This window comes from Apus apus, chromosome 15 (genome assembly GCF_020740795.1).
Source record: "Apus apus isolate bApuApu2 chromosome 15, bApuApu2.pri.cur, whole genome shotgun sequence".
Classification (NCBI taxonomy): Eukaryota; Metazoa; Chordata; class Aves; order Apodiformes; family Apodidae; genus Apus; species Apus apus.
The window spans coordinates 13,031,222-13,175,400 of NC_067296.1; the positions used below are offsets into that span (position 1 = coordinate 13,031,222).

The window sequence follows — 144,179 nt, forward strand, 5'->3', positions numbered from 1 at the left end:
TGCACAGACACCCCCTCACCTCTGGCTCTTCCTGTTTGGGAAACCTGGATGAAAGCGCAAATAGTGCTGTGGGGACACAGCTCACCAGTGTGCACCAGGGCTGATGGGGCAGAACACTTCAGAGAGCCCTGTTCTGTAAAAGTCCTCATCTGAAGGTGACAGCAGCCACAAATTGGAGGTGTTAAAGAGAACTGACGCATCAGATAAACTCCAGCTGTCGCCTCCAGTCAGCAGCTCTTCTCTTTCCTCTGCCTGGCACTCTCTCTTGGCTAATATCCCTAATGATTAAGATTAAAACATTTTTTTTCTTCTTTTGCTTTCAGCTTCAGAGATTGATCTTTGTTTTTCTTTCTTACCTTCTTTAAACAGTCTTAATTCTTCCAAGAAGAGGCAACAGAACTCCAGGAAAAGTCAGCAGTGTGCTGCTTGACCTGTTTTTTTCTTAAAACCTTGTAAAATACCTTTTGGATGCTTTTCTGTCTCCTCTAGGCAAAAGCTGCTCCAGACCCTGTGCTAAGTGCTTTTCTTTTTCTCTCCCAACCCCTGTTTTAAAAGATCAGTTTTGAAGCTTTTTTTTTTCTTGCTGCAAAAAGTCTTGCACTGCAGATCACATAGCAGTAGACTCTCCTTTTCAAATTGTTTCATAGGGTGATTTTCTCGTAGCTTAACCTTAGCCAGAGGAAAGACCAGGCTGTTTGTAAGGACAATCACCAAGGAGTTAAAGGGAGAGGCTGGCCAGTTCAGGATGCAAATCCATTACCCACTAACTCAGGGCTAAAACTAATGTTACTTGGTGGGTAAATTAAGATTGCTGCATGGTACTTCAGAGCTGAAATGAAAACATTTAGTTGAGATCCCTCCTGGGTACCCATTTTTTTTTCATGGCAGAGACTAAAAATGTTCCTGGCCCAAGTGACAAGTGCCAGCAGGGACCTGGCTCCCTGGGCTCTCACAGCAGGGTAAGGCAGTTTTCCCTGCCTGTTTGAAATCCTGTTGGGATTCACTCAGATTGCTAAAATTGATCATTCTCAGTGTACAGGCAAAATATTCAGAACTTTTTGGGACACTTCATTTTGCATCAATAAGCCCAGATGTGTAAGATTACGTGTGTAGATCATGGGCTTTAAATGGACAGCCATTCATTGTCCTGCTGACAAACTGGCCAAATGTGTCAATATATCTCCATCAACAGCTATACTGAGACACTGATCAATCCATCACTAGACCTCAGGATGTTATTTTGTGCAGAGAAATAAAAATCTGTTACACTAATTTCTAGTCTTGTCTCAGGGGGGCTGTGGAAAACTACCCAATGGTGAAGAATGTCACTCACTAGAGTCTTGTCCTGTCCAAGTAAAAGGCTTGATAAATTAATGTACATAATCTACAGTAGTTTGCTTTAAATAGTCCACCATCAGTTAGGAATCTCAAAGAGAATGAAGCAATGAGAAAATATTGTAGAACTGATCCTTTGATGTTGTTTTCTTTCAGTAGTGGCTATTTTGAAAACATAATCTGCTTACTTACATGCTTGCTTGCTTACTTATACATGGAGAAGAGGTAAAAGTGGCACATTATCTTTCCAACGACATATTTAGCCAGTTATTCGGGCTATAATGAAGCTGTGTAATGAAGTCAATGTCCTTGAAAGTTCTTCATCAATTTTTTTCTCATCTGTCAGCATATCCGCTTGCCGACACAATATTAATTAAACACAACATTTCCTGGAGTGTTGAAGTGAAGTCCCATCACTGATAATGAACAGGTTTAGGAGAGTCACATCCCAACAAAATTACTTTTTAAACCAGCCTTATTAAGCAGAAAATTAGACCTAAATCACCCTACAACATCCTCATTAAAAGCCACTGATCCTTGGCTGCTTCTACGTTCTAACATCTTTAATTAGCAAACTGCTAGTCTATCTGCCATGATAAATGCTATTAATCTTATCTTTCATTTGCTTTCTCTTACCCCACCGTTTGCCCACTTCAGGGAGACACACACAAGCTTCCACCAGAATTCATTTTATTGCTTCTAACGTCCTTGTAGGGATGACAAATGTGGCAGTCACGGGTTAAACGTGATGACTCTCTCTCCGCCCTCACTCCATCACCACATTTCAGGATGGGGAGATATCTTGGATGGCAGACTCGCTGAGCTTGAGGGGAAATGAGGAGTGCTTTCCAGTAGATAAGTACAGAATTCTGTTGTCCAACCTTGCAAGCAAACCGCAGTGGCTCAGTGCCCTCTCTGCTGCCCTCATTAAACCTGGGAAGAGTTCTAGGCATCAATGAAAAACTCTTCTGGGTGTCTGTGGAAGCTCCACCCAGGGAAAAGAAATGCTTTGAAAACACAACTGCATTTTAGAATTGTAGCTACTAAATCTACAACCTTTGAGTAGCCTTCGCAAAGTGTGGCAGCTTCACAGTTCCCTTAATATTTGTTCATGGGAGCTCCAGAGTATATCAGGACAAGTAACATACTGCAGTAGCCCACTTGCAGGTTACATCATTCAGATGCAAGTGTATCATGCAGTGCCATGCTCTGCATTTCAGAAATGCATTGTTATTTGCTGTGTTCTCAGGTGCAAAATGCCATTCTATAGGTGCAGTGCTTTCCCCCTTGGTTTAACTCTGGAACTGGGACTTCTCACCAGCTCTGTGCATCTTCTGACAGCAAATCACTGTACTCAGCTCACAGCTCCTGGCCAGCAGAGAAGTACAAACTTGACCTCACCCCCTGAATAGCTGCTGTAGTACCTTCAGTTTGTGTTATTCAGTAGGTCTTTTCAATGGGGCTCTGAAAGAGGCTCTGCCCTGGATTAACGTTACCTGTCCTGATCACAGACACTGTCTGCAACCTTCACTTAACTCTGAGATTTGTCACCGTGATTTACTCCACTTTTATTGTTATTATTATCCCCTATTATTTAGTAACCACACCTGCTTCCCACAGGTATAAACAATTTCCCTTGGAACCTTTATGAAAACTGCTCTTAATTTCACTTTGTCCTGGGTTATTCTGACTGCTGCTGAGCTGCTTCTCACAGGTCCCAGGTTAGTCTAATTGCCAGGAGGCTGCAGCCTTTTAAGGTCTCATTTTAAGCCCTAATTCTAGCACGAGGCTGTAAGGCAGGGGTTTTTCTCCCTGAAAACTGGGTCTCTATGCTAAGCTACCTGTTCAGCTTCTGCAGTCAATGTCAAGAGAGAAGCATCCCCAGAAGGAGACTTGTCCATGTATTCTGCAGTGACATGAATTACCCTGGGGAAACCGTTATCTATTATTCCTCAGTATGGAGACAGCCTGGGCTTAATTAGTTGTCTGACTTTAAGAGGTTGAGTTAGGTACAATACTCTGACTCTCAGGGATGTTTTTTTTTGTTCTGGAGCAGATGAGTCATGATTCGTATGCAAGAATTGTATTTACGAAGCTGTGCTTTCCTAATTAAACCCTTCTCTCACCCCCAATATGTTTCCATTATCTTGCCATCAGGAAATATTTTTTCCTCCTGCATGTAAAGACACATGACGTGCTCTTTGACTCACTCTCATGCAAAACCAGATTAACTACTCCATAAATTAGTTAGAAGATTTTCCCAGAGAAAATGAAGAGGAGAGATCTGTAGTTTCCACTTCTCAACCCGAATGAATGAAGACTCTGTCTGCTCTGTCCTTGGCTATCCAGACAGATAATAGAAGCTCAGACCACTGAACTGTGATTGCCAAGTTTATTTAACAGAGGGTCTCCAGTCTATTCTGAGCTATTAATGCTTTACATCTCAAAATTAACAACCACAGTGATTGTTTTCATATTTGGGTTAAACTCCACCATCCTGTGTTTCCAAATCTGGGGTATGCTGATTCTGAATTTTAATAGCTGGACTAAAGGAAAGCCCAAGCTCAGAGTAAAACCATGTTAGTGGAAACTGAGATCAGAATAAACTTTTGGTCTACCTCAAATGGAGTGTTTCAGGCCAGCAGCCAGAATAATGTGGTGAAAGAATCATAAATCAGTGTAGCAAAGAGAATGAAAGTCATCAGATAATCAACAGAAGATTTATGATGAAAAAGTATCAGCCTTTTCCATGATTAGACTGGTTATGGGGCATCCTTGTCTGAGCAGAAACTTCTCACATCACTGCCAGGCTGAGCCACTTCCTGCTGGCCAAATCCCATCAAAACCCTGACCTGCAGCCCCTCAGGGGAGCTTGCAGAAGTTTTTAGATTATATTAAAATGCAAAAGATGAGCAGTAGTACTAATTCAGGACCTGCTGGGGGTTACAGCCCTGTGGAGAGTAATGCCACACTCAGCCACGAGCAGAGACACACCTTCTTGTCTGGGCTGAATCAAATATTTCCTGTGCCCTACCTGGTCACCTGGGCCATCTCCTTTTGGTCAGAGCACTTCCCATGGCATTCCCTTGCAGAGTCTTTAATGACACGAGGGAGATGAAAATAGTTCTTTCATTTTCAGACAGCTAAATCCAGCCATTAAAAGTGTTTTGGCAGCAGAAATTGTGTGTGAGATCAGCAGTGTTGGTGTTACACAGGACATCTCAGGAAGGGTCAGACAACAGAGGTGAAGTGTTAGAAACCAATTCCGGGGATAATGCTGGTCACAAAAAGTGATTGTCATGAGGCTGACACTTGTCTTGTTTGATAATGAGAAGAGTCCCTGAAGTCAGGAGATGGGTACTGGTGAAAAGTTGGTATAAGAAACAGATTAGCTCCATGGAATGAAAACCAAAGGCTGGGTGTGAAACTGAGAGGGGATTTACAGGTGTGTAAGAATCATCACCTCAGGGTGAGACCGAACCAAGGAGAGTTCGAAAGCAAAGGCTCCACTAGAGCGGGGATGTGACTGTATGAATAAAAAAGTCCCTGGTAGAAGCATCTGTTTTCCTTGAAAAAACCCAACAACATGAAGTTGCTCAGCCAGTGACAGCGTGTCGTCCTCCCTCTTTGCATCAGCCTGTGTCCTGGGGTCACCAGCTTGGGGCAGGACCCTCTCTGAGGCAGGAGCCGGTGGCTGGAACAGCGACAGAGAGGCAGAGAGAGCAGCAGAGGCCAGCCCTGTGATGACACTTCATGTTACAGACTGGTGCTTTCCCAGGCAGAGCCAGGACCTTGGCTGGAGCCCCTGCCATCTCCCCCGTTTCAGGGCGAGCAGCGAAGACACTGAGACAGGAGCTCCGAGGACCCGAAGCCGGGCTTTGCACCCAGGGCACGCTTCTGCAGCAAAGTGCTTCATATGCTCTGGCCCAGATTCTCCCCCAGGACTCGACTGCGCTCAATGCAAGATGTAGATTGGAGAACAAAGGTGACTTGAAGCCACCTTTTATGCTTTTCCACTCTGGAAGCAGCTGGGGACTGGCTGGCCCCTGGGGCAGGCTCAAGTCCCCTCGGGCTATTGTAGTGGCAGGAGATTGCTAGAAAATAGCCAAGATGTGGCTACACTTCCTTTTCCATTGGCTGTCACTGGTGCAGAGGGGACCAGGAGGTGACTTGGGTGACACCACCACCACAAAAGAGACCCAATCTCCCCAGGGACACTGAGCATGCAGAGAGAGAGAGCAAATGTCAGCGTGGATGCTGCCGGGGAGGCGGCGCAATGGGCGGCTGATTTAAGGGCAGCAGCAAGTAAAGATCATCTGAATCCAGATCTGCTGAGCTCCAGTCAGTGTGTGTCCATGGGCAAACGCCTTGATCTTTTCTGTGCCTCAGGGCAAAGCGACTGGAGAAGGAAGTAAAAAGCAACAAGAGTTTCAGTGAAATGATCAGATGCTGCTTCGAAAAATGGTTGAATTGCAAAAAAAAAACAAACCCAAGGAAATATCTACAGACATGCACAGTCAATGTAGTTAAGAATTAATTTTTTGCACTTTTGTATAGAAATTATTCAGTTTGCAGGCTGGATCAGAACACCACCGAGGGCAGGAGCATTTACAGAGGAGATAATTTGCAAGAATGAGAAATAGAACAAGCTGCCTGGTGCTTACAAGTGCATACAAGAGCTCAGAAAGGAGAGGAAAAAATCTCGTGCCTGATTTTTTGCTTTGCTTTTGATTAGATAAAATGTAAGATGAATGCCAAACATCTGCAAAGCAGAAAAACATTCCAGAAAAGGAGTTCTTTGCTGCATTGGTTATCTCCTTAAAAAAAAAAAAAAAAAAAAAAGGGTAATTTGTGAACTGCTACAAGCAAGCATCTGAAAAGGGAGGAAAGTGATACAGGAATAAGCTTGCCTATGTTGTACAATCTCCCAGCACCAAGATGATTCTCTACAGTGCCACATTCAATTGCAAAAAGGGCCTTTAGGAGAAACAGAGCTCCTGTAACTGAAGTGTTTCGTATCCTCAGATCTTTCAGGAAACTGATTGAGGCAAAAGAAGGGAGAAGCCAAGGGGAGAAAACTTGTTAGAAGTAAAACTGTATTTTCTTAGACACTGGAAAGGATGCAGAAGTAACCCAGAGGCCTCCAAGGCTGCAGACATTTTAACATTTTGTGAGGGATATCCATATTTTTCCCCTACAGCCTCAGTTCTGCTGTGAACACCCAGTGCACCCACAATGACTGTCAGCTCCGTGGGTTGCTTTGCACTGAAGCTGACAGTAGAGAAAAAAAAAAACAAAACTTCAGGTAATACAATTCACAAATTGGTGGCATAAGGATTTCTTCCTGACGTGTCTTTGAAGAGAGCAATGCCTAACATTCACTTTTACTTTTAGCAAACCAATAAAAATAGGTTGCATGCATCTGGAAACCAGAAAAAGCAAAGATAAACTGGTTCAGTGTTGTTCTTACTGCAAGGCTGCTGGTGGCAGAATGGAAAATTAGCACCCTGACCAGTCCAAAAAATCTTTTTTTTTTTTTTTTAATGGAAACATAAAATGATGTAAAATATTGTTTGTGGGTTTGCGAGGTTGAAGAGATCAAAGCCATTTTTCAGACCTGTGGCTTTTATGCAATGACACTTCCTATGCTTCAGTCAAATGTTGTGTGAAGTTCAGTGAACACATAATACAAGCATTCCAGTAAAGCCACCAAAAATTGATGGAAAAAAAGACACGATGGGTTAAAAAAAAATAATGTTAGAAATCTTGATTCATGCAGGCACACGTGCACAGGTAAAGTGTATGTGAAGACATGATAAATCTACATCAACATACTGTGCAGGTGGATGTGCATTGTACTCTGATAAACATGCCCCACAACCAGCTCTGTCAGTGGAACCAAACCTTGGAAGGGTTTTTTTTTCTTCAATAATCAATTGGCTGTCGGTTGCTTGAAGGCAAATACAAGCAGAATAAATCCCTTACTGGTATCACAGGAGAGGAAACATTGCTCCAGACTGTAGAAAAGTTGAGTGCTAGTAAATTCTGATGAACACCATTACTGTGATTACTGTTTGTGCAAAGATATGCCTGCCTTGGTGTCATTTCTTATACTACATCAAGCAAGGGCTGGTGGGGACCTAGTGCTGCTGTCGCCCAACTGAATGTGACCTTTTTTGGGTGACTGTTGTGGGAGGGGTTTCCTGCTCCTCTGGGAAAGTGTGAATTAAAAATAAAAAGGGCAGAGCCTCGGAAGCAACGTAAGGCTTTAATAAGTGCAGAAATTAAATAGATGAGCCTTTTGCTTTTAAATGTCAGCATCACAACTTTTCCTGTCGGTTGCAAGGGAAAAAGGAACAGGGCGAAATATCTTGGGGTGTGGGGAGTTCGAAGCCACATAATGATGGCGATAAAAATCTATAATGTCAGTTGCCTTGTGGCAATCAACAAACATTTCACATTATGCTTGCATCTTAAGGTTTGCAGCCAAAACCCAGCTTTGCCTCCATCTCATTAAAACAAGGAATGCAGCCCGAGTGGGTCTGCACGGACTCGCTGTACGTCACACCGAATCACAAGGCTCTCCGGAGCCAACTGACTATGGCCTCATTACTTTAGACAAAAGTGGGCTTGGAGGAAAAATTGGGGTGATGTTTTGTGGTTGGTTTTTTTTTTTTTGCCCAGACGTGTGTTTTTTTTTTTTTCCCTTGGAAATACTCAAGGCTAAAGAGCAGAGAGGTTTTTTTATTCCCATTGGTTGCTGAGGAAGGTTGGGTTGTGTTCACAGAACAATTCTGTATCTATATGTCTAGGCACACAAACCAGGAGTGTTAGTGGGAGGGAGGAAGCAGAAATGAAGCAAATACAAATGGCATTAACAAAACTGAGTTTAATGAACATGAATCACTGGTGAAATTAAAGATTTAAAGTATTAAAATAAGCTGTTGTAATAGTTTATATCTGTATCAACTGCTTCATTCCAGCAGGGAGTTTGAAAACCATCAGGCTCTCCTGTGTTGTGGAAGACATTACATACTTGTGGCTGTCTCCTCCAAGTCTTTATTCTGCAAACTTCTGTACCTTAAGCATAGCAAAAAACTTAAATTTATTTTTTTTTAATTTCTGAAACTGCTTGTCTAAATCTCTACAAACCGATTTAACACTAATACTTCAGGTAAATGTATTTGGCCTTAAAGAATCTTTCAGAACTATGCTTGAAACTTTACTATTTCAGGAATAAACTAACTCAAATTTTCTATTGTGAAATGCAGCTAAGAATATTTAAAAAATATAACTGGATCTTTTAAAAAATATATGCATTTATAAATACAAATAGAAATAAGAATTTGAGGTAACAGGTAGATGAATTAATGTGAATTGTGATTAGGAAGAGATTCAATAAAGTCTATAGTGAAAAATCTTACATCGAAACATCTAAATGAATGGCAAAGAACTCTCAAATATATTCTTTGTTTTGACATTTTTTCCATTTTCTCTTAACATCCACATGCTTTATGGTAAAGAGAAAAGACTTGATATGAAAGTATTTTTTCTCCAAAATAGATGCTAACATATTTCTAATTTGATAGCCAACTATTTTGTTATTTTCCCATTGGATATTTATTTCAGGCAGGAGAACAACTGCCTGAGAAACATTCATGGATTGACTGATTTAAATGTTATAAATCCCCAAATTTTTCATCTCCCTTCAAACAGAATGCCAAAGGGGATTAAAGCATAAAGACATATCAAAACCAAATTTACATTATTAAAATTACTGTAATCAAGAGTCTTTCCTAGCCTTAATCAGGATTAGTGAAAACAAAAACCCCCAACTTTTCTGTTGTGCAACACTAATCAAAATTCTATGCATTGACAGATAACGGAGTAAAAGCAGCTTTGAAAATTAAAAATACCGCTTGGTGTATTCTAGTATTCTTTCAAAGTATTTTCACTTCTTTGAGAGCAGAGCAATGATTTCTCTGCTGATAATTCACAGAGCAGGCAACAAGCACAGGTAAAAATAAATGTCAGTAGCGCCGCAGAGTCTGAGCTCTTATTTTCAGGGGTGTATTTTGGAAATACACTTGTTTGAACATATCCTATAGGAGGAGGGAAAAGTGCAATGTGGGATGCTTGGTTTTGTTCTCCTAAATTGTAAGCTAAATAACCAGAGTTGGGGAAAATTCAACTGGACACTTGCTGTGGGTGAGAACTCAACCCTGCAGGACCCACACGGCAACTCTCTTGCTGCTGAGCTGACATCAAGCAGTTTGGTCTGAAAATCTGGGAAAGCTTTAAGCAAGGTTTTATCCATCGTGCCCTATGTTTCACAGCTGTGCTACAAGGTTAATACAGTAAAGGGATGAAGTTTGTGCAGATTTTTCTGGTCCTCTGGACCTTCCTAAGGAAGACAGCACTGTGTTGGTTTTGGAAACCACTTGCGGTGCTCTGGAGCATCAGGTTTTGTTTTGCTGTCACTAATGTCACCAGGAATGTCACCAACTAGTAAACCAACAGCAGAATCGGGCCCTATGTTAATTTCGTCCTTGTAAAATGTCAACTAGTATTTTAGAATGGAAATGGCAGAAATGTGTATGCAAAGAACAATCGCGAGAAACGATCTGAGAGCAACGACCAGTCCCGTTCTAAAGTCTCAGAAAGAAGGTCAGCAAAGCAGCAGTTTTCAGACACTGTGCCAGTGTGTCAGAAAAGCAGCCATATGGATTAAAGAACAGGGAAAATTGCATGTTTCTCATGGCTGCTTTGTAGGAAGTCCAAGTGACTTAAACTTTTGCTGGTAGCTGAAGCCAATAGCTGCCTCCCGGGCCCTCCATCTTCAAACCTGTTGCTTCCCTGTACTTTGTTAAACAAGATTTTACCTTGCAAGCTCCAGAGTGTTAATGTTGATAATTGACTGATACAGTGAAAACTGACAGGAGGTTCCATCTCCTTTTTTAGTACGGTTGTACTGGTTAGTAAAATGCCTGTTGTGGTTAATAATAAGAATTACACAGCTTACAAAAGCAACAAACAGTGGAGCAGCATCTCTTGGCATCTCTTCCTAACGATGCCTCATCCTGATCATTCTTGAAGTTTAAAGAAAAACTAAGTGAGGTTAGAAAACAATATAATATCTTTAAAAGTTGGCATTGTTTTCTTCAAAGGATGACTATACCAGGATAATGAGAACATTAGAACACACGAGCTGTATTTCAGTTCCATCTGAACACACACAGTAAATCCTTGTTGGAAAAAAAGCAGGCATCATATCAAGATTGAGCAGAAAAAAAAAATGATCTTTAGCATTTTTCAGTCCTCTTTTATACGCTCTGAAACACCAGCTGGAAGCAGACACTTAAAACCTTACATGATATACAAAATAAGATGGGGTTTTTCATACACCAGAGAAGGGGAAAATGAACGTCGAGATACAGGGTCTCATCCCTGCCCATTTGCAAGGTTAGCACACAAATGTAATAATCAGATGCTAGTATAAACCCTCCCAACAAAACCATCTATCCAGCAGCACTAGGCATTCACTTGGCAGTGGTTTCAGCAGCAGCTCAGCACGAGGCAGAAATGACACAAACTGATGCCTTCCTGTGCACGGGAAGCGCGGGGGCTCGGCAGGGATTTCACCTCTGGAATGAGGAGAGTTAAAAGCCTGCACACCCGTGGGGGAAAGAACCAACTCACTTTCAGATCAACTGAGAAGTTAGTCAACTTTATTTTAGTTGAGTATTAATTTGTCTGTTGCAGCAAATGCTATGATTTCACTACTTTTTACTCTTGAGTTCAAAATCCCCGTACTTTAAGGACAACTTTAATAATGACTTACAATCCTCTCTAGTATTGCTTTGATAACTTCTACATTTCTGTTTTTAATTTCTAGCCTTTTAGAAGTTCTTGCATACTCAAGCTTGCTATTTTTTTTTTATCAAAATTATCTTTAATGTAGGTTTTATCTTCTGTATTTGAAATTCCATGCTTAGCCTCCTGAGATCATTTAACTCACTGGGCTCTCAAAGAGCCTTCTGGATATTTCAAGGACTCTCAGAAGGAGGATTTCTAGGATTCTAGGTAGATACATTAATATGAGCAACATTTTTACTTACATAAATTGCAGGAAAATAAATAAACCATCACCATACTGAAACCCACTGTTTCAAAAATAGCTTATCTCCAAGACTGTGAAGACTTTAAATTCTGAAATCAATGAGCCACTTTTAAAAACATAATTGAGAAAGAAAAAAATTACAAACCCCATTATTATAGTGTGAGTCTCTAACCAAACTCAAATATATTTAACATTTTTTCTCCAACTATTTTAGCTTTGGTGAAAAATGAACAGTTAAACTAATCTCCATTTAAATATTCCCAACTGCTATTCCCAATAATTTTAACCAGAATAAACATTTACCTAAAAATCATGAGCCTCTGTTAAACCGATTTATTTCATCTCCAAAATATTCTCTAGCAACAACTCAAGTCTGCAAAATTTTAAATGACCTTTGCTGATTTGCAGTTTCCAGTCATTTTTGCTTCACTAGTGGTTTTGGTTAGCTTTCACTTAATCAGATGCCTTTTAAGAATATTTTCCAAGTCTTCCTTTTAAGGGAAGAGGTACAACAGATAAACTGCTCTGTAAATAAATAGATAAATAAATAAAAATTAAGATATATAAAAATGGAGATGAGCAGGAACCAGTTTTAAGTATATGTCTTTATGAATGAGGCTTAACTACGCACTTCGTTTTCAGAACACAAAAAAGTCTTTTGGAAATGTATTAATTAAAATGAAGTGCCAGAGACAAGCAGCTTTAGAGGGATGGGAAACCTTTTCAAATTAGCATAGCACTAGCGACAGGCATGGAAATTGCTTTAATAACCCTAAATAGTTACACCCCACTCCTAACACAAATGGCCATGGACAGCTACAGCCCCTCAGGCTGCGACTGTACCAGTTTATGTGGCTGCTCTGACATGGGGTGGGTATTCATTCTGAACAGAAAGCACTGAACTCCCCTCAATCATTATTATTATTATTATTAGACTAGTGAAGCATACAAGGCACCAAAGCATTAAACTTCATAAACCAGAAAAAACAAAGTAAACCAACACAAGCAACATCCAAACTTTAGCCAGCAAGGGACTCACTTGGTAACTTGTACTAACACAGTCAATACTTGGCAAGAGATTATGAATTTAGTCAGGATATTAGGGGGTCCAAACCCCACGTTTGTCCAGGGTCAAGCTGTAGAGAGAACAGCAAACCAAGCCAAAGAATTAAGCAGAGTATTTAAGTGATTTCCTGCCCTGCCATATTTTACATGGGTGTCCCCGGAGCAAAGGTTGATGCTGCAATAACCTCTTTTAAGCACCCCTTTTAGGGCTCAGCAATCCCCAGAAAGTGCCAAGGCACACAGGCTACATCTCTACCTGCTTAACTCTAAGCGTCAGGCATAAACACATTTTTGTGTGTGTGCTCACGATTCATGAGAAACTGGAGGAAAACCCAAATTCCTGCTGATAAGGAGCTGAATGTCCACAAGCTTTCTTCCAAGTATTCCCATCATTCTCCTTAACTTCACAAAGCTGCTCTTCTTTGTGTCCACCTCTGCTTTACCTTACCTCAGCAGGGGTTTTGCTTTGACTGCCAGCTGGTTTGAGAGACATGTAGAACAGAGAAAGTAGTTATTAATGTCTTTTATTTCTTATATAAATACATATAAATATGTTAGTGACCTTTTGCCTTTTTTTTTTTTTTGTCATGATGAGCAACGGCTTTGGAAAAATCATCTGGAAAACTTTACCAAGCTGAGAAATAGGCAAAAAGCAAGCATTAGCATACAATCACAGGTTCCTCTCAGTTAAAGAAAGGGTTAATTCTTTTCTTTTTTTTTTTTTTTTTTTTTTTTAAGAGCAATTCTTATTTTGTCTTATTTTGAAGCATCTGTTGTTTTATCAAGAGCACCAAACTTTTCTCCTCCCATGAGCCGACCAAGCGACGCTTCATTTGGATTTATGGGTGAAGTCCAACCCCAGCTGACTACCTGGAACACCCCCGGAGTTCTGAATCATTGTATAGCTTTGCGGCTTGATTTTGACACCCACACACCCTCTTTTAAGCGGTTTAAACACAGGTTGATCGTGCCAAGGAAAACTCACTGAGGTTTCCATTCCCAGATCTCTCTCCCTCCCTCTTTTCCTCTAGCTGAGTTTAACAACTGCTCAAAAACTTTGTAGATGAGAACGAGCAGAAAAGCAACATCGTGCTCAAAGTTCACTAGCAGGCTGGGAAGGAAATTACTCTACGGATGAAGCTGCTTGTGGGAGGTAACTCTACACAGTTGAAAGTGGATAGTTTCGGGGTCCAAAACTGCCAAAAATTTCCAAATGGGGGAAGGGGGGCATTTAAGAGAAGCAAACAAAAAGAAAACCCAGACTTAACTGACGGTAGGAAGCCAGGGCTGGTGGTAGCGGAAAGAAAAGTGCACAGAAAAGAAAAAAAAAGAGAAGGAAACGAAAACAAAAAAAAGCCCGAAGAAGCCAGAAGTCAAGGCTTGTCGTTACAGTGTTTGCAGAGGGCAGAGGCGGCTCCGGTGAAGGCAGTGCATTTCTCGGGGCAGCCGGGCAAGGCGGCTCCGCCGAAGGGGTAGACGGCCGACTGTCCGAAGGGGTTGAGGGTGGCGGGCAGCGGGGTGCTCAGCGTCTGGCCCTGGTTCAGGTAGGCCACCAGCCGCCGCATCTCCTCCAGGGCCTGCGCCTGCATGAGGATGTAGTTCTTGGCCAGGAGCAGGGTGGCGATTTTGGAGAGTTTCCGCACCGAGGGGCTGTGGGCGTAAGGGATGACGGAGCGCAACCCGTCCAGGGCGTCGTTCAGGTCGTGCATCCTCCGCCGCTCCCGGGCGTTGATGCTGAGGCGCAGCGAGCGCTGCTCCTTGGGCTTCTTGGCCAGGGCTCCCGCTTTCAGCTTGCCCTCCCGCTCGAAAGCCTCGCCGCCCTTCCCCCCGGCCTCGAAGCCGTCCTCCTCGTCTCCGCTCTGCTCGCCGCTGCTCTCCGCCGACTTGCCCAGCACTCCGGGGTGAAAGTCCGTCCCGCCGCCCCCCGGGTAGGTCCCCCGCGGGCCCTCGGAGCCACCTCGCACGGCTCCGTAGGCAAAAGCCGACTGGCCGTAGCCCGGGGCCAGCGCCAGGTACGCATCGCCGCCCAGTGACTTGAGCTCGGCCATCGCCTCGGTGGGGGGGACAGGGCACAAGGAGCCGCGCTCCGCTGCCTGGGCGCTCCGGAGGAGGAGGAGGCGGCCCCGCCGCTCCACGCCGGGGGCGGGCAGTGAGGCGGGACCGGCCCCGCCGCCGCTTTATATGGCGGAGAAGGGTCCGCTGGGACCGCCCCTCCGCCCAATCAAAGGCACCGCGGCTGCGCTAGGGCTGCTCTTGACCGGTCATTCTCTGCCCCGCATCCCTGCCCGGCCGGCCGTCCCCGCCGCTCTCCCGCCGCTCTCCCTCGCTCCGGGGGCAGCAGGTGCCCGGCAGCGGGACCCCGGCCAACAGCCCGCGGGGAGCCCTGGGGACTCACGGAGGCTCTGCCTGAGGAGGGACAGAGCAAAACCGCTGTGAAAAGTGAGTGGGGGTGGGAATGGGTCACGGTGGCACCGTCAGGGCTTGTGGGCAGCGGAGGAGACGCTGCCAACACGGACAGGGCGGCAGCGAAGATGCTGAAGTGAAAGAGTGAAAGGTGCAGCTGGATGCTGGAGGGGCAGGGAAAGCATCAGGGCTTCGCTGTCCAGGTTCTGGCTTTCAGAGGCTGAATTAGGAAACGTGAGAGCAGGCTCAGCTCGGAGAAGGTCACTGTGCTGAGCTCCAGGCTTGTGAATTCGTAAGTTTCCCTTCCTGAAATTAACGAGGAAAGGCAATGGTTGAGCTGGTGTCTCAGACTGCCTCCCACCCCAGCCCTTGTTTGCCCCAAAGCAAATAAAGAATCTATCAAGGAGCTTAAGTATCTTCTGGAGAGTTTTCTAGTGTTGTTCCCAGGGGAGAACCAGAGAAGTGAAAACATTCACCCCTCGTACATGGGACCACAAACCACTGGATGGTACATGCTGTGATGGGAGGCAAAGGTGTGTAAGGTCTTGAGAGCTGTGGGCATGGCTTGGTGGCCAGGTTGGTTTGATTTGGGTGAGGATGACAGAGGTGACACCTGTTGTACAGAGAGATTTCCAGGGCAAAGGCCCTGTCAGTTTCCATTTTCTTCAGAAACTCATTTTGCTCCTTCTTTCCATGTGCCAGAAAAATATATTTGATCCTTGGTAACTCAGGCCAGCTCTAAAGGGACTCTCTGTCCTTCCTGGTTGTGGGTTCCAGTAACTGAGTGCTAAGCTAGTAAAGCTTAGCATTGTGATGGTCTGCAGTGTGTGAGAAATCAACACTGTGGGGGAATCCTTGCTGTGACTGGTGGAATGTCTGGCCTAGAGAGGAATCTCAAGGAGAATCCAAGGCAGCCATTGGCAGAGATGAGAGCTGCATTGCAAAGGATAATAATAGAATTATAGAATAATTTGGGTTGGAAGGAACCTTAAAATTCACCTAGTCCAACCCCTCTACAGTGAGCAGGGATGTCTACAACTAGATCAGGTTGCTCAGAGCTCAGTCCAACCTGGCTTTGAATGTTTCTAGGGATGGGGCATCTACCACCTCTCTGGACAACCTGGTCCAGTGTTTCACCACTTCCTGCATTGAAGAGGGCCTGATCTTCAATTACAATAGCAAGACATCACAACTTCTTTTTTCTAGGCTTCTGAGGCTGCTTCACCATACTGAAGTTTGGTATAAAGACAGTGTAAGGGCATAGCAGGCTTTCTGCAAGCATGACATGTGCCTAGTCCAGGCCCCTCAAGTGTCTGCTTAGAAAGCATGGGATGAATCCTGTGTGGTGTCAGATGTGAGCAGGTGGATATTGCCTAGAGGCAGATGCAACCAGTTGATGTAGATGTACCTGGTAGGTTATTCACAACAGTGAATAGCCTGGGTGTTAAGGTGACACAAGGCTTTTCCCAGAATGTGTTTTGTTTTTATCAGGCCCTTCACAAAGCGTAGTTAGCTTGTCCTCTTCCCATCACCTCCCTTTATGCTGTGCACTAACGTGAAGTGACGAGCTTGTCTCTCTTCCTTCTCCACATCAGAGCCAAGAGCACTGAGATCTGCAGTGACACGTGCACCCTCACCCATGGTTGAAGAGCTGCTGCCTGGAATGAGGCTGTTCCCCTGCTCTGCAAATGTAAGTCTGGAAGGTTATATTTCTGTGTTTTGGAGTAGTGGAGCATGTAAAACTAGCTGCACTTTTCTGGCACAAATTTTGACCATCATACTTTTCAGGGATCTTCTTTTATCTTCCCTCTAGTGTCTGAGCATGTTGCAATATTGTCATGTCTTGTTTTGCTGCCCTTATCACTCTGACCAGACCATGAAGACTAATTACTGGTTTTAGTCATTTAATTGTTTTATGAGAATTACACCACTTAGCTACTCTTGGGACAGATAACTGTCAATATTCATGGTGCAAACTGGAACACAGAAGGTTCCTCGTAAACATTAGAAAAAGCTTCTTTACTGTGAGAGTGACAGAGCTTTGGGACAGGCTGCCAAGAGAGGTTGTGGAGTCTCCTTTGCTGGAGACATAACCAAACCCACCTGGTGTGATGTGCTCTAGGTGATTCTGCTCTGGCAGGGGGGTTGGACTGGATGATCTTCTGAGGTCACTTCCAACCCCGATGATTCTGTGATGATTCTGTGATGATTCTGTGATGATTCTGTGATGATTCTGTGATTTTGAAATACAGGTGAGCACAGTGTAACTTCTGCTCATCTCTGGGATCAGTCCCAAACTCTAGGTGATAATAGACAAATGGAGTAAAGTGCTAGAGACTGATCACTGGCATAAATCTTTCCCATGAAAGAGAACTGACGATTGTTAAAAGCAGGATTGTCCCTTGCTGGAAATGATTTACCCTTTTTGTGATGTGTTGAGATCTTTCAATGAGAAGGACTAGCAGTGCTATAATGTTTGAGGAATTCTGGTTATAACAATAGGTTACAATTAGTGCTGATTTTCAAAGTATGTTGTGTGAATCTATCAAGGCTGATGCCAGGAGAAGCAGTGGGCTGAGAATGAGAAGCAAACACTTTTCACACAAGCTCTTTAGTGCTTTAATAAATAGATGAGGTCTTCAAGGGTTATTTCAACACTGAAGGCAGCTTGAGAGGTATATCAACTTCAGGAGAGCAGAGAAGAAGGATTTGCTGCTTTATGTGTAATTCCAAAACACACAGCTGAGATAAGTCATTTGGAGCCTGTATGAATCTGAAATCAATTCAGATTTAATGTGTTACCAAAAAATGCACATGGAAAAATCTGTTTTGGACTTCTCCCTCAAAATTCAGCTGTGAATCTGCATATTTGGAAATATTCAACCTGACTTCTCACTGAACACTGAGAAACAGGGATGCCTGATTTGGGTTTTGACCTCTCAGACTAGAAAAACAAAAAGGAAGAAAACAAACAAACAGCAGAAGAGAGCGACTCTCATGGGAGAACATGGCAGAAAATACAATCCCTTCCAAGTGTTTTAGGGAAAGATGGACTTATGCAACAGGAAATAAATTCATCAGATGCTGCAGAGTATTTGCCAGCTTTAAAGTGGAATTTTTTTTATTCTGCTCTTTTGCATGTTCAAAATTCGGTATGAATGTTTAACAATTAATAACAATTGTCACTGCAATTATAATAGTTACTGTAACTGTAAGTTCCTCGAGGCAGGACCTTTACCTTTATTAAGAATTTTTTCAAGTCCAGAAGTTTTTATAAATAACAGGCAGTGATCTGATACCTGCATTCCCCACCTCTGCCTCCACAAAACCAAGAGGTTCTGGTCACCCTGGTGAGGCTGGATTGCTACAGAGAGAAATACCTGCTGCTTAACTGTGCACAGGGACCAAACCACGAGCAGCACAGCCTGCCAGGCCTGCACTGTCCTGTGCTGCTGGGGCTGCTTCAGGGCTACAGCTCACAGCTGCATTTGGGAGACTGCTCTCGTCCTTCTGGGGGGGGGGGGGAGGAAGGTGAATTTGGAGTTTATACCACCTGTTATAACAGGAAGATCTTGAATACAGATTATTTCATTTTGAAGTGAAGAGAGGGAGAAAAGGATAAAAATAATCACATTTTCTTGCTTTTACTATTTCAGTTTTAGTTTTAAAGCCGTGCACCTGAATCAAACAGTGCATCTTATAATGTCAGTGTTTACTGTCTGAATGCCCAGAGGTCTGGAGTGAGATAGGACATGGCTCTGGAGCACAAGGCAGAGCCACATGTTACATGTCACATGTAGATGAAAGATCTCAGGGTTTGAGGTGGACTTAGTATAGAAATGTGTAAGAAAACTAGTTGCAAAGACTGCCACGGTGATTAAAAAACTTCAGTTGTTTTGCTGGATAACAGGTGCAATTCCCAAACGGATTTTTTCCCATCAGGAAAGAGGAGGGGGGGCAACCATGAGAAATGCCTTCTCCATCAGCCAGATAAAGGGTAAAGCGAAACAAAACGTATTGAAAAAAATCAGAAGGAAGGGGGTTTAAGAGTAGACCCGTATGCTCGGATCTTAGGGTTTTAGTTAGGAAGGAGGACGGGGCAGCCTCCCCCGGGGCCGGTGCCCTGCCCGCTGCGGGGCTGGCCGGGAGCGGGGCCGGTGGGACGGTCCCTTGCTGACACCTAGTGACAGGCTCCTGCAGAGCCCCGGGCTCAGCCGGCACCCGCCTCCCTCCTCGGCACCCGGGCGGAGCGGTAAAACATCAGAAATAACCCCAAAAGGCCGACAGGCACAGTAAGAGGCGGGGTGGGTCTGGGGGTGTAGCCCCTCCCCCGGGATTTCGGGCACTCGCCCTGTAAGCGCAGCCCCGGTCCTGGCGCAGCTGCCCGTGCAGCAAGGCCAGCAGGCTTTGGACTTCTTGTTCAAACAAACACAATGAGAGTGGAAAGTGAAGAGGTGTTACATCCTCAGAAGGGGTGAATGGATCACAGATTCATTTTTTTCCAGTTTTCCTGTGGCCCCTTCAGGTACTCCAAGGCTGCTAAAAGGTCTCCTGGAAACTTTCTCTTCTGCAGGCTGAGCCCCGTCTTCTGCTGCATAAAAGTGATGGTAGGACAGGTGGAGTTATGGTACTGAAACCTCAGCTGGAGCTGCTGGAATACTGGGTGAATACTTCTTCCCCTGGGTTGAGTACTTCTTCCCTTGCATTCCCCTTCCCAGTAGAAAATAAGCAAGAACAACCAGGTAGAGAAAGCAGAAGCTACAGCGAGGCTGTGCTGGTTCTGACTGTTTGGAAATGGTGGGTAGGCAGAGGACAGAAAATCAAGGCAGGGAAAGCAGGCAGAGCTCAGTCTGGCAGGCATCTGGCCAGTCTTATGTAGGTCTGGACTACGTGGAGGTCATGGAGATACCTGGAAGCACGACAAGAGTGTAAGAGGAACTGGAGCTGCTGAAGTGTTAGTGTTTCTACTGACTCCTTTTCTATCACTTGTCTATCACACAGCTGAGCTTTTCCTCTCAAAAAAACCCCTGGGTGATGCAGGAGCATACTGTTTGTATTTCAGGGAAGGAAGATCTTATGGCTAAAGCACAGGACTTTGGGCATAAGACTTCTGTTCTCAGCTGTATCTGAGGCTCACTCAGGCTCTAATGGTGAGTTTGACTACAAGACCTGCCTGAGGAGTTAGGTGGGTGTATAAAAAGTCTGTGCTTCTGATCCTTCCTGCTATATTCATTATGAAGAGACAGCGAAAGCTTCCTTTGCTCTCTGATCCTGCAAAGACCACCCCAATTCCTACAGCTTTTAAGAGCAACCTGCCGTGTTTCAACACAAAATGGTACAACAAAATGGTCAATATTGTGTTGCTCTTCAGACACAAGTGATGAAGAAGTGAGGCCTCCATCAGTACCTGGCCCTTCAAGGACCTGCAGGAGACTTCCAGCAGGGAAGGAGCAGATCTTCGTGCAATTTTGTGTGTTATTTTGAAACAGTTTATTCAAAGAAAGAGTTTGTTTAACAAGTGCAAACCCCTGGGATAGGTTTTGCTCTCCTTATGTCACTCAGTCGTACTTTCTCCCCTTCACTAGGTGGCAGCAAGAAGATGCATATAAGGATTTGCAGGATTTTTGATTTTCCATTTCATCCAGTAAGCAGAAAGTTTTCAGCCGGTTTCCTGTTTGGACGGATTTCTTCAGCAGTCCTTACACCCACAGCCCTCAACAAAGAAACCAAAGAGCAGGAATTTAGTCAAAAGCACTGGCAGCGGGACCTGAAAGAGATGTTTTCAGGAATGCAGAGATTCTGCCCGAGCCACGGGTTTAGGTGCATGTTTAGCGTGGAAGGGGAGATGCTCTGGTCTGCAGTTCCCTCTGCTGGCAAAGCCTCTCCTTGCAGCAGTCGGGCCCGGGGGCAGCCAGGGAGCTCCGGCGGAGCTACTGGGGAGAACTGGTGGAGCTGGGGAGGGTGAGCACAGCAGACGGCGTGGGGAGCAGGGACAGGGCCCTTGGCACCGGGTCACAGCAGCTCCTCTCCCGTTCAAGAACAAGGAGGCATCAACCCCTCTTTCCCGTCAAGTTAAGTTTAAGTTTGCAGCTGGCATCTGGGTAATTGAAACTGAATATACAGCTCTTGCTTCTCCCAAGTCCCAGTCTCCCATCCTTCCTTTCCAGTCCCCTGGGACTACCAGCCTTTGCTAAAGGACACATTCTAGGACAGATTTCTTCATGGCATCCAGTAACACACAGAGGGCCAGTAGCTCTGGCTACACTTTCTCCATGCTTGTTGAACAGGTGTCAGCACTGGTTCTGCTACAGGAAGGGCTTTGCTTGGATATCCATCCAGCTCTGCACAGAGAGGGGAAAAATGTATCTTCAGGGAGAGATTGAATCTTCTGATGCAGAGGTATACCCCAGAACATGAAATCTGCTAAAGAGAAGAGAGAGCGACAAGGAGCCCAGCTGCCCCTTCAGAGTCCAAGCACAAACGTTGCCTTCCTGAACTGAAAAAAAATAAATAAAAGAAAAAGCTAAACATAGCTTCTTTAAAGCCAGAAGAGAGGCTCAATGCCTGCATCCCTCAGTTCTTCACCACTCTCTTGTAAAGTCACTGTGCATCTTGGTAACTCTCCAGAGCTGTGTGTGAGGCCAGATGGGATCCCTTTCCTGGCTAAAGCGGAGGAGATAGCCCTTCCATTTCTCCTGCACAGGGGGCTGCGTGTCACCAACATGCAGGTACTTAGTTTGCCAAGAAGAAATTGTTGATGGAAGCAGTAGGAAGCTCTGTTCAGAGTTGAGTGGCTGTGTAGACATGGGATGTGCAGTGGGAATGTAAGTGCATGGTCAGGTTGGTGCAGACTGGCAACCAAGGGCTTTGGTTTCTGTGCTCAAAGGTAGTCATGAGTGACTGTTGTCATCTTCTCCCACCAAGTCTGCCTGTTTGAATCTCCCCCCTCTGCAGAACTGCCCCATGCATAAGTGAAGGGAATGCTTGAGACACCTGGATATGGCAGGTGGCCACGAAGAAAAGCTGGAATGGAAAGATGTTCCAGGGTGGGTCAGGACTGACAGTGGATACAGGACATGGCACGGGTCACAGACGTGGGGCCAGGCTTTGGATCAGAAGGTTTTTAGAGTAGGGATTGGAGTTTGGAATAAGGTCTAGACTTCTCTTCCTGGTCTCTTTCCTTCCTTTTAGGAGTTTCCTTCTTCTGTGAGTGCTTTCAGTTCCTTCCTACAGTGTGAATATCCAAATCTAAGGAGTGTGGGAAAACTTGGCTGTTCTAATAAGACAGGGGAGCAGCAGAAAATGGATTAAGAAGGGATTGAATGTGTCTTGTGAGAGCTCGGCTATTGATTTCTAACCCTCCCATTCTGATGTTATTGCAGAAATGATTTTCTCCTGCACCGTGCAGAGATTAAATATTAATAAATAGAAAATTAAAAAAAAAGGGGGGGGGAGAAAAAGACTGGATCCCAAGACATCCCATGGCACAATTAAAAAGCAAATGAAGGCTTTCTAGAATGAAGAAGTTTGTTTCTTCAAGCTTTCTTTGAGCTCAAAGTGTAGAAACGTAAGGGGTTTTGACTTGTAATATTTCCATTTAGAGGTTTATAAGAGAGGTGTGTGAGTTTGAGCCACATCCCATTGCAGTAGGTTCAGTATAAAGACAGAATAAAAAGGGTGGAGATTCACTTCGATCCCATTCACCAGTGACCCACTTACTGATGGTGAAGTAAGGGGAAAATGCAGGTCTACTCTGGCTTCACTTCCACTGCATCCTGCAGTCATACTCAGTTCCATTAGGTTTCTATATATTATTTAACACGAGGAGATGGAGGACAAGGCACACCAAGATGATTTTTATGTCCTGAATGTTTCACTTGCACAGACATTGCACAAGCTGCTACTTCCCATGAACTCTGTGGCTCCTCAGTGAAAGCCACATCCCTGGGTCTCTGAAGCAGGAGAGACAAGAGACCTCTGCATTCAGATCAGGGCTCCTAATGTGGACAGGCTTTGTGAGGAAACCTGCTCCCCACTTTGAGCTGTCCCATGAGATCTACAATTATCATTCTGCCCCATCTCCCCCCTCATTTCAGAGAGCTGGGCAGTAAATGAATGAAAAAAGGGCACAGTAAATGAATGAATGAAAGGGCACACTCACATCCAACTTCTGCAAGGGCAGTATTCTCTGTGGATACACATGGAAATGCAAATGGAAGTTTGGAGGCATTTAATATGGAAGACCATTCCTTTTTCTAAGGGAGTTGTCACCATGAGAAGGGAGCTTACTAGGGTCTGATCCAAAGGTTGCAGAACTGCATGTGCATCTGCCACCCATCATTCACAGTCTCTCCCAGCACCTTAAAAATTTGTTTATGTTGTCCCTGTACATTGTCCAACAAATTCAGAGCAAAATTAAGGAGTGGAGATAACAGAAGGAGGAAGAGGAACTAGCTCTAGAGTCCCACGAGCAAAACCAAGGGCAGGATTTGTCCCTCTGCTTTTCTGCACTCCCATCTGCAGCAGTGTTACTGGCTGATTTCCATTCTAATCCAGTGGCTTTCAAGTTGCACAAGATGTATGATCAATGTTTTCCCTCCCAAAGAGGTCCTTTTTTGACAGACTCATAGCTGAACATACCTCATCTGTTCCTGTCTCTATTTATCTTCTTTTTTATGGTCTCCCATGGATTTAGTGGCCGTGGCTGGTTGTGGCTTTGCTGCTGTCAGTTCTTCATGGCCTCAATGCTCAGCCATTTGAAGTCAGCTCATGGGCTTTGGGATCTTCCCCTGTGTTACTCATTTCGTTATGGTCCTGTAGCCTGTTTTTTGCCTCCTCAGCAAAGCAAGCCCAGGTGGGACTTTCAAGAGAGATGAGCAACCCCTGACTCGGACAGCAGAAGTGCTGACCGCCAGTAGAGGAGGTAAGGAAAGGATTGTTTCTCTGGATTTAAGGGAATTTAGTAGATAAATTTGTGCCAAACACATGGACCGATGGGAACCTTGCCCTGAGCCTCAGGTTCTGCTGTAGGGCTGAGAGATGGGTTCCAGTCTTTAGTCTTTTACTGATTCACTGGGTGCCTGAGGTGGCCCAGGTCCTTGAAATCAGTGGGAGTCAGGAAGCTAAAGGCTTGTGAAACCCTGGATATAAAGTGCTAGAGCTTCTGTGGCTTAACAAATGTCTGCCTGTCAGCAGAGCTGGAGTACCTAATCAGTGCACTCCCAGCTTGCTCTGGAAACAAAATACCCTAAATAGGGGAGTGGTCCAAGGATGCTTATATAGACAGTTATTAGGGATCAGCTGATGGGTGGTAACCCTGTAAGTCACAGAAAATCAGTTGCTTTCTGTTGTTCCTCATGCTCTCAGCTACTTTCTGTGCTTGGGTTCCTTGTCTACTAAACAGCAGTGTTTGCAGTCCTGGGGCTGAGAGGATCATACAAAGGCTGTAAAGTCCTGGTACTGCAGAAGGTGCTGAAGTCCCATCCACCTTCTCCAGTGTTGCCTGAGAAGATGGTAGAGTTGTAGAGAAAAATAAGTAAATGTCCCTTCTGGGTGTATAAAAAGAGTGTGTGCAGAATATCCAGCAGATCACACCAAGGTTTAGAAGGAACATATGGCATCCCTTGGCAGCCACCAGGCCATGTTTAGTGACTACTCTGGCTATATATAATGGAATTACAGAGGGTGTGAGAAAGCAGCACCTCCTCCCATCTGCCCCCTTAAGGGACACAAATGCTTTGCTATAACACCGTTCCCTGAGAGCTAGAACTTTAGCAAATAAGGGACTTTATTAAGTTGTTAATAAGATTTCATTTTCTCACTAATGCTGTGGTGCTACATTATTAATTTAAAACTGTATTTAGCCTGACATGCTAAAGTGCCAGGCCTCATTATTAATGCATAAATGCATGCCTCTGTTGTTTAATTAAACACCATGATTATGAAGTTCTGATGTGGTTTAATGATAGGCTGGAGTGGCAGTACATTCCTGTGCTCAGATCTCCCCCATTCCCCCCTCCTGCTACTCTCTCCTTTCATTTCCCTTTAAAAGCACAAATGCAGTTGTTGTTCTGCTGAATAAACACCACATGACAAATGATGTTGATCTTTCCAAGGTGACAGAGAATTGCATTTTTATTTTCCTAGGCTTGTCTTCTTATTGACTAGAGATTTCCAGCCTCCATCTTTAATGGCTGTGATGGTAACTGCTTCTATTTCCCCAGAAGACAATATAATCCTTGCTCCTAAATAAAGTCATTAGGAGTTTCTAACTAATTTAAAGAGGGCAGAGTTTCACCCAAAGGTAAGAAGTGACCCAGAGAGGCTCAGACCACTGTTTTGTATGTCTGTTTAAACATGATTATATTGGAGATGGAGCTTGGTCAAGGGAAGATGATGTTGTACTGAATCATGTAAGAATTAAATGGATCTGGACCAGAATAATAAGCCCTGTGGACATCTCCTTGCTTCAGTTTCCCCACCAGCATCCTTCTGCACTGGGGTCAAGTGGTTTGGAATCTTTGTTTCATGCACTCCGTAATTTATTGCATTCTCCTCGGTCGACTTTGCAGGACCAAAACTTTCTGTGTATTTCTAAGATAGGTCCTGCTATATATTCCCTCCTTTCTCCCCTCTACATTTGACTTCATCATTTTATCCTTCCCTGTTCCTTGGGATGATTCTGAAGGGCAGCTTACACAACCTGGCTTGTAGAACCTCTTACTTTATTGATTAGGAGTAAAATTAAATACGTTTCTGTACTTCCCTGCTTAATAAGGATTTAAGCAGAGCAGCCTTCTGTGCCTTTGTTCCTCTCCATACCCCTCATCTGCTTGTCTGTGCAAACAGGAAGCTTTTTGGCTTTGGAGCCTGTCATCTCCCAAAATTTGGGGTCTTACTCTCTTTTGAAAGCAAAGGGTTTTTTGCTGTGGTCTTTACTGGAAAGCAGAATTTTACCCTAAGCCTTTTTAAGCCAAGGCAGAGACTGGTCTGACTAGTGAAAGGACGAGGAACAAGTTGCCTGAGTACACTGGGAGCACAGGAGCACTCCTTGTTCTGGCTGTTCCTAGCACGGTGGATAAAGCCCCTCTCTATTGTCATCCGGGTGAATTCACGGCTGGTAACTAGTGCTTTTTTCAGCAGGACCCAAATTTGGATTTAAAGTGGCCATTTGTTTGAAAAACATCTTTGATTCTCTTCCTTGTATCTCTCAAAGAAGTAAATTGCTCATTATAATCAACCTTCCTTTGCCTTCTTGCACTGAAAGTGAGTGCACAGAACTGTTTTCTACATGTGCAAATACAACAAGCTACATTTCCCTTAGTAGATTATTTTTTTCAAAGTATGTGTTCAGCAAAGTAACCTTTCTTTAACAAAGAGATGACCTTTTTGCATTTATGTAGTGCTTGTTGCTAGGATTTAGATCTTTGCTGAAAGCTGTTATTTCTGTTAAGTACAGGAGAAAGTGCATTTTCACCTCCATTTGGGTAAACTGTCATTTTCTACTGTTCACTGCTTTTCTCACCATGGAATAATAATTTGAGGTTCAGTGGGTTTTTTGAGAGAATGCATTCCAGGAGTGTGGTGGGGCCTGGGAAGTCCTCAACACTTGCTAGTGGGGGAGAAAAGGAAGAAGAGAGTGAAGGCTTCTGAAATATTTAAGACTTCTGAGTACTGCAGTTGCTCAGCTTCAGCCATCAAATCATATTCAATTTAGGAGGGTCATGCAGGTGTGTTACAATCGTACACAAAAAGCAGCCCGTGGGTAGCTGAGAAGCTATACATGAATGCATAATATATTATTTTTTGGTGGTAGCACCAGCATCCATGGGGAGCCACTTTAGGTAGATTTAAGAGGATTCTGTCCAACCGTGATGCTGATGAATAACAGAAATAATCTAATATTACTCTTTGTGTAGCTGTGTTACTGGTGTTATTACAAGTCAAACTATTAATCTGTGATGGGGTAGGAATGGAGCCACTTCACATGCTGAACCAGAGGGGAGTGTCAGACACGTGTGCAGATCACCTCGTGAGACACAGAAATGAGTGTCTCTCTCTTGAGCTGTTTCCTCTATTAGTTTCTGTAGGTAGTGAGAGAAAGAAACTGCAAAGAGCAACACGACTCTTTTCTCTGCAAACTGAGCATGGGAAAATCCCTCAGTTCCTTTGGTGTTGGAAATGTATGAAAACCCTGCCTAGTGGGAAAAAAGACCCACAGACTTCAAGCACGTGCAGCTGCAATTGTCTCCAAATAGGAACACACCAAGAAAAAAAGTCTCCTAAGAATATTTACACTTCTCTTGGTCAAAACTGCTCTTCAAACAGATGACTTCAGAAGCTGGATAGACTGTTTGCCAGTCTCTCAGTGTTTCAGGAAGTGGAAGGCAATTCTGGTGAGCAGTTGTGTGAAATAATTGGGTTGAATATCTTGCTGGGGAACAGCACAAAATAGCACTGCTCTGTGCAGAGGGCATTGCTTGCTGTGATTTCCAAAAGGGCAGCCAGGCCAGCCAAGTTAACAGCAATAGTCCCTCTTTTCATCCTCTTTCTCTCTCCCATGCATTTAGAGGAGAGAGAACAATCGACAGTTTCATTGCAATTGAAACAACTAAAATTAATCAAGTCCAAATCCCTCCTGTCCAAGAGACCATGACTTCAGCTGGATCAGAAGCCCTTGGTTAAGCAGCCCCTGAAAGTCTATCAGAAGTTTATTAGTATGGTAATTTATCTGGGTAAGCGCATAAAGATGCTAATTGAAATGGCTTTTTATGCATTATTTTTTAAAAGCAGAAAGGCTGGGGATTTTCTAGGAAGAAAAGTAGAATCGTCACTTATGTTTCATCATGTCCTAATGGTATATTTTCATTATTTTCCTATGCTTCATTTAATTTATATTTTTTTTTAATTTTAAATGCAAAGAACAAAGTACTTGATACTGCAAAGATTTGAGGCTCGTGCCACGTCTGGTTCTGGTCTCGATGCATGGAGATAGATTGAATTAATCAAACTTCTTCACACTGCTATTTAATCGGGTTTACAATTAGCTGAGGGCTGCAGGTCTCCCGGGCCTATCAGCTTTGCAAGCAGAAGCTGTAATACAGCAGCTCTGCAGCCACACACTGGGAGTGCCTTACAGACCAGATTGTCATAATGTGGCATGAAATTAAAGCGTGATGTTACTTGACAACAGAATTTCAATTTCTCCCTCCCCCCCTTTTTTCTCTTTAACGAAGTCTTTACCTAGAGATAGACCTCCCTGTTGAGTTGCACCCACCTGCTCTAAGCTACACAGCTGCCTTCAAAAGAGTTTCTGATACTATTAAACCAATCTGTGTTCCATTACAGTCATTCTGATATTCTTCCCTGTCTGCTTTCAATGGCAAATTATTTTGCTGTGAGGAGCTAATAAGCATACAGCTCTTAACTTGTTTCAATTCTTCCTCAAATGTATTGATTTTTGTCTCTCTCTCTCTTCTCACAACACTGGGGGTTTTTGCTGGTGTCTGTTCTCCCCAAACCTGCCTGCACAGTTATGTGAAGCCTTCTGAGCTGCTGGTTAGTGTGGTTAAACCCACTTCCAATCAGATAAACAAATGCGAGGAGTGGAGAGCCTGGGCAGGTTTTTCCCTCCATCACCCCTCGTGTCTTGAGGAGCAGTGTGGGTGCACAGCAAGGAAATGGGATTTATAATCCACCCCTCCCCACAAGCAAGTCAGGATCTTTTGAGCAACACCGTGACCACCAATTAATTATCTGGATGTTGATGATTTTGCACTGTTCAGGAAACCTGTCCTAGGAAGAGCTGAAAAGAAGAACATTACAAACCACGAAGGGCTGGCTGGGAAGAGGTGAGGATCAGGTCAAGCTGGTAATGGAGGATGCTGTTCCCTGCTTGAACTGACCTGGAATCTAATCTAATTCAATGTGCACCTTGTCAATCAATGGGTAGATGATGAAGAATTCCCTGCAGTTAGAAAAGAAAAGGTTTGGTGTGTGTTCCTGATGGGAAGATTTTACAGTGGGATAAGCTCCCAAGCTGTAACACTTGAAGGTGCTGGGGTTACACTGGACAGGGAGAATCACCCTCCAGGTGTGCACGGGGATCCAGCTCTGGTCCTGCTGAAGGGAATGAGTGAGGCTCCTGCAGAGACCAGCTGTGGCCTTTGATGGCACAGTCTGCTTTCTGTGGACCGTGGTCACTGGTTTCCTGTGACTTCTGTAGGTCTGGGCAGTGATCAGACCCACTGGTGGCCTGGTCCTTCAGTTTGCAATGATTCATCCTGCTCGTTAGTTCTGTGTTTTTTTCTATCTCTTCTTATATCAGATACTGAGTCAATAAACAAATAGCATCCACAGAGCAACACCTGTAGTTGGGTGACAGAGCTGGGGTTCATGCAAAACAGACATAATTATGTCTTCTACATTCACTTGGAGTGCATCTGCAGCCTGAAATGGCACACAGCTACAACTCTGAGAGTTATTTGGACATAGTTAATCAGAGTAGCCTCCATTTAGTTATCAAACATGGAAGCAATATGAGCTTTGCTTATAAAAAAAACCAAAACAACACACAAACTCTGGAAACCTCTGTCCCCTATTGCTCTCCATTCTTTTTTTCCCTCCTGCATGGTGCTGAGCATCTCCCAACGATAAAGTGATTATTCAGAAAATGGATTCTGCTCCCATTGAGGGTGATTACTTCCCCCATGCTGAAATCCACAAAAGCACAATCAGGTACACAGCCAAGGTAGTTTTAAGCATTTGCATCTTATACAGGTTGGCCTGCAAACACCTGTAGTTTTTCTGGCTGATAGCAACCATTTGTGGGCATAGGGGGTAAGGAAAAAAATCAATGAACTTTGAAAAGCCAGATAAGAAGAGAAAATTTTTCTGATTGGGAAAAATCAAGCTTAATGAACTGAGATTAAATCACTTCCTCAATTTGTTTGGACATTTAAAATTAAAAGCAGAGTGTAACTTCTGCTTGCAAATTACTGTAAACATTTCCATCACTCTTTAATTCATGGTGAAAGGGAGGAAGGGCTGGACTATGGAGTACTAATCAAAGATCACTCCTGGGAAGTCAGACTCTTTGTTTTCCTCTGTTTTATTGGGCTGGAGTGTCTAGGATTGTACCTATATATATATATATGTATACGCACATGAATATTTATGAAGAGCTTGCTAGTGACAGACCAGCCTAGTCCTGCAGGCCCAAAGGAATTAATGTAAATTCCAGTCAACCATAAAAACCCACTAGAATTGAACTGTATTTCAGCATGGTGAATAAAGCACATCAAAGAGCAGAATTTCTATAAGATAATTACACACAATGCAACTCTATATTGCTGATAAAGCATAATAAATCTTGTTCTGCTGAACCAGCTTTCTGTTTCTATTGCACTAAACACCAGATTCTTGCCCTTTTTTATATGTTTACCCTTTAAAAAAACCCAACACATCAATTAATGATTTACTGTAGCTTCCTTGCAAGGTTTGAGCTTATTTAGTTTTTTGTTGTTGGCACTTGTTGAAGTGCAGTTAGATCAACAACAGCAAAATATTAGTTTCTCCTGCCTGGTAAGTCTGCAGAAATGAATTGTCTATAAGCTGAGAACCTGCCCTTCAGTTTTTGTATTTTAAGAAATTGGAATAATTTAAGTTTTGACAGTTTTAAGTGTTCAAAATTCAGGCTCCCTCCCTCATCCTCTCTAGCACCATGAATTCAACTCACAGAATGGTTGAGGTGGCAGAGACCTCTAGAGATCATTTAGTCCAACCCCCCTGCTCAAGCAGGGTCACCTCATTGCCCAGGACTGTGTCAATTCATGTTCTGAGTGTCTGCAAGGATGGAGACTCCAGAGCCCCTCTGGGCTACCAGACTCTGTGGTCACCCACTGTTTCTTGACTGTTCTTAGGGACTTGTGTGTCTCGGTGTGGACCTTGCTTATATATAAGAACATCATCCAAGTACCAGCAGATGCATTCATGGAAGGTGTCTTTACTGCTTCTTAATCAAGAAGGAAAAGTTTGCCTTCTTCATGTGAGCTTTGCCCTTCATTTGTCTTTCTGGCATATGGGCAGCAGAAGGTCTCTGCTTCTGATAGAGTGAAAGAATTTTACATATGGTTTAATTACAGTGAATTATCAGCAAAGGGAAGAGTTTGCAGGGGGACAGCTGAATCCCACTCATGGGTTCTGTGAACATCTGCCCAAGATCTCAGTGTTCTGCCACATTTCACAGGAACAACTTTGCTCCACCCCAGAGGACAACTGCTCTGAGAAAAGTCCATCCCTTTGTGTCCCCTCGGTGCTGGGAACTCTTCTCAAAATGACAGCATGGAAATGATCTGGCTTCTCAGTCTTTGTCTCAGCTTTGGGCTCCGAGAGGAACATGGAGAGGAATTGGACAAGAAGATCAATGTTTCCTAATTCCAGATATGAATCTTCTAATTTTGGAACTTGAAAGCTGATGTCTTCTCTGGCTATTTTCTTCATTGAGTTTACAGTGAGTGTGAACATGAACTGGAATCTCCTCTGGCAAGCAGTTAGATACTCTCTTTCACATCTGTTGTGCTCTCCAAATCCCTTTGACAAGTGCTTGTTACTCAAGGTGTTCTTGAGGTTTTCCACAGCCCTTGTGAGGTCACCATAACTTCAGAGCCTTATTTATATTGGTAGCATCACCCTGGTTGTCACCCAATAGAAAGGGCTTTTACATGCAATCCCCCAGGCAGACATGAAAGACCACGTGAAGACAATGGAGGGTTGCAGAAGATGTTCCTCCTTTACCTGATTTACATCATGTCTTTGAAAGCTTGTCCCTGCTGTGACAGTCTGAAGCAAATAAACAAAGGTCCTGGGGAAATAATATGCAGTGCTCAAACACTCTGCTGAACTTTAATGCTCTGTAAGTTGTAAGGAGATGACTACAAAAGCCTTGGGAGAGCAAAGGAAGAGAGAGAGCTCAAGGCAAGGTGATATATTCCCTCATTAAAATCTATTTGTGCGAAGTTACCACGTCAAAGAAATTTCACTTGTTCCAAAAGGGTATGAAAGCCCATTTTATTAGTGATCAGAAGGGACTTGGGAGTCCTGTTTGCCAAAAAGAAGAGTGTAGTGAAAGATAGTGAAGTAAATAAGAAAGAAAGAAAAGATATATATTGTATTTGAGCATCTAATGTTCTCTGAGAACAATGAATTCAACTGCCTTAAAACAACGGCTTTTGATATCCAAGTACGGATCATATGAAATACTTTTAAGGAAAAGAGCCTTCAAAATGTGGGCTGAGATTCTGCATGAAGTTTTTCAAGCCATACTGCTGCACACAGACACCCACAGTTCAGTCCTAGGGACTTCCAACCTTGTATCATTTCACCCATTTTCATAGAGGGTGAATGAAGGTATTAAAGACCAGACTATTAATTCTGAGATTTCTCAGTTGTTTGCTTGTGGGGATGGTGTGTGCCCCAGAGCCTGGTATCACAGGCAGGGTTAGGAGAAGATATTTAGCATTAAACCTGGCACTTCTTTTCATATTTTCATAGCTCAATGATGACAGCATCAGGGGTATTTACGGCCCCAAAACCAAACCCTGCTCAGATGCAAACTGTTTTGTGGTCGCCGGGGGCGGGTTTGGCCCTTTCAATCCAGGGGTGCTGGAAGAATCAGCATTTGCATCTTTATTCACAGTTGCTTGAGCAGGGAAGGGCGTGGGGTCAGCCTGCCCTCCACTGCTGCTGAGTAGAGGAGGAAATGAGTCTGGGTCTTCAGTTCTGCACTTCATGGTGTTTTGGCCAACTGCAACAGTGGGAAAAACTGATGCAAATACTAGTCTGAAGTACTAATGATCCTGCCTCCAGGAAAAGACATGGAAGTGAGCCAGACTGCGAAATTTATCAGCATTCCCTGGCCACCTTGTGCCCACAGGGACCCATTTCTGTGCCTTTTTCCAAGTGCTGTGTCCCTTGACAGTATCTGTGGTGGGACCTACTTGGGAAACCCAGCCTGCACTCCAGGGAGGGGGCAGCAGCAGGGATTGCAGCAGCAGCACACACAAAGATGGGTTTAGGATAGCTGAGCTTATGACCCCCCAGGGCCCTGCCAGAGCCTCCCTCCCTCTGTGAGTGGGACCTGCTGAGGCACAGTGCTCACTGCATGCGTTCTTCCTTTTTCCCTGAGAAACGGGTAGAAATCTCCTCTCTCTGCCTGGGCTGGCCTGTCCATCTGTCTGGGTGGCTTCTTTTATCACTAGCAGCCATGTGAAGAATGAGCACATTAAAAAGGTAAGGCTCTTTTTTTGTGCGTGCTGATAGTGGACGAGGCCCTCCCCCAGTTTTGCATTAATGTGGAGTGGCGACGTGGCCACGGGCTGATTGCATTCACTCATGTTAATCACCACGGGGCCAGGAGAGGTGAATAAGTGAATTATATTTTATTCAGTTTGACAGAAGGAGGAGTCGGATGGAAATTATTTTTATCTCTGGTTGTAGCCGACCTAAATTAATGCTACCTCTGGTGCTGAAAGGCTCAGGAGAGCCTACATCTGTCTGCATTTTATATGCTCTCCTTGGTGTGGGTACGGCCGTACCAAAGCACACGTCACACCGTCTGTGAACTTAGGGACAAAGCTGAGCTATGTCCCCAGTTGCATGGGCTGGGCAGCCTGAAAGATGAAGAGAGTGAGGTCATGGTTGTTGGGGTTTTTTTTGTTGTTGTTATTGTTTTGCCTGCTTGAAACAAAGACAGGTCACTAGAGATGAATTTCAAGTGCTGGAGGGGTGGGTGACAAGTTCTTTACCATGGTATGAACAGAGGGAAAGCAAGGAGGGAAAATACCTTAGCCACTCTTCAGAAAACACTTCTTAACTGCTGGGCACCAGTGATGATTTCTGTCTTGCCAGGAGTGTAGACCTCTGTAACCACAGCTGTGTCTGTGTTGTTTGTATCTGAGGAGCCTGTTGAGGCTCTGCACTCCCAGACCAGGTAATCAGGGTTGCACATTGGGCTGTTCCCCAGACTCATCCAAACCTTGCAATTTAAAATAATACCAAAAGCTTCCAAGATATAAACAGGGGGTAAAATGTTGCAAGGGACAGATATTGCTGCTGCTCTGCCCAGCAAGAAGCCTGGCAAGGACCCTTGTCTCTAACCTCCCTCTTGGGGAGCAGTGCCATGGGATCCCTGCCAGTGGGATTGGGGGCTTCTTGCCCAAGAGCTGCCCAGGAGACTGGTAGCAGGATGACCAAGTCCTGGCATTACCCAGGCACCAGATCTGCCTCACATCTTGCATTTTATTCTTGGGAAAGCATCAGGCACTTGCATCTTGCATTAGCACCCAGCAACATTTGCTTCTCGGAACAAGAGACGCTGCACTAATGATAGATGGGTGACAACAGAGCAGGCACTGGGAGGAGAGAGGGTAGAAGAGGCTTAAGGAAACCTACCCAACGAATGAGGGATGGGAAGGAGAGTGAATGGGGAAGTAAATGTGATAATTGGCAGAGCAGGGTGAGCAGTGCCACCCACGCAGCTCGGGGTGGGATGCTGGGAGCCAAGGCAAGAGGCACTGCAAGCACATTTCCATTTCTTTATTCTCTGCGTCATGCTCCTCTTCTCGTTTCAAGGTCTGATCAAGTCTGACTATTGTCATCCCTTTTTGCTGTAAAGACACCTATTAATGTTGACAGTTTAGGTGGCTGGGGGATGTGGTATTAGTACTGACAAATGCTGGTAATTTGCAAGCAATGTTTTCCCTCTAGCACCAGTGGGAAATCACCTAACCTTTGCCAATAATTCTCAACATAACTCACAAAACCTCATCTTCTATCATTAGGAGGAGTGGCATTTCTGAAAATTATCAGCTTCTTCTTGGATCCATCCCTGCTAGACTCTACAGAGGAAGTGATGTTAATCAGTGTGTGAGGCCCGCTACAGTATTAAGGATTCTCTTACAAGATCTTTTTACCATATGCTCTCTGATATTAAGCTCGCTTGATTATGCTTTCAGATCCTTTTTTACTGATGTGTCCCATCAATTAGCTTTAACAATTTTTTCAGCTTTTTGTTATGAAATACTTCTTTTTAACCATAACTCACTTAACATGTCTGTGGAGAGCATTTGTGTGTGTTTATGCTTTAAGCCCAAACTGATTAATCAATAATTGGTGGACTGGTGTAAGTGTAATTGGCACAAATCTGAAGGTTGCAATGGGGCCTGTGGGCTGAGAATCTGACCTGCAGTCCATACACTGAAGTTAAGGAATGGATTTTCAGAATGCTGAGCCTAGAGCAGCTTCTTTGGAGAATACATTGAGCTGTTGGGCAGCTAAGTCTTTGGCAAATCTTGCCTTAATTTTTCAGATGAGAATACACAAAGAAAGGACACTGACAGAAAATATCCCGGCACCGGTGTTGAGTCAAGGAACCTCCTGAGCTCAGATACAGCCTGATCTTATTTTGCAGAGGCTGCAGCCAAACAATGCTGATAGCAACGGTCTTTAAAGTGAAATTAAAATGTAATGAGGGAGGGAGGCAGGGACAAGTGAGCATGAACCATCTGAGCTGTTGCAATTCTAGAATTCATCAGTGCCGCCAGAAGCAGAGAGCGGCTGTTGTGTCATTGATGCAGGGGCAGAGAGAGGTTATTGCATTATTGACATACAGTAGGTGGAGAAAGATTACCATGTTAGCAGTGGTACAAGAAGCCAGATTATCCAAATGCAATAAGCCATTGTTACAGCAATGACATTTTTCCACACCTCCCTCCCCCCAGCCCTTCTCATCCCCTCCTTTCCACCTCCCGCCTGCATAATATTAAAGGTCAGAAATATCCAGGCAGATGGTTGGGAGGGTTTATGGAGAGGGGTTGATTTCTTTGGTCATTTTCCTGAAATGGTGATTGCGCTCACAAAAAAAAGGAAAGAAAAAGAAAAAGAAAATAAAAGGAAAAGGAAAGCATTGGGGTTTTCTGCCTGGGATTAACTCACCCAAATGCTGCACTAGGCTAGAGAGAATTTGGGTTAGGAGATTGGCCCTGTCACTGAAATCTGTGCTACTCTCTGTGACAGCTCTGAGAGGCACAGCTGCATCCTAGGCACTGGAATAACCAGGAGATAAATGCCACTGGAACCTGGCTCTTTATTTAATAAATACCTTTAGTACTTCTTTTCTTTTTTTTTTTTTTTTGTGAAAAGGGGCAGTAAACTTTTTGAGGAGAGTCTCTGCAACATGTTGCTCCTCAGAGGAGAGAATATTTATCTCTCAGGTTCACTTTTTTGCTTCTAGATTAAATCTGTCTTCTCTTATATTTCAGTTCCCTGAACTAAATTCTATCTTCATCTGGAACTGCTTGTTTGGTCTGAGATCAGGCTTCCCAATACTAAACTACAATTGAGTAAAATCATTACCCACTGCACAGAAAGTGACTCGTTGTGTAAAATACCCTCCCTAGAAAATGCATCAAGCTTTGTCCATGGGTCAGATCTGCACTTCAGAGAAGTTCATGTCAAGATTCTCCATCAATGGCTGTGAGTTTTGGAGCTGGCCCGACGTGATCAGCTCATATCTTCTTGGATTTAATTGGGTTACAGGGGTGACTTCTGATCCCTGATCCCCAGGGAAGAAGGCACAAAGATTGCCACATCTGCAGTAATCTCATCTGTCCATGGTCTCACTCAGGGAGAGAAGAATGGCTGCTTAATCAGACACACAATCTGAAAATGTCACATTATTATTTATGAAGTGTTTAATAATCACACCACAATCATTGGATGCAGTGAGGTGGAAAACGAAAATGTATTTTTTCAAACAACATATTAAAATTCTGTTATTTTGAGAGAAAAAAACCCCACCACAACAAAACCCAAGTAAATGATTTCCTTTAATTTGAAGAATATAGTTTGTGCTAGTCTTGCAACAATGGCTCATTTATGTCTGGATCAGAAGTCACACACAGCTGGGGCAGCCACCTCTCCTGGGCTGCTGTGAAACCCTCCAGAGTATGCTTGGCTCTGAGCATCACAGCCCAGGGCTGGGCTGCCCCTAAGAAGTTCAAACCTGGCTGTGTCTGTGAATCCTAGCAATAATCTATAGCTTTGGCAGTGTCATAGCACTGTCAACTGGGATAAAGAAACAGCTCTACCAGAAATAAACACTTACTTAAGTATCCCAGGGGTGGCTGGAGACCAAACTGCTTTTGAATAGATGTGGGTCTGGAAATTGGGCTGATGCAGGGAGCATTTCTGCTGTGGGCACAATTTGCATGGTGCTGGAGACCCTGACTTGGCACAGAAGAAAGGCAAGCAGCCACTTATTGAGGAACAAAAATAAATACATAGTGTTGCATTTCAGGCATAAATTAATCTGAAAAAATGAATTGGTGTAATTCGTAATTATTAGATGGGTCAGGTTTTGCCTCTATGTTTCACCTCGTATCTTTTCCATCTTGCTGTCTTTTCCTTGTCACCAGGGAAGAGTTTAAGCTTCAAAATATAAACCCTTATCCTCTCTCACTGTTTTGCATCCCTTCTTTCCAGACTGGCCTTTTCTTTACTGTTTCCTTGCTTCATTTTCTTATTTTCAGCTCACAGCTCTTCTTTGGAGCAGGGTCCTCTGAAAAGCTGGGCTGCTCCACGTCCTGTTGCAGGGGAAGGGCGTTCAGAGCACATTATTCCTCCAAGGCTGGCACCTTTTGCTGCCTCCTAGTTTGTGTGCCAGCATGACCAGCCACCGAACGCAGCCGAGGGGATGGCAGAGTCCAGGCTTGTAGCGCTGCTCAGGAATTCGTGCTCCCTCTGTTGGCTGCCTGGCCCTGGAGCAATGGAGGAAAAACTAAATGTTATGAGGTTGTGTCAGGCAGAAACAATTTCTCCGCTTCTAAATACCTGGTGACCAGCAAGCCAATTTGGGAGGGTATTATCAACATAAAGGGCTTGTCGCTTCCAGAATCTGACGACCCAACTGCGTCTGAATTTGTTTCTGTTGTGGATAAGTCAGGGAATTAGACCTTGATTCATTTAAACGCTTCACTCTGGGGCTTGTGTCTATGGCAGAGAAACAGTGTCAGGTGAGGGCTGTGGGCTCAGGCCTGAGGAAACCCAGGCAGCTTCAGGGACACCCCAGCACATCCCTGGAGCAAAGAGCCTCCGTGGAGTGTGGCAGCCAGACATGTCCCCAGGTTTGTCACCCGTGCTATGGCCCTGGTTGTGGAGATGGAGCAAAGCCTTGTGCTCGGCGTGTGCCCCGTGGCGACGCTGCCAGCTCAGCAGAAATGGGTCTGTCTCTGTCCATACCCTCCTCACACCTGCACCTCCCACTCCACAGACATGGAAGTGCTGGCATGGGGATGGAGACAACAGAGGCCCATCCAGACACGTATTTCACACAGCTCCCTGTGCATCATATCATTGCTGCCAGTTAATGTGGTGCAATCAATAGTTTAATATGTTACTACTAAATACGTTAATTATATTATTCCTGTCTGACACTGCAATCACTAGATTTTTATGCTTTGATGCTGAATCTAGTAAAACTTTAAATTAGAGTAATTAAATAATTAGCTGTAATATGTGACAAGCCAACAAAACGATTGCTGTTTTATTATTTTGCTGCTGTTTGTGTTCAGGCAGCCAAGCCTTGCAAGGAGCACACAACCAGGAATACCATCCTGCTACCCAACCAGAGACCTCAGCCAGAGTCAATTTCGATCAAGAAAAGTACTTTGTGGTGTCTTGAACTCTCAGAGTAGCTCTTCCTGTTTTTTGACTTTCTGTCTTCAAGAAATACTGCACCATCCCTTTCTCCTTAAGAATTATTTCTACTCTTTTCCAAAGCTGCAGTGTCCCTAATGGCTTATCCCTCTCCATTTAACCTCACACTTCAGTGCACTTGTTTAGGCTTTTATCTTTGGTTCATGGCTCTGTCTGTTTTCTGTGTGGCTTCTCTTTATTTTTTTTTATTATTATTTTTTTAATAATGTATACATATTAGCTGCCAAGCACATCCCTGAGACAAATGGAAAAAGAAATAGCCCCTTTTATGCCTGAGGAGCCCCTGCTGGGAAAAATGGGCTGGGTGGAGTTACACAAGGTAGCACTGACAACATGAAATATGTGAAACTGGACAGCCCCACAAGAGAAACAGACCTGTCAGTGCCACATTGAGGTATGCTCAGGAATCAAATACCCATTTAGATGAGCAGGCAAGATGATGAGCACAGACTTGAGCTCTTCTCTTTCATGCTGCCTTTTTACCTGTTCTCTGACTCCCTCTGGTTGTCCCTCACTCTCCCATTTATTCCTGCCTGAGCAGCACACAAAGTGCTTGAGGAATCACTGGCTGCAGGAGTTGCTGCCTACTAGATTTTACTATTCTTGTGGAGATCATTGAGTTTTTAAGTTGACATCTGAACAAGGTCCTGTTATTGAGGATGTTAGGTTTTAATGGAGCCTTTGTTTGTTTGTTTGCTTGTTTGTTTTAATCCCAGCTGTTTTCTTACCTGTTGGTGCCAGGAGGAAATTCTGCTCCTGTACATTATTCGGGACCCTTTAGGTGAGGAAGGGGATGCCTTCCCAAACCCTCTGCAGTGCTTTGGCTCTGCAAACCATGGCCAGAGGAAAAATGAGTGTGTCCTTGCTTACCAGCTTCCTCCAGTGACAGTGACAAAGCCTCTAGAGCAGCATCCAAAAGCGTTTGGGCTTGTGTTGTTCCAGCAAAGGGCCCCTCATGAAATCTCTTGGCACATGGACCGTTGGCATCTGGCTGTGGCTCAGACCCACAGCCCGTGGGTTGGGCTGGGAGACCCTCCTGAACCACAGGGTCTGTCCCTCCAACCCACTTTTGCCTGTTTCCAACAGCTCTTCCAAAAACTGAGAGCAGCAGTGATGTGTTTTACAAAGCCCCACAGAGTGTGAGGAGAAGTGACAAGATTTTCCTATAAATATGACTCTAATCACACAAATGTGTAAACCTCTTAGGAGGCATCCAGGTGAATTTCACACTCTCTGATAGGTTTTTGTTGTTGTTTCATTTACTTGTCTTTTATTATTTTATTTTTTTTTTGGGGGGGTGTCTAATTTTTTTACATGGCTGCAAGTTCCTGGCTGCATCTTTCTTTCAGACAGCTTAGGCTACATCCCCAGAAACAGAAAAAGGACCTAAATTGAATACTTCACAGCAATGCAGCACTTTGCAACCTTGAATTGACTATTAATCCTCACACTCTCTTGGCCAGCAGGCTGGCTTCTTTAAAGTAACTGCAAAACAAAGCAAAAGAGGCAATTTAACTTTGGTTGCTCAGTAGCACCATCCATTTGAGCTGGCTTACACCAGGGGTTAATTTGGCTTAGAGAGATTATGTTTTTAAAAATAAAGCCTCCAGTTTTCCTCCTCTCTTATCTGTGCTTTTATTTGGTGGGTACAAATCCAGCAATGACACCCATGCCACTGACAGAGCATAAACCTGCCACACCTTCTGCTGTTGCTGTTTTTCTAGCAACACCCCTATGTACACATCCAGCATCACTGGTCCCTGAGATGCTGCCCACTGGTGAGCTTGGTGGGAGATGAATTTTAGTTTGCCTGGGAAAATTCCTTTCACTTCTTTTAACTTCTTGTTTTAACTTTCTTGTTTTCATCTTCAAGAGGAGCAGGAGGGAGTAACCTTGCCAAGCTAATAAGGATATTTAAGAAGAAAAAGAAAGTAAAAGGGAGTCATTGGTGAGCAGGCAATTTTTTGTTCCACCAGAAACAGTGTTTGGAAATGTTAGAAATGTCCCTATAGGGACTCAACTGGGTTTTTAGCAAAATTAGTGGAAACTCAGAAATCACACTGTAAGAGTAATTAAGGCCCTTTGCTACTAACTCCTGAGGGATTGGATAGGCTTGGCTCTTGCACAGCAGAAGTTGGAGATCGTTGCAAGGGGAGGCCTGTAAAGTAACTTGCACCAGGTGAAAGTTTGATGAGATGGAAGTTAAATAGGTGCCTTTTAGGGAATGTTACAGTAGTTCTACCTTTCAGCCCCTTAAAGAGCAGCTTGTGTGCAAACCAGTGGGATCTTTTGTCCCTCACCTCCGGTGCTATTTATATGGGTAATTTAATTTAACACCAGCAGGAGGCTTCCAAATAACTCTGCCCAGCATGAGAAGGAAAGTAACCTCTAGTGCATATTCACACAATGCTTTCGACCTGCAGAGATGGCCAGATTTGGGAGGGGATGTGCATTCTGTCTGGAGGGGAACTGAAGGCAGATACGCCTCGACCCTCTTTCTGTTTTATTTAGGGCTTTTCCTAATTCTCCTCTCTCAAAGCCAGGTCTCCAGATCTCATCATGTCCCTGCCATTTCTTTCTCCTAACCTTTGCATTTGCTGTATTGTAATAACTGTACAAATCACTTCTGCCTTTATGACACTTCTGCCTTTATGACCAAGCCTCTATGCTGGATGTATTTATTTATTTATTTATTTAGGACCATTACACAAATCCAGTTTCAACACCAGCCCTAGAAACAATTTGATTGACCCAGGAGCAGTTTGTGTGGTTCTTAGGGGATGGGGATGTAGCAGCTGAAGGCCAGGAAACTCCAAAACTCATCTCCAGCCTTTCCGTGCCAGCCTGTGTTTTGAGTTCTGGTCTCCCTTGTTTTGGCTACCATGACATTAAGCCTCAGTGGAGAGGCAACTGCAACTGCCAGTTTCACTGAGGTTGTAACCCACTCATCACAATCTGGTAAATGTCTGTGTAGGGTGAGGATTTATAGGCTTGTGGAAAGACGCCACATGCTTACTAGCCGGTGAACAGAAATAAGGGAGTACTAATTAGGTCTGTGATGTTGGCAGATGGATCCATGTGTCAGGAAAAGACAGCACTGTGCTGTACAGAAATCCAGCCATCTTTCAAGTACTTTCACCAATACATGTAAGCGGGGAGGACGAGTGATTCCGCATTTGAAGACCAGAACACAGATTTCGGTGCCAGGCTCCTGTGAAAGATGCAACCTTCCAAACTGAGCCTTTTCTGAACACATAATTTAACTTATCTCACGGTGCAGCTGCCTTGTGTGATTCCAAATGTCACTAAGTTTGGGGAGATTTCTGAAAGGAAATGTGCTCGATGGTTCATCAGCTGCCTTTATTAATTGAACCAGAGAGGGAACGGGTGGATACAAATGGTTTCATTTGGCACACAGTGTATATTGATTGCAGTATTTTATCCTGCAAGTATTATTAGCTGGAGCAGAAGTTTCCCAAGCTGGTTACCAGTTTTATTTAGTGCCTTCCCATGTTTACAGGAAGCTGGTGGCCTTGCCTGTGAATCTGGTGGCCCAGGTGAACGTATCAACACTCTGACTTTGCCTGCAGGTCAAAGTCCTTGCCCTACATTTCCTCGCAGCGCTAAACACTCCTTTATGTTGACATTCCCCCCCTCCCCAAACAGGGCACCAACAAGAGCCAACTGCCTGCTTCAGCTCCACCACCCAGGCTGGTGCACAGCAAAACCCAGTATTTTGCCTGTGCATTGACTGCATCGCATGAAAACACCTTCTCTTGCATCCTGTCAGATGCTGCTGCCCCTTACCCTGATGCCCTGCAGTAACCAAGCTCTGGCACATCCTGGAGGCATTCTCACCCCTCACTGAGGGTGCTGATCATTGAAGAAACAAGCTCAGCTCTTTTGGGAGCTGTGTTTAATTATTCCACTCAATTACTCACTTCCCCCACCCCCACACTTTATTTATAATTTTCTTTTTTTTTTTTTTTCCACAAGTCACAAAAAGGTTGTAGCCAAAAGCATTAGAGATGACAGCTGATTCACAGATAACTCCCCTCTTCCTGCCTTGTACTCCCAACAACTTTGGGAACCAGAAAATAAAGTAATTTTGGGACTAATACAACAGCTCATGCTGGGGCCATATAGCGATAAATTACTTGGCCTCTCCCTTCTCCTTCCCTCGGGTGGCTCTGGCACCTGTGCCTATGATTAATATAGGCATTGCAGGTAATATTAAGCACATTGGAAGGTTTCCATGAGCCAAAGGCTATTGGGGCCATTTCACAAGCTGGAATGAAGGGAAAATGTGGGCATCGCAATTTCATAAAATGCACGAAGAGCTGGCTCTAAAGGACACACCTTTGAGTGCAGACCCCAGAAAGGCAACGAATGCTTTCTTTTCCTGAAGCCTTTTCTTGCCTGCTTAAGTTCTTGGGCTGTTACAGGAAATAGGAACATTTGGGCCCTATCGATGTAATAGCTAATAGTAGCCTCACAGTTTACTTATCTTCACACAAACCCTTTAATATAGCCAGTCATTTTCTAACAGATGGGAAACAGGTACGGAGGAAACTTAAGCAGCTGGTCCAAGGTCGTACGGGAAGGCTGTGGCAGAGCTGGGGCTGAGTCCCAGCCTGCAGATCCTGAGCCAGATCCTCAGTGACTGGGTGACATCCTCACCTAGCAAGCAACAGCAGATCACGTGCTGAGAGCCAAGCTGTGTCCTGGGCTATCCTCAGCCCTATCTGCTGACAGAGAAGGTCTCAAATTGCTGCTGAGGGCTGAGACTGATCTGCCCTGATGGATGCTGCAGCCTGACCCAGGGCTGGGATCTCAGTAAGAACAGGAGGGGCTCAGCATCTGTGTGAGTGCTTGGCAGGATCTGGCCTCGCACAGAAGTGTCTGTACTAGAGAGAGCTGAAGGAGCTGCTTGTCTTGCATGTATATAGACATAAACACATGTATGGATAATCTGCCTCCCCCGAGGAGCAAGAGAGGTTCAGCTCAGTGCTGTGGGCTCTGCTGCACCTGCTGCTGAGCCCACCCTGCTCAGACTTGCCATGCTGCCAGTCTTGTTTTCCACAGCATTTCCACCTTGGTTTTTGTTGGGTGGCCTTTGCAGTGAGGTGCAACAAGGTGCTGGTACAAACATTGTGGGGGAAGAGAGGGCACATCCTGCTTCTTCCTGCCAGCTCACCAGCACCCTGAAAACATGTTGTGGAGAAGATGGTCCCTCCTGGGATTCCCAGCACCTCCTCTGGGAGCCCCTAGGCCTAAGGGGTGACCTTGCCAAAATGCCAGGCTATTTTAAATAGGGCTATTATTATTATTATTTTTTCACACTTCAGTGGAACAGATGCTTGAGTTGTTCCTTAATCTAGAAGGTAGCTCCTAATTAGTTTTGCATACAGCATAAGCCTTTGCTCCACGTGGCATATTTTGTGTCAGCAAAGGATCCTCATCAGGGATTTCTTCTGTTTCCTTCTGGTATTCAAGAGGGACGTGGCGTTTCCATCACCAGCTCTGCCTTTCCACTCTTACTGTTTCTCTCTTAAAAATAAAACTATTCATCCTGCTTGGCTGAAATGGCTGTTTTGGAGAAAAGGCCCAGGCCCTTGCCCTGCTCATCCATGAAGGCTGCACGGTTTGGGGGGAGCCCACGTGTGTGTCTTGGCTGCACTTGAGGGTTTTTTTTTTCCCTTCAGCAGGGCCCCTCTGCCACACAGGGACTGCACATGTGTGGGAGGGATACCGTGCACGGCCCATTTGAAGTCTTCTTTATAAATATTCAATTCCCCTTGACGCAACGGGCAACACAGCAAAGCAGCCCCTCATGGTCTTGCATGCCAATAATTTGCAGATTAAAACTCCTCCAATGTGCATCTCCACAATGGGACCTGCCTTATCTGGAATGGGCCTGTGGAACTATTGTGGTGATAATCTGGGGATTAAGAGACTTTAATAAAAAGCTTTGACATGACAGGTCATAGCTGCTCTGGGGGAAAAAAATAAATAGTAAAATCTGTTACTCCCGAATGGCTTAATCCTGTGTGAGCCAGGATCCTCACTCTCCAAGGGTGCTGGGGGGATTTAGAGGTGCTCAGCACCTTGCTCCAGGAGCTTGTGGTCCCCTAGGACAGAGCAAAATTGCCTTAAGAGTTTGCTGTTCTTGATGTGCCCTGCACAGCCAACCTGGGGGAATGTGACACTTTTTCAGAGCTTTTCTTGAAACCTGTCACTCCAGGGCTGCCACCACCCTTAGCCCTCCACGGCAGAGCACCCAGGCTGCAGCCACCCTTCCTAGCTGGCTGTGATGCTGGCCCTGGCACAGCCCAGCATGAGTCCCACTCTGCTCCCAGTGCATTTTGTCGGGGTTCACCGCTCTCCTGGACTCTCCAGCAAATGTACCCCCAGCCACATTAATTACATCTGGGTTTCTTAGGAAAAGATGAAGCTGCAGCAGCCCTCCTCCTGCACTTGTCTCTAAACAAATTGTTAATATTTTAAGAGTCTTCCATGAGCCGGAGTCTAATTAATTAAAGGTTTATGAAAAACAATTAGGTTTTGATAGGGATCACCTTCTCTTGAGTCCCGTGTCTGTGTGGAAAAAAGAGAGGGGTTAGAAAGGCTCAGGTTGAAATTTAGAACTGCAGTGAATAAGAGAATACACAAATCCCACATGGATTGAGGAAATTAGGACATTTGGTGCCAGATTGTCTGACTAATTAGATTTCTATCAAGTCCTGAGGGACTGGCTGATGCAGCATTTTAATTTAAAGCTGCTGCAGCAGCAGCAGTTTGTTGCCCTTCTTCTCACATCCTTCATCACATTGTCTGTGTTTTCAACATGCAACGATTTTCCTTTCCAAAGCTGCGCCCTTGCAAGGATCAAACCTTGTCCAGTGTTTTGCTGCATGGATCTGCTGTTCTCTGCTGGGCTTCCTTTGAATGGGAAAACAACTTTCTGTGTCTGCAAGGGGATTTTCCCAGAACATGAGGCGTGGCATTCCTTGACAGCCACGTGGGATACGCTCATAGGGAAAAAAGCTGAGGTATCTCAGAATTATTCAGCACACCAACTAGTCTTTCTAATTGAGAACATCTTCAGAACCTGGTGTATTGCACAGGAAAGCAGACCAAAGAAAATAGCCCATCTCACTCTAGAGTCCTGCTGCTCTCTGAACCCTCTCTCTAAATAGCTCACTGGGCACCAGGCATGTAGCTTTGAATTTCAGATGAAATACTGGCAATTTCTTGGAGTTAGTTCATTTCCATCCTGAACCTCCTGAAATTAAGATCAATGCTTAAACGGCTGCTCCCTGCAGGGAGAATAGAATGGCACCTCTTTCAATTATATTAATTTAAAATATGGTGATGCAATTGCTCTGCGTCCAGGCTGGAAAACAGAGCAGCTTGGTGGCAAAGCTGTGGGATGGGTACAACTCTGAGGTCCCTGTTCTTGAATTATCTTGGTAGTTCAGGTGCCTAATTTAGAGCAGGCATCTCACTTTTAAGTCCCTTGAAGTTACAGGGTCTGAACTCAGGCTTAATGTGTATGGAGCAATGCACAAATTGATTCAGAACTGCAAAATTGTCAGATTCCTACCTGGTAGACACCAAAATTTAGTGTTAATTGCCCCAAAATTAGTTAGCATTATTGAAATAGAGTAAGTGAAGTTTTTTAAAGCTGTATCTTCCTCAACAGTATGAGATTGCAAATATTCTTGTGCCCTATTTAATGAAAAATTATTATGCTATTATTGCTATTTTATATGATGGATACATAATTAACAGGGTAGAACAGTAGAATCGTTTCTTCTCCCATTTTGCTCTACTTCTTTCAGATTATTTTATATATATATATATAAAGATAATGAAATTATCTTATGCTTCAATGAAACTGGAAACTATTATTCCTCTTGATAACCAAACCCAGCAAAGCCAACCATCCCAGTGAAAATTAAACACAAAATGTACATTTTAGATGTATTATGAATCTGCTCCTAAGTCTTTAACTCATTGCTTTGTATAGAGAAGTTCAGCAGTGGCAGGAACTAAAATGAAACCTCTAAAGATGTTGAATTTCCCAGCTTTCTTTGATTGAAAACAGATCCATAACATGATTGAAACGGTTTCACTTGACCTCATTTTCCCATTATTACTTTGTTATGCTTTTTGGGGAAGGTTTTAGAATACTTATTTACTCCTGTCAGGGATTCCCAGATGCTAAAATGATTTAACCCCACCGGGTGTCAGCCAGATGCATGATGCAGAAGACGACAGGAGCCTGGGAGGACCAGCAGCTCTGTTTGTGGCCTGATCATTTCAATTTACAGTATCTGTGGTAAGGAGGGAAAAGGCCACCTAGTACTGTAAAAGCACTTAGAGCCCGACTGATGGATGAGATCTCACTAAACTGGCTAGTAAAGAGACACAGAACAAAAAGGACACTTCCAGCCCCCCAAGTGCCCGGAGCTGCTGGGCTTTGAGAGGCACCATAAGCATCACAATAAGAGCAAATAGGTTTGAGCTGCAGTGAAAGTTAAGCTCTTAGTTAGGGTCCTGAGAGGGATCTCGGGTCTCTTGCAAAGGTAAAGATCCCTAATTCTCTCACCCAGATTTGTGGTGCTATAAAGTGCTCCTACAATTTTGTGCTGGTGCTTTTTCACCCTTGAAATGTTGGAACAGATAGAAAATGCAGAATGATGATTATAAAACACACTATCAGGAAGCTGCTTCTGGAGGGCAATGTTTTTTTTCCCCACTTGCTCCCCTGCTGTTTGTCTCTCCACCCAACAGAGGAATACGATAAATTTCCAACATATTTGGATTATCTAGCAATTAGTTTTCTTTCTTCTCCTTCTCCTTTCACTGAAAGAAAAATAAAGAGTGGAACAAGCCACCATTTTGCCTTGATGATACTGTTTAATTTCCCTTTTATTTTTGTTTTAAATCCCATTTTATTTTCAAATTAAGTTGAGGCACTTCTGGGGAATAATTTCTCTCATCGGAAGGTAGTTGTTAGGAATGTGAGGGAGGGATACACAGTCTGTGTTCACAGGTTGTGGAACCTAGCTGAGTTGTTGGCATTTTCAAGGGCTAAAGTTATGGAGAGGAATCCCCTCACTGGAGGTTGAAATGAGAAAATAAACAGGGATTGGTTGGAAAATCATAAAAATGAGATAATTTTGCCTTTTCCTAAGAATAATTCCTGCTTGCAACTGTGCGTTATACCCTTGAAAAATTGCCTGTGGCTCCACCAGAACTAATGCAGTTTTTAAAAGTAACTGGTTATCTGAAAAATGCATTTATTTGTATTTGCAATGTGCATATTGTGAAAACATAGTCTTGAGTGACCATGATTAATGTCATTCATATCATTCTGTGAACCACAACAGGATGAACATGTTGAGAACTGCTTCCCACCAACAGTATAACAAGTCTACTCAGAATTCTTAGGAAAAAGTCAAAAAAAGTTTTGTTTCAATGGTTTCCAACAGTTTTTGTTTCTGATGACATTTCCAGGATTCACCTCTTCTGATTTGGAGCTGGGTGAATAGCCTGGAGTAGTTGCAGGAGGGAGGGACACGGGTCCTGCAGGCAGCAGGGCTGAGGAGGATGTGGATAAACACTGAAGTGGTTAATGGCCACATCACACTGTGAATATGTGACACTTGAGGATGCTTAGGAGGACATCAGTAGTGGAGAGAGACTTGGAACTTGTTATTTCAACCATCCTTTACAGTTTAAAAGTAAATCTGGTGCTCAAGGAAGGATGCTGCCTTCCTTCGGGTAACTGGGAAATTGGGAAAAGGCTACAAACATTTTGGGGGTTGACTTCCTTGTGCTGCCTGAGCTGGAGGGAGACAGGGGCACGAACAGGTGATCACGGCTCTGTCCTGGTTCTGTGTTTTTTGTTCCAGGAAGTCCACAGACTCCTCCTGAATTTTAGGGACACTGCATCTCTCTCATGTTACCCATCCTCTTCCTATGCTGTCAGGATTTGGTGCTTTCATCCCTTCAAGCTCTATCTGGTACTACCTGGAATGCCTTCTTAAACGTTATTTAAGTGTCCAAAGCATGATTTGGCAGAAGAACAAGGAAATCAGGACCTCCTCTGTGCCATGCTTCTTTGCATGTGACAGTCTGTGTCCAACACTGGCTGGGAGCTGGGAATCCTACACTTGAGAGGACAGGAGCTCAGGGAATGTCATCTTTCCATCTCCTGTCTTTTGTGGACAACTGGCTCTTAACTCCAGTCTGGAGAGGTTATGTATAACTTTAAATAGATCACCTGTAGTCCAAAAAACTGTGACAAACACCTGCTGTGTAGTATGTGGGTGATCTAACAAATGAGTCAAAATGCTCTTGTGTAAAGGGAGAGGAGTAAGGTGTTACACTGTTGCTGCAGCCACTGGGATCCAGTGCTTCCCATTCTGTTGGCCTGAGCCATTAGCCAGAAATGTGGGATTTGAATATTATTTTGTGTCTTTGGTTGGGTCCACAGAGAAGATACAATTTATTTTTTTTTTTTCCTGAAAATATGCAAAATATTTTCCTGAAAGTAGCAGAACTGCCAGGAGAAACCAGGTTCTGCCTTTGCAACTTTTGGGACCCTTTCAGCCCCAAACACCTTCATTTATGCCCCGAGTTTGCTCAGCCCATGTCTGGCCCATCCTCACTTGCAGCCCCCAGTTTGCCAACCCGTTGCTGAAGGTGGTGGGATGAGGATGTGCTTTGGATGAAGGCTGCCATCATTTTGTCTATGGCATCTTTTACCTGTCTTAAATGACAGCTCTGTCCGTATCTTTGCTACTTTCTTGTTCTCTCAGCCCACAGAGCCAACACAAGATGTATTTTAACATAGGAGCCTAAATCGCTTAGGATCCAGACCTCTTTTTTTCTAGCAGATATGCCCTTCTCTGTAATAAAAATAGATTGTGCTGGTGGGATAGTTTCAAAAGAAAGTTAAAAAACAGCAGAAAAAATGTGTGTTTGTGCTTCAGGCACAAGAGAAACCAGTTACCATGTGCCTCTGCCCAGTTTGATATGAATGGAAGCCCCATCAATGATTTAGGTCCATGGGCCCTTGACCAGCTACCTCCATTCAACACGTCTCACTTGCCTGGGAAGTGAAGGGAAATCTATTTTGTTTGTAATAAAGCTGATTATCATAGATAAATGTATCTAATTAGTCTCATTTGCTGACACACAAGCCTTTAATTGCAAGTTGAATAATTAGACATATCTGCATATGCAAATGAATAGGGTTATACTATGTCACTCTTAACATGATTTCTCTGGAGACAAATAGGGCTCTATTTCAGGAGAGAATATGATATATTAATTTATGTAGACAAATAACTTTATTTAGAATGAGTCACTCTCGTGTTTGTTTATATAAAGCAGTAAGAGAAGAAATAGGAGAGATTTTATGTGGAAGGAAACAGCTGGAAGATACTAATTTACGAGGGGGAAATCCTCGCCAAGGGTGCTGCTGCTCTGGGGGGAGCAGCGGGAGCAGGGAACAGCCTTTCCCCTGCCGAACCTCCCGCAGGGCTGGTCATCCCGGCACAGCGGGTCGGGACCTGCGGCACAGGGCTGGGACCAGCGCTCCCGTCCCTTCCGCTCCCGCGCATCCCACCGCGCCAACCACCTTCCCTCTCGCTGGCATTTCTGCATCCCCCCCTGGCCCCCCTCTTTCTTCCCGCTGGTGGATCCATGACGTGATGCTGAAACTGTTGGGCCTGTTGTTTTTTCCCAACCAGCTGGCCGCTGCAGCACCAGCAACGGGCTGCGGTTTGGGGAGAGTGCGGGGCGGGATGAGCAGCCCATCCCGGGAGGTGCGCGGGGCATCCTAATCAGGCGGGGGGCCTGGGGGCTGGCGACAGAGCCCCCGCTTTGGGCTAGAGGGACGGGGCAGCGGCTCCTTGGGAGCACATGGGGCCGCTTTCCATCGGCTTCCCAACGCCTTGTTGGGGGAGCGGGACACGGCGGACGGGGCAGGAAACCCCAGGCTGGTCGCGGGAAGGGGAGGGGGGGGGGGGCGGTGCTGGAGACACTGCCCGGGGGATCCGCAGCAGCGCATAAAGCCCTCGGGAGCGGTGACAGGTCCGTGTCTGCCGGCAGCACCTCTCTCCCGGCTCCTTTTTTGAGGCAATAAATAACAGCGGGTGAAAATCTGCTCCGAACCCCGCCTGCTGCCCAAATAAAGAGCTAAAAAAAAAAAAAATCGCGGAGAGGGCTCAGCCCTCCCACCCCTCCGCAGCCGCATCCCCGCGGCGTTGCGGGCCTTCCCGGCCGCTGTCCCGCCGCAGCCCCGCGCCCTCCTCCCCTGCCCCCGCACTGCCGGGTTCGGGGCTTTGCAGCCCCGGTTCCGACTCTGGAGGCTCCGCAAGGCTTCCAGAGGAGCCCCGGCTTCAGGACATCCCCCCGGAGCCGGGCCCGGACCCCCCGGACCCTTCTGGTTCCGCCCGGTCCGCGCATCCCTCATCCCGGCGGTTGCCGCGGCAACCGAGGCCCGGGGCGGCTGCAGGGGGCGGGAGTTGCCGGCAGGGGGCAGCACCGGCACGAGCCTGCCCGGGCGGGGGTGCGGGGGGGGGTGCGGGGGTGCGGGCTGATTGCGGTGCGGGCAGGGTGCGGGCAGGGTGCAGGCTCATTGCGGTGCGGGCAGGGTGCGGGCTGATTGTGGTGCGGGCAGGGTGCGGGCAGGGTGCGGGCTGAGTACGGTGCAGGCAGGGTGCGGGCAGGGTGCGGGCTCATTGCAGTGCGGGCAGGGTGCGGGCTCATTGCGGTGCAGGCAGGGTGCGGGCAGGCTGCGGGCTCATTGCGGTGCGGACAGGGTGAGGGCAGCGTGCGGGCTGATTACGGTGCGGGCAGGGTGCGGGCAGGGTGCGGGCAGGGTGCGGGCAGCATGCAGGACACCCACCTCCCTTCCTGGCTGCCCTGCGCAGGGAAGCGCCACGGCAGGGCCTGGAGCCAGCCTGGCTACAAGGTGTTAAGTTTCCCTTTCACACCCACATCCCAGGCGGGGGGGGTTTTGCCCCACATGGGGAGCAGCCCCTTGTCTCTGCCTGCCATGGTGACAGCAGTGCAAGGACAGTCACTTGGGGCTGGCTGGTGACAGGCTACAGTCCCTCGAGTTGTCTGTGCAACAAAGGGTATGGACAGGATTCCCATTCCCCATGAGGAAGCTTTCAGAGTTTCTAAACCAAACTGATTCATTGGCTTGGTTGGAACCAATGGCACAACCTGGCTGCTCATAATTCCTTACCTTCCTCTTCTATCCTCGTATTGAACTTGTAATTCAAGCACCGTAGCCTTACTTGAGGCTTATTGGCAGCCACCATGACACATCTCAGAAAGATGGGTGTTCTCCTGCGTGGTCCCTCTGCCCAGTTAAGGGAATGGTCATGTCTGCTACCAGCCTGACTCAAACATGAAATCACTGTGAGGAACTTAAAGATGTTAATGGGTAAGATGGATGTTGGCTAACTCATACTTTGCTAGTAAAATACAGCTATGAGCCAAGGAAACTTGCAGTAAACATCTACACCCTTAGTACAGACTAGTACAGCACCCTTCATGCTCTGCAAACAGCCTGTCTTTAATACAGCTCCTGTAGGCTTTGTGAGAAGAGAAAGATGGGGAAAATGGCAGATAAGGTACCCAGACCTCTGGGGTAAGTTTTCTGAACAAATTGCCTGATGGTCTCACCAAGGTGCTGTGTCATGCCACAGAGTTGTAGGATTCCCACGACCCAAAAACTCTCCAAGCCCTTGGAGATGCTGGAGTGTCCTGGCGCTGCAGGAGTTAACCAGCAGGGAGGGTGGAATCTGCACAAGGCTGATTTGGGGAAAAAAAAAAAAAAAAATGAAATGCAGCTTAGCTGAAATCACGGCTGAGTGGGATTTGGTGAATGGCAACTCAGAAGGGAAACCTGTTCTAGATCGGAGCTGTGGTGCTGTTTAAGGGGCACCTTGCTGGAGCCCAGCAAGGCCTCTAACTCACAAGCAGAAACATCCCTCTGTGAGATGTGGGTTATTTATTGCTTCTGAGCTCACTGCTTTTGGCTTTCTCCTCATCTCCCTGCCTGGGAAGGTGGTGGGTGGCCATTTGAGCTGCCAACAGGTGCTGGTCCCTTATCCTGGCCACCTTAACACCACAACATGAACTTCCGTGGAGCCACCCACCCCGAGGCAATACCAAAGTTGCATTAATTTACCTCAGTGTTGAATTCTTGATGAAACTTTTCCCACTGCTTTATTATTATTACTTTGTTATTATGATATATTATTATATATTATTAAATAATATTATTATATCTTATCATTACTGCACATTTCTACACAGCAGCACCCAGGAGCTGCATCCAGCCCTGCTCTGTTCTGTGCAATCAAATCCTCTTGCTGCTGCAGCGTTTTTCCTGTAAAAGAAGCTCCATGTGCCCTATCACACAAATGTGTGCTGGGAAGCACCCTGCATTTCTCCCCTGCATTTGGAGGGCAGGGGTGGCTAGAGGTGCCCCAGCTCCCACCAAACCCTATTGCTGCATCCCCTCAGCAGCAACACCCTGACAACAGTCTCCTCCACGGACCTTTGAGCCGATGCAATTCTGCAGGTGCATTTCTGTAGCCCTTCCTGGGACAGCTTGATCCCATGCTCACACTGTTCTAGTGAAACCCTGAGCCCTCCCAGGCCTTCCTGCTGTGCTGTGGCTGTGCACACACACATATCCCTGCACACACAGCCCCAGACAGGGTATTTTTGGGTGAGGTCATGTCACAGTGTCATGATACTTCGCTAAAACCCATCAAGTTGTTGTTCCCATTAATGTCTTCTTAATCCCAGTGACTTGGTGAAGAGTGATCAGACCGCATCCTTGGCTTCGGAAAAGCTGTGGGGCTCTTTTCCCCAATTCCTGGATTTATTTTTCCTATCCAGGTGCAGCATTTTAAGGCAGGTTGCAGCTCAGCATCACCCTTTTTATTCTCTCTTGCAGTTTCTTTGCCTCACGACATCACAGAGCTTTCACAGTGCAAATAGGTCCAAGGAATAAATGAATTGTCTCAGCTATGAAATAATTAAAGCAGATGTTTTTTCCCTGCCTGGTTCAACAGCTCTATCTTGCTGTATTACACTTCCTAACTTCTGGGCTCAGCAAGTCTCTTACCCAGCTCTGTGACCCCCCTGAGCAGGTCCCACTGCTGAGTTTCCTCTGCCATTGACAACCCAACCTTTTTACACAGGGCCAAAGGCTGCTCTCGATTCCCCAGGCTAATCTGGAGTAAATCCCTGGGATTAAAATGGATTTAACCCTGTGCTGGCTGAGTGGCTGTGTTCAGCCCTGACCAATGGCATTGTCCAGGGTCTTCCGTGCTCCACATCCTCACCAAGAGCCACAGGCTGGGCAAAGAGATGCTCCCAAAAAAGACCAATAAACCATCCCATGCCCTGCAGGCAGCCATCTTTTGATGAAAAGCTGGTGAGGACCAATCCAAAATCCAGCAGAGGCTTCCCTGCTCTCCCCTGCCCTCCCCTGTGTGGGACGCAGGGTTTCCCCTCAGTGGTTTCCTCTTGGGAGCCTGGGTGAAGTATTCAGGCCCTTTGTTTAGCTGAAGCCAGGCTGAAAAGCCTGTGTGAGGAAGCTGCTTGTAGTAACGGGTTTTCTACCTGCTGGGTATTTTCTAGGACTCATGTGAATGAGCAGGTTCTGCCTCCACGGGACCTGGGCGAGAAACTCATCCTGCCCCTGACTCTGCATCCTCCTGGGAGCCTTTTCATGCCCATCCACACATGAGGATGCCATGACTGGGGTTGGGTTCTGGAGAACGGAAGGCATGAGGATGACTCTGGTCCTTGGATGGGCGCGATGGCTTGGGGACACAGGCTGTGTCACCCTCCATCCCATGCACGCCCTCCCGTGCTGCTTCCCTCCCGTTTGCCTCTCTACCTGATGCTCCTCTGCCAGGCTTGTGCCCTGTGTCTACGGGAGAACCGCCCTGTCTCGTGCCCTCAGCCCAGCTCTGTTCCCTCCCTGCCCTCCCACCCCCTGGCAGAGCTCCCGCCGCCTGCCTGGCAAAGGAGCCTGATGGGAAAAGAGAGCAGCAAACCCCAAAGACGTGTCACTGTGCTAAGTGCTTTCAGACCTTGCAGGATGTCACTGTGTCACAATTTCAGTTCATTAGGCGGCGCGGGGAAGACGCTGTGACATCAAAGCGCTCCTTTTCCCTATAGAAGCGGGAGCAGCTCTTTTGATCTCAGCCCCCAGTATCCCCCCCAGATTCATATTTACTTGTACAACCCAAACCTACGGGGGATCCTGCGCTTGATTCCACCATATGTTCTGGGGCGGATTTTGTTGCTTCCCTGGTTTTCTTTGGGAGGTGGTTTGTTGGCAGGGGGAGGAGCAAGCAGTAATTTTTATATGTTTATTTATTTCCACGCTCCCCTCTGCTCCTCAGGCACAGCAGGGGAGGCCACCCGACCTATTTTGTGTCAACCAGTCGCTTTGAAGCTTGCCACAATCAAACGCTTTTATTTTGGGGGAACCCAGCCAGCTGTTTTTTTGCCTCCTTGCTTTATATTGATTCAAGGAGATAATCCCACCGGCCCCACATTGCTTAATCTGTGAGCTGCTAATGTTGCAGGAGATATTGAAATGGTCCCCTCTCCCCTGGATTGCTGGGGTATTTATAGCTTAATGCAGAGCTTTACAGCATAACACTCATTTTCAGAGCAGCAGAGGATACGCTTGTGTGTCTAATACCACAAACTGCTCTCGACTTTAGCAGGGATATTATAACTCCAATCCAGTGCCAAAAGGTGACAGTGTACTTTATAGGACAGGAGTATTCTGCTACAATTCAGTTCCCTGTGAGTCATTAGAATGTCTAACATCAGGGTTCAGCAGCTGTCTGCACCCCAGCAGGAGCAATGGATGCTCCCTGATATTCCAAAAGGCAGGGCGGGAAAAACTCAGCAGAAGTGGGAAGCCCTGACTCCTGGGTGCAAAAAGAGGGACCACGTCTCCACAGAAAGGAGAGCAGGATCTGGCTCTCCCCGTGTTAGTGTCTGACAAAATGGAGTGGGAATGAATTCAATTCAGAGACATCTAATTTCATGAGAGACTCCCTAGGAATAATTCCACTGCAGATGCTTAAAGTGATTTCAACATGAAAAGCAGGAAAGACAGAGAAGATGATAGAAAATGACTGCAGAATTTATACCTTCCCCTCCTTCACGTAAGCCCTGCACATCCTGCGCGTGTCCTGGCATGAAAGCTGGAGAAAACCGCAGTGCACACAAACCGGTTTCTTCTGTGTTTTTCTTGCCCTGAAACAAAGGGCTGGACACTCAAGGTGTATGTAGCTGCCTGTCCTGCACCCACAGGGACCTGTCCAGGGGGAAAATCTATGGGTTTTTTTTAAATGAAGTTGGGTTTTTTTTAGCCATGTTTTAAGCGCTGCTTACCGAGTGAAAAAAGGCAATATTTAAGTCATGTGCTCTGGGTATCAGTCATTCACACCATCCTGGGGAGCTCTAGGTGATACTTCTGTGCTCTAAGTGGTGTTTGGGAAGTCAGATCTCACCAACCCTGGCACAGAGACTGTCTCTGATAAGAACACATGACCACTATTCTCTCCCTTTTTTTTTAATTTTTTTTTCTTAAACTGCATTTTTCCTTCCTGCTGTTTAGGGGGTTTAAACAGCCTTGATTTTCTGTGGCTGACAACACACCCCATATGCTATTTATCTTGTCAGAACTCTCTCCCTCTGCCCTCAGCTCCCATTTTGTTCTCATTAATAGTGATTCTGAAAAATGGGGCTAAATACTTACTTTCATATGATTTATCCAAATGTTGAACTGCGTAATTGGAGAAGCTAAGACATTATCCCTTCAGATTCTGTCAAGACTCAATTTCTGCATTTGATTTAATTTTTAGACTCATGACCCATAGCAGCACATATATTTAGTGCCTTTATGGTGGCTTGGCTGAACAATATATCTATCAGTCAGAAGTGGGAAGCTGTGTATTATTTATAAGAATTTAAATAGTCAGTGTTTTTTAAGAACACTTGTCCTTAGCATGCAGTTATTAACAGGGGGCCCCTAGATACAACAAAATTGAAAGTCAGCTGGAAGGAATGCCCTTATAATGAAGATATTTAATAACTGGCATCAGACTCTGATTTTCCTTTCGGTGACAGAAGTGACGCATGAGCAGAGGCAGGGGAGTGTTTTGAGCTGCAGAAACCTCGCCTGCCCCTTCCAGGGCCTGATCCAGCCCTTTCCTCCCCTTCCCCTCGCCACTGGAAGTTGGATAAAAGGCACGGGTGCACAGACACAGAAAATTAGGTCCTGCCTTTTTGCACTCCCACCCAGGGAGGTGCAGCCGCCGCGTTTGTGGCAGCGGGTGCTGCTGCCTCGCAGGGGTTCTGTGCATCCCTCTCCCCCTCCTCATCCATCATTTCTGCGCCTGTTTTTTTCCCAAATCACTTTTACACGGCTATGGCCCTGGTGGCCAGCTGAATGCAAATGCTTCTCTGCAGTGAAGTGTCTCCATCACACAGACTGTCAAGACACAACTCGAATGGAAACCGAGACTCCTCTGGGCTTCGGAGCCGGGTTTGAGGGGGCTGGAGCGGCCGGCCTGGGGCAGCCAGCTCAGCAACAAAGAGTGGCAGAAACCCGAGCCCAGCACCACATCCAGGGCATCCACAACACCACCCTGCTTCCCAAATCAACCCTGACACGCTGTTGAAATTGTTACTAGAACAAGTAATCAGGCTGCTAATATCTGCAAGCACCATTTTGGGAAAAAAAAAGAAAAAAGAAAAGAAGAAGATAATAGAGCACCCATCAGGGAGTGCAGTTAATGTATAAACAATTACTGTAGTTAGATGCTTAAATAAGAGCCATAGTGGCAACAATTGTGTTACTGTACAGAGGAGCACTTTACAGTACACAGGATCTCTTATTTGTGATGCTGGAATGGAAAAGAGTAACTCTATGGGGAAGCTGATGCATTTATCACCACATTTTCTTCTGCAGCCTTTTTCCTTGGCGTGAAACTTGCTCACACACACGTGTGCACACATACACATAGATGTGCACCCAGATGCAGTTATAACTTAGTATTAGACATTGCAGAAACTAAAATAATTATTTAAAGCACACTCATTTGCTGCCAGCTAGTTCATGTCAGTGGTCATCTCTCTTTTAAATACAAAGGCATTGAGCAGGCAGGACAGCTTTCTTTTCAGCAAACCTTTGAAACAAAAGCTGCCTATTGCCTTTTTCCATAAGGATCTAAGTGCTAACCTGTTATTTTGCAGCCAGCCCTGAGACTGGGCCATGGCTCTTCCCTCCTTGGGAGACTCTTGCAGAGATCAGTAAGCATATTGATTTTTATTTTTTTTATTTTTAGACTCATAATACTGCAATGATTTCCTCTCCCCTCTCCCCGGCCACCCTTATTTTCTGTAGCATTTGATGGGTTTTGACCAGCTTTAATTGCTACAAAGCTCCTGTTTTCTGTTGTTAGCACTAAATCCATAACCTGCTCTGTGCCGCATGGCAGCGGTTCGGACTTCCCATTGTCTCTTTAATCCCAGTTCCTCTCTTGTGCATCTTCCTCTGTGAGAAGGAAAAACTGCCCCAAAGCACTGAGAAAAAGCCATCAAGAACATAAAGCAAAAGGCTGGTTGGGGCATCCTGCTTAAATACCTACAGAGCAGGAGCGTGTTTGCTGGGAGAGGGGTGCTAAGAAAGATTTTGGCTGATTTTAGTGTGGTGGAAATGGCTAAGATGGCTTTCCTGGAGTGCCTTGGATTTGTTCAGAAAGATTTCTGTCTATGCAGCCCTCTCACCTGATTGGGACAAAAAGAGAAGTATTGTCACTGCTAATTTTGCTTATGAAACCTCACCTTTTAGAAATCCCAAATTTCTAGTCAGGAAATAGTTTTCCCTGCAGTGATCACAGCTAAATTTTTCAGTGTCTACAAGGTATTTTAGTTGTTTCCCAGACTTAAATTTCAAGAAGTTAAAAAAAAAAGGGCAACATTCAAAATACTGTATCAGCTTTAACAACCACATTATCTCTCTGGTTTTGATTTGATGCCATATTCTGCATTTTAGCAGACCTCAAAACCAGTAAAACTAATCTATATCTTTGTTTTAAACAACAGTGGGGGTGATCTACCACACTATTCCTCTGGGTGTATGATAGACTGAGCAATAACAATAACCATACCTCAGGTTATAGAATGAGAGAATCAGAGAATCAGAGAATATGCTGAGTTGGAAAGGACCCATCAGGATCATCCAGGAGTCCAGCTCCTGTCTCTGTGTAGGGCACCCCAAGAATCACACCATATTCCTCAGAGCATCATCCAAACGCTTCTTGAGCTCAGGCAGGCTTGCATTAAACCTCCTTTTTGTATTGTTTCAAATTTTGACTACTTTTAGCCCAAAGTTTAACCAGGAACAATAGACACATTTCTCAGGATGAGATCAGTGAAAATCAGAGAGCTCTGCCCAATAAATAACTCTTTTCAGAGGTCAGTGCACTCGCTGGGTGTTTTCTCCACAGGTTGGGATTTGCAAAGGGCTGTGTGCTCTTTCCCATCGACTTCCATGAACTTTGCATTTATCCATTCCTCTAGTGCTCTCTGGCTCCTGTGGGAAATATCTTTAATGCTGGAAATCCTGAGGTTAACTAGCTACAAATGCTATTTAGTTATTAAAAGCCTTGGTTGGTCTCCAGGCTGAGCAAGGTCGGGTTTCTCATCCAGGGAAGTCAGGGCTTTGCCTGGGGAAATGCAATCAGCTGAACCCGAAGGGTCCCATCATTCCCTGGCAGAGCCACCAACTCCTCTTTGATGGCATCAGGGATGCAGGAGACCTCAGCCTCTCATCCCAGTGTCCTTCACTGCAGTGTCCAGCACATTTCAATTGCTCTTATTAGGGGTTTTTTAATTATATCACATCTTTTTTTATGGTCAGACAGTCAGCTGTCAGCATCAATTATGAGAGTTAATATTGATGTCCTCTTAAAAGAGTTTTAAATATTAAAGGGAAAAGGGACTTGCTCTGGGCTTCCTCTCTTTGTGGTGTTGGTCAGTGAAACCTTAGCTCATCAAACAGTTGTCACAGTGATTTTGTGTCCTGGCTGATGTGATGCCTGAGCGGCAAATGTTGCTGGAATTGTTCAAATGAGCAAACTGCAATTATTAATTATGCTAATAATCATGACTCAAGATAGCTGCTCTGAGGAAGACAATAGCTGAAACTTGCTCCTGCTGAAAGGGGCAGAGGAGGAGCCTTCGCCTTTGTTGTATTTAGAGGCTCTACCCAGGAAAAAAAATCTTCCTCCACTTTCTTGGGGAAAAAGCCACTCACACCTAAGCCCAGAAGCCTCAATATGCATATCTTTATTTTAACCACCATCCTATTTATTGATTGTTCTCTGCAATTACACAGTGCTGTATTTATTTGCATCAGTGCTCTGCTGGGCCACATATTAAAGCTCCCTTCCTCCAGAGGTGGCTCTTTAGAAAAATGCTTCTGATTTCCCCTCAGAGTATGAGGTCAATAGGCCATAACTTATGATTTTGAACCTATAGCCAGACCTAATTTATGGATCACTTCTGGTTTCTTGTGTTTAACTGTTTCTGGGAGGAGGTTTAATCAGAGAGACAGAGCAGAGCCATTGTGCACAGCTGAGATCCAGGCTATAGGGCAGAGGGACCTATAGATTGTAGCAAAGCTCAATGCTATAACTCATTCAGATCAGCTTCTCTATAAATTATGTAGAGTTCTTCTGAAAAATGTTTGCTTTTCCGAATATAGCTCTAGATTATCTCACTAAAGCAAGGAAAATGTTGTTAAGAAAAAGTCAGTTCTCACCTAGCAGGAATTAATTTCCATTTGCTAAGCACAGAGAGCATTTCATTCTGAAATGTTGTTTATTGGACTAACATTGACAAAATATGGATTTGCCTTTCTCACTCTCTAACATCTTTGGCAATATTTGCTGTGGATGAAAGGTTAAGGTTTTTACATTACAATATGTAAACATTTTTAAAAAAATGTCTCCTGATCCCCAAGGAGAGGGCAGCTTGTGTTGCCTGGCACGGGGTGCAGGATCAGCAAAGGCAGCGAGCGTTTGAGCTGCCCTCCCTGTACCAGCCCTGGAGCAGCACACGCTGTTTGCTTTGCAGCTAACTCAGGTGTTCAGCAGATTTTTGGGACAGATGCAGAGAAAACTCGGCTGTGGGGACACAGAGGCTGCCTGTGGGGCTGCAGCAAGGTGGGCTGGGGCCGTGCATGCCTCATGCATCGCTGCATTCCTGACTGAACTGCCTCAGCAGAGCTTGGGAGCCATCCCCCTGTGCTTTGCATCACCAAAACCATCTGCTAGAGTTGTGCCTTGCATCGCCTGGGCCTCTAGAGGTAGCAGGGAGAAAAGAAAAGGAAAAGAAAAAAGGAAGGCAAAGTGAAATTCTTCCATGGAAAGAAGCTATAAATAAATAAATACTGAAGTAAAATTTAACTTGTTCCATCCTGAATGAAGTTTTTGCAACCCCCAACCCAGATCAGAACTGACTGATGGTATTGGGTGCCCTGAGGTTTGATGGGTGCCTGGAGGGATAGTGAATGTGCCAGGGAACAAATAAACTGCCAAGAGCTGCTGATGGGGTTGGGACACAACCCGGTGCTGGGCGCTGCTATCAGCAGCCCTGCGGCGTGGGGCTGTGTCAGCGCCTTGCCATGAGAACCCAGGCACCTGGGATCTCAGGAAACCTGGCAGGAAAAGTGTCATGGATCCACGGCTGAGCTGCTGCTCTCTCCCTGGGGCATGGGCTGAGCATCCCGGGCTGCTGCACATGTGCAGTGAGTGTGTGAGTGCTCATGTCTGCTCACGGCAGGCTCTGACCCCCCCCAAGGGCACCTCAGCATCATGAGGTGTGTCGGAGATGAACCCACAGCCTTTACTTCTGGATTTATGGCTGCTACTGATCCCAAGCTAACCTTTTGCCATCACAGTGTCTGAATGTAACTTTGGGGATTAATAAACAGGAAAAGTCAGGACCTTAACTGTCAGGAATGTAGTAGATGTGTCCGGCACTAAAACCAACAGCCATAAACCACAGAGGAATCCACTTCACCCAAAGAAAAACCAGCTACCTACTGTCTAGGGTTAATAGTATCAAGCCAACATGCTGAGAGACCTCAGCCACTTCCACGGGCTCCATGGAGCAGGATCCCAAGGAGTTAAAACTAAGTCAACCTCCTCGTGCTTTTTATGTCATAACTCCCCCTTTTTTTGTCTGTGTGTGTATGTGACCAAGCCAAGTTCTTTTTTAGCTCTACCCTTTTGAAAACTGCTGGTTACAGATAAATTAAAATGCCAGAACTGAAATTGCCCACGTTGGCCCCTAAGGGATCCTGCACTGTCATCTTTCATTAGATGCTGATAGACCAAAAGCCCAAGGCAAAGTGAAAGCTGGTTCCTAAGAAAGGGCTCAGAGCCAGGAGCTGCATCTCTCTGCTGTAATCTTGCATCTCTGTCCTTTCAAGTTTAAGCTGAGCAATGTTTTCTTGGACATGTCTGTTTTCATACTGCGAATTTCAGTCATAAAATCAACAGCAAATACGAACTGGGTATTCCACAGAGTCCTAAATTGTCAAGACAAGCCAATGCATTTTCTTGGAGCAATCTGATGGTTTTGTCTGGTGTCAGCCCTTACATCCTCCAGTGCAGATGATACATTTGGACGGTTTAATAAAGAGCTGTTTAGAAATGTGACTTTTTTTTTTTTAAATAGAGTCACATAATCTTTCAGTAACAAAGGTGGGATTTTCCTAACATGTTTTCCATCACTTTGAAGCAGGGATGGTTGCTTGGTGGTGTTTGTGAAGCGCAACACGAAGGTGAAATGGTCTAGTCTAGGGGAAAAAAAAAAAAAGGCTAAAATGATGCCTGCACAAGGAGCATAATGAACCGTAAAGGCCAGTGACTTTCCAGCATCCTTTCAGTTTGGATTTGAATTAGAGGTGTGCTTTGACTCAGAAAAATGGGGCTTGTCCTGGGTGTGTGTGGGCAATGAAGGCAGGACAGGCTGTGGCTGGAGCCTCCCAAGGGACCAAAAGCCCAAATTCAATTCCCTACAGACAACTCCAACTGCCCTTTGGTGTTATCCTCAAAAGATAAAAACTTCCTCATGTCCCCAGGAGCTCTGATGGGGTGAGGAAGAGGAGGCTCTTGGGGATATCATCTCTGTGTCACCTTATCCATACAAAATCCTGCTGAGGAAATCAAGATGGAAAATCATATCGGGCTGCTTGGTCATTGTTACCTTTGGATGGTCACCAGTAGCAGTTGGTAGAATATGGTGGTTTTGAAGTCATGCTAAGATGTAGAAAGCCTGGAGAAGCCAGCCCAGTTGGGTTTGCTCATCTTTGGCTCTAGCTAGTGAAAGAATTTACTCCATTTCCATCCACCTACTTCTATTTATTTGTATTGACTTATGGTAGACAAAAGAACCATCTTAGATGTCTCTTAATCTCCTGGAGTTGGCAAGGCTTTTGTTTTCACACCGTTATATCTGTACACTTCTAACACTGTGGTTTTTTGGTTCTTTTTCTTCTAGCTGCTCGGAATTAACTTTTGTTCTGTGTATACAACACAAAGCAAACAACTGCAGAGCCCAGTGTGGGTGCTCTACTCTCTGCAGCAGGTAGGGCCCCTTCACTGTGTGGCATCTGCAATTGAGTGAGGATCTGAAACCATAACACAAAGTAAAGAATACTGGAAAATATATTGTTCCAAAAGTTATTGGGCAAGGCCATGGGGAATTAATTTTCATGGCACTGCAGCTCCAGAGGAGGCCATAATAATGAGCTGCACTTAGCAAAAGCAAATACCTGTGATAACTCCATGGAGGTGCCCAGGGCTTGGGCTGCTGTGCTAGGTCAGCCATCGTGTGCTGGACACCTTGAGATCAAGCAGCAAGAGGAAGAATTTTGGCTTTAGTTCTAGGAATTTCTGCTGTCTCTGAGTACTTTGTTGCAAGTGGAATGGGTTTCTTACCAGGGCAAACTTGTCACGCAACAACTTAGCATTTTGACTGTAGACTTTCCTTCACTGCATTCCAAAGGCTTGCTTCAAACCTGCAATGAGGAATGTGCCTCCATGGTCTTAACTGAGTTTCACTCCTTCTCACTTTTAACATAAATCTATGCTCATGCACTACAGATGAAGTTTCAGCTATCCTGCCTGTTGCCAGAGGCTTAATCTCATGTGTGTGTTCTAAACACAATGAGAAGAGTGAAAAGGATCAGATCAGACTTTGGCTCTCATTTTGCTCTCACTTCTCCTGACTCTGAAGATACTTTTTGCAGACTGGGATTCACCTGGAGGGGTGGAGCAGGGTGTGTGTGCACCCAGCAAGCCTTCATGATGCCCAGAGAGGATGGAGCTGCATCTCCTTGGCTGCTCTTCCAGCCTCCCCAGCATCCACACTACATTGAAAGGACATGCAAAAAAAACAACCAAGACTCCAACCCTTTTCCAAAAAGCACCTGGGAACAGCTGTCAGGCAGCAATACTGCCTGACATGGAGCAAACTGGGGTGATTTCTCCCAGTGGTGAGCAGAGATGGGTGCTCTAAAGAAGCTGCTCTGGCCTCCGAGCAAAGGTGGTGGCAGCAGAAGCTGCAGGGTTGCAAGGAGGGCAAATTTGGTCTAAAATCAGAAATTCCGTTTAGTTTCCTGGCTTACGAAAGAGGATAATCACATTCCCTTTACATGGGTATCACGCCATTTAATTAGTAAATGATTAATTTGTTAATGATTTCCCTGGCATGGAAAGCACTACTGAACAGCTTCTTTTCCCAGCCATGGAAATCTGCAGCAGAAGGGAGGTACATCTGCACTTTCTTGAGGCCATGTCTGGTTCCTCCCCCATCCCTCCACTGCTCTGCCCAGCTCTGTCCTCTTGGTGGATGCAGTGAATGAAAAGCAGCTCTGGGAGCTGGTTCCTGCAGCACCTCTGCACTGGGGGCCAGCAGGTTTCTGTGGAGCTGAGCCACAGCACTGCCCTCTCTGAAGTGGAAAGAGAGAGAAGATGGGTGAGGGCTGGAAACTGAGTGCCAGCCCTCCTGGCATCCACTGTTGCACCTAACTCAGAGCCATCTACAGAAGATCCAGGTTTGCATAGCAAGTTTCAACATCAAACGTATCGTCCTGCTCTATAAACACTCAAATGACTCAAATTCTGGTTTAGTCACCCTTCCGGCAAATCAGATTATCAGTGGAAAGAGAAGGCAGCAGAAATGGATTGCAGCCCTGCTTAAGAAAAGGGAAAGACCCATTAAAGCCAATTTCTCCCATCAAGAGGAAAGGCTGTTTGAAAAACAGACCAAAACAAGCCTAGCTCCCTTGCAAAGGGAGTTGATCAGAATGACATTTTCTGTAAAAAGGATTGATGAGGGATCATGAAGAGGCTGGGGCTGAGTCCCCAGGGCAGTTTGCACCTTCGGAGCACACGCTGCAGCATTCCCAGCCCCTGGTGTGGCTGCTTCCCCACCTTCCTCGGGCTCCCAAGGGGTAAGTTTGCTACAGAGACAGATGGAAAACTCCAGAAAGGTTTCCCTTTTCCTGACCCCACTCCAAAGCTTCCCTGACCAAGATGAATGTGCTCCCTGGCCTCTGGGAGCAGCCCAGGTTTCAGGCAGCTTGATGGCAGCAGAGACAGGGCTCACACCTGTTCTTTGCTGTGGGTTCTGCCTTTTTAATTCTCATGAGCAGCTTATCTGCCTTTCCTTATCTCAATCCTTCCCTTCTTTACATGCCCTTCTTACCCTAACCTTCCTGCCAGCCTTTTCCCCAGCCCAGCTAAAACCTCCGTGCTGGGACTGCCCCTTTTATAGGTTTTTGCCTGAAGTCCCATGACTCCCAAGCAAGTGCTTTTTTTAGGGCTCTTGACTTAAAAAAGCTCCAGTTTGGGAGCTCAGTGGTGAAGTACAACTCTGACAGCAGCATTGTGGTGTTGGAAAATAATTTGCAACAAAGGGGAGCAGAGCTGGAGCCCTCACATCTTGAGTGGCTTCATATTCCTTAGGAAAGCTTAACACACAAATACACTGTGCAAAAGCCATGTATTTGGCTCTTTGCAACCTGGTGAGATTGGCTTAAAAATAATGAGGTTTAAAAATAGACTAAAATACATTTTGGGCAACTTTCAGCCACTCCTTGGCTTTGGAGTTGTTTTCTCTTTGGCTCTGGGGGCCACTTCAATCCCATTTCCGAGTTCTCCTCCGTACCCTGGAGGTCCAGACATCTACTTGAAGAAATCAAATCAAATCTGAGCTTGCCAGAAACCCCACAAAAAGACTGATCATTTTAAAACCAAACAAAATCTTCCCTCCAAATGGAAGCCCAGTCCAGCCTGACAACAAGCCTCACAAGCTGGCACTGCAGCCCTCCTAGCGAGGCATCCTTGCTGCTGAGTGCTGCTGCCTCATTAACATGCATACTGTAATCTCATTTGCTCCAGGATTGCTTTGATGTTAATTCCAGCGTTTTGGTGCAGTGTGGTACTGCACTTTGTGTTTCCAGGCTAGCATCCCTCTCTTCTGCAGCCCAAGCCTTTTCTTTCCATGGAGTCTGCTCTTGCTGTGCCCACTAAGGCATCAGCCACTTTCACCCTCCCAGCTTGTGGCTGTGCCCCCCCTTTGCAGCCTGGCCCCACACGGGTTGTACTGCTTTCCGTATAATTTTATCTCTCTGTAGTTTCTCATCCTTTCCCATATTTTTTTCAAACCATGTGCACCTTTTCCCCAAGCCCCATGACTCCTAGAAGGGATGTTCAGCCACGAAGTTTGTCTAGTCTGGGGACGAGGGGATGAAATCCAGATTCATCCTGCTCTGTGGGTTTGCTGGATGGCTCATGACCAAACCTGCTCAGCCCTGCTCCTGCAGCCTGGCTAGTCTGTGCTGTGATGGTGGGGATGGCTTGGGAGCAGAGAGGATGGACAGACAGCATTTTTGTAAGGGACAGACAGCATCCTTGCAAGAATGTCCACCGAGTCCTGGGCTCTCCAAACACACCCTCTGTTCCTGGGGCTGTTTTGATGGCTAGAGGAGAAGGGCTGTGGGATGTCCAGCTAGAGCAGGAGCTCTGAACCAGCTGCCATCTGCTCACCAGCTCAGGAGAAACACACAGCCCTGGGTGCAGGCTGGGGGCTGGTGAGCACTGCCTCTCCAGCACCCCGTGCACATGCATTGGTTGGAGATCACACCCCCCCTGGGACACACTGGCCTCCTCTTTCTGGGTGTCCCTGAGTTAGAGAAGCCACCGGGTGCACACAGAGGAGTAAATGCCATTTACTCCAATGAAAAAATAAAGAAAAGCAAAGGTGCTGCACAGATCGGAGGCAGATGTCAATCGAGGCAGGGGAAGGGGTGGAGTGCATGTCATTTCTGGGAGCTGTTACCTAGAGAGCCAGATGTGTGCTGGGGTTGGCTGGGGCTGCTGTAAAGAAGTTTTGTTCAAAGCAAGATGGGGACTTCTCCTCCCCACAAAATCAATCATTCACACTCTCCTCAGGTGAAGCTTCCAAATATCCCAAGTGTTTAAGACCATGAGGGCTCGGAGCTACCTCAAAACATGGGCAGACTAGAGAAGCCAGTCTGCTTTATTGTCTGGGAGATCAATGACTTTAATAATTAGCATCTTACTTACACATGATTTCTGTACTCAATTTGAATCTTAATTAGCAATGGAGAGGGGGATTTAGAAACCTTAGCACAATGCTGTGTCTTCTGCCTATTCACAGGAGGAGACCCTTGAGAGAGACCCATGTCAAATCTGCTACCCCATTGGGGACCTCACTCTGCTGCTGCTCCCTGAGGAACTCTCACTCCCCTCAGGGAGGACACCAGGGCTGGAAGGTCCCACATCCAAGTCACTGACACCCACACTGCCCCAGACCACAGCCCCAGCCTGCAGAGACAGGGGCTGGACAAAGGGTCACACACCTCAGGTGCCCACTTGACACGTGTCCCCACTTTGCAGGTGCCACGTGTCCCCAGCACCTTCTGCTAAAGGAAGGTGTGACCAGCCCTGGGGACACCTCTCCTCATAGGACAGGCTGCAGGGGGGACAGGACAGTTTGGATGCAGCGAGGCTAAGGGTGCTGCCTGAAGTGCTCCACAGCTGTAAAAATCCACTGTAATTTAGGGAGCAAGCAGGGGATGGAGGGGCTGGCGGCACAGGCAGGCAGCTTTCAACCTCAGCCCACATGTCTTTACACAAGGACATGCATTAAAAAAATGTGAAGCATTTGAAGGCCACCATTTTAATTAAACTGATTTAGCATCCGAGCTTGTGAGGGGAGCGGGGCTGGCAAACACAAAGGAGCCACACAATCACTTTGGCTCCATTGTTGACGGGCTTTTGCTCTCTGTTTGTACAATAACCTATTGAACTTTTCTAGACTGTAATTCTATACAGAATAGATCCTTGCAGGAGGCTTTTTTGGCAGGGAGCACTGAAGGCCTTGAATCAATTTCACTTTTCCAGCGTGGCTGTTTAATGTATTGATACCAGCTGGAAAAAAAAATAAAAAATAAAAAGGAATCAATGTTACTTTTATTTGTCCTGAGCTGAAGCCTTTTGGATCTGTTCTTTGTGACACTGACACCATGCAGCGTGTGGCTATTGTCCCACCTTTGCTAGGAAAAGCAAAGGCTGTTAATGTGAAACAAGGCTGGATTTTTCCACAGTAAAACTTCCCAGTTTTGCAAAGGCTTAAAGCCTTTTATAGCAAGAGAGAAGTCCAGCACCGGCAGCAGCACATGGCTTAGCTGCTTGCTGTAGTGGTACTGAGGTGATGCTGGGACTGGGAATGCACAGCCAAGGTGGTGTTGAGGATCAGGCATGGCCCTATTGCTCAGGAGCACACCTGGAGCTGGACACAGTCACTCCAGACAGGGCTCTGCCAGGTCCTCAAAGAGGACCTGATTTAAAAACAACCCAGGGTCTGGCAGCACAGCTGGATCCAACACCCCCACCCTGTGTGTCCTGGGCACAGTGTGTCTGTGCAGTCTCAGAGCAAGTGTAAGAAAAGAGAAAGCATCACCATGGCTGTGTCCCAGCCTGGGGTGGGCTGGCAGTGAGGTACAGCCCACCACCACCCTTCCAGGTAGGAAGGAGCTGGGGGATGTCCACAGCTTGGGTAAGGCAGCAGGAGAGTGCAGGCTCTGGAGCAGGGGATGTGAAGGATGCACCAGAAGCATTCCCAAAAGACAAGGCTGTTAATTGTTATTTAAGCAATCAAGCTGTTCCAGATTGCCTGGGGTGAAGCAGTGGTGGTGGAAGGTTTCTTACTGCCAGAGTGACAAGTGGCATCACTGAGGCCCCTTTTTGCTGGGAAACTTTTGCTGGGAGTATGAATAAAAGCTGGGGGCTGCCCCAGAGCCACTGGTGTGTGCAAACTTGAAGCACCTGGGAGAGAAACCAGAGAAACCTGCCAAAAGTGAGCACACAGAGGGAAAAAAATCTCTCTGGGTTCAAGTCAGGCTTCCAGACAGAACCAGGAAGGAGAACCAGGATATGTCAGACCTGCCCTGGGCTCCCAGGCATCTCTGCTGAGCCAGCACACCTTTTCCAGCCCCAGCAGAGGAGCATTTCCCTGCACCAAGATAATATGGTGCATACGAACACACACACGTAGAGCTGGGGGTGTGCTTGGTGACAATTGCCAGTTTTCCTAGGAAAAGGAAAGGCTGTATTTCATAAACCCTTAAGTGACATAAAAGCACAAATCCTGCTGCCTTACACTGTCAGAGCATTTTTGTGTCACAGTTTGCCCCAAAAGAAGAGGAGGCTGGTCCTGCAGCAGTTAATTACAGGAAACAGGGCGACTGCTTTGAATGGAGTTTCACTGGCTGGAGGTCTGCCCTGAAGATTTAGGCTTGGGTTCAAAAAGCAGCTGCTTTTGAAGGCAAGCAGCTTCCTGCCCTGCCATTTACCAGGGGGAGAGAGGGTAAAACACATGCCTAAAATCTATGTATTTCTGTATGCATCCCGAGGTCTGTGCCTCCCTCTCTGCTCAGAAATCCAAGCCCTTTGGTATCCCTGTAGTGACTCCTGCCAAAGGGATCTGGGAAACAAGGTCACTGAGGTGCTGCAGAGTACATCTGCTCTTCACTGAGAGCAATTTTGGACAGACAAAGAAAAATCCACCTGAGGAGGTGTTGGTGAACCATATGACGTGCCTGTGAGTTGAAGCCCTGTGTCTCCAAACTTAGCTGGGATAAGGAAATAAACGGCAAGGAAGCGGCTGATGAGGTGGCACGGACCTTCCAGGAGCTGCATCCAGGCAGGATGGGGCCCATGGGGATAAATGCCCTGGAGCATCACCCATCCATGCAGCCCCCACCCTGCCACACACGCCATGTATGCCTGACCCTCAGCATCCCCTTCCTCCCCTCCACTTATAAATCAGAGCAGAATTAATTCAGGCGCCGCGTTTTATTTGATAAACCTCAAAATATGTAAATACCAGGCTCTCTTCCTACAGTCGCTAAAACAAATGGAAAACACATTTATTAGCATAGAGATGAGTTTAATCAAATCAGCGGCGAGTACAAATTAGCCACAGGAAACGTAATGAGCTGGGAATTAATTAGCAGCATAATGGTAATAACTTTGCCTGCTGATTACCTTGTGGCCATGGCTCTCCCCCAGGGCTTTCCATGGGTTCTCCAACAGCTGATCTTTTCTGTTGCAGGAGCCCGTGAACTGGAACAGCATGGCCGACAGCTCCCATGCAACAGACTGGAGGAGGGGAGGGAGAAGGAGGGAGGGAAAAAAAAAAAAAGAAGCCCTGTGAGAGACCCACTGCCTTTACATTCCCAAGCCACAAACGTGTTTTATTCACCTACTTATTGCTCTCCCGCTTTGTCCTGCCAGGCTGAGCGTCCCTCCGTGGTTCTGCTGTGGCGTGTGGGGCTGCTGCCCTCATGGGTGATGGGTTGGGTGGGACTTCTGGGTCACTTTCACCAACTGAATATCACCTCCCTGGCCAGGCGCAGGGCAGGGCTCAGAGCCCCACAGCAGCCACCCTGCACCGCGGGGTTATCTCGGTGCTTTCAGCATCTGCTGCTAGGGGGTGATGGTGGATCTGACTTGTCTGAAAACATATGTCCAGGCTGTTTGGGATAGGGGCTGAAGTTGCCTTGGGAAGGGCAGGAGTGAAGTGACCCCCGGAGACTCAGCTGTTTTTTTTTCAGGAGCTGATTTTCCATGAGGAAGGGACAATTGGTGCTCCCGGGGCTTTGTAAAGTGCTGGGCTTGTAAATTAACTGTTTGACACCAACAGTGATGGAGAGCTGTGGGGGGCAGGGGCTGGATGGAGGAGAGGGGCAGTTTCTCTTCTTGATTTATTTGTATTCCTTCTGCAGTGCCTCTTCTCCTAACACCTGAGCAGTCCAAAATAACTCGGGCAGAGCCTTCCAGTGCTGGAGCTAAAAGCACTTCATAAGCCTTAATGAATCAAGCTGTGCAACAGCCCGGCGAGGAATTATTATTCCCAATGGTGCAGGAAAGTTAAGGGAAAAATGCTCACATTTGGGGGCCTTCATTTAGATGCTCCAGTCCATCTTCATGTCCTTCACCCAGCAGCTTCCCATTCATGGGACTGCATCCAAACTTGAGAAGTATAAAAAACCACAAAGCTAAGTTAAAAAAAATAAGCCAGGCCACACACTGAGGTGTTTTAGCCGGGATCTGAGGGAGAATTAAATGAGCATCTAAGTTTGAAATGTAATTCAAAGTGATATCTGCAAATTGTATGGATGCTGGAAAGTGAGAGTGCTGCTCCTAGGTTGCTGGCACCTGCTGAAGATCCTCTCTGCTTTGGACACTTGGCTTCAGCCTGTATAAATGCTCCATGAAACAGAGGGAGGACGATCAGGTGAAGGCCCAGAGCTGACAGGGACGCAGGGATTCTTTTTTTCCCAGGGAGATGGTGTCAGTTTGGACTCATGCATCCCCCAGTCCCCCGGGCTGTCAGTGGCTTCTCATATATCAGGCTAGTGAATCCAAGATGTGATGCTAATCTTGTCACTCCAGCCTCTCTACACCAGCCTCGACCATGCCAGTTGCTTGGACCATCTCGGGCAGACGTTTGATTGGAGCTGTCAGGAGCTGGTGGATTGAAACTGATGCAAACAAGGAAGAAGTCAGCACTTTAAAAGATGTCTTGGTTTTGTATGGGAAAGGGCAGAGGTTCTTTCATTTACTGGAGACAAAAGAGGCAGGATTTTCACACTTTACAGAGCATGTCTGTGCTAACATGAAAGTATCTGCACTGTGGGGTTTAACTCCAGGAGGCTTCAGAGAAGCAAGGGTTTCTCTCAACACTGAGGTGAACTTAGACTGAAATGAAGGCTCTGCTTGTCCTTAAGCATAGAGAAACTTCACATTCAGCTCTGGTCTTTGGAGCTGGGGCTCTGTTCTCCTGTTTAGAGATCTTAGTATAATCCATATCTGACCTATGGATGCAAAAAAAAGCAAGTTGGCATAGAAATTCCTGCTTAGACACCAAGACAGAGTTTTCCTAAGTCCTCAGTGTTGTCCTGACTTTGTGTTTTCAGGCATTTCTGGGTTATTCACCATTGTCTTTAATTCAAACAATGTTGGGTCAGTGATCCTACCAACATCTCCCTGACCAACTTGATCAAACCCACCAATACCAGCAGCACTGACAGCAACACCTTGCCTCAGCAAGCTGCTTGAGGGAAGAATTTGACATCTTGACAGTTGTCCCTGAAAAGCCTCACACGTCCCTTTAAATCCGTGAATCAGAGGAAAGAAGATGAGCCCTGCTGTGCTCCAGATCAGACCTGCTTTTGTGCAGGGACTGAAATGCTTATTTAAAAGTCCCCAAACCTGGTCACAAATGGTAATCCACTCCCCATGGGAGGTTTTGGTGATGTGGGAACCTCTGTGGGAGCGTTTGCGCCTTCCAGAGAAGGAGAACTTAGACAGAGCAACTATTTCGAGCCCACCCTGCAGAGGGAGGTGGGAGAGGGTTGTTTGCACAGACATTTTCAGCATATTTCAGAAGTCCTCCTTTCAGGAGACAGTGCTGACTGCCCTGATAGTGGCTTGGCTGGGTTCAAGCCCTCCTGCTACTGGCTGGGTTTGTACCCAGTGTTGAAGGGTATCCAAACCTGATGGCCACTTTGAGTTCCACAGCAGATATCAGCTACTCTCAAAGGCCATCTCTGGGATGCTCCCCTAAGGACATCTCACCCTGCAGAGTCAGGGCAACAAAGGCTTGACTTCTGGTCAAACTTTTGTGGCTTCAGTTAAAGATGCTCAGTTTTTTTCGCTCCTTTTAATGCCTTGGATTTTATTTTTCTTTTTTTCCAAGGGAGCCTGTTCAAGTTAACACAATAGATAAAGCCATGAGTTGTAGTTGAAGAATCCTGTATTTTATTATAGTGGATAAATAATATCTCACCCAGAGGGAAATGGGAGAACACAAGGTCACCCAGCATGCCTAGAGCTGAGCCTGAATAGGAGGTCTAAGTTGCTGGCTTGTGCTCCAGCCTCCTGTGCAGCCTGTGCTTCTTTCTGAAGGCAAAGGGTTTTTATTCTTCAAAGTGCCACTTCCCTTTGCCACCTGCAGTCAAATATGTTGCTCTAAGATGCACGCCATGAGCTGATTTTTGATTCATGAGAGCCTGAACCAACACCAATCATAAGAGAATTGCCAGCGATCATAAAATATGAAAGGTTTTGAAGAAGGACTCTACAGCATAGCGAGGTCTGCAGCAGCTTTCTGCTGCAGAGCCAGAGGGGCCAAATCCAACTCTAGTTTATTAATGAAAATGTGGAAGTGAGAGCAGTGAAAGCAGAATTTGCCCCTATATATTCAAGGCTACCTCGTTCCACAGAAGCTTTTAGGAAACCTACCACTTTAAGCATAAACACAAGACAATTTTGTTTTCATGCCATTTTCTTGCCAATGCTTTTTCTTAAGAATCTGTAGGGCTGTCATATAAAATATGCCTTCGTTTGTTCTAATTTAGATTACGCATATTTGTCCTCAGTGAATGATTGATTAAGTGCTCTGATCTTGACTGCTATGTTAGCAGCAGGGTATCTGTGCAAGGGGCTTGGAAACCTCATTGGATAAATGGTAGAGATGAAATCTTAGCTGTTACAGATCTGGTTTTCTTTTTCACAGCCAAGGCAAATGCTGTCTCCTTTGCAATAACAAACATGCTTTCTGATGCGTTCCAGGACAGTGCTGAGCCTGACTTTGTTTCTTCATGGAGGGGCTTTAAGCTGTCACAATACCATGGCACCAAACTCTTAATGTCACGGATATCACTGTAAAGTGGGTGTCTCTGAGTTCACTGGATCAGTTGTGATTTACACTGATGGAACTGAAAACAAAATGTGTCTCGCTGACATCTGCCGAGTTGCTCTGATAAAACCAGCATATAAGCAGCACCAGGGAAAAAGATATCTCTGTGCAACTGAGCTCATTCAAGGCATCAAGCACGGTTTAGCAGGACTGCCCAAAATGGAAAACCTCCTTTAGGGGTTAGTTACCCTGTCAATCTCACTTGAACATCACTGAACCTGAGCTGTGTGCCAATATATTGTTCCCCAGAAGAGCTAGGAGATATTTTCTTGCTTATTCATATGATCTCATGTCCCATACTTCTTCTGGGAAGTTATGTCAGGCTGAGTTTGGTCATCTTTTCATTTGGTTGTATTTATGATCCAGAATTGGCACAACTAAAGGTACCTGGAAAGATGAAAATTTTAAAAAAAAACAACACCAAAACATGTAGTTTGCTTTCCTTTAATACATCTTTTTTTTCTAACACTGATCCATTGCGTTGTCTTTGGAGCACTGAATTGCTAGGAAGATGGTGTAACACACCAGGCAATTTTCTAAAGAAAAGAGGATTTTAATCTCCTTTTCTCTTTCTGAAACTTCTCTCAGACATTCTTGGAGCTGTAGAGAAAGCTTTCAAGACCATCAGAATAAATGGTTTGTTTACTGTGATGCTTGAAACCTTGGAAAAAGAAGAAAGAAAGGATAAAGAAGAGAAAATCCCTGTACCTGCTGGCTTCCAAAAGGAGACAGATGAGGTGTGAGCTCCAGAGAAGATATTCCAAAATCTGCTTTACTGTCACAGTGGAGCAGAGTAAACCAGTAAAAAGATAAACAAAAAGTTAGTGACCCCAGGGGTGACAGCAGGACTCAGAATCCTCCTTCTCAAGGGGGTAGATTGTAGAAGTACCAAAAGAGGGAAGCATACATTGCAATCAGGTCTGTTTGGGCTCCATTTCCCTTGATTAGGGTATCATGGTTGCTATTAACTGCACTGATTTGTTCACACATTCCAGCTCATGCAGATGTGATGGCCACGGGCAGGACCTCAGGTGTCTCCTGAGCAGATGTCCAGACTCAGTCACCCAACCCTGAGCCCTTTCCCCAGGAATACCATGGCCTGTAGGCACGGATGGGCGTGATGGAAGTGCTAAGCTGTGTTAATGACACTGACTTATCATCAGGCTCTAATGCTGCCTCCAACGGATGTCACTCCTGTGTATGTTCCTGCAGATCAGCTGGTAATTACACTTGGATCCAAAGTAATTACCTTGAGACTTGCACTCAGGTTTAGAAGACAGAAATAACCACACACTCGCCTGGTCCCACACGTAGCACTTGTGATGTAATTTAATAGCCAGCTACCTAGATGAAAGCAAAGAGGTATTTCTCTTATATTTGTGCCCTTTTAAATTAAACATGGGGGGTTTTACCTCTGAAAGGAGCAGGGGCCCCTGTGCCACCCGCCTGCTTTTTCCCACTCCAGCACCCTCCTCTTTTCTTGACAAAACGAAAAGCTCTGAAGCAAAATAAATATTTATAAGCTCCTCCTGGTGTGTGATTGTTTTGACAAGACAACTCAAGCAGGTCTTGTGTTGGCTTTACTCTCTGCCCTATTTAGATTTTAGGCAGGGAAAAAACAGCCCTCTAAAGGCTGCAGGAAGATGAGGTGTTTGGATGAATTCAGTGGTCTCTGGGTGGGGAAAGGAGGGACCATCCCCTGCTGAGGTTTTCCAGGTCACATCTGCCTGTGAGTTTCCTCTTCAGCCTCTGAACACCAAACACCTGGACAGCTGTAGCACCACATTAAGCACACTTTTTTGATGAGGAGCTCAAAGGCGAGGCAGACTGAGCCTGCAGCCCCCTGTAAAAGGGTCCAGTCACTGGCTGCAGTTCTGGTTCCCAAGTGTCCATTAGCAAAACATGCAGCTTTTTTATTATTTCATATAGAATTTACATCTTCTGCACTCCCGAATAAGCTTCTGCAAATAATGTTCTTCCTTCAGGGTGAGTAGCTTATTTTGGTAAGGAAAAGAAAGAGTCTACTGTGATCTCTTTCTTTTGGCAATGTCTGGGTAATCATTGCTCATAATAATGCCATCCCAGATGTTGAAACATCTCCTGTATTAATTTTACCCAGAAGATAATTTCCCTTAGAAATCATGTGCAAATCCCCTGTTCTAATTTAAGAATTAATTCAGTGCACTAAATCTTAGCACTTCATCCTAGAAATGTTTTGCGGTGTCTGTTAACCCTTTGCAACAACAACAACAAGAAGCCTGAAAGGGAGATTTAGGGATTTAACTAAGTCTGTCTCTCTGTTTCAGCCTAACACACAATATTTGGAAATGAGGGTCCCCCTTGACACCTAGAGCCTACCTGCTTGACTGATTTCCTTCTCCTCAGAGAACTGCAAATATAAATTGATTTGTTATGGGGGGCAAAGACACCAGTGGTGCAAGAGAACCACACTCCAGCAGTGCCTGGGTTTGTCATTCCACCCTCCACTGGGGCTTTACCAGATGCTAGGAAAGAAAATATGATGATCCCACAGTTTACAAGACTTGAAGGAAAAAGAGGAGCTGAATGGTTCATCTGAACCTGTATAAGAAATATATGGGAGAGCTAGGAACACATCACACTTCTTTTGAGCCCTAGATACAGGTCAGCAGTACCTGATCTTCCTTCCCTCCCTGGCTTGCCTCATGCAGACACCAGTACACACCAGTCTGCCCTGGTGTGGAGAGTCTGGTGCACTGGATGGGCTTTCTTCCTTTAGTTTATAATGGAAACTACAACAGACTCCAGCCTGGGCACTTTCCTGCCCTCCCATGTTGTAACAATCTTAGCACATTGAAGCCTTTATACTACAAGACTTTGACAGTCAGTGAAGACAATAAAGAAAACAAAGAGGCCAAACCGATGAATTTCATCCCAGGGATGTGAGATCAGAGTGCAGCCCAGCACACCTTCTGCTGAGCAGGATGCTTCAAAAGCCATGAATCCTCTGTTTGCACTGGGGTACCCCTGCTTTGGAGTACAAAAGAATGTCAGGTATCAGTACACTTAAGTTAAAAAAAAAACCCAAACAATAAAAATAATGCAAGGAATTGGTCTCAGGGGTTTTGCAGCTGCAGAGCTTGTAAATGCACAAACCCAGATGAGCAAGATCACAGCACCAGCTCTGAAGTGCACACACAAACCGTCAGAGGATCACAGAGCTCCTTCAGACAGAATTTTTAGATGTATCTACAAATGTTTCCTGATTCCTACTGTAACAACATGAATTTATTATGTCTCAGTGATAGTGTGGAGCTAGTTGCTTCATGCAGTGCAATGTCACACTTTGGTTTTCACTGGTTTTGCTGCTGGCAGTTCTTGTGTTTGCACCCTGTTTGTAGGAGCACACCTTGAGCATTTTGCAGAGGACAGGCCAAGGACCTTCTCCAAAGAGGATTCATTTGGAATCAGCTTTGATAATTATCATAAGGTGATAATATGTGATTAGTGCTGGGATGTGCCAGCACTTCCACTACCACCTTGTGAACTCTCAGCAGCTGCACTGAGCCTGCACAGCAGCTCAGCCTCAGAGGGGAGGAATGCTGCAATCCCAAGGAGGAAACAAAGCAGATAAGAATGATGCTCATAATGGGGCAAATCCCACTTTTCAGAGTGGTCCACTGGTAGTGGCAGCAACGGCTAGGAGCCTGGCTCTGAAGGATCCTGCAGTAAAAAGTCTGGTTATGGGTTTAAAAACGTCTGGAATTCACCTACATAGAAATGCTCAGAGAAGTAAAGTATAAATCACTCTAGAAAGTCCATACATTTCTCCCAAGCTGGTCCTCAGACTGAATGCTTTCCTGGCATAGAACGGTCCAAATCCAAGGCAACCTCTCTGATTTACACTGCCAAGACTGCACATAGCTCCCAAAGTCAGGAAAAAATGAAAGAACATAATGGTTACCTGTCCTATCCTGTCCAGCTGGACTGGGGATCCTGTGCCAGGCGTCTCCACATCCCCCGAGCTGATCCTATTTGCTGTGCTGTGCAACATCTACAGGATCTGTAGGAATGAGAGAAACCGTTTAACCCTTTTTCTTTTATTCACCAAAGATACTCTGTTTGATGACCCCCTCTCTGGGCACTGCTAGTTAGGCTTGTTTGCTGCTGCTTGGACTTCATCTTTATTTTTTCTCCCTCATTTCAGTACAATAGGCTGGAAATATACTGCTCTTTCCCTCTGGCCCTTAAGTAAGGGAGGCTGCATTTATGCTACCCTGCAATTCAGCACACTGACAACTGCAGGATGGTTCTGCTGGCCCAGCAACTCCTGGCTTTTGCGTTGGTTATTATTCCTTCTGATGAATTCACTTGGGGGACCTGCTCCTTGAATGCAAAGCTCGGGGGTCAGGACAAATGGAAAATGCATTACATGGAGCGTGACATACTGTGAGTCCCAGAAATGAGCGGAGGTTGAGATATGTCCATGGGCAGGGGGAGAAAGTCATTCCTTTATCTCCAGGTTCCTGCTGGAATTTCCTTCTAAAAACCCGTGGCTGCAGCAACAAGGGCTATTTGCAGTGAAATATTGCAGTTACTTCTATTTATTGCACATAGAGATTTAACAAGCTAAAATCACAGCTTTGTTCTAATTTTGGCCAGTGAGGTTTTAACTCCCCATCTCCTGTGTTCTTGGACTCTGACCATTCCCCGTGGTCAGAGCCCTGTCTCAGCAAGGAGGCTGCTTTCCCATGGGCAGCAGTTTAATTTCCTTCCATTCCTTCAACCTCCCATTTAGGGTCCCCCTTCCCAAGACACCCACAACCAAACCAGGTCCACAGGCAGCTCAGCCACACGCATCCTCACAGCACAGAGAGCAGAGCCCAGAGCAACTCATCTCTGCTGTGACAAGGACGTGCAAGTTTCTCTTTGTGCTAGAATCTTTCTTCATTTTGTCATCTCCAGGCAGCTCTCCTTAGCCTTGACATTAATGCTACCCTGTATCTGCATCACCAGACGTTTTATATTTATCTGCCAGAGCTCTGTTTGCCCCACTCTAGCTCTGATGCTAATGACATCCCTATTTTCAGCCACAGAGGCGGTTGTCATTAAGGTTTTGTCAAGGAAATGACAAAAAGACCCAGTATCAAATCTGAAATATTTAGAAAGCTTTTCTCCAAATAAAATTGTTTTAAAAAGTAAAATATTGTCCTATGGAAAAGCTAGCTGTAGTTTTCCAATGAACCTCCAGCCCAAATTCTCTGCAACATCTCAGGAACGTGATCTCAAAAAGGAGCAGTTTGTGGTGTCTGAGGCCCAGATCCCACCACGAAACGTGTGCTGGCTGGTTCTGTGGGGGGTTTCTCCTGTCTTCAGGGAGGCAAGGGACGTCGTTCAGTGTTATTTAGAGAATTGTCACTTGACAAGCAAAGCAACAGCTCTTCTCACCCAACCCACTGATCTTTCTAGAAGACTTTACATGTAATTTATTTTTATTTCTTTGCTGTTCTCCTGAGCTACAGGATACTATGCTCTCGTTCAGGTGGTTTCATATTCAGATCCCAAAGCATCTTGTAAAGGAGGGGAACTGCTCTTGTTTGCTAACTTCCCTTAACTATCAGCTAAATAATACATGGACACAGATCCCTGTGCTGACTGATGACTCCCTCCCCTGACCCTGTTTTATTTTTATTGCTTGGCTCGGGCCGGTTCCTTCAAGTCCTGAATCATCAGAACAGAGACCTTGAGGTATTCCAGCCAAATCAATCCCTGGCCCATTGACATATTGCTTTACCTAACCAACCATACAACTTCGCTTTTCCCTGATAATTTCTCAATTAATTGCTTTTCAGCTCTCATTCGTTACAAGGTCAGGCTGTGACTGGGCCTGTGCATTCCCATCTCTGATAAACTCTCCTGGTCCCTTAATCAGCTGCAACTGGGATTTTAGTTCCATTAACTTATTCATCATCCAGACATTTTCATCTTGGGGAGCTTGACTTTGGATTGTATCGGTGGTATCTTCAATTATTTAAGAGGACTTAAAATTCCCTTCCTACCTAAAAGGAAAAAGCATTTTGAGCTCTGAAAATTGATCGTATTGGACCGGTGGCTTTTGGATGTTTGCATGTGCAAGCCCATGTTAAACAACTCCTGCATGGTGAGAGCACAAGATTTTGCATCTGATGAACGGGTGTGTGCATGGGGATGATTATATTAAGATGTCAGATACCAGGGAGTGACAGTTTGCTCATGACTAGTGCCTTACTAATGCTAAATCACGCCTGTGATTCTGTTCCGTGATGTCAAACATTGATTCAGTTTCCGTGGGAAGTTATGCAAATGCCAGAGCCCTTGGATGAGATCTGAAACTGAAATTGCTAGCAAAAAAAAAAAAAAAGGCAAAAAAAAAAGCTTGCCCTCTCCTGGCAATAAATCTTTTGAGAAAATCTTGAAGCTGACTGCTCCAGGAGGGAGGGTGTATTTTGAACATGCTCCCACATAGAAGGACTCTCAGGAACCTTCTTCAGTTTGGTGTTAGCTGGGAGCCAAATCCTTTGCTCTGCTGCAACCTTCTGCCTGAGTCTGTGCTTCATCCTTGCAGCAGCTGGTCCAGGCCAAGGCCACAGCCCACCAGAGGAACTGATCTTTGAACAGAAGCAGCTGTCTCTGTTGCACAATGAAATGCCCTCCATCCCAGCTCTGCCTAGTGTCCCTCTTCCCTCCATCTGCATCTGGGCAAAACTTGAGTTTACAAGCTCAAGAAAACTGTAACAAAACCTAACAAACTGGCATCAGCTGAGAAATGGTACATTTCTGAACGGGGTGGTGGGACCAAGGAGTCTGGAAGTCCCATCTTGCTCTTTGTTCCAGGCTCCATGGAAGACAGAGTGATGTCAGTTGAAAACCACCTTCCTAGGATGGTGCCAGGGGACCCTTTTACATTATCTGAGAGCTTCAGGCTCTGAAGAATATCCACAGAGAGAGGTCAAACTGTATTGACAGACTATCCAGGAAGAAAAGCTTGTTTAATATTGACAAGACAAGACCTGCTGCATACTTAAAAGGAGCCTCTCCTTCCAGGAAATACTTGCTCAGGTCTCAGTTTTCCCTTCTGCAAGACTCAGGTGATAGCTTTTGGTGCTCAGGATTCCATTGCAGACCACAGGATTATGGATTTTTCCTGCAGAGCCCTTTGCTCACACTCTGAGTGCAAATTTTCATCGTTCCCTCAAAAAGAAAAGCCCATATTAACACTAAGAAGGGCTTAAAAAAGATTAAAAGCACAGAAAACTGGAAAAGCCTCAGCAATAGGTAGTGTGTTGTGATGCATGAAAATGCAACAGCAACAACAATATCAACTTTGGAGTGTTGCTTTCCTTTCTTCCCCCCCCAAACTGCAAAAACTCACCCACCCCGCTGGAAAAACTCCATCCTTTCATGCCCTTTCTTGATGCAATGGCACAAAGGACCTTTCCAAGGTCTCTTTTGCTCCCTGTAAATGATGTACCAGAAGGCATCAACACTTGGAGGACGTGAGGAAACGTACAGTTCTCTCCCTGCCTGTTGCTAGGATTCACAGCCATACCCCACTGCTTCCCAGGGCTTTGGCTCCTAGTTTGGCTGTAGGAAAGAAGGTAACCTTGGTGCTTCCAGACTCTCTGCATCAGGCTGAAGCTGCTCCAATACCAACCCTTACAATTTTCCTACAGTCAGACATAAAATCTTAATGCATAATAGTGCCTTGAATCCTACACTCTTCTGAAAAGGTGAGTCCCCAGTAGTAAATGAAATATTAAACATGATTAAATATGAAACAGCTAAACCTGGATTCCATTAAAATGAATCTTTCATAGTTTTCCTGTTGTTCCCCCCCACCCTTCTTTTCCCTTTTTTTTTTTTTCCTGGGGAGCACAGTGATCTTATGAGCTTTTATGTGTCCTTTTAAAGATGGAAAAATCACAGGTAATTTAAGTCTATTCTATTTGGATTTATTTTAGCTGGAAAACAAATCAAGGCCTGGAAACTCTCTCATGGCTGCAACTGTCCTCACTGAACTGTTCAGCAGCCTGTATCAAAGGCTCACCTGAAGACACTGCTCTAATGCTGACACATGCCACCTATTTAAAATCTTGTACCCAGCTACTCTCCTTCATTTAGGATGGCTTTAATCTTGCACCATGCACAAAAAATCCCCCCATGACACACCTCTTTTTATATTACTTAGTGTGCATTTGGAGCTGCTTTTGCGGCTCCTGCAGGTTTTTCTGGGAGTTAAACTGTGACCAAAGGGAGTGCTGAGTTGAGAGCTGCCAACTGGGCATTTACAGGAGTTGCTGCAGGAAAACACTTTATGTTTTGCAGAGCTGCCATCAATCTGGGATGGGCAGAGTGTGTAAACATGGCTGAGATTCTGCCTGCCCAGATAGCACAGCCATTGCTCAACACTGTTGCTCTATTTTGTGACCATAGTATTTCCACCTGAAAATTCATCGATATTTGGGCATCTGTGCAGGTGGGCTGAGTCTCTGGTGTTAAAACAAACATAAAGGTGTGTAATTCTCATTAGATATACTCATGTCCTTGCATACAGAACTGAAGCCTTCTCTTTTATTCTTACCTGCTCTATTTGAACAGGACTGATAGAAATTTTTAAAAGAGAACGAGGAAAAAAAAAGTCCCAGAGCCTGGTTCTATGTGAGAACATCACCACTGAAGAGAGCTGGGTCTGGTGGGAGGTCACACCTCCAGCATCCACCTTAATTCTTGACTAATTATGGTCTCCAAAACATGCATGAATTGATTCATCAATCTACAGACACACTTTTGGACTGGAAGGCAATAACTACTAAGAAAGACAAGCTAAAGCAGCAAAGAAGGTAGAAACCATGAATTATTCATGACTACTGTTGCTTTTTGTGCAAAAAGCCTTCTACCTTGCTTTCCATTTCGCTTTCCTCAGGTCCCTTCCGAGGCTCAGCACAGCAGATTTAAATGGACTCCTCATCACAGGAGCTCGTGCTGGGGACTCCACCGGTTCACTTGCACCCAGCTGGCTTTTGCATCTCCCCCTCCAGGCATGGAGCAAAGTGGGGCAAAAAAAGAGAAGCCAGCTCTGCAGCAAAGCAGGACAACCCAGGCTCTTCTCTGCTTCGGATTTTTGTTCCGTCTCACAGATTTCTAAAGAAACAAAAAAGAGCAAATTGCACGAGGTTCTTTCCTGTGCTCATACACCAGTGTCTTCCTTCTGGTGTGCTTTGACTTCAGCTGAGGTGGCAGGAGCATCCCACCAGCAATGGCCTTCTCGCAGCCTGACCAGAAGCATACGCTCTTGGTCTGGTTTTGTAAAGGGCTTTTTATGCCTCCTCCTGGCCTGATACCCTCAGGATGGAGAGGAACAAATCCCAACTCTATTACTTATTTTATTGACCCCCCCCCATTGGCCAGCTCATGTTTTCACCACGAAGACTTCAAATTGCCTTAGAGCACCAGAAAACATGTTGCAAAGTGCTACGAAGCTTAGACACAAACATGTCAAATAAGTGATCCACATGAGAGCAGATAGACGTGACATTTAGTAATCATCTTTCTTGGACAAAATGGGGCATTGCTGTCACTTTAAGTAAATCTCAGTCAAATTTCTGGCATTTTACCGTAGGGGAAGCAGGAAGCATAATAATAAAGTTCTCTTTAAAAAAAATAAAAGATCAACCTTGGGGAAAACAAATATGGTTGCCACAATTTAAGGTGTAATACCTCATCCCAGCTTGCCTGTCCCTTTACGTGCTGCTGATATCAATATGTCACCCCTAATGTTTACTGATGCTCACTTTATAAATGACTTTTCCTGGCTGTCAGAATATCTGTCACCAGCATCTCTTCCCCCTCTTTGCCTCTCATCCCCTTTAATAAAGATTAATATCTTTGAGGTTAAGTAAAAAGATCAGATCCTACGTAAATGACACCATAGGTCTGATATTTAAACAAGATGAACATGTAATTGCTGAGATTATGTGAACAAATTGGGTAATTCCTAGCCCAGATGAACACAGTTGGCTTTTGTGGGGTCAGTTAATATAAGTGCACAGTCAAATGACTTGTATATTGTGCAGACATTTGGGCTTCTGAAGGTTTCACCCATTGAAGAATTGCAGATGCTCAAAGCAAAAATTGGTGAGCGTAGCTTCTACAGCTTCTCAGAAGCTCTAACATGTTTCAAAGACATGCAGAATGGGGATTCTATAAAAATGTGGCACATTGGTTTTCCATATTTATAGACCACCAGTGACTTCTATATTAAACGGTTTCAGTTTCTGAGTCCAAACAAGATTTTTCAACCTGTCACTCCCGCAGCTCAACCTGGTACATGAAATGCTAAACATGCTCTGTCTGCTTCCTACATCTTCCTTTGCAAACACCTGGAGTAATGATTCCAGAAAGAAAATTTAGCTGGCAATTTTATGGCTAAAGCACAAAACAGTGATTTTGGCTTCGTCAGGCTAAGTGCAGTGAACCTCCATTTTGCTTTTAAATCACAAGATGAGACTTGGAAGACAGAGTGGAAGAGATTATGGATTCCTCACATAAGCTCTGCTCCAAGGGGCTCAAGAAAGGTTTGTCTGATCAAAAACTGCAGGATCAGACCAAGACAGCTGTCTGTAGCTTTATTTTCCTGACCACTGCTGTTGCTGCATAGGACGGCCTTGTGGTCAAGAGTGGAAGAAACAAGGCTCATAGTCCAATTTAGACAGTGTCCTGCAGACCTCCCAGCCAGGCTATGTGGGTCATATCCAATAAAGGAGGCAAACAGCCCAAAAAGGACTTCAGCCCTACTTCCCAACTTATTAACCCGAAATCCTTTAATTTTTGGCACTCCAGCTTTAGATGACTTTGGATACATACAGCAATGATTCTGTGTATCCTCAGAGTCGTGGCAGTTTGGATGTGGCCCTTGGGAACTTGCACACAGAGGATCTCTCAGTCTCTTCCAGGCAGATCCGCTGGGATTTCTCTGAGTGTGATGGAGACCAGGCATAGGGTGTTGAAGACCCAGGTCCTGCTACTGACTGGGAGAACCCAGACCCTCCTCCCTGCACATCACAGCGTCTCCTTCTCTAGGCTGACACGTGTGTGTGGTGGTGATCAGGCTCTTCTCCGTCCTGCCTTTTCAAAAAGCATCCCTGGAAATGGAGAAAAAAATAAGGACTCGTTGGATCAGGAGCACAAAAGGGATTGTGGCTTTGACAAAGACACTTCCTTGGGAATGGGGCATTTGGTTCTGTTTTGTGCTTTACCCAGGGGCAGCTTAACATAAATTGTCAGATATTTACCCTTAAACTCTGAGTAAAACGTCCCCTTTGGTGCCCACAGCAAAGCCTCCCCTCTGAGCAGACACGCTTTGCTGGGGTGGGAACTCAGCTCCATGGGAACTGCAGTTCCCTGACTCCACAGGGATGAGGCTGTTTGAGGGGCAGATCTCACACAAAGGCCACTGAGGGTGTTCCTCAGCATCACACAAATCCTTCCAAATATTGGCAAGCTGCAAAGAATTAGTAGGTACCAAAAAGCAATTCCAGACATAATTTCTTTCCGCTGCACCAACAAAACTATTGTGCTCAGAAGATGAGCCTGAAACTGCCTTTTGTTGTGTTTTGTATGAAGGAGGATTTTATATCTGCAATAACCACCAGGTGATTTTATTTCTAGCAACTAGATTATTTTACCATAAAGACAAGACTCTCTGGTATTTTAGCAATCATATTATGAAGAAAACCCACAACTAAACATTCCAGGAATATTATAATATGTCCTAAAATCAACCTAGTATTCACTCACACGTATATATTCACACAATTTTCCTGTACAGCACTGGTTTTCTTACACATACAATTGTTTCTTTCAACTCTAACTAACTTGATTCTTCACGTAGCAGGATCTGAGGGCAGCAAACCACAAAGGAATGTTATGCTGCAGACTGCAGCAAGCAGAGGTCTCTCTAGCAAAGGCATTATTTTACAAAATGATGGATGTGCATATTTATTTGCTCTGTGACTTCCATGTCAGGTTTGTCATATTTCCTCAAATTACTAGTTAAACCCAGGTTTTGTGTTTTGTGTTGTTTTTGTTTCTGCTGAAGCCTGCAGGCTCAACATACCTTATAAAAATCAAGCTGTAATTTATCTGCTCCATAGATCATGTGTAACAATAATCACTCTGGAGTCTGTGCTGAGTTCTGATGTCTGGCTTTGTTGGAAGAGATGTATGAAGGGAACAAAAAGCTTCTTGATTTTCATACTCTGCAATAAACCTGAAATATGGAGAGAAGTGAGAAACGTATTTAAATTAAACCATGGAATCATGACAAAGAAGGAGTACAGAGAAATACATGCACACCCAGACACATATTATGCAATGACACACTATTATTTCTCTTACTAGATGGACCTCTACAAGTTATCTACACTGTATGTCACAGACATAGGGACGGAACTAGAAGAACAATTTTCATCCTGAACTTGGACTCATCAAAATGGTGCAGATGGCAACTTGTATTTTGCAGTGGCAAAAACCTTTGCCCCCAGAAAAACGTTTGGACCTCCACATGGGGTAAGATTCACAGGTACTGCCTGCAATAACTCAGTGATAGTTCACACAAAATTCACTGCTCAGTATTAATGCCTGTTGCATTTACACATGAGTAATTTGGGAAAGGCCACGAGCAAACTCCTGAATTTTTTGTAAATGTTTGCAAAAATAATAATTTAAAAAGGCTAAAATTCTTAGCTGAGCAATCTATCTGTGTACAATCTAACTGTAAACAGGTAGAAAAACTCTCTGAAAACTGTTGTAACTTCAATTCCTTCCTACACCCCCACGCCCATACACCTCTCTGAGGGTAGGAAATAAGATTCAGTAATTGAAATAGTTTTTATGGCCCTGGGTGGGCAGTTCCTCCCACAGCTGAATTGCCTTGTGCAAGGCACTGCTCTCCCTCTTTTGTTTATTGCCATGCAAAGAGAGCATGTGACTCATCTTGCAGATGTTAGCAAAGCACCTCCCCATCTGGGGATGGGAACCAGGCACCAGACGTGGTGCACAGGCTCACGCCAGGGCCATGCCAGTCCTTTGTCACCACAAGGGTTAAGAAGGGCTGAAGTGCTGTCACCACCAGGGTCCCGAGGAGGCCCTGGGTAAAGATTTCTGGTCCACTGGCCATAGGAATAGAGCTGCAAAGAGGCCCTAGCAAGAAGAACAGAATGTCATTTTTAAATTAATTAATTCTCCACAACACCCTTAGTTGGAGATACGCAGCCGGGTTCTGGCTGGGGGAGGGAACCTCCCCCAGTCCCCAGCTACAGCCCTGCCTGGGACCCCACGGAAGAAACCCATCTTGGGAGGCACTTCTCAAAAGACTGAGGTCCATATAATTGGCAGCCTGATTTGCCGGGCAAATCTGATTCTGCCTCCAGGTCCCCAAAGTCTCTCTCGCCTTTTGTTTTTTACCCCTAAATTGCAGTGGGGGCATCAATAAGAGATCCAACAGAAGCCTGGAAGAAGAAGATTAGCACATAGCAGTGTGACAAGGCTGCTAGGAAGGGGGAAAAAATAGAGAACATCAGTGCAATGTACCATTAAAAGTATGGAGTGACAGATGACAGTTGGTCTGTGATGGGGTGATTCAGCTAAATGGTAAACAGAAGGGTGAATTCTGATCTCGCTTATGCCAACATAAACCTTGGGTTGCAGAGGAGCTGCTTCACGTCTCTAGTACAAGAGAGGAGCCCATAAAAGCTGTGACTCAGCCAGATCATCTCTGACAACTGTTGGTGCTGTGGTAAATACGGCAACGGGGCAGGCTGGGAAGGAGCCTAAAAAAAGTTTCACTTCCACGCTTCTAAAACAACATATTTCAGAGCTTTTTTCCCCCCAAACCAGCATTTAGAATCTTGGTACTGAGAACAGAGGTGGTTAAGAAATGTCTAGGTAAAACAATTTTTATTTTTACTTATTAGATTGGATGAAATGTTTTAATTAAGGCCAAATTAATGAGGTTGCAGAGCCAATGAGTTGAAAAGTCAGTTATTCCCATAACTCCAGGCTCTCCAGGTTGGACCTGATGGACATCTTATACCACCATTAGTCATCGTGCAGTGGACAGACACTAACTCATGTCTACATGAGATGGACCAGGAAAGGTTTGTCAAAGGGGATATTTGCTAAGAAAATCCTTAGCATTTCATTTCACTTCACAGAAGGGATCCCAAATAAGACACGTTACCCTCCCTGTGTGGGCAGCAGAAACACTAACAGAGGACCTGAAACCTGCACGCTAGAGCTGAAGGATTATTGCAAAGCTAAAACTCTCCCATCCTGCCTGCAGAAGGTTCCTGCTCTCTGCTTTCAGCAGCGAGATGGCTGCAAATCAAAGGGATGGATTTGGCTTGTCCTGCCTCCTGGCCTGCCCAGGGACCCTTGTCCCTTCACCCCTTGGCACTTGCTGGCACCGCCTTGTTTGCACTCAGCAAGTCACAGCCCAGCAAACGATTGGGGTGTGGACATGTCTCGTATTGCTCTGCTGATTAAGAGAACAAATTGCCTTTTTTCCTTCTGTGATTTCACTTTTTGAGGTATCGGGGTCTTTACTTCAGTCCATGTAGTGCCCGGATTCACTAGCGAGCTCCAACAGTATCTGCAGAACTAAAAATAAGCCATTTCTCATGGAGAATGTAATATTTTACACATTTTAGCTGGTCTGCAAGGCAGCCAGGCACAGAGCTGTGAAGATCTGAATTTTGCTTCTGACACAGAAGTTGGGTTGCCTGCCTGGAAACCCACCCTCTGTGGTGGGAAAGGCAGAGAGAAGGGGCTGTCCCAGGGGAAAGCCACAGTGGCAGCAGGAGGGGAGCAGGGGCAGCCTGGGTTTGTACCCACACGCATTGATCTCTGGGGCTTTAGGAAGATGAGGATCACTCAGAGCTGTTTTAAGATCAGGAGAAAAGTTTCTGTATTAAGCAGAATGAGAACCAGACTCCAGGTGGCAGTGAAAACAGATCTAGCAAATAAGGCCCCACCGAATTACTCACCTTCTAGGGAAGCCACCAAAAATATATGGATTGTGGAAGTACTCTTTGTGGAGATGAGAATTCAGATTTTATTCCTTTTATTACATTTTATTTCTTGTGTCATTACAGAGTACACAAACAGATTATTCCCCAGCTACACAAACAGTTGCAGGGAGAGGCTGCAGTTGAAAAGAACAAAACAGGCAACAGTTCAACATTCTCAGTTAAGATAATTATGTTAATATTAATGGATATTAATTTCTGTTTATTTTACAAATATTGTGTTATGAAACTAGCTTTCAAATTCACACCTCACCAAATGCTTTTCAACAATGATTTGTTTCATTAATTTTATCAGCTGCATTCCTTTTTTTTTTTTTTTTTTTATAGCACATTCTTTGCTGAGAGACATTAATCTGTGATAGAGCATCCTGAAAGTCTGTGCAGAGGAACCAAGCTAATAAATGTTGGTGTTAGCTTCCCACTACTGCCAATTTTTCAATTTGCAATGTAGCCGGGGCACATAATACATTTCTGACTTCTTAATTTTTATTTTAACGAAGTCTTGAAAAATTTCTGTGTATATTTTCTCACTGTTTTAACACATGTATGAGCCCTCAACGTGCAAAAGTCAAATTACGTGTGATATGGGCTAGGTAATAAACTCTATGGTATTATTTTTAGACTATCTATAAAAACAACTAACACAGTTTAAAGTCAATGTATTCAGTGCAGAATTAGTTTTGAGCTGAATTCAGTACCCAGAGTTTTTTAGTTTCTCACTAATAAATATAAAACACTAATGGAAAGTGAATAGGAAAATATTCTGCATATGCTAAATTGACCTTATATTAAAAATGGAAAAATGCTTGCTGCCACGTGTTCAGTTGGCTAAAAAAATTCAAACACATAAATGCCTACACCTGACCAAGAAAGAGAAGAGTGCACACACTGGCATTGCACAAGTTTTCTTTAAAAATCTCAGGTTTCAAAAATGTAATGGCAAGAGCAGAGAGGGGCATCTGACACTGAATTTTGGTTCTGAATTTGATCCAGACTCATTCCTACTGTTAGAACTGCTCATTTCTGGAGGATGTTCTGCTCCTGAATATTGCAATTCTATCCCAGTGTGCCTTCACCCAGCACAGGGGACATGGGTGGGCAACTGGCATGAGGGAGCAGTGACTGGTCCCCTCCAGTACAGCCAGCTCAGGCTGAGTCATGTCTGGTACATTTATTTTTCTTTAACATTTGGGTGCCGGGAGGTTTTCTGTGTCCTAATCAGACAGCTGCATATGATATTAGGCTTCTCAGCTCTTCCCCAAAAGGAGCATACAAAGCCAAGGCAGGGCTGAAGGTCTGCAGAACCTTCTCCAGGTAAGGACAAGCCCTTGGTGAAGATTTTAGAGGCAGAAATAACCACCCAAAGCAGAATTCCAAGCTGCTTTTATTCCACAAGATGCTGAATTCCTCTGCTAAAATCTGGTGATGGAGCTAAAATTCAGGTCTTGCAATCAGACCTCCTGGTACTGCTCTGATCCTGGTGTCCAGCGAGCACCACTGGTCATTAATCAGTGTGGGAAGGTCACAGTGAAACATTACAATAAAAAATGGGTGCAGTTCCATTTTCTCCCCTCCTCTCAGTTTACAGGACCAAATTTCCTTCTCCAAAAGTAGCTCAAAACCAATGAATAAAACAGCTGACTAGACCCTGACTCACCCCTTGGCTTGCTCAAACCAGGTGATGCCATTGAGTTAACCCATGACACACACCAATTTACCTGCCTCTCTTTCCCCAGAGCAGACACAGAATCCTACTTTCCATATTTCTTTCCCTGGGCCTTGGCCAGCTGAGTAGAGGTCAAATACGTCAAGCTGGGTTTAAACTACAGGCAAAAAAATGAGCTGCATTTCAACACTTTCTTCAAGCAGAGTGACAATATAATTCATGTTTATATTCCTGCCTTTGCCACCGTCCTGCTGTTTGACCTTGGGGAAGTCACTTCATCTTTTTGGACATTCATTTCTCCTCCAGCTTGTTTATTTTGAATTTAGAGTAATATGGGGCAACAATAGGCTGATACCTATGGGGCAGAACGTGGCTCACACCATGTGTTTGGATTGCTACTAGATAGTGCTTCCATCTCCTGGACTTGAGGCCTCAGGCAGGAGTAAAGGAAGATAATACCACCACAAATATTCCAAGCTGTGGAATAAATGTGAGACAATGTACTGTCTCTATGCATGCACACATGCTGTGTGGTTTCAGTATTTCTTGCACGTTCTAAGATGACTGGGGAGAATCTGTTCCCCACCACCCAGATTCTCAGGGGCTGCCACTCTGTGCCCAGCAGTCCTGTGCCCACCAGCACTGCCCTGCAGCAGGAGCAACAACAAGCTCACTCTGTGCTGGGCTGAGATTTCAGTTTGCTCAGGTTAGACCAGGAGCTGAGCAAACTTGAAATGCCTTCGTTTGAGTGAAGCTCCCATTTTTATGGAGATGTTTGTCTGTGTTCAGATCTAATTTCAGAATCCAGATAGTGCAATGTCCCCATAAGAATGTGTTCAAACACCACTTGACTGCTATTCCTCTCCCTTGCAGCAGAGCTGGGGAGTCATCACGTCTGATGAGGATTCATTATGAAGTTGACAATTTGCCCCTTCCCTTCAAAAAATAACCAACCCCTCAGCAGAGCTTCGTTCCTTTCAGCCCACACTGACTCTCATCCAAAACCTTCCCTGCTGCTCTTAAGCAACCAAAAATACCCGAACTGCAGGATTAAACCCATCCTTCTCCCCTCCAAATAAACAAACAAACAAATAACAAAAGAAGGAAGAAATTATCTCTACATTAGGAAGATGAATATAAAGAGCTTATTTGTTAACCATTAGCAGAAAAAAATCCCAACTGCTCTCACCACTCTGAAGTCAGAAGGAAAGAAAAGGAGAGATAAAGGGAGGGTGTGGACGTTGGGAAAGGAGGCAAGAGCAGGGAATACAAAGTTTCACTGCCAGGAGTGTGTGTCTGCTTGGGGGGAGTGCTATTGGAGCCCTGTCTGGGCTGGCTCACTGGATGATTCAATATTTCCCCCTCCAGTAATTCCTGAAATGGGTCCCCTGGGTGCTAGGTCACTCAAACACAGGGTGACAGGTGAACCTGCCAGGGTTCACCCACCCATGGGTCCCTCCTTTGAAAGCAAACCAGCTGGGAGGGAGAAGGGACACATCAGCCCAGCAAACCCCCTCCTCTGAGCCACTCCATCCTCTCCTTTATACCCATCCCTTATTCAGACATTCATTTCCCCCCACGATGACTATTTGCAAAAATAAAGAAAACTTACAAAAAACAAACAAACAAACACACAAAAAAATCAATATTTTTTGGGGTGTCCCTGGTCTGGAAGGAGTTAAAGTCATTATCTCCTCAGATGTCCACAGCAGCACCACATCCCTGCTGTGCTCCATCAGAGCTGCTGGGGCAGTGTCAGCGATGACTTCACCTCCCAGCCTCGCAGCATCTCTCAGTGCCCAACTGCTGGAGTTTGCTAATTTGTGTGTTTTCACTCGAGGCCTGCTGATTCAATCATTTTAAAGATGCCCATTTCTTCCAAGCCAGGGATTTTATGACTCTAAGGATTAGAAGCTGTTATCCCAACAAACCCTGGAGCTCTATATATTCTGATTTTATGGTAAGCTTCACTAATAAACTGTTTAAAACATATGCTAATTGTGTTTATTGTATTCTTTGATTTTCATATGTATCATTAAAGATGTACTATCCTGTTTGGATTCCTAATTCCTAATGCCCTCCTCTTTTATTTTTCCTTGTACCATTGCACAGTACTGCATTACTTTTAAAAAAGGAAAAAAAAAAAAGAAAGGAAATAGATATATATTTTAACAAGGAAACCTATTTTCAATTTTCATTGTTTATTTAGAAGTAACGTCTTTGAATTTAATTTGAAATCTTTCTCCTGAAGAAAGGCAGGCAGGGGACGACATAACAAAACATGGCATTCTGTCTCTGTGCATTTTATTCCTTAATTTATTTTTTAAATATGCCTCCCCATCGTCTATTATGCTTAGTTTTCTGCTTTCAGACTGTTCAAACTGATAATTTGTGCAGCCGAGATGGGTTACAAAAGATCAGAATAATTGTCCCCTCATTTTTGCTGTAGCTCATTATTCTTATCATACACACACACACACTCTCCAGCATGTGCATAATAAATAAATGTATTACGTATATGTCCACACACTCGTCCATACATGTGTATATTCTCACTTACTCTTGTGCCAATTTTTTCCCCAATTAATTAAGAGTTGTTTTTCCAAATATTAGATCCCAGCCATGGGAGTAATTTTCACTATTTTGAAGATTGATATTGATCCTGAATGCAGCTTTATCCTGCTCCCTTTAAAATGAGGCTTCCCCGACACAAGAAAATCCATATATTTAGCCCTCACAATATATCCCCCTTACTGACCTGCTCCCAACAGCCAAAATAACATCTCCCAGCCCTGTTCACTAGTGGTTGCAACAACCTGCCTTGATTGCTGCTTGTCATTTGCTTCTTTTTCTCTTATTTTTTATTTTTTTTTTTCCAATCTGGAAAAACAGATAGGCATTAACATCGGGCGTTTTGCTCACTGCTTAACGACAAAACAGCAGCAACAAAAATCCGAGTGTTTTTGAGCTCTGCACATCAAGGAAGAGGGATGAGGGGAGAAAGAGTCACATCCAGGGAGACAGGTCCTTGGTCATCAGGATTGCAGATGAGAACCATAAATATGTGCAGACAGTACAGCAAAATGTGGGCACACACATTTGCCACAGGCTCCTTCTTCCTTTCCACTGCTTCATTCACACTCATGTGCTCCAGCCTAGATCCCTAAAGTTATTTTTCTCCCCACATTTGAGGGACATCCCAGGAAAAACATGAACATCCCAACAGAGTTCTGTTTTGATGTGAAAGAAAGAAACTACTGGGCTGCTTCGCTGCTGGTGTGTGTGGGGGGGGAATTTGGTCTCATGAATTCATCAAGCAGACTTTTTTTTTATTTTTGTGGGTGAAGAATGCTTCCTTTAGGTACCAGATGCTAATGCCACATCATGAATGAAACCGCTTCTGCAAATTGAATAATGTCATTTGCATTCACTCATTCAAAATAACACTGAAAAGTGGCAATGCTGCTCTGTGCTAGAGTTAAAAATCCTATTTCCAGGCAAAAGAGAGTGTCTGCTTGGGTATCCAAGCCATGAAAAAAACAATAGGATTTAGATTCTGGTAGAGTTCTCCAAGATATGTGTTAAATCCATATCAATGGGCCAAAAATAATTTAAAAAATATAAATTCAGTTTCTAAATAATGGCAACCAGCAGCCTCTTTGTCACATAATACAGCACTAGCATCAGGTCATATTCTTTTTATAGGGGTGCTGGATGAATTTGGAATAAGCTGCCTGCACACATGTTGTTGCTTTTTTACTTCCCAGGATCGCAGAGAACATGATTAATATTTTGGTTTGCCTTTTCTGGAGTTTTAGCCTGTGTGTGCTGACTGGTCTGACAACCCAGCCACAGGTGTACTCCAAGCTGCAGGAAGAAATAGTGGACTGTAGCATGTCAAAAGAAACCTATTGCATTTGGAGAGATCTCAGCCATGTGTAGAGCAAGGTGGGTTTTACCCTGGCTGCCAGGGGTTTAAAGCTTCAGCTGGCAGGCAGCTGCCCTGCCTGCCCCAGCCCAGGGCTGCCCCCCTCCAGCCCCTGGAAATGATCATTTTTCACAGCCCCAAACAAATCAAGGAATCGCCCTCTCTCCCTATTATAGTAATGGATTTTATGCTACTTTTTAAATTGCACTGTTTTCAAACACAAATACATTTGAACGTCAGACTCTAGTACCCAAATATAAATGTCAAGACCTCTGGCATGTAGGAGCTAATTTAATCATCTCAGTGAAGCGATTTCAGTTCAGACAATCACTTTGTTTGAGTGGAAGGGTTATGAAGAGGGTGCACAGTCACAGGAGAGTGCTTACACACTATTTAGGCCCATGATTTTTTCTTGTATAAAGAAAACCAAGATGAGCATTTGTTCACGAGTGGAAATTCTGAACCCCTGCCCAGCTGAGGGACACTGGGGTGGTTGTATCTCAGGCTCAGAAAAATGACATGTGGCCCCAAGGCACATTGACTTTCATTTATTGGGAAAATACAGGCAGAAAAATTGATGGGAAATTACTTTTTTTTCCCCCCCTCCTGTGACTGGAGAAAAAGGACATCCCTGTGCAGTGCAGGAGGCCTGGTCACTGGGTGCTGCTCGGCTCCCCGCGTGGGCGGTCACACCAGCTGCACACACAGAGCAAACGCAGGAGCAAAACCACTCGTGGTTCCACATATGGACTGTGGGCCTCCATCTTCTAAAAATTCAGCTTAGATGGGTTCATTCCTCCTTTTTACACACCGAGTTTAAAAAAAGGCAAAGGCAGTGCAGGCAGTATGTTTTCCCAAGGGATAACAGCTAAACAGGACTGGCAGAAGGAGCTTGTTCTCTATGTGGGCCAGCTACCCACTGCAGTCACATTACTCAACCATAACTGTCTTCAGTCACTCTTAAGAGGAAGGAAAGTTCCTCATAAATTTGTAGGGAGTTTGGATCAGCTCCAGGTCGCTGCTGTGTAAAAACTCTCATTGGGGTCCTCAGCAGGAGCACAATGACTGTATGGAAAAGGCCAAGCACCATCCCACCTGCTTTCTGGTTTATGGAGGATCAGAGAGGCTTATGGTGAACCAGCATTGTTGGAGAAACATGAGAAAGGGAAAGGGAAAGGGTGGATCAGAGCCTGGGAACTGAACACTGGGTATGGGATCATGGAGGTGACTGCAGGGATAGTTGGGGAGAGCAGATTCAATAAGTGAGGGTTCAGCATTGATTCAGTGGGTCCGTGCATGTGGGGATGTCTCAGTGTCCTTTCCCTGAATGTGCTTCCCAAACCCAGCACGCTTTGCATGGGAGCTGATCCAGTTCCCAATCATGTCACTGGGAATAAGCATGGATTCAGTGCTGATCACATTCAGCTGTCTTGAGTTTAAAACTTTCAGCCCTAATTCTGCCTCAAAACCAGCAGGATTAGAAAGTTAGAACCAAACCAATTTTGCCACCGTTTCAAGTGCCCGCAAACAAAATGAACTAAAAGAATAATCAGAAATGCAATCCATTTTGGAGAGCTTTGGAGAACCAGGCTTAATTTTCTGGATTACTTGTTACAATTAGATGCAGTATAGATGATCTCAAATTATATTAATAGCTCTAACATTCTGTAAGTGTTAGTATGAAAACTGCCCAGCCTTGATAACGAAAACACGAGCAAGCGAGCTTTGTAAAACAATCAAAAATCAATCCGAAGTGTCAAGCTGAACACATCAATGAGACAGTTTGCAGTCAGAGGGTTTTCTTATGAAGTGCTGTCAACAGTCAACGCTACACTTGTTTGATCCATCCAGCTCTGCTAAGTGGAAAGATTTCTCGTTTTTTAAAACCAAATTGAAGAGAAAGGGGGGGGGGAAAAAAAAAGCCAACAGGAAAATGTAAGCCACGGTAATTCATCTCAAGTATCCTGAAGGACAATTAGTAACAAAGGCCAGCAGTGGTAAGCCTGCTCTTTGGTGTGGTTTGGAGATCCCGGGCTGTAATTATTGAGCCATCCTGCTGAATAGCACAATCAATGCCTGACGGCTGCGTGGCAGCGCCGGTGCCAGGCTGGAGCTCTGTGTAAATGAACCGTCAGGAGGGGGAAAAGGGGCCTTTGTGTTTACCCCCGCTTGGATTAGCTTTAGCGAACAATGGATTTTTCAATCAACCCAAGACATTTTAATGGTGTTGTCGGGATCTTTCTTAATAGGAGATTTGGATGATAGGAAGGGAGGGAGAAAGGAGCTGGTGAGGAGGAGGAATTTCCCGCAGCCGGTGCGAGGAACCGGTGTGCCTGAATCCAGCCCTGCTCCCCAGCACCGGGGCTATTCCCGGCTGGAGCACAGTCCTCAGCGCTGGTAGAGCCGTGCTGGAAGCAGCCACCCGGGATCAGAGCCATGGGACCACAGCACAGTCCCGCCAGGCTTCATGACTGGCTGGGCAGCTGACATGTTTTTGCACCCGACTACACATTTTTCTGCCCACAGGTCCCCAAGCCTCCCCCTTCTTGCTCCCTCGAGCATGGCTTTTCCTGATTTGTAACCTCAGGGCTTGTCCCTCTCCCTCTTCCATCATATTTTCACCTTTCCTCCCATCTCTCTCAAAAAAATAAGCAGCATCAATCTGAAGTTTTTCAGCCTTCCGTTTAACTCCTGCCTAACTTCTCACGGTCACATCTCTATTCCTGTCATCTCTTCATTCCTTATTTCGTTGCAGAAATATTTATCAAACTGTTCTTCAAACCTGACAGTAGCTTCACTTGTTCCTTCCCTTTTCTCAACAAAATCATGTTGCAAAATCACCCCATCCTCCAGGCACCAATAGCCTGGAATGTTCAAGCTCAAGCCAAGGATATTCTGGGAGAGTTTCCTGAGTGTGTGTCCAGAGATTAGGAAAGGCACCAGATATTTGCTGTTATTCAAAGGGATTTGTTAATCCCCTTTTGTCACCAGTTACAAATATTCCAGACTGGGATACAATCCCTAGGTGGAGAAGGGCCAAGTGAGCCTGGTTCCAGCTGCACACCAGAAGAGCAAACCCACCCTGCTAATGTACACACCACAATTTACCTTTTGCTTCTCTGTGTCATAACACTCCTCCCTCCAGGAAAGGAGGAATATCAAGATAAAGAAATACCTGTAGAATACACCTTACTTTGTGCTTATTGTTGTTGCAGGGGTGTCAAACCACCCCAGCAAAGTAAGCAGCCCTGGCTGTGCTAAGCCTGGAGGAGACAAGTGACACCAGGAATATCACAATACTTTGGGAATGCATTTGTCACTCTGGCCTGATTCAAACACACTTTTCCATCCAGCTTGTTCAGCATTAATCCCCCCATAACCAGACCATGCATATCCTACCCAGATGCTACTAACACTGTAGCAGGTCCATGAGATGCCCAGCTCCTACCTTTCAGCTCTGGGGAAGGGTTTAATCCTGTATTTCTTCCTCTAGCCCCAGGAACTTCTCAACCATGAAGCAAAGCTGGACATCCATGAGATGCTTGGGGCAGGCACTGTGTCCTCCCCATAAATCACCACAACCCACCTGAAGAAGGCAGACTCTGCAGATGTAATTGATCAGTAACTATCAGCTAATTACAGGATAATCACATGATTATTTTTGCTTTGCAAACTGAATAGTTGTCGTGAGCTTGAAAGGGCAGTTTTCCAGGCAGACATGTATGAGTGCTCAGTAGAACTGGACAATCTAAAGGCTGTACACAGCAGGTAGGATTATTTTATTCCCATCGCTGTATAAATCCAGCATGCACATTATTGCATCGTGGGCTTCTAAAAGGATGTTTGGACCCTATGCTCTAAAGCAGAACCAACAGATAATAACTTGCTCTACCAGCATGACTAGAATGAAACACAATCCCAGAAAGCTCTGGCAAAGCAGTGTCTTTGCAGCTTGGCCAGTCCAGAGGGCAACTGTGATGCTTCTGCTCCATGGTGGAAGGAGGAGGGTTTGGGCTGTTCCTCCTGCAGGAAGGAGAGGGAAGAGGAGAAGCAGAGGCACACAGAAGCACCACAGAACCATGCACTAGTTAACCCAGGGACTTGTTTGCCTGCAGCCCACGTAGTAGCCCTTGCAGCAACATGGCTGCACCTGCAGTTGAGTGCCAGTGATTCCTGCTCCTCCCAGAGCCCCGACACTAAACGTCGAGGCAGTGGCTGGAATAATTTGTCCCTTCGTAGCTTATTAAAATTTTGGTGTTGGCAGGAGAGTCAATCAAATCCCAGCAATGCAACCCAAATATTTTCACAGATGGATTGAACATTGTACCAGTAAGCAATGTGAAGAAATTATTTTCTCTGTTGGCAGTTTGACTTGAAAGGCACTCTAGCTTCTGAATGTCTCTTTCCCAGAGAAGACAATTAAACATTTCAAGCCACTTTCAATGACCCTGATTCAGATTAATCAAATATTGCAGGGATGGGGTTAAAGCTGGAAGATATCATATTCCCTTTGTGCTCTCAGTATTGTGGCACCAAAGCTGTGAGATAAATGCTCCCACAGAGGAGCCTGTATTTCCTAAGTCAAATGGAAATGCTGCTGCTTCCCTTGCCAAGGAATTCTAAAGCTTCCTAAAGCTTCCTGCATCTCAGAATTCCTGTAAAAAGCACTGGAACTACTAAAATAAGACTGGCTGTGGAAAAAAACCCACATTTCAGTGATGTAGAAAAAAGAATATAAAGAACCAACATATGTGTGAATTTCAAAAATGCTTGTATTAATTAGAAGACACATTTCTATATGAGCCGAGAGCCAGCAGAACAGTCATGGGAATATTTTTAGTTTTCATCCAGGAAAAGTTAATACAAGGAACAAATGCCATAAGCACACTCATGGATGTACAGGAGGATGGTTCAGATCCTCAGATGATGTAACAAGGCCTCTGTCATTTTTTGCAGTGAAGATACAAGGATGTAAACCCCAGCTGAGGCTTCAGTTCAGTCTACAGAAATACTGTTGATGCCAAGTGGCCACGAGGCACTAACTGGGAAGGAAGGAAGGAGGAGCAGGGAGACTGTCTCTCTGTATTTCTTCAAGAAAAACCAAACAAGTTGGCTTCTTCTCTTGAATGTCCTCAGAAGCTGACACAGCAGGCTCAGCCCAAGGCCCCAGATGAACTAAAACATGTTTCTGTGCAGGAAAATATCTCTCAGAATGAGTTATGCCAGAGTTACATGGAGTCAGACATGTTCACAGCCTGATTTAAGGATAAAAATGAGGAAAAGACCAAACTCTTTGTTAGCAGGAATACTTTTGCTCCCAGAAGATAGTATTTGGTGAAACCAAAGCTCATACACACTCACTGTTCTGAATTTGAACGAACAGAAAGACTTCACAATCATTTTCACCATGTCCCCTGCTACCCCCACGTGTGTGTTTCAGTGTGCACCAGCTAAGCTTTCTGTAAGATTCCAGGTGTAGGTCCTTTTAACTGGAAAATATATGTATCATGACAACTCTTTTGTAAAATGTCTCTGGAATTGAAAATCTCAGTGGTAAAACTAAGAGCTGCTTTAGAAGCAGAAAGGAAAGGTTGAAAGCTGTAAGTGAGGGGGAAAAAAAAAAAAGGAGAGGAAAAATCAGGGTCAGCTGGTTACAGTCAGACAAAAGCCACATTTCAAAAAATGTACCCTGTAATTTAGTCAAAATGGAAAGGACAGGAAAAAGGTCAATATTGTTTTAAATGAGACTAACAGCTTCCTTTATGTAACGGGTGAACTCCGGTGTGTTTCCGGATGATTGGCAATTTGGCTGCTCGGGGAAAAAAAAAAAAGGTTAAACTTATCAGCACACAAAAGTGCCAGCAATTTATTTCTGTCACTTTCCTACAAATTAACCTATTTTAAGGCATTCTGAACCTCATCAGCAGGCCCAGGTGTGGTGGGGAATGAGGGTCACCACCAGGTCCACGTGCATGGGAGGGTGGCAGCAGCCCTAGGAGGCTGCAGCCACGCTCAGGAGCTGTCAGGGTGGAAGACAAGTTGGATGAGGAGAGAGCTTGTATTTGCAAAGAGGAAAATAAATAGTCAATGCTTTCCTCAATGAGGAAGGTTTGATCAGCACAACACTAATGTGGACCCCGAGGTCGGATGGTCTGGTTCTATCTTCAAGCCAGGAGGTGTAAGGGGCAGATGCTCCAGGGGATTGAGCTCACCTAGTTGTGCTGCATCCAAAAAGATTCCAGGCGCTGTGCTGTGCACTGCTCAGCCCTCAGCTTTCAAACCCTGAGGCCGGCACGAGGAATACGGACAGAGAAAAGCATGTCACTGACCCCGTCCCCTCACACACCTTTGCTCATCCAGTTTGGGAAGCTTGTCATCTCCGTGCACGTATCTGGCTTCCTGAGGCTGTCATCACCACGGACAGCTCAGAGCAAACTTCTGCAGCCGCAGCACCTGCCTGCCCTGCTGTCCCGCCTCCGGGGTGCTGAATGCCTGGGCAGCGCTATGGACCACCAGAAGGCTGGGGTCCCATCAGTGGTGATGGTTTCAAGTGGAGGGGTGCAGTGGGGTACCACACAGCTTCAACGTGCCCAGCCAAGGAGGTTTACCTACCACCTGATTTTTTTACAGAGCAGCTATCGATCAACACCCATTGATTTTTCCCATGAGATGGGCTGGGCTTTAGGGTGCATCTTTCCCTGGTGGGGTGTTTGTGTGAAAGGGTGAAGCAGGACTGAGGCTGGATGGTCAGCAGCTGGGGCTGGGGATGGCTCCTGGCGTCATGACTGCATGGACATGGGCTGGGAAAGCTGGAGAAATGGTTTGGATGGAGCCATGGAAGGGGCTGAGCAGAAAGACAGGCTCAAACCCACCTCCTAGAGCCCCTGCACAGCACAGTTCCCCGTGGGGAGGAAGGAAAAAGCCACAGCAGAAAATTAACATTTTTGTCTGTCAGCTTATATGAGAGACGTGGGCTTCTACAGGAGACACTGACTTAAATGAGACCTTTAGCATTAACATTTTCAAACAACAGTTGGTCTTTCCTTTCCGTGCTAATTACAGCTTTTTTAAAAGACCAGGGCAGGGCCTCCTGTCCCCGTGTGTGCTGGGTCTGGGCACAGCTCTCTCACACAGCACTCTGCAATTTCCACAGAAAATAGCATAATTAATTTAAACATAATAGCTACAGTTTTGAAGAGGACCAACATGAAAGGCTGGTGGGTTGAGGTTCCCCTACCATTTGTGACCAGAAATTTCCAGGGTCTAGATGCTGAGAAGGGTGGTAGCACCAGTCTTCACGCCAAGGAGCTGAGCTCTGGGAAAATCAGGAATTTTTACCTGGTGCCTCCTCTTGAGGGGAACATTAATGGCTTTGATCTAAATCAGTCTCACAGCTGATAGGGCTTTAACTGAAGCAGTGCTTTAAAATACACCTTGTAGATAAAGCAGCATTTTTCAGTATCTGGATATTTCTTAGTGTTAATTTTAAATACGAGGATGCTTGACTGGCTGCTCTGCACTGTAACAAAGCTCTTAAGGGTTCTCCCACAGACATTCACAGGTGACTCTGCCAGTGAGTTAATCAGCAAAAGGTGCTTGACACGGTGATATTTTGATCTTCAGGAATTCCACGAGCATTTTATGGGCCTTTTTTCCTTCCCTGACCATTTAAAGCATCACCATCAATGGACCTCCTTCATACTTACATTACTCTACAACTAAACACTGCCCAATAGCAAAATGCTGACCTCAAATTAACAGCAAAGACCCCTGTAAAACTGTCAGGAATACATTTTTGATTCAGAACATTCAAGTGTTTCCACTACTTCTGCTTGATCCTTAATGCTTGTTTTCTTGAATACCTGTTTGCACCTGCCATGGACACCATCACCTCTGCCATCACCTCTTGTGATACAACACTCAGTGGGTACTCCCAGAGGTGATCAAGAAAAACAGAGTGAAAATATGAGCTATTTGCAAGTGTTGGGGGGAGCCTTGAAAAGATATCTTTTGGTTCTAATTAATACAGCTTGATTATCTTTTAATAAAAGTGGAAGTCATAATAAGAATAAAATGGGATGTAAGCAGCATCAGGAGGAATGGGCAAAGCTTTCAGGGTCTTGTAAAGTGCCTGGGATAGGCAGCTAGGAAAGACCAGTTTAGGAAGAGAATTAGAAAGGCTGAATTTTCACTTGCTCTTTTTTCCCCACTCTGGTATGAGATAGTCAGGTGGCAGCTCGTGTCAGCAAAACATTCTCTTCCAGAGGCCTTTAATAACGGCCTTCAGTGATCCTAGAAATGTTAAGAGGGCCAATTTTGCAGACAAGGGTATTTGAATCAGTAGCTTTTCATATGGCAGTTGAGGCATAAATAGCCATTGTACCTGCTGAAATTATTTTGATCAACTTACGTATTCACCAAGTGGTGTCACTACCACCGTTCTCACCATCACAGTGCTGGAGGAGCTCAGATTCGAGGAACTTGACAGGATAATTAAGTATGAAAGCAGACTGGATTTAGCAGGACCCCAGTGAGTCAACAATCCTGATTGTTTCATCATCTCAGCTTTGTGCTGTTCATATCTTATCAGATTAGATAACAATCTGGTATTGCTATGAGTTGAATTACCATGTTGAACTGCACAGTTAGACCACATGAAAAACATCAATACACGTTTAAATAATCCCATTTTCAAACTCAGATAAGAAATGGCCAACCTCTACAAATCAAAGGCATATCCTCAGGCTAAAATAAAGAGTGGTCTGATTACCTATTCAGTTATATCAAAGTGCAACAATCAAATGCTATTGCCAATATAACGCTGAGGCTCTTATAGCAGAGCAATAGCACGACTGCCTCATGACAGCAAATTTCAGACCTAAAATTCACAGGTGGCAATTTTCAAAGGTGATGAAGGGTTTTAGTCAGGTATCTCCCACAGAAATGAATGCTGTCAGGGTCCCACAGCCCCCTCATCCTCCTTGTTCCTCCTTTCAGCACCCACTGGGCTGTACTCAGCTTTTGGTGCACTGTTTTGGAGGCTCTCCAGGTAGCAGGTCTCCAGTTTTCTTACCTCTCCATTACCCTCCCTGGACACAGAGTCTCTGGTACCAACCTACAGACACAGGACCCCTTGTTCCTCTTGCCTTGCCTTCCCCAAATGATCTACACTCTCCGAGATGTCCCAATTTACAGGCCCTTTCACTGGAGACTCCCAACCCTCTCCGCATGGCCTGAAGATGCAGGTGATCAGATGTGACCTTCTGTGAGGTGGCCAGGCCATGCTCTCTTTTTACCTTAATCTCTTTCTCAAAAACTTAAAGCTTCATCACTTTGATCTCATTATCTGAGATCTCTTATTCTCAGCAATGCTGTGGCACACATCACTTCTCCACTTTAACTGGGAGGGGAGGACTTGAAGGGCTGTGCTGTTCCATCAGATCCAGATGGCTGGGAAATGTATTAAAGGAAATGAAATTATTTCTGATTTGTCCTGGGTTGAGAGGAGAATTAATCCTGGAGAATGTGAGATGAATGTGTGGTCCTCTTAATTACAGCCACAGTTTCTACCACCCTGCCAGATCCTGATACTGCATGAAAGCTGGGAGAAATTCTGCAGTAAGAACCCCACTGTTGAGAATTAATATTGAACTAAATAAAAATTAAATGGGAATAAATTTTCTTTAAGTACTACCAGTCATTCCCTTTCCTTCCTCCTCCTTTCCTTGCCCCTCACACATTATCCTCTGATCTTTTATGCAGCTATTTGCAAACTAACCATTAGTTGTCAGTCTCCAGCCATGCACAGCCGAGCTGGCAGCCAGAGGATCCCGTGGCTGCTCCAAGGGTGATCCAGCTCCCAGGCAGCTACCTGTGTGCTCACAGGACCATGGAGAGCCCACACGAGGACATGTGTGACCCCCCCAGAGCAGGGAACCATGGTCATTAATCAAGAATACTTGGAAATAATGATCCTAAACTCTTCCCACTCCTCTCCAGCCCCACAGTACTGGGCTGATGTGCCACATGGCCAAGGGGATGAGCTGATTTCCAGCTGTGCTACCCAAACCTGTGTGGCATTGTCAGGATGGAGGGAACATCATGTCCCAAAGCAGTGTCATGACAGAGGAGGCTTTTGCACTTTAGTTTTCATCAGTGGAAAGCAGAAAGAGCTGGGAGAGGAGAGGGGCACTAGCTGGTTGGTTTTTCTTCACACATTTGGCCAATTAATATAAAAGTTTCCTTTGCTGAAAATGCTTTTTGATCACAACATTCTGGGAGAACACAGGGAAGGAGCATGTATTTCCCATAAGTTTTTAGATTCCAGTAAATTAGTCCATTGCATTTTATGTATTTTTCTAAAGGGGAGAACTCTCAGCTGGGGCTGCTGGGCAGCCCTTTGGCTGCAGGTTTGGTCTCACAGCAGAAAAAATATCTGCAAATTTCCAGAATAAATGGAGCTGGCTTGGCAATGTGTGTCATCCTCATGCTGAAATGACCAGTCAGGATGGTAATAAATATGGGCTGTGGATTTTCTGGGCACCCATCTTGAAATGGAGCATGCTGCAGTCTAATAGGAAAGGAAAGCGTTAGGGTGAAAATACCTTCGGTGTCCTGATGCTGGAAGATGTGTGAATAAACCATAACTTCATCTGTTAAACTGTTATTTGTTCATGGCTTATATACCCTTCAGGACATGGTTCATCTGACCAGGAATGGTCAGAGAACAATTTCCCTCAAGGGGCACATTGTAAGCTTTGAGAATAATTGATTTTTTGAATGGTGGCCAAATTGCAGGATGTGTGGATGTGAGCTTCACTTCGGGTCAGTCCAAAAGGAAATGGCTGATTCCTAAACATTCCTTAAAAAAAATGTAGCCAGAGCTAAAAAGAAAAGACATTTTTTAAGTTTTGGAATTATATAGCTTAGGAAATTTCTAAAAAAAAATGCTATTTCAGTGTTTTCACCTTTGACAGCTAAAATAATTTAGGAACAGTTCTTATTAAAGTCGAATCAGATTTTTTGTGACTAAACCATCCATCCAGCATGTGCTCTGGGAAAGTCAGTTGTGATGGTGATTGGAGAAAAACTCACATCTGAAAGTGGCTGTTGGGGACTGTTGAGTTTTGAACCTGATGGTTTCCCAAGGACAGAGGGAGGAATTTGGCTGCTGGCTCCATGTGACTAGGAGGGTTTCCCCTGCAAAACTTCCAGAGCAGATGCTGAGAGCTCTGCTCTGTGGCATGTGAATTCTCAGACTTTTATTTTCATCTCTTCTATGAGTGTTGGCACCATAATCAAACGTTTCCCCTTCCGACTTTCTTACTGCCCTCACAAGTGCAATGTCAAGAGATCAGTCAGCTCCTCAGCTTTTGTTTTGTCTCCCCAAGATCTCAAGGGTGCCCTCGTTCCAAGCGGCAGCCCCAGGAGGTGATGCAGAAGAGCACATTCTCAAAGTCTCACAGGCTGGGTTTTGGGATGATCTTCAGGGTGTTTTCCAACCTACATAATTCTATGACTCTAAGCTGGAGAATCTGGCCAGGCAGCTCCTTCAGAGTGCCAGGCCTCCTGGTCCTGCCCAGGACGCCTGCATCCTAAGGTTAGAGAGACATTGCCAAAACAAGGGGTGGGATACCAGGGTGATAATTATGGATGGGGAGCAGAGATTATTTTTTGTTTGTTTGTTTCCAAATGTATTGATATATACATTGATGAGCTAAACTGACAAGCTGTGCTTGAGAAAGGAGTAATTGCATCTTTAATAATATTAAACCTGACACCTGCCTTGGCCGATAACACGCAGTCCTGACACTACTTAGCTAACAATTAGGACACATGAAAATGATGAAGGGGGAAACAGTACTAAATGAATTCTGCATTTTAAAGAACATAAAAATATAGAGAAAGACTGTTAATTGTCTAACACTTTATTAATTCAATCAGACACGCAATTTAAAAATAGCTTTGCTTTTTCACTGAAAGAGGAATTAATTACAATTTCTTCCTGATTCCCATACAGGAGAAAAAAATATTTAGGACAGCCATGGTGCTCTTAGGAAGGCTGTTTATTAATAAAAGCAGAAAACCCCATGCTAATTGGTATCATAAGCACAATTAGAAGATGTGTTGTCCTCCATTTGAAAAAGAACAGAGAGCTACATAGCTGAAGGATATTATTGCAAAGTGATAAACTGTTCAAAGGTATGAGTGAAAAAGAGGGTGTTTTCTTTAATGGTAAAATGCCATGTTATCTTGTTTAAATGGCATAACTTTCAAAAGACACCAGAACATTTCAACCTTTTAAAATGTCACTATTAAAAAATACATACCACAAATAGCTTCTTTAGACACTTCCTATTTTTAACTCTTCTTTATTCCACCCCCCTTTTTAATTTTTTTATTTGTATTTATTTATTTTTTCCTGAAGGGCTTATGTAGAACCTGCAACTTCAAAGGAACAAGGAAAGGGAACAGCAAAGATGGTTCAAGGTGATCTTGAGTCTCGCAAACTGTAAATGGATTTAGAAGCAAATTTGGCTTTGCAGGGTTTCTTTCCTTCTGTGTGCCTGGTTCTCTGTGTTTTAAATAAAAACCACATCCATCCTGCCAGCTGGGTATATATTGTCTCTAGCACTGAGGGCGTGAACTGAGAGGTCCTCACTCTGCTGAGCTCTGTCCCTGCAATGACACAGGGTGAGACACAGACTAACATGGAGGTGCCAGGAGGTTGGGGTTATTTATTTATTTCTCGGAAGGGCACCTTAATCATCACTACTTACCTCCCTCCTCCCTCCCCCCTTTTTTTTTTTCTTTGTCTTTGCAGTCACGCTTGGGTTTCTTCAGGGAAATAAATTCTGTGGCTCAGTGTAACAAGAGAAAATTATTTTTTCGCAGTTTTCTGCCTGAACCTGGTGAAACATTTTGTGATCACCTGTTTCCAGCACCAACGGTGACAAAAAACAAAGAGAGGAAGAAGAGAGACAATAAAAATCCCTCATGCAAGTGGTGGAGCTGGCTGGTGGAGCATCCCTGCTGATGCAATGGATAGACAAATGTGCAGGAGAAGGTGTTAGGGATTATCCCAAAGCAGGTTGAGTCTGTGGCTGGCAGCAGGATTTTTCATTCTGGATTCCAAGATTTGGTTCTACTAGTGACTAAAGGCTGAAATAGACACCTTAAATTTATTTTTTGTTTTTTTTTAGTGGAAACTCTTTTGATCACATGGGAATTTTGCCGTTGATTTCCAAGGGGTCACAACTGAGCTTTCATATCACAGAATCATAGAATCACAGAATGGTTTGGGTTGGAAGGGACCTTAAAGATCATCTAGTCCCAACTCCCATTGCTCCAAGCCCCATCCAACCTGGCTCTTAACACTTCCAGGGATGGGGCACCCACAACATCCCTGGGCAACCTGTTCCTTTGGCTAGGGGTATTTTGCTGAAGTAAGATTACAATGTAAAAAGGGAGGTAGGGACTCCCTCACCCTTCGATTTCCAAAGGTGGCTCTGTATGACTGCAGGAAAGAGGAAAGTGGGAGCAGAACCAGGAAGGTTCTGCATGGGATTGGCTGGAAAAAAACTGGTTCCTGTCCTGCAGGTTGAGCAGCACCATGTGCAGCTTTTCCTTGCAGGAACAACAAAGGTAAGAACCCCAACCCAGGAGTCTGGGTACAGTTATACCTGGAATGTTCTGCAAATAATTCCTCAGCACATGTATCTAAATGAATGGGTGTGGATACATATGCACTCATAGAGACATACTTATATATGGAGATATATATATCCACACTATATCTACACACACTCACACATATATATGTATATATCCATATTCCACACCCTAATTTAATGCTACAGAGAAACCCACACACTGTTACACTGAGAATACCAATTACTATAACTTAGCTTGAGCTGTGGATTTTCTACATTGTACCATTGCACCTCTATCAAAGAATCAATGACATTGAATAGGTGCACCATAAGCATATGTATTTATCTATAGATATATAACATGTTGTATCTATACATATAAATGGATTATTTACACAGTGTTTCTCAAAACACAGTGACAGTTCATCATATTGAAGGGGCAGTAGTCTGGTTAAAATGACACTGTTGAGCCCCGAGGGTCTTTTTTAATAAATATATTTTTGGCTTCTGCCTTCTGGAAGTCTGCACCGGGCTTTGAAACTCCTGAAAAATTGATTTGCTTTTTTTATTGCTGCTTAGCCCACACCACAGGCTGGACATATTTTCTTCTTTTAATTGAATCTGCCCGTTACACTGCACAAGTGCCAGGACATCAATTTAATATCTAGATTTTTTTGTGAGCTTTCAAACACACAACCCCCCCCTTATTTAATATAGTTGGATATTTCTATTTTCCTCCTCAGAGTTTTGATTTGTATATTAGCATTACTATAGCTGTCCAAGATGTGTGATATTCCTTGGGAGAAAAAGACAGAGCACACTAGAGGGATTTTTTTTTTTTTTTTTTTTTTGCTGCTGCTTTTCTGTGGTAGCTTATCTTCTTAACAAAGACAGGTCTACAGTGGGTTTCACAATCTGAGTAAAAGCACTTTAGCTGAGAGACACACCAATGGGTAAGAACTGAGAGAAGATAAACATCCCCACATCAAGAGGCACGGACTGCTTGGAATGGAACAGCCAGGAGGGAAGGGCAGAGGCTCTTGAGGGCAGACAGGGCTTCTCCAGCACCAAAGGGGGGTTCTGCCTTTCACTGCTGTGATAATCATCTCTGGGACAAGTGCTCACCTTGAGAAAGTTAAAATCATGTTTGGAAAAAAAAAATAAAAATGATAAAACAGCTACCTAAAAAAGATGCCGAGAGCACAAAGTGCCTGATCCTGACTCTCAAACAAGGCTGAGACAGCTGGAGGTGCTTGTTTGCTACAAGCACAGATGGTGGCAGAGCAGCAGCTTGTGCTGTCATAGAACCACGGAATGGTTTGGGTTGGAAGGGACCTAAAAGATTATCTAGTTCCAACTTCCTGCCATGGGCAGGGGCACCTTCCATTAGACCAGGTTGCTCCAAGCCACATGCAACCTGCCCTTCAACACTGCCAGGGAGGGCAATACCATGGGCAAACAGGGACCAAGATTAACATGGGAGCTCAGGAACAAGAGCTTACTAGGGACATGGACAAGCAGATTTCAAAAGGGGGACTTGAGGCAGTTCTTGCACCCCTTGTGCCTTCAAATTCCTGAGTAACGTGGACCTATGAGGCAGGACCAGGCAGCCACATGTGTTCTAGGTCAGCTGAAAAAAACTTTATCAACAGGAATGGATTAAACTTCTCGATTAACTTCTTGGAAAAGGAAGAAATAAGCAGTATGAGGCAAATGGAGCTTAAGGTAATGTCTACAATAATTTCCCTTTACTTAATTGATGTAGCTACTTTCATGAAAATCCCTTCTGCAACAGGCATGTTGGAAGGGTACAAAGCCAGACTGACATCAGACACAATCTGATTGAATCTAGAAAATTACCAGGGCAGAAAAGATTGCTGTGCACAGAGTTAGAAGCACAAGCTTCTCTGGTGCTCAAAGAGGCTCTAGATGTGTGCTTCTATTCTTGATTCTGGAGCACTGTCCACATCTCCAGAAGCCAAATCCTTTATTTTACTCACTGAGTTATTACTTTGAGGTTTCATGCATCATGTGTTGCACAGGAGCAGGACAATCCCTCAGAGAAGCCCCTTTACAGGCTCTGCAGTGGGTGGCTCTGAGATTACCATTAGGGTTTAGGATGAATAACCCAATATTAAGAAAGTTTGTTTAAAATACTTTGGTATTTTTCTGCTGCCCTGCACATCCACTAAATAAATATATTGTACTGGGGCAAAAAGAGATACCCATGGATACAGCCAAGTCCACGTGTAATTAGTGTGAGACAGTCGTGCACCCGTGCACTCAGTTGGTATGAAGGAGTTTCCACTTGTGCCTTACTTTGATGTAAACCCTTTTCCCCACTGGATCAGAGAAAATCTCAGCTTCAGCCCTCTGTCTGCTTCACAACCCAGAACAAATCAGGGCCTCCACAGTCCCAGAGAAAGAAAAAAATTACACATCACATAAATCTCAGCAATAAAACCAAATGCCAGAGTTATTCCAACAGGGCTGTAGCACATGCCAGCGATTTTCCTGGGCAAGGAGGGGGCAGCCCTGGAGTAAGTCCTACTCATTATTATTGATGAATATTCTCAGGAGAAACAGAGGATGTTGCTTAATGGCTTGATGTCATATGCTATCAGAGAAAGAGTGAAAGACATCCTCAAAAGCAAAAGCTAAGGAATCTGAGCTGTGCCTGGTCCTTTAATTAGCCATGCTGTGAGGGAGGAACACACAAAGAAGAAGATGGCTTCAGTGAAGGTCCTTTGAGATGAAGTCCTTTTACCAAGGCACTCTACTTGTTAAAGCTGTGATAATGTCACCCAGAGGTTAGTTTTTGTATTAGGACCTGGAGTCACAGGAATATTTAACGTGCACTTGTGCATCTGATTTGCTGTGCAATTGGTATAACTACCTGTGCCAGCTGGGGAGGTGCAGGGAGGGACTGATGTATTTGTGGAGACAATTGGAGAAAAGATGGGAAAAAGAAAAGGTCAGAAGAAGATTTGGCTTTGGCATGGAATAGATATAGTGCAGACAGAACCAAGGATGAGCAGAGAAGCTTTGGGGAGAGCAACACCTGTGTCCACCAGACCAACAGATGTGGATGTGCTGCTCCTTTGCAAAGTAAGAGATGTTTTTCTCTAAGTGGTATGGGTGAGCAGGAGAGCAAAGCCAGCTGATGTGGCACTTAAATGCCTGGTCAGGTGGGTTCAAGGATTGCCCAGTGATACCTGCTCATCTGCTGCCCACTCTCCAAGATCAATCAAACAGTGAATTCAGTTGCAAGAGAAACCTTGAGTTACCTGCAGCCTCCCTGCAGCATCTCTGTAGGATGGTTCCTGAGTGTATCTCTAACGGCTGTGTGGACCTGCAAGCTCTGGGGACCAGAAATGCCCTAGTCAAGGCCTCCCTTTGCCCTGAGTGGGAACCTAGAGAAAGTCCTGGGTCCTGGTGGGGGGTGATGGGCTCCTGGAGGACCTCGTGGTGGGCTCCGGGGATGCTTTGCCACCTGTACACAGGGCTTCCAAGCCCTGCATACCCATGAAACCCCTCCCCAGCTGCCTGCAACGGCGCAGGACCACAGCAGCCAGCTGGCAGGCGGGGAGAGCGGCGAGCAAAGCAGGCAGAGGGAGCATTAGGAAAATATCTCTGGCACGAAGCCTGGCAGGAGCCTGGTGCCAGCGCTGGGGAGGCTGCGGGAGCAGGGGCGGCAGGAGGGGCTGCAGGATGCTGCTGGGACCAGCCCCGAGGTCCGGGTGACAGCAGGGTCCCCAGCCTCCTCCTTGATTTGGCTACCAGCTCCACTCGTTCTCACGGAGGCTGATGTCCAGGCTGTGATGATGCAGCTCCTCAGGCTTTAGGGAAGTTTCTGCAGCGAGGAACGAGCGTCAGAAGAGACGCCAGCTCAGGGTTTCCAGGTGGGCGCAGGAGCGGAGCTTGCAAGACACGCACCGTGGAAGGGGACAGGCAAGGAGCCCTCTCCCTGCTCTGAGAAATGTCGGGAGACGCTGGATTAGCGATTCCAGGTGCTAAAAGCTGATGATCTACGGGGTGACAGCACCCAAACCCTGGACCACCTCCTGCTGCTGTACGGATGGGCTCCGCGGGCACCGGCCCGTGCAAGCCCTTGCTCTGCCAGCAGCAGGGCAAAATCCGTGCCTGGGTCTCTCCCCGCTCACAGCTCATCTCCCCCCACTGGTTTTGTTAAATGCAGCGCATTTTCAAAGGAGCAGATTTTAATTTCAGTAAACTCTGCAAGAAATAGATCAGCGCTAAGGAGGGGAGCAGCCACAGGAAGTGAGTTTAACTGCTCAGCTGCAGAATATTAATAGGATGGAATGTTATTAGAATAATTTTTCACCGTTTATTAGAATAATTTTTCATCATGAATAATAAATTAATGGAATAATTTAGTGCCACTAGCCCACTGTTTGAAAGGGTATTTTATTTAAAAGTAGCTTGAAAAGTGGTGTTTGGGGAGGTGGGATCTGGGCTGGGCTGGAGGGGGCCCTGCAAGGCTGCCCCATGCAGGGATGCTCTGCTTCCCTTCATGCCCCTCTGTCTGGGCCACCTCTTTCTCACTGCCTGGCAGGGAAGACCCAGCAAGATGAGTCCATCACTCCTGAGGGTTCTGTGAGGACTTTGCTTGGGGTAGGATTCAGCTCTGGGACCCTGCAGCTCATCCTTCCACAGATGCACATTTGAGAGGAAAGTCCCATCTTTCCTTCCAGCAGCCTGGGAAATGGCCACATCTACTTCCAGGTACCTTTAAGTGGCTTTAACCCCTTGCTTCCCCACCTTGCCATGGGCCTTTGATGCTCATCATGGTACTTTTGTGTAAGCCAAGAGGTCTCTCTCTCTCTCTTTTATTTTATTTGCATCTGTGTAGAAGATAATAATTCCTAAGAAGGCTATTCACACCACAAAAGCACAATGACATTATTCTCTCCCTCTCTCTCTCTTTCTACTGTTTTACTCCACAACTGACAATTAATGCTAGAAAGAACATGAAATGGAGGAGAAATTACAGCAATTTATCAACTGAAATTATAGGTGTAGACACATGTCAGCAGTGGAAACAGTTCCTATCAAAATTAAAGTATTTAGAGATTTTCCTCAAATTTCAAATTATGCAAATCCCATTTTTGTGATATGCTGGTACTGTAGCTTTAATTGCAGGATTACCAGCAAGATGCAGACTGCACTTGTAACCAGGATTCAGCTCTTCAGAGAGTGGTTCCCCTCTCTAGCACATCTTATTAATTCAACAAAGTTTCCATCTCTTTAACAAATTAAATATGTTTTGCAGAACAGGCAGAGGTTTTCCTGGTTTCAATCTGTCACAAAGGACCCTGCTGTTTGCAGAGGTTACTCGACAGCTGGATGAACAGACAGGTTTGAGTCCAAACATGGATTCAAATGCATATTTATACATAAAACATATTTATACAACAACATTGCAGGAACAGCTTGTGCTGCTGAAGTTTCTACAAGTCCCTTCACGGTGAGGACAACCTAACCAAAGATGGAGAAAGAATCTGGATTTCAGTTTCTTTTTTCCAGGTTTTTCTGGATCAGTTAAAGCTGCTCTGTGACCCCAGGGGATCACGGATCCTCTCTCAGACTGAACTGGAGAGCTGTAAGGCCTGGCTGTGGAAGATGGGATGAAATTGGTAGAAATTATGGCAGGACAATGAGCTCCTCATACAGAGACATGGAGCTTACTCTGAGAGGTAAACTGCAGTAACTTGGGCTGGATTTTTCATGTACTTAGCTTGTTCATCTGCTGCCTGGATGGGTGACACGCAGCCACCCTGAAGAACATTGGAGATAATCATAGAAGCACAGAAAAATTTTGGTTGGAAAAGACCTTAAAGATCATCCAGTCCAACTGTTAACCCAGCACTGACAAGGCCACCGCTAACCCACGTCTCTCAGCACCACATCTACGTGGCTTTTAAACACCTCCAGAGAAGTGGTGACTCCACCACTTCCCTGGGCAGCCTGTTCCAACATGCTAACATTTAATTCCCCTTTCGTGAATGTTCTGCCAATAACAAAATAAATAGATAAGATACCAAGGAGAAGTAGAAGGTGGCACAAGCATCTGCAGCACATCATTCCAACCCCTGCTCTGAAAACCACCTTCAGGTGGTGGTGTGTGGCTGTTGCACCCAGCTGTGGCTGTGCCACTGCACCCATCCAGTCCCAGCAGCACCCCACTCTGCCCTTGGGTGTGTGCTGCGTGGCCACTCGTGCACCTGCTACATTCGAAAGCTTTTTGGTAAGCCTTCCCTTGCTTATCTATGCACATCACAAACTGCAAGGTAGCAATTGCAGGGTAAGATCCAAGCTATGACCAGTGGCTCTCCCTCACCAATAGGTTTCTTCTAATAGTGTTTCATGTGGCCAGCCCAAGACACAACCAGATGCCTGGGATCCATGTGCATATGCCAAGCCATGTAAGGCTTCTGACAGTCACTGTATCCAACCTCAATAACCATGATCTGCTCCATCTGCTGACGCCCCTGCATAACAGCAGTGGGGAGCTGTACTGCCAGAGGCACTATCCTTCACCAGCTGAATGGCTGAACAGCTGGCAAATCATCCAAGGACGCTTCTCAGGGAAGAGCAGGGCTGTTGGCCCCATTTCTTGTCACACGTGTTGTGGAGGCAGAGGAGCCATGTGGGCCATGACCTGTTACAGGGGCAGCCTCAGCAGGGGTCTTCATGTCCTCTGCACCCCAAGAAGCCACGAGCTGAAGTGAAGCTGCTGAATTGGTGGATATAAACAGCCTCACTGGAAAAATAAGTTATTTACAGGCCACCATGCCCTCAGCTGGGGTAGAAGTGAACTTGTTTAGAGATGCCATGATGATTCTCCTTGTACCAGGGAGCTGCTGCGGTTCGTAAGAGTGATGGTGTCTGAGCTGAGCACCCAGGAGTGGGACAAGAGGCCAGGGCCAGCCTGCTACCTCTGTGCAGGGGTGATGGACACCACCTGGCTGGGGTCCCTCAGTGGGCAGCTCCCAGACAGGTGTAGGATCACACTGTTTGCAGATGGATTTTGCAGATGGATTTTGCTGTGCAGGAAGGAATGGGGATTGCTGATCAACTGCACCAGGATGGCTGGCACGGTACACGTGGAAGTGATGGGTGATGCTCTACATGGAACATAGAGCTGCTACCTGGGCTTGGCTGGTGTCACCAGGCTGTGATTTGAAAGAGGAAGAGAGAAAACAGACCTGGGGAGGTTGAGCTGTGTGTGTTCAGGAAAAAAGAATCTGGTTTTCCTGTGACTTGGGGTGGGAGTTTGGGGGAAGGCTACAGATTGGTTTCACCTGAAACTGGGAAATAAGGCAAATGGGAAGAGAAAAGAAGAAAGGAAGAAGAAGGGAAGAAGAAGAAGAGAAGAAGGGAAGAAGAGAAGAAGGGAAAAACTGAAGAAGGGAAGAGGAAGGGAAAGGAAAGGGAAAGAGAGGAAAAAGAAATAAAAGAACAATCATTGAGAGAAAGGGGAAAACTAGAATTGATTCAAGCATTTTTTTTTTCCACAATAATTCAGTGATTCTCATTCAGCTGGTGCTTTTCTTAAAGACCAAAGAGCCTATATGATAAGCATATTTTACAAATTAGGTAGCGATTTATCCCGCTTTTGTTTTAATGATTGAAATGAATGATGTCGTGCCGCTCGCTGCTGCTGCTGCATTCAGTGCCTGCTGTTCTTGGGAGCTGAAGACACCGAGAAATTTGCATACTTAATGCCGGGAACTGGCACAGACTAAATAGCTTCTTTTCTTTCCTCTGTGTTTGTAGATTTACTGTAGTGCTGGGTTTAATCAAAGGCTTTTTAAAGCCGTCCGTGTGCCGTTTCACAATGCTGAACTTGCGTGTGACAAAGGCAGCTATTTATTACTTATCAGCTTTATGGCAAGTACCACAGGCTACTCTAATTAAAGGTAGAGGGGCTGCATACCCCTGCAGAAGCAGGCACCTCCTGGTTAACATTTCTAATCCCTTATCAAGGCATGGATTAATTTTTTTTTGTTTCATTTCTGGTTAAATATTCAGCAATAAGGTTAGGGCTAGGGAAAAACTAAGCCAAGAAGGTCCCTTTAGATGAACTTTAAAGCATAGGAGATGAGCTCTGTGTGTGGATCTCACAGATTTCATTTGTTGAGGTGCTCTGCACCTTCACCTTCACTGGAGGAGAACTGGATGGGACATTGTCATCTTCATGAAATGTCACTGAAACAGGATGAATCATTAAAGCAAAAATGTCCCATGAAGATAAATCCCGCTTTCTTGTGGGCTTCCCTGTTTATTTCTCATATACACATGAGAGAGTGCAGAAAAGAGAGAGCTGTCATACTCCATCACTTGATTTGGAGTTGAGCAGATCATCAAGCAGAAGATGTAGAGTCAAAAGCTCTTCTTGAGCAGGAGCTTGAACCTTGCATCTTTTATAACTAAGACCACCACCCCAGAGATCAGGTTATGGCCTAAGAGACTCTTCTATTTCTTAAGGTAATCTAACAGACTCAAATCAATAAAACCTTCTTGCAATAGGTAGGTTTCAATTCAGAAATAGTATTTTGATACAATCCTATGTCTTCAAAAACTGGCTCAAAATTATTCTTTTTTTTCCCACCACAGACAAAAATAAATGCTGAACTTTGGAGGATGCTCAAAGAATTGAAACATCATATCATGGACAGCTCTGCATCCAAATCAGTGCCTGTGAAACCCCACAAAAATTGCTACACTGACTGTAGTGAAAGCAGGATGGCCCCTTATTTACTGCCAGCAGATTTAGGGCTCCTTTTGAAGTCAGAAATGAATTTCCACTGGCAAATTATTATTATTTTGAAAGCAAGAGAACACGTTTTCCTCTCTAAACATTTTCCAACTTAAAGAGACAAAACGCAGTGCAGGGGAGAGCAAACAGAATTAATCTCTCCTTGGGGCTGGTCCTTAAAGAGGCAAACTTATTTAAAAAAAACCCAAATCAATTGCCCCCTCCCCCCAACATCTGCTGGGAGCACTCGGAGATAACTGGCAGCTCGAACAATAACTCCGAGAACTGGAGTCCTTGAACAATGGGAATGGGAAGAGAGCAGCCCTCGCTGTGGCATCATTTCCAGGCCTCTCTGCACATGCAATTGGTTAACAGGAATAAAGATCAAGTTGGACCAATAACACTATAATTTGGAAACAAATGTATTGATTACAAGAGAGTCCCACTGGAATGAATGGGAGTACTTGGAACGTGCTGTTATTATCCTGCGCCCACGGGGATTGCAGAATTTCATCAGCTGTGGTTGTGACTTGAGCTGCACGATATCATCACCTTGACGTGCAATCTGACCATCCTGCAGTAAAAAGGAATTGTGTGCTCAGGCCCACAGAGCCAAGGTGCTGTAGCAGGACCCCTCATGCACAGCAATTCTTCTTCACTCATGCTACAGCTGCTAGTTCCTACAGACCCTTTGAAAATCATCATTGCTAGATCCTGCAGGTCCTGTGCTTCTGAACTGCACTACTAGGGAGTTTATCTTTCTTCTGAAGTGACTATTTAATAAAATAAATAAAAACTGGCTATGAAATCTTTAGGAGAAAGGATAGTGTTACAAGAGTGGCATTTGCCAAAACCTCTATACCTATTAATAATGATTTAGAGCACCACAATGGGATTAATTTTAAATGTCTAGATTATTTTTCACCATCGGCGGGTTTCAGTTAGGTTCAGCATTTTATTCAGCTCTGTAAGTGACATCAAATCACTCTGGTTTTATTTCCAACTATTTATTTGTATTTAAATTAAAAGATGAGACGCACATCTAAGACTTTCAGTTCCCTAATTCATCTTTCTCAAAGCTGCAGAATCAAACATTATCAAAATAATAATTTTGAAAGGAAGTCAGCCAGCCAGATCCCTTTAAAAATAAAAACAGAGGTCCTCAAATCTACATTACTTCAGGACTAGCAGCAAGAAGTCTCAAGATCCTGGAGACCTCATGGTCTCAAGTCTACACAGCTGGTGAAGGCCAGTCCCCTTTCACACTTGTTCTGCCATGCTCTGTGTCTGCTGTCACCAGCCCAGAATAATGTTTAGTTCCACCTTTTCTCCTTCCAACACGAGCATCACTGCTGCTTTCACACTGGTGCTTCCCTTTGGGAAAGCATCTTTTACCCTCCTGCATGTGGAGTATGACAGTTACTCCATTGTACCTGGCTTAATGTATTATCATTTTTTTAAGCTAAGGCTACTCTGAGCCTTTCAAAGCAAACAGTGAATTCAGGGCCCATCTTCAGCTACCTGCAGAGAACAAGGATTCCGAAGGTGGATGTTCAGTATTTTCTGAAATCTGTTTCTCTTTAACGAGTTGAACCTCAGGCTCCCCACCCAAACTGCTAATCATATCTTAGAACTTTACCCCTGTAGCAAAGTAAAATTGCAAAGTTGCATTTTTCTTTCTAAGTAGTTTCTTCTTCATTTTAATTCCTTTCAGTTTGGTGGCCTTAAAGGAGACAGATCAGGCTCAACCAAAGATCTTACCACCTCTCAGCTGAGCTTGTTTCAAAGAACAAAAAAATAATTTTCAGGGCAGGAACTGTAATAATAGTAATTATTGTTGATAATAATAACTGAAATAATAATAAAAATTATTAGTAAGACCATGAATTTGCAAAAAGAGTTTGCATTTTGTCCACTATGTTTGAAGTCATGGAGACTCTAATGGACTTCTTGGGTTCCATCAGGCTTAGGCAGCTGTTATTCAGCTAGTGCCACTGTTAGCCTAAAGGGAAAAAGATACACTTATTTTTCATTTATGGTGGCTGCTGCAGCTTCATCAGCCTGATTTATATTCACAAATGTTGTGAATTGTGTTTTTCCAGCAAACCAAACCACTAAGAGTGGCTGCCAAGGCAGGGATCAGCAGGTCTGCTCCACATGTTTGTTCTGCACCTATCTTGGGTGGTAGGTGTGTTATCAGGCCAGCCTCAAAGCTTTGGATTCTCCCATCCATGCTCAGTGACTATGCTTCATATGGACTAAAAGATGGATGATATTGTAGCTGGGATTTATTTTTTTTTTTGCTAGCAAAAAGAGTGCTGGAACATTTCCCATCTCTTGCCAGGAAGGACGCTACTAGCACGCCAGAACTGGTGAGAGCTACCTACCCTAGAAGCTGGCTCTGTAGCACTCCATTTACCATAACTGTAATGCTGAGTCAGGAAAAACAACCAGCGAATCGTCTGTGAGCTCAAAATTGTGTTATTTATAGACCAGTTTCTCAACATCTGACATTTCTGCAAGAAACTAATATATTATCTTCACTCTAGTCACCATGCAAACCTCCAAACTTATTTACAGTCCTATGATGTCTTGAAGACAAAAGAGACAATTAAACTCCCTGGGCAATCACAAAAGTGCCAAGTGATACTGGAAGAGTCAGGAGGAGGTTTCTTATCCTTGATGAAGCTTATGCCCTGTTGGTGAAGGTCATCAGACCTCAGCTTGAAGTGGAGCATTCCCAACTTCTCACCTTTGGGGGAGGAAGGAGTTCAGAGCCTGTTCTCCCATGAGAAACAGGGCTTGTTTTCCTCCAGGTGAGGCAGTTGGGATAGAAACTTGGCTCTGTAATTGATTTTACTCCATTTTATTACTCTCGACTCTTCCAGAGCATTAAAAACTCTCAGGAGGCCTTTTAAGACATCTGCTGATGCTTCACTTATAAATCAAATTGCCCCTTCCTGGATACTTGGCTGGGTCGCATCCTCCTGCCAGCAAACTCCTGCTGAGCCTGGGAATCATGACTGAGGCCACCTTTGCCTTCCTGATGTCTCCCCAAAAAAGTTGTAAGGGGGACATTTTCCCAGTGTAAGTTCAGGTTTTACTGGTCAGTATTTTTGTTGTTATGGCTTACCAAGATGCTTTATCACTCCTGCTGCCCAGATGGCACCTGCAACTGGTAACACCAGCATTTTGCTGCTATCTCTGGAGCTGCAAGAGATTTCTTCAAGGTGTGGTGTGTCGAGTGGAGATAGCACCTCTCCACCCTCCTGACTGACAAGGCTGTGTCAGATGGTGCCTGGGAATGTGGGCACATTTGTGATAGGGGAAGGTTACCAGGAAAGGAGATATTTTCAACCAACATTTTTCTTGAATTGAAATTCAAAGCTGGAAAGATTTATTACAGTGGCATATTCATGCTGCTATATTTAAGGTGATGGCAGTCTTCTCAGCATAATCCTTCTTATGCACTGAGGATTAAAACTCAGCCATAATAAAGTACTCAAAGCTGAAACTTGTCCTCAAATGTTTCCAACTTGAAGCACTAATTTTATTTTATTAAATTAAGAAATGAAGTCAACTCAAGAGTTCTGTGGGTTTGCAGATGAAAACAAGGAGAAATTCTGCCCATAGATTTGTCCCTGCTGATTGCTAGCAAAGACCTGCATGGAGATGATGCTTCCAAGAAACATGTTCCTGCTTTTCTTAGCTGGAGCCTGGAATAACAGACTGCAGACTGGAAAAGTATCACCTATGAAGTGGTGATATAAGAGCAAGTGAACACAAACTCCTGGTTGCACTGTGGTCTTGCTGTGGTGCTCCTGGGACATTTGTGTACAGGAGAAAGGAGCCAGAAACAGCCTTTGCTTCCTCCCTGGAGTGTGTGGTTACTCTTGAATATGCTACAAATATTTACTAGGTTCTATCTGTTGAAATGATAAACAAAATAGCAAAAAAAGTTACTTTGTTTTTGTGGTAGAAACAAATCTCTATAAAGGAGTTTGTATGTCTTTTTCCAGCACATTGTAATTGCGAAAACTGTCTGGTTTCCTGAGTTATCCTTGGGTGATGACAAACATTTTTACACCATAAATTCAACTTTGAAATGCGAACTTGAATCATAAACCTGAACACCCTAAAGAGGTTTTGTGTTATAATTTTCACCTTACAGCCAGGGGAAGGACTCCAGGTAAGGATTCCTGGCTTTGCTAAATCAGGAGGTCACATATGGGAGAGGGAATGCCCAGTGAGGATGTGAGAGGGAGAAAACCAGACTGACACTGGGATGTCACCCCCGGCAGCAAGAAATAGCCAGGTTTTCATTTCAGAGAAGCAAAAATAAGTCTGGGTGATGTAAAGAAGGTCTCAGAAATACTGACCTTAAAGACCAGAACCCTGGACTCGTTGGAGGCATAAAAGGACTCAAAAAAAGCTTCATCATAAGGCTCTTAAATATGTATACATATGTATATGTGTGTGTATATATATACATGTATATACACAAATCTATACATGAATTCAGAGCTTTGCAGGGGAGCTACTGAACTCATTTCTCCATCTGTCCATTCCTCATGGCTATTCACGGGTCCTGCATAAGGATCTCAAGACACTGCTCCTGAAAAGGGTGGAGACAAGCATGCTTTTCCAGTAAGCATTTCTCCTTGCAATTAATACCTCCATAGATTAATTAGCACTGATAACAACTGTTCATGGCAGGCCGTGGGAAGTTGCCAAGCACTTAATGACTGCTATAAAGTCACTCCCCAGCCTCCACGTGACAAGCAGAGCACATCCAGCCAGGATATGGTGCAGAAATGCAGAGGAAGAGAAGACAAAGGGTGGTGGGAAGAGCAGCAAAAGCATCTGACATTTCCTGTGTTCAAACCTCAGCCTTTGGGGTCAGCTAGAAAGAGAGACCCGTGGCTGGCATCCCTAGGTGCAGAGACCCAGCCAGCCTCAGTGCAGCCCTATGGGCTGAGATAAGGATGAACTGAATCTTTATCTTTTTTTATTTCAGAATCAGAAAGGTTTAGAGTAGGAGGTGCCCCTTTGCTTGGTTTTAATATGAACATCTCCCAAGAGCATGTTTCAGCTAGCAGCTTGGGCCAAGGAGGAGGGAGGACCACAAAGATGTGTAGGTGACCCTGGAGCAATGTAATACCACCAGGAAACTGTCCTTTCTGACGTTATGATTCTAAAATCTGGAATTCAGAGAGACCATGAGCATAAAGATACTCTCTACGCAACCTTGGTGTTATACATAGACTGGAAATGTCAAATTAATTTACCAGAACAATCTCAGTTTGATTCCTTTGGGCTCATAGAGGATCATATGATCTTTAAACTACATGTTCACATGGTGTTTTTTCCCAAAGTGTCCCCATGTTCAAAGCTCCTTTAAAGAGCACCTATTCAATATTTTATTTCCACCAAACTACTCAAACACTATGACTAATTTCCTCTCAGACTTGTCTATGACATTCACCAGTTTAGCACTAAGTTAGGAGAAGGGTGATATTATTGCCACATTACAGAGGAAAGTGCTGAGTCACAAGCAGAAAGTTCACCAGGACGCACTGATTTGCAGTACCCAGTCTGTGAGGATGCAGAACCAGGTATTTCTTGCCCCAGGCTGCCTTCTCTGTTACTCTGCTTGGATGTGACCGGGAGAGCTCAGCACCCCTCTAAGAGCAGAGTAGCACCCCAACATGAGCAGCTTGCACCTGTTAATGACTCCAGAAATGTCAGCACCTGGTGTAGGAACTCTGTGAGGGAAGTACATCACCCAGATCTTTAGACACAACTGTCCTAAATGCAGGACTACCTTTCTAGTTGCTTTTATTGGGAATTTATGGTTTGGCCTGAAGTTTCTCAAGGGTGGATTCTGAAAAAAAAAATTAACTGATACCGATAAGAGATTTCTGAGGGAAAAAAAAGAAATCAAACAAGTTTTCCCCCCATCTTACAAAATGAATGGCCATCCTTGATAGGTTTTTGACTATACAGGAGGATGTGAAAGGATTTGATGCTGGGAATATGCATTTTGCCTGTTGAAGTTCCCAAGAAAACCTGTTCAAATTTGGCTGTGCTAAATGCATTTGAGCAGTTACTATTTGCACATGTTCTGAGACTTTTTCTTCCTTTTTTTATTTATTTAATGTTTTTAATATTTTTTTTTAGCAACTCAGCTCTCTAGAGAGTCACCTGAGCAGCTTGGAGCTGTGCCATAACCAGGGGCTGGTCACACTCCAGCCTGGGAAGTCACCTGCAATGCAGGATGGGGTGGGCTTTTTCCAGGAGAGGGAAATTTCAGCCTTATGAATGAACATGTGGATGGCACAAATCAGATATCATTAAACTTTCAAAGCCCACAGATACTATCAGTATAAACGGAACCAGAGTCTTTACAACTGTCTTTGCAAGTCAGGTAAAATAAATAGGAGGTGGAGCTTCCCAGCTGCCTGCAATGCATTTTTAGAGATGTTGCTCTCTGAATTTGTCTCTTATTGGGAGGAGGTTTGTTGTGTGAAATGTCAAGGCAGTTACAGCTCTGATTTTCTACACCTTTATCAATAATCTTCTTGGTTATGCTTGACCCAGCAAGCCCAAAGTTGGCACTAACATGACCTATCTCCTGCCTGCCCTCACCTGCACACATGGCTTTTGTGTGACACTTCTGGCTTTCCTCACGGGCCCGTAAGGCTCAGGCAGAGCTGCAGGATTGGCAGTACTCTCCTCAAAGAGCCTTTCTTGAATGTCTCCTTTGGGCTCTTTATAACCTGGCACTCAATTAGCTGTTGTCACTGAGCTGCCGTGTGGGTTAATGTGCAATGGTGAGTATTGTTACATGCAAACACAAGTACTGGAGATGCTGGCAGATGGAGGGGTCACATCGTTTTGCAGGAAGGAAGGGCAGGATAGGCACAGGAATATCAGAATGAGTCTTGCCATTTACATATAACAGCTCCAGCTATATTTGGCTGCATTCACAGCCCTCCCAATTGCCAGGCTTTCAAATACACACATTACCACCAGAAGTGCTCTTGGTTAAGTGCTCCCATCTCCAGGATTTCCTTTGAAGTATCTGACTGAAGTAATGTAAAGTGCATTTCAATTGGCAGTGAATGCAGGTTAAATGGTAACAGCACAACAGATCCAGTGTTTGTTCCCTGGGCTTTTTCTTTTACCAGTCTCTCTTTTTAAGACAGTTGGTTACTTACTGCAAGGCTGCATTCAGGCACCTTCAGTCTATTAAGCCTCTTTCCTGATCCTCTGTACAACTGCTCGAGGATGCTGTGAACTGTATCAGAACTGTTTTAGTACACAGAAAAGTGAATAAATGCACTGCTGAGTGCCCAGGCTGAGCAGTAAGCAAAGGGTAAACTCACTTCAGAAATCTGAGCACTTGAATTTACCCCTGGCTACCCCACCAAGCTGGTTGGAGGCTGAGCCAGTTGCTTTGGATCACTTTGCGTGTCACCTCCCATCCATAGAGTACTTGTCCAACCCGTTGGGTTGGCTGGAGAACATATGCTAGCAAAATAGCCAGATCTACACTGACAATGAAATGTCCTCACCTACCCATGCCAAACCCTCTCTCCACCTCAAGTGGCTGAGCCTGTGCTGCAGCATCACTCTTTGAGGAGCAACCAAAAAATACAGAGCAGGGAAAGAGCTTAACCTGAGTCACCAGCCTTGTCCAAGAGCTACCTTTCCATGTCCAGTCCTGAACAGGGTCTTGCTTATTAGAAGGAGGAATGATCCACTGCAGAACCTGGGCCTGAAGACTCCTGGTTATCAAGCAGCCTGATTTTGTACCCAAGAAAGGGCTGGTTTGAGTTATGGAAGTGGCAATACAATATCAAGGTGTGTCAAGAGGATAGGACATGAGGTCAGCTCAAGGGGACACAGGGGTGACATCCTCCTTCCGCTTCTGTACCACAAAATCAGGCTGAGTGACTTATACAGGTAACAAGAGAAGGGACCACATCCTAAAGCTGCTGTGTAGCACAGCCAGGCTAAAGCTTTCCCACCATCAAAGCCTGTTTGTGTCCGTGAAAGTGAAAGATATTTGAATTTAGCTACTGCTCTTAACGTGTGTGTGCTCCATGCATACAAGCTCAAGAGGATTTTTGGTTTTTTTCTTCTTAAAGTTGTGAGACAGTTCTTTAAGATTCATCTTTTTGGAGTGGAAAGGCAGAAAAAAAGAACACCCTGCCAGGGATTTGATGAGCTGAGGACCTCACATCTGAGTATCTTCCAGATGTGGCTGTTGGTAACTGCTTACAGCTTCCTGATGGCACCTCTGGACCTCCACCCATGAGAGATGCTTGACATGCTGTAATGCATATTACTCTGTAATGACTTTGGTGGAACCATGACAATGAGTTCCACCAGTGAGAGGTGATACCTCAGTCAGTAGATGTTTGTTCAATATCTGCCTGTGTCCTCACCCAGCCCCCCGGTACCGAGTGTCAGCGTATGGACAGCAGAGTGACAGCACAGAGCCAGATGAGCCCTGCTCCCTGTCACACATTGCCATGGCACCCAAAACAGAGCCACTGAGTGTGCTAAAGTAGGCGGGCATTAATTTATAAGTAAATTATTATGAAATGGAGGAAATAAGTGACTATCATAGGCACTGATTCTATCTAATGGAGCCTCACACTAAATTGCTGATATTCTCCCTCTCTCACATTTTTTCTTTCAAATGACAGAAACAAATAAAAACACAAGCCTTTGTTCAACCTGCTTTTTAAACACCATTGCCAGGTACAGGCTTTGCTGATTATGTACAAATTTACCCTACCTCCTCCCTGCTGCTTCTCTGGCTGGGGAGCAGGATCCCTTCCTTTTGGTTTCAGTAGAGACTCAGTAACCTGAAAATTGAAGGAAGACACATTTATTGCTCTCTCCTAAACTCTCCTTTCCATTTCTTATCTGGAGGAAGGCAGCTTTTGGTTCACTTGAGTGGAAGTCTGCTGTCCATTTCCCGATGGCAGCAAAGAGCAGACTCCCATCTGCTTGATGCAGATGCCACTGTTTTGACTTTATCCAGGTGGTCACCCAGCAAACCCTGTTGTGCCTAATTATTTAAGAGGGTTGTGAAACACTAGGTGATTTTATATACCATATGTGCTAGAAAACATAAGCATGAAGATGCTGTGACTTAATGATGTGGCAACTTTGGCTCTGAATCTTCCGTGTTTCCTGGTTTAAATCTGACCTTTTGCTTTACTGTGAAGCACTTGGTAGAGTTTAGCATGAAAGGAGAGCACATGGAATTGGAGATGGGGAGGTTATCAGCGGTGGTTACAGAGCCATCCTCCATCCTCTATCCAGATAAAGTACTTGACTCTGTTTTCTAATATCCATCCTAGTGGAGAGAGGGTGGGAGGAGAGGGGGAGAGAGCCTGTGCTTTAAATGGGATTTTGGGATCTGGAGTTCAGAGGCTTCCTTCATGGTGTTAGAGCAAACCACAGACCTTCTTCAGAGCAAAATAACAACACATAGGATCTCTTGCTCTGGTTCTTTCTTTATTTATTTGGAATGTACATAGTTTGTTGCTTTGACTTCTCAAACAATGGCAAGATACAAGGAGGGAAGGATAATAAGTTGCATTCTCTCCTTTTATTTTACCATCACAAGAAACCTTGAGGGACTGTTTAGCAAGCTAGAGCTCTTATCTGCCTTTGGGCTATCTCATTATCAAACCTTCATTTTGCTCCCCAGCAGGAGAGATGGCCTGCAATGTATGATAACCTCTACTTATGAAACTCACACTTCAGAAATGTCTGATAATAGGCCAGCCAAAACGGAAAACCAAAGAGCAGGCAGCAGGTTTCCAGTGGCCAATAAGGACTATACACACACATGCACAGGCAGGCACCCAGGCACCCTTATGTTTATTTATATTTCTGTGCATCAGTCCTAGCACCTCCCAGAACTTAAACCACAAATCTAATATGACTAACATTTTTTCTAGCATACTTTGAATAATATTTTCAAATAAGCCTGTGGGATATAGGAGCCTGTGTCCTTTCTACAGAGAGGTCAGTGAAGTCAGTGGGAATTATAACCTATCTAACCTGTTCAGGTGTTTTTATAAGTCCCATTAAACACTTATTTAAAGCCTGTTGAAGACATGAGCTCTAGGAACATAAGTAATTCCTGGGGGTAGAGAGAAAAAAAGGAGAGGAAGAGTAAAGACAATCAAGTTCCTAAAACACTTGGGCATTTTGATTATTTATTTCCAATTCCTTCCTTGTTGCTAACTCTCCTGTGAGCAGACTTTCCTGCAATGGTTTAACTCTTTGCCTGCACCAGTGTCATTTGTGATGCCATTCCCCAATTCCTCCCTCAGCCACCAAACCCTCTGTTTCTGAACCCTTTGCCTCCCTGGAGGCACCTGAGGAATACGTGGGTTTGCAGCACTCCCAGTGCAACACCTCTGGGTGCAGGCTGGACAAGATGGGGGATTGAGGGCTCTCCACCAGAAAAGCCTTATTAGCCACTCTTTGCTCTCCAGCTCAGGACCCACTTTTGAACCATGATTACTTCTATTTCCTCCCCATGAAGAAAATTTACTGCTGGCCTCTCTCATCAGTGAATGGCCACATCCCTCCTTATAGCCAGATGACACCTGCATGAGCACTTGCTGCTACAAAGTCAGGAATATCAACCTTCTGCAAAGTGCCCTGGCTCATCCAAGGGTTGGAAAATAGCACTGGAGAGCCAAGAGATGGAGAGGGCTGGGGATTTGGGGAGTTCAGCTGCAAATCCCAGAACTGCCTTCCATTCTGCCTGCCTTATGCTATGTACCCTGCAAACCACCATGTCCTGCAAAGTGATCACAGAAGCACAGAATGGTCGGGGTTGGAAGGGACCTCTGGTGATCATCTAGTCCAACTGCCCTGCTAGAGCAGGATTCCCTAGAGCAGATTACACATCCAGGAACAGGCTCTGGATGTCTCCAGGGATGGAGACTCCACAACATCCCTGGGCAGCTTGTTCCACTGCTCTATTACCCTCAGAGTAAAGAAGTATTTTCTCATATTCATGTTAAATTTCCTGGGTACCAGTTTGTGCTCCAGCCTACAACTGGCCATGAGGGCACAATCCCAACACACAACCAAGATCAGGGCTTCTCCACTGTGGGAAGGTGAAGTGTTGGGTCATGTATCATGAGTAAAGAAGCCCTTTTGAATGCAGAAGGTTCTCCACTAGGACTTCTTTGAATGCACAGCCCCTCTAAGCCTTTGATTCCCACTTGCAGGGACAGTGTAGCAACCATTTCCCAGCTCCATGACCCCCCTCAAAATGAGCTTCTCTGCCCCAGACAGGCCAGGCTGTTCTTTCTCCCCCAGGCAGGTGATCAGGCCATGCAAAGAGCTGCTGCCCCCATCCCTGGGCCACCTGCATCCCCATCACACTGCCATGCCAGACCTTCATTAGCACAACCTGGAAAACGTGGCAATCCAGGCTATGAACTTAATTCTTATCTCCTTCTGCTGCACCACTGGGAAACGTTCTGGATCAGAAAGGAAACGATTTGAAGGTGAAACATCTGAAAGCATAAAAAATTCTTTCCCTCACATTTCTTTCTCTTTTCCTATCAGTCAGGGGGGTGAGCAATGGTCAGCTGGTCTCCCCCACTAGTGCAGGTGATGCAAAAAAGTATTTGCACTGTAAAATCTCCCTAGGCATAGCATGCTGCTGGAAAGATGATAACACTTTTAATTACATTTTAATAGATCATATGGATTATATTTTTAATACCTGAAAAATAATCAGCCTGAAAAACCCCAGCTAGAAAAGGAAGGAAAAAAAAAAAAGAGGACAAAAATATTAAGATATGAGAAGATTTTTCTTATTAAAGGCTAAATAGGTTTTGTTTTTTAATTCCCATTAAATAGGAACACATAAGAGAAAATAATCATTATAAAACCTTCCAGAATGGACCTATTGGGATAGGTTGTCCTTGCTGAACAAAAGAATAAAAGTGATGGAATTCCCCCCAGTTTTCTGCATTGGATCTTAGCTATGGGGAAATGCTCCTCCAGGGGAGTTTTCCCAAGCAAGCAGAGGCAGAGAGGGAAGCAGGAGCTCATTTCCCCATCCTTCCTGTGCACAATGATGGAGCTCCTGGCCACCGCACACCACAGAGGGGTGACCAGGAACCAGGTCACACATACTCTTACGGCACCAAAATGATATATTTTTGTTAGATCAGAGGTTTTTGGTTCCAAAGCCTGTTAATCCAGCACTTTTCAGAAACAACACAACCCCTCTTAACAGCACATAGGATGAAGTATGGGCTTTCTTGAATGGAAAGCAGAATACCTCCCTGACTGCTGAAACACCAGGGCTGGAGTCAGATGTCTCTGGGCAAGAGTCCTCATGAGAACAGCAACATTACGGGTACTGTCAAGCCTACTTCAAAAGAACAGACAGAGGCCTTTTCTTTAGAAATGAGTGAGGATATAGATGGAATTCAAAGCTCTCCCTTTATAACAGAGGCTTTTGAGTTCTTCTGAGGTGCTATTTTGAAAAAGATAAAAAAACGGAACCCTAAAAACAACCTCAGAAGGCAGCAGATCTCCTCTGCTCCTAATGTCCTCCACTTCACGCCAACGTGACCACTGAATTCCAGAGAGCTGGAAGGAGATGGAGCTCACGGCTGTTCCCCTCTCCCATGCTAAGGGCAGGTAATTATCTCAGCATTCCTGGAGGAATGTTACAATAAATATGGCTGTCATTTTTCATTACTGCACAGTGAACAAAGGGAACAAAGAGAACAAAAGAAAGTGTGGTTTTGCTAACCTGGGCTTACATGTGCTTGTATATACACAAGAAATGAGCAGAGGGGTAGAGTTCATTGCTATTATTTATTGTGGATATACCAATCTGGGTGAATGTCTCAACATTTATCAGTTTTTTAAACTAATTAAAATAATTCACTGGGAAAATCCTTGCCTCTTACTTGTTGTCCCACCATCAAGGCTGTTGGCTTAAAGCAGAAATTATTGAAAAGGCAAGAAATGCAACAAAGTCTCCCTAACATCTACTCTAAAGAGCACAAATACTCTCTGTCTCTTTTTTCTTTTTTTTTTAAATAATCCCCATTTGACCTCCTCTCAGGAGTGGCTAGATTTCTGAATTTATCTTGATGACCATTGTCTTACCATGTTGGAAAATATGGCAAAGGAATTTGTGTAAATAAATGTACGTGGAAAATGTGTGTGTGTTTGTTAATTTCTTCCCTCTATGGTCACCTTTGACACTCCTGTTACAAAGCAGACAAGATAAATTAAAAAGGTTGTCAACACCCCTAATCACTGAGAAGATTTAACCTGAGACACAACCAGCTCAGAGCCCAACTCTACCCCTGTGTACCTTTTTGTGTTGTTCCTAGGTGTTTTTAGTGACTAAATGAACAGACACTTTGATTTGCCAAACTGTTATTAGAGAAAAAAAACCCCAACAAATCAAAAGAGAAGGTTCACAGTGTTCACTCTGACTGCCAAATTGTCTCCTGAGTTACATACAGAAGGAGCAGTTTGCTCTCATCTGCCTGAAGTCAAGCAGCAAATGGGAAATGACGGTGTAAGCAAAACTTCCCCTGGCAACTGTCTACGTATGGAACATCCAGCTCTGCAAAGGACTGAAACACGTGGGTCACAACTGGTCCTCTTGTATGAAACATCCCAGAGCAGATTCTTGCCTTCCCCTTTCTCTGATAATAGAGCTCTCAAACTTTGCTGAGATCCAGTAGTGACAAGTTCATTTCTGTTATATCCAAAATCCTCTACTCCCTCTGCCACACCCCTCCAGCTTTTGCAAATCCCCTCCTTTAGCTTGTCAGCTCTTGATGGGCATGGTTGTGCTGTCACTTGGAGTGTCCCCTTCTCACCCCAAAGGCTTTGGTTCCTGAAGGTCTCTGCTGCCCCCATGCTGGTTTGCTACCAAGATCCAGTTTCCAGAGACCCAGGCACCAGCTGTTTGCTAACATCTGCACCAGAGACACACTTTGAAATCCCTCTCCCCACAGCAGCACTAAAACACCAGCCCCACAAGGTCTTGCAGCCTCAGACTCAACAGACAACTCCTGCCTTTTCCTACTCTCCAGACATCTACAGCTGTCAAAATGCTGCTTGTTCCTCTGTTATTTTCAGGACAAAGGTACTGAAAACCAGTAATATTTACATATAATTTTTAAGAAATGAATGTATGAAATATGTTAATATAGAGATATATAAATAAAAATATATGTTTATATACAGATACAGATATCAGAAGTACAGTGGCTAGATGTGGGCTCAGAGATGACCTGGGGGAAGCTCACCCACCCCAGAAGATGCTGGTTTCCAGCAGTGTGGACAATCTGCACCAGCTGGCATGGGACCTAATGCTGAGCTGCAAGAAAGCTTCATGATGGGCATTTCTACACTGTTTGCAAAGGTGTAGACACATCCAAACCATGTCCCCATGAGCTGCAGCTGTGGTAACACAAAGCTCAGCAAATTGGATTGCTTCCTGTATGGCTTCAGGGAAGGGTGGTATGGAAGTTGGGTAATGCAACTGCAAGCCCATGTCTGTCAGAAGGGCAGGAAGCAAGTAACTAGAAATCAACAAAAAGAGTATTCTGAAACACAGAACTTCTCTGATGAAAAATCAGATATTTCTGATTTGTCACTCTCCTCTTATTTGGTCTCAACCTGTTCCCTCTAACAGGCACCTTCTTGTCAGTAGCCACAGTGACATCAATTGAGTGGGAGTGCAAAGCATCAACATGACTTGTGAGAACAATTCAGTCAGGGAAGGTTGCTTGGCTTGGTTACATTCAAATGCAGAGACAGAGAGGTTAACAATTCAATTTACACCCTGAATCCTGAACAGCATATTAAGCAAATCAATTCAGATGACTCTGAGTTGTTCTTGTTTAAAGAAGATCAGAAACAAAATTTCAACTCCTGTACCACGTCTAAAGTTAGAGCTGGAGCACTAAAACATCCACTACTGTTATTTTTATTCCACTGCATTTAACACAGCTGATGGGTCTTTTACTGCTGCCCTGTGGCCCAGAGGGAACTGCTGAGGTCATTTATGGAAGACTTTTTTTTTCAACTAAAAGGTAGATCAAGTTTATCATGTGGTTACACCTCATGATTTTTTCCCAAATATTCTTCTGTCATACGATCACCCACAATGTAACACACAATAAAGCAGCAAGAGTTTGCCATTTCACCCAAAGTTTTAGGTCCAGATTTCCAAAGAACTGAGAGCTTCTAAAGTTGCAAATTGCCATTCCATGGATTTTTGAAGAGCTTAAGCAAATTTGGTACCTAACTACAGCAGGTTATACCAATGCCACCTGTCCCATCAGGACCTGGAGGTGTTCCCCCACCTCTGACACATTGCCTTGAGTCCTTCAGTGAAGCAAAGAGTCTGTACAGGCTCTTAGATGTGTCTGACAATGCTCTTTCCATAATGGACCTGTTCTTGGGAAAAAGTCTTAACATGTTCCTGGAGTGTCCTAAACCCTGACCCATCCACACCTGGAGTCTCCAAGTACTGCAGTGGGGTGTATATGTATATACTGCACATCCCTAGGCAGGCAGGAGACTGGGATGAGGACAAACCTTTACAGCAAGACCTTGATCAGACTGTAATTTTATAGCTGAAAACATCTCTTTCCAAAAACTTGAGGAGACAGAAGGAAAGTCCCCAAAAAGGAGCTGTGGAGGTGGCAGGGCTGGAGGCAGTGCAGCCAGCCTGGAGCCAGGAGCCCTGCAAGGTCCCCATGGTGCTCTGTGCTCCCAGGTAGGGCTAATTAGCCTTCCTTGAGCACCACATTAGCACAGTGACACAGAGCTGGGGACTTGCTTTCCTGCATCCCCCGGCTTGCTTGGAGCTACACTGTGCCACTTGCAAATGTTTTAAGATTCATTAACCTCCCTCTGCACTCCCCAACTGGAAAGACAATATATCAGGGCAGGAAACCTGCAGCAGCGGCCAGACAGACAGGGTGATAATTTCTCACCCATTCTCCTTTCTTCTGCTCTAACACACTCCAGCTAATCACACCCAAAGCTAGATCAGACAGGGACAAAATTAACTGGAACTACAATTGGGTCCTGACACGTTCCTTGCTTGTACCTACACAAGGCACCATGACCCTTCCCCATCCGTCACCTTGTCCTCACGTCAGCAGTACCAGCCACCAGCCCAGCTGCCCCACAAAAGTCTGTTCTGCTGCAAATACTGAGACATTAACAGCTCTGTCTTCACTTTTCTCCACTGCTGGGTGTGCACCTCGTGCATTCCCATGCAGGCAGGGAAATTCAAAGTGTATTTTTCCTCTGTCTCACTCTTTTTCCAGGACTCAGGAAGTCAGTGCCTACAATTAAACCATCTCTCCAGCTCTGTTATTCAGTTGTTTATGTCTTAAAGGTATGGAAAATATTATTGAGAAAATGAGCATGGCAATGAGTTCTGTATTTTTCTTTATTTTTAAAATAAATTATCTTGGAAAGCGAGTTTCTTTGGTCAACATATAAACTCCTCAATTCTATGAAGGTTACTTGGAATTATACTGGTCTACTATGCTTTTCTGGACCTGAATTAATAGTGACTGGTTTGACACATATTACTTAGTTTACCTAGGTGGGGTATTACTTTCTTATCTAACTACATTAATTGATTCTACATCACTTAATAGCTCAATAGCTTATCACGTTACTTCACTCACTAGACAAGCTAAATGTCTGGAGGCAATTAGAGTGTCATTCTCTGTAATAACAAGTTTCTTTGAGAAGTTGCTGATGAGGTTCTTTATTACACAGATTATAAAATGTATCTTCATACTGTTATAAATATAGGTACAAACTGAAATTTCTTACCAGGAGTCCCACTTCCCTAGCAACCAGGCAGATTTTAGGCTTGTTTTAGGAATGGTTGTTTTCTCCCCTTCTTCCCCCTCCCCAGTGCTCTCTCCTGCCTTCCTAGTGATCTCTGTCCAATTTTCTGTCACTCAGAGGTGATCTACGACCACGGAGAATCTGTCACCACATCCCTTGCAGTTTGCCATTCTCAATGTTCAGTTCATTTCAAGGATGTTACCTCCAGGGCACCAGGGCTCAACATCACACTTTAATTATGGCTGCTCCTCTCCTTGGCTGCCACTTACACGAGAAGTGTGAAGCCAGAGCAGAGCTCTTCCCTTTCACATTCCCATCCATGCTGTATGGGAGGTTACACACCAATTCCCAGTCCTGCCCTAGCAGATCTGACTGACCTGCTCTGTCTTCCACCCCATCCCTCCCACTGCAGCTCTCAGCTTCAGCTTGGTTACCTGGTTAAGTTCTCACCTACAGGTCTGAAAAGCCACTAAACGTGTTTAATGCCTTTCAAGGCAGCACCTTGAATGAAGAGCCTGCTCTGTGCATCTCCAAATACACTCTGCTGCCCAACAGAAACCTAAACATATTCTGCTTATCACTGTATGCATCCAAACAGCAATAAATGCTTCTTTCCATCCACTAAATTAATACATCAATAAATTTAAAAATTAAAATTAGTTGCGAGGTCATTAAAATTTGTTAAGACATTTACAAAGGTGAATTGCATGTGGGAAAGAGCCCAAACCCAGTGCAACTGATGCCCACTCCTGTAAAAACCAGTCTGCACTCCACACAGCCTAAATCAGTATTTTCTTACCCCAAACCGGTGTCCCACTTTTGGGGAGTAAGGAAAGTGAGCAGAGGGGGGAAGTGGGTATGTAAGAGATGGGCTTTGGGTTTTGGTGATGTCAGCACCATGTCAAAGGGTTAGTTGAGGTTCTCAGTGATTGTCCCCTAGGTGCTGCTGGCTCTTCCTTCAAGCACTCTGCTCCCCCCTCCTGCTTCCTTCCACCTCCTCAAAGCCAGATGACAATGCCAGGTCCCATCTCAAATGGTCAACAACTCCACTGACAGAATCATCCCCATCTCGATGCACATCACAAATCCCACATCTCTCTTCCACAGGCAGCTCCTCTAGGCTCAGAATTTTGCTGAGGGAACTGTGTTTTGCTTTCAAATCCCCCAATCTCACCTGTCTCCTGGCTTTGAGTATAAAGACATAGCACAGAGCACCACTGAGAGAACTTGTCTTGAGCAAGCAGCTCTCTTGCCCAGCAGCTCCCCATGTTCAAGAGGCACCAGAGCTCTGAGCCTACAGGAAGGTGTCTGCAGGACACAAAAGCAGCCTCCAAACAGCAGAACAATATTTCTGGGCCATCACAAAAATCCTACATGGGCTCTGTAGCTCAGCCCAGTGCATTCCCTCTCTGCGACTCCTATTTTTGCCAATGTGCGGTAATTTGCAGAGGACAAATAAACCCCCTGTTGCTCACGGTTGAAGAGTGGGTGAGACCCTCAGCTAGTTGATATTCACCAGCCAGAGATGTCTGCTACCTCAGAACAATTAGTCTAAAATATTTATCAGAAATAAGTGTTGGTTGTTTTTTTTTTTTTATGTCCAAGTTTTTGAAGTTATGAGGCCTCAGATGGTATTAATGGAAATTTTAATTAAGATATGGAAATAAGCTGCTTTCTCCCTGTCTCTCTGAGACTGCAGGGAGTTAACATTATCCTCAACAGCATGTCTCAACCTGCTGGGTGAACCATTTGCAAGATGACTTTGTTTTTAAGTTCACCTTAGACAGGATGATTACCCGAGAATTTGGTGTGAACCCCAAGTCCATGTCTGCAAACAGCCTCCCTGTCCTCGAGTATCACAACTGATCCCCTGCCCTTTTGCACCATGGGGACAGTCAGAAGAACCAACCTCATCCCACTGCAGAGAAAAGCTTTCCTGAAGGAGAGAGAAAGGGATTTTAATCCTTTTGTCTGTTTTCTGACACACATCATGGCCATCTCGCTGATTAGCTCAGCTGGGTTCATCAGGAGAAGATAAACAGGAGCAAGGATTGAAGGGGACCAGCCAAGGTGCCCAATAAGGGCCAGCCCAGCCTTCAGGAAGAGTATCCCAGAGGAGCAGGGGCTCTGCTCCAGGCTCTGCTCCAGCACTCCTCCAGGTTCGTGCTGGTTCAGACAGGACCTTGACAAGGCTGATGGTAAAGCAGAAATGAAGCACTGATGGTTGTGGGTCTGCTCAGCAGTGCTGAGCTCCCTGATCTCATCCAGCAATCATGGTGCAAACGCCCCATTGGAGTTTTCCCCGCTTGACACACCTCTGTTACCCCAGGGAAAATGCTGCTTTTATGGATATTCACCCTCTTTACATGGCAGTGTTGCGAATGGTGTGAATAGATGTTTTTTTAAGGGGAATGAATTTGATTCAAGCCTTGGAACAGCTTAGGACTCTAGTTCTTGAAGACTTAATTGGAACTGAGGAACTCAAGTATGCTGAAGAGCTGGATTTTACCACAGAAGCAGAAATTGTGACTTTCATGGAGAGAGTGTCTCAAAATATTGAGGAAAGGCGCTGGCAGGAATTACTTAGAAGCTTTTCTGCTTTCTTTTCCTCCTTTCTTCCTTTAGTCTGTATGGATAAATCTCACTTTCCCCAGTCTAAAGGTGAGGGAAAACGAAGCACATGGACAACTATATTTTCCACAGAGAATTATGGCTTAGGATGCTTGACTTCAGAAAATGAATGCATTAAACATCTGTATTTCTAGCTGAGGTCAAAAAGAGATGATGTTTGAAGAGAAGAGCATTTTGATTTTGTTTCCAAAGGTAGTGAAAAAGTATCTTATCAAAGTATTTCAAAATATTCATACTATTTTGCACCCTGAGGGATCACACTTCAATTCCTAATGATACAAAAAGGAAGTTGTCTTATTTATGGGAAACAAGCCTCATTCTCAAACCTGTTCAGCCAATGGAAGCGCTTCAGAATGCACTGTGAGTAACTCATTGCATATGAGGATCACAAAATGACACACAAACATTAATTAATCAAGTACTGAGACCTAAACATGATCTATCAGGTACTTCTATACCAACCCTTCTTATTGACAAGGTGGAACTAAAAGGCATGAAATAACTGCTCCAGAGTCACAGGTAGGTCTGTAGCAATGCTAAAATGGAAATTCAGGAGTTGTTTTTCTTCAACCCCAGAGTCTGTCCTCTAGCATTGGGAACAAAGGAAAAAGGAAAAAAGTAGAAGGAATAGATGCATTAAGGATGCCCAGATGTTCTTGACACAGAGGGCATAGGTCAAATCTGAGATCCTATTTCAAAATCTAGAGAAAATTACCTTTCCAATGACATGTGGCATGACCTTCAACTCCTAATAGTCTAGGAGCAGCCCGTCTCCCACCGTTTGGATCATGCATTTTACATTCAGGATCTCTAAATCATCTCTTATCATTTACTTACTTCACTCCAATAATGAGCACTATTTTTTCTGCTGTATCTCTCTCTTTATGGTGGCTGCTTGCTCCAGACTTTTCAAAAGCACATGAAAAATCTCAAAGCACAAACCTGACATTTAATGCAAGACTCGGTACAATTGCTGATTGCTGCTTGTCTGTTTTGTACAGAATGAGCAGACAGAATGCAGAAGGCTGGAAGGCATTAAGCAGAGATCATTTTGAGGGGATCTCAACCAAATTAAACTTGGTTTTTTTGTTGGTTTTTTTTTCTTTTTCTTTTTCTTTTTTTTTTCCCAAGGAAAGCCCAGTAGGGAATAACAAAAATTAGGGTTGGATTTACTAAAAATTAAGTGCTCTGGTGATTAAAAAGTGGTTGGCTGCAAAATCCCAAACTGCATTTGGTTGCAGAACAGCACCAAGCCAAGATAGTGTGGCTTTAATAAATTGTGTTGCTAATTACAAATATTTCATAGTATCTCCATTTGTGCAATAAGGATGGAACTGTTTAATGACAATTTATTAGTGTATATGCACAGACCTAGTGTATTTTAATCTCCTTTTTCTTTCATCTTTTTTTTTTCCCCAATTGTTTCTTCCAAATAAGAAAAAATTATAATCGTTATCTAAGCTCTTGACTTCCCTTGACTTAATTGCAATCTAAGCCTGCTTCTAATCTGTGCAGATCACAGTTGCATGATTTGGAGTTTAATTTGAACCCCTGGCGAATACATGCGCAGAGGCTGGAGGGTTTGTGTGCACACATTTGTGTGCTCAGTGCTTCAAACATTCCTTCTTTTTTAATCCAAAACAAGCTAGCAGAAAAAGGTCTCTCTGTCTCTTCCCCATTAGCAAATGCAGCATCTGCCTGTCTGCCAGTATTGCAGCTTCCTAAAGGATCAGGATTTTTTCCACAACTTCATATTTCAAGATATAAATAAAATTAAGAGGCTTTAAGGAAGAAAACCATGATTTGCAGAGAGAAGGGAAGACCAAAGCAGTTCTGTGCCTGGTCCACTGAGTGTGCCATGCCCCTGAGCTAGGGAGAAGATCCCTTTGTGCTTCGTGTCTGATATTACAAAGCTGTCTAAGAAATCTGGATGCCTAATTCTTATTAGAATACTAATTTGAGGTTTTTCCTTGCACATCTTCACCTCATGGGTGCCTCAGGAGGATTTCTCCAGACATTGAGAAACACTAGGAAGGGTGGCTCAATTGGGGAGAAAAGGCAACACAGATGAAATAAGAAACAACATACCTAAAATTGGAACCAACCCATTTCTGAAGCTTGAGAGAGTTTAGTTACTTATTTTTCTGTCTTTTTTATTATTGTTTTTAAAGCATCTGCCCATTCTTGATCAGGTTGAAAACCTGGAGCACTGAAATATCCCCATGTTTGGTGACTGCTCCTGAACAAGAGCAGAATGAGTGTGTTTGCCTCTGTAGGAGCAGCAACACCTGCACAGTCATGGAACAAGCTCAGAACAGCTTTTCCTGCCATGGAGGAAAACACCCAACCTCTTCCCCTGCTCACTTGCTAACATAAAAGCAAAGGCACACACATTGAAATAAATACTTACTATGCTTGTAGCTAAGATTTAGGTTGATTACTGCTGAAATGAGACTTCCACAATTTTAATTAGCTCCAGGGTGGGGGCCTAGCTCATTATTCTGAAAATGTAATGATGTTTCCGCTTTCATTTCCACAATCAGGTTCTTCTCTATATGAAGGGGTTTCTGGCATATTAAAGGTGGGCTGTGAGCCAGGCCATATCCAGCCTTGGTGGACCAGTTTGAACCTTGATGTGGGGCTAAGGCTGGACGCCATCCCCCATGCTGAGGGGGCTGAGCTGGGTTTGGGGGTAAGCTCTGCACTGGGTTCAGAGGCAGAACCTGACCTGCCTTGGATTTGTCCCTCTGTTGTCCTCATCTATATCTTACAAGCCTGTGGTGCCCACTTCAGCACTCCTGGTATCTTGCCTGAGCTGAACTCTTCTTCCAAGAACAGATCCCTCAAGCCCTCCTGCATTGTATTTTTAACTTCAGTGTATTCAAGGTCATAATGAGTTCAGAATTATCCTCACCTGAAATGATGCATTGTCCGGGCTTTCTCCAAGACACTTTTACATGCCTGGAAGTCCCAGTGCCTGATGATTAACCACGAGTCCAAATAGGGACTAAGAGACAAGCAATGAGAAATGTCCCCGCAAGACAGGGAGGCTGAATGTGAAGAAACGAATCCCTTTAAGGTGCCCTGAGAGTTACTTTTAGGACCATGATAGCTCCATTAGTTGTAGCTAAGGTGCCACTTCACATTTCATGCTACAGCGAAGTTTTAGTTTGACCAGCAGTGATCTGCACAACTTGTGGAAGCCTCTTTCTCAGTGCTGGCACATTACAGAAAAAGGCTACATGGCGCTGCGGGCGAGAGCCAATATTTTGTTGTCATGTACGATTGCCTATTGCCTGTGAAAAAGCAAATAACACAGTCTGAGCCCCGCAAGCTTTTGGATACCTGAACCCAAGCCTGTTTTGCTGCTTCAAAAGCGACCCTTTGCTAAGTGTTTTGGGGTGGGATCTCATTTTGCCTGACCCCAGAAAATGTGTCAGACTCTCCCATTTAAGAAAAAGGGTGTCTGTCTTCTAACTCAATTAGCAAACACTGCCAGCTCTGACAGTCCCCAGCTCAGTCCCCAGGCTGGCAGCTTGCTGGTCCAATTTTAGTTGTGTGTACTGTCTAGATAGCAAATGTATTGATGAAATATGATCGTAGGTGTAAGACACACTTGGAGGATGTGACACCTCTTCCTGAACCTATACTTATGAAGACTAATGTATATCTTGATGAATTGGCAAATGCATCTTTCTATCCCTGTGGTTTGTGCATGTGAAAAAAAAAACTCTGGAAGAAAAATCCAAACAGCCGATACTTTGAATTTTATCTTGGTTGGTTTTGTTTTTAGTCCTGCTGCAGTCAGTTAAAAAAAAAAAAAAATCTGGAAAAAACAACATATAAATCGTTGTTACTATGACAGTGCTGAGAAGACCCAGCCCCAGAGCAGCACTCTATTCCACAAGTGTTTTCCTCAGCTAAAAAAAAAAACAAACCACCAAAAACTACTTACAGTAGAGTTTTTCCCTTCACATTACTGGGCAGGAAGGGATGCAACTCCAACCTGCTGCACACACAGCTGATGTGTGAGAGGAAAGAGCAACAGGAGGGATCTGCAGGTTGGCAGCTGGGCACAAAGGTGATACCACCCATAGAAATCTTTGACTAAGCTTTGCATTTCTCACTTAAATTAATGCCTCACCTATAGTACTTTCTTGTAACTTACTTTCCAGTGTACATGCCACACCTGCTGTGGGCAGTGCTCTCTGAAAGCTCAGAATCAGCTCAGAAGAGATACCAGTGGACAGATTTAGCAGAAGTTAGTCCCCAAAAATCTGGAATTTGTGCAACTCTGAAGACAATGGGATCTGTGGGAGAACGTAATCTCAGAGAATCAGGACCAAAATAAATGTAACTTGGAAGATCATACCCTCCTAAATCATCGTATGGGGACATTTGCACATGAAGGGATTGCCCTTGGCAAAAGGGAGTGGAAATAAAAGCAGTCTGGTGTGGCTCCATGGTGTGCTGAGCAAGGGCTGGAGAAGAGACAAATTCCTCTAGTTCCACAGACTTTCCCTGAAAATAGCAACTGAAGATCTCCTGAAGGACTGTGAGGGTTGTCTGGGAGGAGTTGCATCAGAAACAGAGGAGATGGTGCAAACTCCTCAAAGTCAGTGCCCATGGCTTTCCTTCCCAGAGCCTCTGGAGGGGAAGCACTGATTGAATCCAACAATTCACAACCTGTGGACACATGGAGCGTGGAACAGGCAGGATGGCTGGCTACAGAACCAGGGAGCAGGGGAAGGTAGAAACCCCTCAGAAATGTGAGAAAAAAACATCCTCAATATGTGGGAAGAGAGGGAGAGGTCAGAAAGAGAATGCTGCTGGCTTCTGGCTTGTGGCTTGGGTCTTCTCATGTTCTAACTGACTCTGTTTGACACGAACGTGCCCTGATTATTTGAATTTAACTATAAGCTCTATATAGCGTGTTGTTAATGTCTAGTGCCTGAGTTGGTAGAAGCAAAGGGTTCTGAGCCCATAAAGAGAAAAAAAATCAGTAAATTACAATAAAAGTGAAAGAAAAACATTTTTTCTGGCAACCAGCAATGCAGCACCAGCAGGAGAAGCAGCCGCAGAGAGGGGGAAGAAAAGACAGTGGAAAAAAATAAACAAGATATCTCATTAAAAAAAAAAAAAAATCCTTTAAAGCAAGGCACATGTTTTTGCAAGAAAGGAATAGTGAGTGAAAAGAGGACAGTTACATGGAATAATTTCCCTTGAAAACCTTGGATAAATGGGAAGGGATATATCTTAAACAGAAGCTGGGCTTTGCCATGCACCAAAGAGGAGGTAAGAGAGAACATCACCAAATGAAAGTACCTGGCTGCTTCCTCAAGAGCCTCTACTAAGCAGACTCCAAAGTCCAAATCTCCTTCCGGAGGAAAAACCAGACATTTCAGATGGCTCTCCTTACTCCTGGGAAGGGAGGACAAACGTGCTGGTGGTACTGGTGGCCCTGCTGAAGCAGAGCCCAACTACCGTGCAAGATCTGCAGTAACACAAAAACACTTAGCACTTGGGTTTTGGCTCATCAAGCTTTTGCTTTCTGATTTTTACAGCTGTTTAGAAACATGGAGAAGCCGAGTGCTTCCTGTGAAGTCATGGTGTTCACCAGCACAGTTGCCTTAACCACATCTATCTTGTATTTTAATGCTCGTGAGGTCAGTGCTTTAAGTTTGAACTGATCAGCAACTCATTGCTAAGCAACTCTCAGAAACAGGTACTTGGAAACATGGCTCTGGAAATAAGCTCTGGGCTTGGAAAGTTGTAAGAGACTGTTTATTGGCTGCTAGGTTATTTTTGTGGAAAATTCTGCAATCATTCAACAGCAACCAGCCCCAAACTGAAATTTTTCTAGGAGAATTGAGGTATTTTTCAGCCTACTTGCTCCTCAGGCTGCAGCATGGGAGGAGTCCTAGATTGAGGTTAGATCCTAAGGACCTGATTTCTAATGTTCTTGCCCATCAGCCCAATTCAGAAGGAAACTGTAACTTGTGCCAAACTTCTTGTCTCACTGAAGTAATGAGCACAGGAGTAGGCAAGGAGGCAGCACCGTGTTATAAATCACATTAGGCTTCAGTGTTAACAAGGTAACACAGATGTTACAAGGCACTGCTGAGCCAAAGGTGAAAAAGGCATTTTACCCCCCTCATCACACCACTGAGAGACTTCCAAAGAAACGTGCATGTCTATATTTAACTCTTGTTCCTTTTTAAAAATAATAAAAAATAAATTATTCAGCTCATACAGGCGATGAATATAGGCCACACAATCCAACACACAGCAGCAAAAGTACTCCATTATTAAGTCTGTAATTGCCAAGAATTAATTTGCTAATTGCATGCAACTAATCTGCGTCCTTTTTGTTTTATATCAATTAACAGAGTAATTAAAAAAAGCAATCTTCTTGATAGTTCCTCACTGGCAGACTTAGCCCAGCAGAGCTAATGAAAGAGGGCCACCCTTTAACTAACCTCATTAGTATCTCTTCTTTTGTTAAACATCCTACAAAAAATAGTTAATTTTGCTGCATGAAAGTCCTTGATGTGAGACTGCTAATGAGGGGGCCACACAGCTCTGATTTGGTGTTTGTTTGGAGAGTGGCTCTGCTTGTTGCAAAGCAAATGCTTGTTTCCTTCCTTGCTGCCCTTTCAGGGATGGGAGTCAAGTAGACAGCTGGAGCCCTGGACTGGTTAGAGGTTTATAGATATGAGCAGTTACTGACCCTTTAAAACTCCCTCCAGGTCAAAGATGAAGTTTCTCTCCTGAGAAAAACACAAACAGGAGAAGCCCTGCCTGCAAGAAGAGATATGGCTGTTCCTGGGTTATAGTCTGAAGAGATGCTGCTCTGACAGCAGAGCTGGGGAAAAAAAAGAAAAAGAAAAGGAGTTTCCAGCTATGGCAGAGAGGATGCACTGGAGGTTGTGCACGTGGTGTGAGGGATCCATGCAGGGAGCAGCCAAATGTGGCTCTGGCTGCCTGTACAGGCTCAACCCAACTGTGGAGGGGCAGGAGCTGGAGGATGCACAGGGACCTGCTGGGATTTTCAATAGCTTGAAATTTCCCTCATTACCTGCACTTCTGAAAGGCTCCCAGGATCTCTGCTCCTTGGCAGCTCTGAGCTTTAAAAATGCCTGTGCACAAGGAGCACGAGCACTCATCACAGATTTCTAACCTAATTCTGTCTTACAGCTATCCACAACCTTTGAAAGACAGTGGTACATGCACATGGTGACATCTAAGGTATTTTAAAGGGGCAGGGGAAGAGGGATTAGAGAGGGGAATCACCAGCAAGGAGGACAGGCTGGGTGTGCAGCTGTGCCTGTGTCACTGTGATTCAGG

General features: G+C 44.7%; 1 protein-coding gene and 1 long non-coding RNA gene across 2 annotated transcripts; one reads left to right on the plus strand and one right to left on the minus strand.

Moving 5' to 3' along the window:
- Positions 1-13,279: 13,279 nt before the first annotated feature.
- Positions 13,280-14,603, minus strand: BHLHE23 (basic helix-loop-helix family member e23). Its single transcript, XM_051633371.1, has one exon. The coding sequence runs from the start codon at positions 14,566-14,568 to the stop codon at positions 13,894-13,896; it is 675 nt and encodes a 224-aa protein (XP_051489331.1). The 5' UTR covers positions 14,569-14,603; the 3' UTR covers positions 13,280-13,893.
- A 1,921-nt stretch (positions 14,604-16,524) lies between these two features.
- On the plus strand, positions 16,525-92,312 carry LOC127390896 (uncharacterized). The gene is made up of 3 exons (XR_007890971.1): positions 16,525-16,613; positions 86,567-86,734; positions 91,793-92,312. It is a non-coding gene; the product is annotated as an uncharacterized LOC127390896 (long non-coding RNA).
- The last annotated feature ends 51,867 nt before the right edge of the window (positions 92,313-144,179 follow it).

Bases quoted from the DNA above. Each gene is read 5' to 3' on its own strand.
- BHLHE23 (XM_051633371.1), bottom strand. From the start codon at position 14,568: ATGGCCGAGCTCAAGTCACTGGGCGGCGATGCGTACCTGGCGCTGGCC.